Source organism: Tasmannia lanceolata, unplaced genomic scaffold, assembly GCF_043159265.1.
Source record: "Tasmannia lanceolata isolate RefF3 unplaced genomic scaffold, GAP_Taslan_0.1 ptg000007l, whole genome shotgun sequence".
In the NCBI taxonomy this organism is placed as follows: Eukaryota; Viridiplantae; Streptophyta; class Magnoliopsida; order Canellales; family Winteraceae; genus Tasmannia; species Tasmannia lanceolata.
Genome location: NW_027518684.1, coordinates 12888941 through 13032101, shown reverse-complemented (window position 1 = coordinate 13032101; position 143161 = coordinate 12888941). Strand labels below are relative to the sequence as shown.

At 38.5% G+C, this 143161-nt stretch overlaps 9 protein-coding genes and 1 pseudogene across 21 annotated transcripts in view; 6 read left to right on the top strand and 4 right to left on the bottom strand.

Annotated features, from left to right (window-relative positions):
- The window catches only part of LOC143881959 (transmembrane 9 superfamily member 1-like), a 16301-nt gene extending 6115 nt beyond the window's left edge, over positions 1-10186 (top strand). The window contains exons 4-12 of the mRNA XM_077385324.1: positions 126-143; positions 248-342; positions 433-585; positions 911-1048; positions 1231-1397; positions 4625-4719; positions 7894-8267; positions 8559-8832; positions 9822-10186. Coding sequence (XP_077241439.1) covers positions 126-143; positions 248-342; positions 433-585; positions 911-1048; positions 1231-1397; positions 4625-4719; positions 7894-8267; positions 8559-8832; positions 9822-9889 — 1382 coding nt within the window. The 3' untranslated portion in view covers positions 9890-10186. The remainder of the gene's footprint in view (positions 1-125; positions 144-247; positions 343-432; positions 586-910; positions 1049-1230; positions 1398-4624; positions 4720-7893; positions 8268-8558; positions 8833-9821) is intronic.
- A 245-nt stretch (positions 10187-10431) lies between these two features.
- Positions 10432-11124, top strand: LOC143881961 (ferredoxin-like; annotated as a pseudogene).
- Positions 11125-21109: 9985 nt separating this feature from the next.
- LOC143881958 (patellin-3-like) lies at positions 21110-24292 on the top strand. The gene is made up of 5 exons (XM_077385323.1): positions 21110-22047; positions 22532-22846; positions 23080-23204; positions 23319-23460; positions 23643-24292. The coding sequence occupies exons 1-5, from the start codon at positions 21235-21237 to the stop codon at positions 23901-23903; spliced, it is 1656 nt and encodes a 551-aa protein (XP_077241438.1). The 5' UTR covers positions 21110-21234; the 3' UTR covers positions 23904-24292.
- A 7185-nt stretch (positions 24293-31477) lies between these two features.
- LOC143881956 (uncharacterized) lies at positions 31478-47921 on the top strand. Of its 3 annotated transcripts, XM_077385316.1 has the most exons (10): positions 31478-31767; positions 31871-31992; positions 40739-40946; positions 41037-41266; positions 41336-41607; positions 41684-41935; positions 42135-42326; positions 42415-42489; positions 42805-45300; positions 47485-47921. In XM_077385316.1, exons 1-10 carry the CDS (start codon positions 31616-31618, stop codon positions 47785-47787), a joined length of 4302 nt encoding a protein of 1433 aa, XP_077241431.1. In that variant the 5' UTR covers positions 31478-31615; the 3' UTR covers positions 47788-47921. The 3 variants fall into 3 exon arrangements, with proteins under 3 accessions (XP_077241431.1, XP_077241430.1, XP_077241432.1); XM_077385315.1 differs by having other exon boundaries at positions 41037-41607; XM_077385317.1 differs by lacking the exon at positions 47485-47921 and adding an exon at positions 47251-47476 and having other exon boundaries at positions 41037-41607.
- Positions 47922-49458: 1537 nt separating this feature from the next.
- On the bottom strand, positions 49459-54333 carry LOC143881957 (putative magnesium transporter NIPA6). Of its 5 annotated transcripts, none has more exons than XM_077385318.1 (10): positions 54043-54333; positions 53688-53837; positions 53533-53589; positions 53092-53182; positions 52842-53002; positions 52493-52620; positions 52278-52415; positions 50605-50697; positions 50386-50503; positions 49459-49941 (listed from the first exon to the last, which is right to left on the bottom strand). In XM_077385318.1, the coding sequence occupies exons 2-10, from the start codon at positions 53809-53811 to the stop codon at positions 49799-49801; spliced, it is 1053 nt and encodes a 350-aa protein (XP_077241433.1). In that variant the 5' UTR covers positions 53812-53837; positions 54043-54333; the 3' UTR covers positions 49459-49798. The 5 variants fall into 5 exon arrangements, with proteins under 5 accessions (XP_077241433.1, XP_077241435.1, XP_077241434.1 ...); XM_077385320.1 differs by having other exon boundaries at positions 53092-53152; XM_077385319.1 differs by lacking the exon at positions 54043-54333 and adding an exon at positions 53970-54029.
- Positions 54334-60005: 5672 nt separating this feature from the next.
- Positions 60006-60817, top strand: LOC143880998 (uncharacterized). Its single transcript, XM_077383975.1, has one exon. The coding sequence runs from the start codon at positions 60061-60063 to the stop codon at positions 60595-60597; it is 537 nt and encodes a 178-aa protein (XP_077240090.1). The 5' UTR covers positions 60006-60060; the 3' UTR covers positions 60598-60817.
- A 6569-nt stretch (positions 60818-67386) lies between these two features.
- CBL (cystathionine beta-lyase) lies at positions 67387-79148 on the top strand. 6 transcript variants are annotated; one of them, XM_077385310.1, is made up of 14 exons: positions 67388-67572; positions 67674-67860; positions 67973-68088; positions 68336-68406; positions 68523-68614; positions 68708-68795; positions 68884-68995; positions 71169-71265; positions 71438-71519; positions 75820-75937; positions 77649-77756; positions 77827-77929; positions 78438-78614; positions 78786-79148. In XM_077385310.1, exons 1-13 carry the CDS (start codon positions 67513-67515, stop codon positions 78611-78613), a joined length of 1410 nt encoding a protein of 469 aa, XP_077241425.1. In that variant the 5' UTR covers positions 67388-67512; the 3' UTR covers position 78614; positions 78786-79148. The 6 variants fall into 6 exon arrangements, with proteins under 6 accessions (XP_077241429.1, XP_077241425.1, XP_077241426.1 ...); XM_077385311.1 differs by having other exon boundaries at positions 67389-67572; positions 67976-68088; positions 78824-79148; XM_077385309.1 differs by having other exon boundaries at positions 67389-67572; positions 78824-79148.
- A 666-nt stretch (positions 79149-79814) lies between these two features.
- EMB3129 (GTP-binding family protein) lies at positions 79815-88692 on the bottom strand. The gene is made up of 10 exons (XM_077385308.1): positions 87507-88692; positions 85709-85855; positions 85319-85435; positions 85056-85199; positions 84893-84979; positions 81466-81581; positions 81086-81267; positions 80657-80714; positions 80239-80553; positions 79815-80154 (listed from the first exon to the last, which is right to left on the bottom strand). Exons 1-9 carry the CDS (start codon positions 87642-87644, stop codon positions 80430-80432), a joined length of 1113 nt encoding a protein of 370 aa, XP_077241423.1. The 5' UTR covers positions 87645-88692; the 3' UTR covers positions 79815-80154; positions 80239-80429.
- Positions 88693-88872: 180 nt separating this feature from the next.
- Positions 88873-95801, bottom strand: LOC143881952 (receptor homology region, transmembrane domain- and RING domain-containing protein 2-like). Of its 2 annotated transcripts, none has more exons than XM_077385307.1 (5): positions 95529-95801; positions 95149-95398; positions 94701-94931; positions 90274-90678; positions 88873-89740 (listed from the first exon to the last, which is right to left on the bottom strand). In XM_077385307.1, exons 2-5 carry the CDS (start codon positions 95285-95287, stop codon positions 89175-89177), a joined length of 1341 nt encoding a protein of 446 aa, XP_077241422.1. In that variant the 5' UTR covers positions 95288-95398; positions 95529-95801; the 3' UTR covers positions 88873-89174. The 2 variants fall into 2 exon arrangements, with proteins under 2 accessions (XP_077241422.1, XP_077241421.1); XM_077385306.1 differs by having other exon boundaries at positions 95149-95351; positions 95529-95800.
- A 1208-nt stretch (positions 95802-97009) lies between these two features.
- LOC143881951 (transportin-1-like) lies at positions 97010-142379 on the bottom strand. The gene is made up of 29 exons (XM_077385305.1): positions 141998-142379; positions 140452-140739; positions 135645-135734; positions 135440-135517; positions 135241-135321; positions 129447-129497; positions 129069-129154; positions 126679-126745; positions 126522-126578; positions 126352-126381; positions 126172-126231; positions 125614-125727; positions 122369-122482; positions 117301-117399; positions 115135-115260; positions 114977-115051; positions 113421-113492; positions 113191-113301; positions 108687-108770; positions 108247-108354; positions 102409-102510; positions 102049-102111; positions 101892-101966; positions 100823-100894; positions 100596-100720; positions 98780-98831; positions 98045-98113; positions 97874-97933; positions 97010-97751 (listed from the first exon to the last, which is right to left on the bottom strand). Exons 1-29 carry the CDS (start codon positions 142172-142174, stop codon positions 97668-97670), a joined length of 2670 nt encoding a protein of 889 aa, XP_077241420.1. The 5' UTR covers positions 142175-142379; the 3' UTR covers positions 97010-97667.
- Positions 142380-143161: the final 782 nt, after the last annotated feature.

The following is a 143161-nucleotide window of genomic DNA, read 5'->3' as shown; positions in this document are numbered from 1 at the left end:
AAAATATTTCTCAAGTTGGACTTCCCCTCTTATTCATTTCTACATAGAATTTTCGTTGGGGTGCTTACTCTCTTTTCTTTGTTTGGCCGCCATCAACCCCGGCATATGTTGACTACTTGTGCCAGATGACTTGCCTGCATGGGGTATGGATTCATGTTACTCATATTTCATTTTCCGAGTTTTTCCGGTTAATTCAGTCTGGACCCTTATGCTTATGTTTGTTCTAACATGTTCACGTTATGACCAGGCTTTGTTGGTGAATTTCATCCTTATAAAAGCAATGAAAATAAACATTTGCTTTACAGTCACATGAGTCTTATTGTTGAATTCAATGGAGATCAGGTGTGTCCCCTCCAAGAATTGCTGGCCATGGATGGTAGTTTATGAAACCACTTCCTGAAAAAATATTAAGCAACATTTTACTCCTTGCAGATTATAACCGTCAATCTTACTCAAGATTATCCTAAGCCCCTGGAGGTTGGGAGAACATTAGACCTTACATATTCTATCAAATGGGTTTCAACAAATATAACCTTTGGACGACGCTTTGATGTTTACTTGGACTACCATTTCTTTGAGCACCAGGTAATTTTCCTCTCATAGCTTACATAATAGTTGTGTTTTGGGTTTTTGGAGACTGTTTGCTATTTTCTTACATAATCTTTTGGAGACGTATTACTTGGAATATAGTTTGTGCTGTCAATCCTCTGATTGTTGTCTGCAGTCTCTATATGCCATTTTAACATTGATAAAATTATCGCTGAACTTGTTAAGATGTGTGCTGCTGAAGCATAACATTCTTATGATGCTTTTGCTGTCTGCACTTTAATTTTCGTCCTTTTCATTTTACAGATGTAAAGAAGATTTATCTTTTTGAGAAAATGTAAAAAAGATATTTTGATATGTGCAGATTCATTGGTTCTCCATCTTCAATTCCTTCATGATGGTTATTTTCCTAACTGGTCTGGTATCGATGATGATATTAATGCGAACTCTTAGAAATGATTATGCGAAGTATGCTCGGGAAGATGACGATTTGGAGACTCTGGTGAGTGGTGACTCCATCTCAACTTTGTTCTGATTGAATGTTTGTGTGTTTTCCTTTGACAACTGGGTCTGTTGAAAATGTCTAATAAGTTCTAGAAGCTTGAATGTTGGGTGACTATTGTTAATCTTCATCCCCGTTTTTAGGTTTCTTTCTTTCTTTTTTCTTTTTTTTTGAATCACCAGGAAAGAGATGTGAATGAAGAGTCTGGTTGGAAGCTGGTGCATGGAGATGTATTTCGCCCTCCTCGCAATTTGGCTGTACTTTCAGCAGTTGTTGGTACAGGTGCTCAGCTTGCGATGCTTGTTCTTCTTGTCATCATATTGGCAATCATTGGGATGTTGTACATTGGGTATGTGAGAACCAGATACTAGTTCTTATTACCAGTTTGCGGTATCCCATATAGGTGGTTGATGGTCTTTTTTTATTGTCCTTCATTAATGTTTTTTGTATGTGGAAAATTATCTTGCATTTTGAATTATGTCAAATGTAAGCTATTTCTGCATATGGTAAACAAAAACAACATGCTCGTGTTAATGTGATATGACGGCTGCTCACACGGCATGAAACAAAACAATGCATGGATCTGTTCTTTATTGTAGCTAATTTCATAAGCTACAAGCTGCTAGGTTTTACTCATCATGGCCTCCATTCAACAATTTTTGACTGAACAAACTAGACAAATATTTTTATAGATTAAATACTTATACATATATGTGTTTTTTTTTTATCACATATTAATTATTGGCCTTACACTCACAAGCTTTTGAAACTCGAAAATGAATTCAGGTGTAGGAGGTGCTTAGTTTGAGTTGCTTGAACGGACCATTCAACAGTCATTCAACTTTTCCGAGTTGAGCCATAAAACTTGATAGTGTACAGATGCAAAAATTCTATTTATGTGACATATTTGATTACTCATTGATCTCTTTTCTAAAGATTGAATTGCCTTTTTAAAACTCAACCTTAGGGTAAGTTGATTCAAAAGTGGTCGAGTACTTGAGCAAGTCATTCAAGTTTTATAGCATTGTGTTGAGCCATAAAGCTCTGTTGAGTCAAGGTGTAACATTCAATTTATTTGAGATATTTAATTACTCATCTGCTCTTTTTTTTTTCTTTCTTTTTTACCTTTTATATGACTGGGTTGCCCATTTAATTCAAGTAGAGTATCGATTGATTGACTCAATGGGCTTTTGAGTACATGAATTTCTGGACTGTCAACCCTATTATTTTGAAACTCATCATTATTTTATTATATCTAACCTTTGTTATGTCAGAACCTTGTGTCGTAAAATAAGCTTATTTTTCTAATGGGTCAAAGACATGACATGATATTCATTTGCTATGCCTATTTGCAAAATGAATGACTAATGGTTGTTTGAATAGGAGTTAGAATGCCTAGGAGAACTAAATGTATCATCTAGAGACGTGTTATGTATTAGAAAACAATTTTCTTGTCTTGTAGCACTAGAGTTTGCATCTTTCTAGCTCCTGCCTGGATAGCATATGACATCATGACACCATTAAGAAAAAAGCATATGACATCGTGATTTTCTTGTATTATTCAGGAGAGTGGCCGAATAGGCAGAACGACAGACTATAAATCTGTTGAAGGTTTTCTAATTAGGTTTGAATCCTGGCCATCTATTTAGATGTCAATGATATGAGAAGAAAGGACAGATGAGCAGGCAGATGCGCATTCGAGATGGTGTCCAGTTCCCGTCTCTGGTCGTTTTGGAGGATTCTCCCAGGTCTTGAGGGATGATTTGCTTTTTCTCTTTGTTACATCCCTTAATTTTTGCAGGATCTCCTAGGTTCACTTTCTAGGTCTCTCCTTTTTTTAATATATTTATTCCATCATTAAAAAATAAACAATAGTCAATGGCTCGAGCAACATAGAGGTTTTAGCACTCGTACTTGGTGGAAAGGCCTACTTAACCTCATTTTCAGGTTCCATTGAGATAAGGGATTTACTAAATTTAATTTGTTGGCTAAGGGTCACAAGTTGACACATTTTCCCTGTAGGCATAACCGTTAGTGGAAGTCTCGAATATCTGTGACATGATTTAGGTCCCTTCCATCATGTGCACATGCATGCTGATCTGTAGGTGAATGTGCTATATGGAAACTTAAAAAGAAAAGCTTGTGAACATGATGGTCCAACAAAAGAAGGTTGGGATAGAAGAGCAATTGGCCAAAATGGAGGGAGTATTGCAATGGGCTTCCTTGTGAATGTGGTTGATCAAGAGGAGGGCTCATTTGCAACAATGATGATGAGGTTAAGCTTTTAGTTCATTTAAAGATTTGGTCCTTTGAAATAGTTTTCCCATCTTATCACAGTCGTTACACTTACGTTTGAATAATTAGGTAACTTCAAGCTTACAGCTTAATTTTTTCCAAAAACACCAACAAGTTCTTACACCCATAAGTCCATAACGTTTGGTAACCCATTCTTTTTGGTAGAAATTTTTAGGGAATTTAACCAGGTAGAACTCACCCTAAAAGCTAGCCGTTAGAGAGAGGGTGCCCATTCCCTTATAACCCATCCCCATCCATTTCACTTATCCGATGTGGGACTATTTGCTCTTGTGTGGAATCCCAACAATGTCCAAAAGATCCAGGTGGATCGTGGAGTGGTGGGCCCAATTGGAGGTGCCACCATTAGCGACAAAAACCGTGAACCTGCATGTTTTTTTTGCCATGCTGACGTGGCATGTTTTTACCATGGGGTTGATGACGAGGCAGATGATGTGGCAAGATTGTTAGAAGATTCACTTGGAAACGTTGAGGATCCTGAAGCTATTTTGAGATAAACATTATCTCAATTATCTCAATGGTGGTTGGCACAAAGAAAAGCAAACATCCCAATTTGGGAAGACTTATCAAAAGAAAGTAGTCGTTCATACTAGAAGATAATGCTAATCTTTTTCTTTATTTTCTAGATGTTTTACTGTTTCTTTATTTTCTAGATGTTTGATGTAGTTTGGGCATTAGTTCCCATGGGCCATTTGGCTTTTTACTATTGGATGTTGTTAGTTGTTTGGTTATAAATAACAAGAAGGAGAAAAGGGGAGGAGACCTCCGTATCATTCGCGTTTTTTTTGTTGTTGCTTGTTTTCTATTTACAACTTACTCTGATTGTTTGATCTCAAAAGAAAAACCCCAGAGGCTATGCTACTTTGAGATCTCAAAATTCAATTTGTGGATCAAGTGGCATTGGAATCAATAGAATTTTACATCCAAACATAGTTTTGGTTCAAACACCAACAAATTCTTACACTTCTAACGTTTGGTAACCCATTCTTTTTGGTAGAATTTTTTTCAGGTAAAGGTTTCTCATGAGAAAAGCTTGAAAAAAACATGCCCTTAGTGTTCGAGTTTGTGGAGATATGTTTGTGCCTTAACTGATCTGCTTCCTGTCACATTGTCACGAGTTGGTTGTGCATTTTCTTTAGTTTGGCTGTGATCATGCATCCCGCCTTTTGAGTGTCTTGTCTTTATAAATATCTGCTTCTTGTTTTTAAATGCATTGGGCCTTAGTAGTTTCTTCTAAGATCATCTGTAATGTTATTGGTTCAGGCGAGGAGCGATTGTCACTACTTTCATAGTATGTTATGCTCTTACGTCATTCATTTCAGGTTATTTTAGTGGTGGACTTTACTCTCGCAATGGCGGTAGGGTTTCCACTGAAACTCTTTCTTTTTTTTTGATGTTAATACCCTGGAACTATGAAATATATGGTTGTGTTTTTTAGTTCATTGGCAGTTTCTATGTGTTTATTATAAAATGCAGATAGAAAGTTACAATTTTACATCACATGTCATGTTTTGACTCATCTGATGATTTAAAAACTGGATTGGATCTGATGCTGGAGGGTTCCCAGTTCAACCGATATTGGCACCCCTGGTTTGAGGCATTTTCTCAGCCATTCATACAAGGGTAGTGATAAATTGACCCCCTAATATCTTAAATCGACCCCATCTGACCATCTCTCTCTCTCTCTCTCTCTCTCTAAGCATTGCCCCATATGGGGGTCGATTTATCAATCCCCTTCATACAATTCTCTGTAAACCATCATTAATCCAGTTGAGATTGTATTTTAGTATCTAAAAGATTAGTAGCTCAACGGTTGAGGCTTGTTTTCTCAAGCTTGAGGTCTCAGGTTCGATCCCAGCTCACCAATAAAAAAAGTATCTAAAAGATTAGAAACTTTGGAGAATTATTTAAAAAGGGAAAGGCCCTTTCAAAAATTTAGCTTGATTTGAAGAATATATATATATATGAGGAAAGTGTTGGTGAGCTTAAGCTCACCAAACTTATGGTGAGCTTAAGCGCCCAATCACATTGGGGCCTACTTTGTTAGGATGATCCAAAGCCATTCATTTGAAAGGCCCTTACATAGATGGGGTGTGTACCAAAAATCAGCTCAATAGGATCATCCTAACCCATCCATTTGTGGAGGTCAAAATGGACAGACATTATTTGTCCACAAATCTGCCCATTTTTGTCCTCCACAAATGGAGGGGTTAGGATGATCCTATGGAGTTGATTTTTGGTACACACCCTATCTATGATAGGGCCTTGCAAATGAATGGTTTGGATCACCACAGAAAATGTGGGACCCATGTGATTGGGGCGCTTAAGCTCACCATAAGTTTGGTGAGCTTAAGCTCACCAACACTTTCCTCTCTCTCTCTCTCTATATATATATATATATATATATATATATATATATATATATATATATAGAGAGAGAGAGAGAGAGAGAGAGAGAGAGAGAGAGAGAGAGAGAGAGAGGAAACTGTTGGTGCGCTTAAGCTCACCAAGCTTATGGTGCGCTTAAGCGCCCAATCACATGGGGGCCCACTTTGTTAGGATGATCCAAAGCATTCATTTGAAAGGCCCTTACATAGATGGGGGGTGTACCAAAAATCAGCTCCATAGAATCATCCTAACCCATCCATTTGTGGAGGTCAAAATGGACAGACCTTGTTTGTCCACAAATCTGCCCATTTTTGTCCTCCACAAATGGAGGGTTTGGATGATCCTATGGAGCTGATTTTTGGTACACCCCCTATCTACGATAGGGCCTTGCAAATGAATGGTTTGGATCACCACAGAAAATGTGGGACCCATGTGATTGGGCGCTTAAGCGAACCATAAGCTTGGTGAGCTTAAGCGCACCAACAGTTTCCTCATATATATATATATATATTGAAAATTGACGTTTATTATTCCAAAAAGTGCCAAATAAGGGACAAGATGTCCCCTAACAGGCTACAACAGTACCGCCCCCTACATAGAGTAGCATTAGCTTACGTATTCGTCATATACTACCAATCCTCATTCCCCAATATATTACCCAATAGCCTAACTTGTATCAAGTCCAACAAAAAGTGTCATATTTGTGGTCCCCACCGAGTCATGATACGTGTCCACCATGCCACACAGACTTCTCCCCCTTATTCCAGCTGGCGATTTCAATTTTGCGCCCTTAACCGTGCATGATAGCCATCTTCACCACCCGATCTCCGACGCCTTTCACCTTGTGCCACCACCAAGCTTCAGCGGAACCCCATTCAATCCGGCAACAAAGCTGTTTCTTCCACCATCCTCTCCATTGCAATATCCGGCAACCCACGACCTCCATGACCACCACTTTCAGCAACCCCTGGGCCTCCACTGCCTCCCACAGCTTTGGACCTAGCAGGGCTCCGGCCCGATCCGGCCTCTACCTGACAGCCTCTGGCCAGATCAGCCCCCCCCGACAGCCCCCCCAGTGGCCTCCCGTCTTCCCTTCGGCCTCCCAATAAGTAGGTACGGCCTCCTCCGGGCAGATCCAGCCTCCCGACGGCGAAAGTCCTCAAGTTTCTTCACAGCTGAAAGAGAGAGGTAGAGGAGAGGAATGGGTTTGTCCAAGCTTGAAGTGTTCTTCACAGCTTTCCCGGCCCGATCCGGCCTCCCGGCGGCGAAAACCCTGTCGACGGCCTCCCCGGCCAGATCCGGTCTCCTTTGACAAGCTCCCGCCTCCCGACAGCCAAAAACCTCGATTTTCTTCACAGATCTGGCCTCCCCAGCTTGATGTGAAGAATTCTCATAAAGAAAAGTAATTTTCAATTATACAATAGTTTGAACATAAACTTAAGTGTAAATTCTAGCAAAGTTTCAAATATGACATGACATTAACTCGCTTGAGATGTAGCAAAACAATTAAAAAACTCATAAGGGTACTCATTAATATTTAACTAAAGAAATGCTGAATAGTTTCCCATGAAACTGCCACATGTCAAAGAAAGCTGTGTTTCGATCACACTGGAATTACCTTTTGTGTCGAGCATGTAAATTTAGTGCATAAATCGTTTAAGATATTCTGAATTATTTTTCCAAAATCTCTCGACTGATTGATCTTTTTTCGAGCATCTTTATAGTTTAATTTTTTTGCTATAATCATTTTTAGTTATTTTCATATCATTCTGCTAATAATAGGTCAAGTTAAAAGTTTCGTAGTTTGTCTGAGTGACCAAGTTGACATATTAGGCCGACAACTTTGCACATGTAAATGATGTACATCTGAACTCAAACCTTGAAACATGGACTGAAATTCTCTGAAATCTGTCTATTATATTTTTAAGGATTTTCTTACCATTTTCATGTTATTTCATCTCTTCTTTATTTAGAGTTCAATATTGTATCAACCAATTTTATTTGCTCAATGTGTCTAGTATGCTCTAGTCGAGGACTGTCCCACTAGATGGGTGCCCTGGCTTATTTGTTGGGCTAATGAATTTGTTTGGACATAGTTGTTTTCATAAATTTAGTGACGGCTTTCTTCTATCTCATCTTTTCAGGTAAAAACTGGATAAAGTCAATGATCCTCACGGCATCTCTTTTCCCATTTATGTGCTTTGGAATTGGGTTCATACTAAACACAATTGCTATATTCTATGGGTCTTTAGCCGCTATTCCCTTTGGGACAATTGTTGTCGTGTTCATAATTTGGGCATTCATTTCATTCCCTCTGGCACTTCTCGGTACTATTGTCGGTAGAAACAGAAGTGGTGCTCCAAATAATCCCTGCCGTGTGAAGACCATTCCTCGTCCTATCCCTGAGAAGAAATGGTATCTCACTCCATCCGTTGTGTCCCTGATGGGAGGGCTTCTTCCCTTTGGCAGCATATTCATTGAGATGTATTTTGTCTTCACATCCTTCTGGAATTACAAGGTAATACTAATCATTACCATCTTTTGGCTTTTCAATCAAGACCTCCTTCTCAATCTATTTCTAGTAGGGGTGCAACTCTGGTCGATTTTTGGAATTCTGTTTCAGCTTTTACCATAAAATCGGGTCGGGTTCAGGTTGATTCCAATTCATTTTTATCAAAAGCTCAACCCGACCCAAACCCTAAACCCTATACCTCAAACCCTAAACCCTACCTGTTGGTCTTTTGATGTGCAGGGCATAACTTGAATACTTTACCTGACTACGCTACTCTTTGCTTGTCTTGCAATGCAGGTGTACTATGTGTATGGTTTTATGTTGCTGGTTTTCCTAATTCTCGTAATTGTCACTATCTGTGTCACAATTGTGGGCACATATTGCTTGCTGAATGCTGAGAACTATCATTGGCAATGGACCTCGTTCTTGTCTGCGGCGTCGACTGCTGCATATGTGTTCTTTTACTCCATATACTACTACTATGTAAAGACCAAGATGTCAGGTTTCTTCCAGACCAGCTTCTATTTTGGCTACACACTCATGTTTTGCTTTGGTTTGGGTATCCTCTGCGGTGAGTTTTCTACCTATACTTTATTTGTAGTGTTAGCAGAAATAGTGATGTCTCTTGGAATCATAGCCACAAATATTTGTCTCGGGAATTTCTGGGGAAGGGGGTATGTTGGAATATTTAAAAAAAAAGTTTTTATTTTTGGGTTTATATCAGGAAAAACTCGGGAAAATAAAATATATAAAATTTAAAAATGAAATTAGGACAACAAATAATATCGTGATTTTATTGGTACATTTTCGTGATATTTTTTAGGTAAAAAATAAAATCTACTGATATTGGCACTATCATGTTTTGATAATTGCACTAACTCTTCTTGTCTATCATTATTTAAAAAGCGGTTAAAAGGGTTTTTTTAAATGGTCTGTTAAAAGGTTATTACAGTTCCCAAAGAGCTCTTAGAAGCCCATTAAAAAAGAAAAGACAAGCTGAGTTTGTGCAATTATTAAAACATAGCAGTGTCAATATGAGTAGCCAAAATAAAATATGAAGATGCCGGTAATTTTTGGTATGTCAGCAAAATTTTGCGATTTTTTTTCATCAAATCAAAAAAAAAAAAAAAAACAGGGATTTGATAGGCAATTTCGCAGCTCACTTTTTAGCAGATTTTGTCTTATTTATTTAATTCATATGACGTACCTGTTCTCACCTACAAAAGTGAACCGTGAAATGGCTTTCCATGAAATTGCCCTGCAATTCCCAATCATAAAATAGCGGCATATTTTAAATAATATTTGAAGATGTGTGACTATGCTTGAAACACTGCACAAGATTGGTCCGAGCCAACTGAAAAATATTTTCCCCTCGGAAATGATAAATCCACTCCTTAATCATAAAATAGCGGCCTATTTTAAATAATATTGAAGATGTGTGACTATGCTTGGAACTCTGCACAAGATTGGTCCGAGCCAACTGAAAAATACTCCCCCCCGGAATTGATAAATCCACTACGTAGTCTTGATTTTCCCCCCCACTTCTTCTGGAATGTACAGGGGCTGTTGGTTATCTGGGCTCTACTCTGTTTGTGAGAAGAATTTACAGGAACATCAAATGTGACTAAGAGAGAAAGAGAATGGCCAAGACGAGAGACTAAGAGAGAAAGAGAGCTTGCTAAAGTCCAATCATCGTGACAAGATGGAAGAAAAAAGCTAGTTGTGATGAGAGGCCGAGACGTCCCTTGTTGGAATCACAGGGCTATTTTAAGGAGGGGCTTGTAATTTTCTCTGGACTTCGGAGGCTTTGCATTTTTTTGGCTGTAAGTGAAAAACCTTATCTTACTTATTTAGGACAGTGATAGTTTTGTATCTAGAAACCACAATTTACTCCCACCTGAAAGTTCTTACTCTTTATTTTTTAATCTTCTGTTTCCATCTAGTGCAAGGATACTGTTATCGTTATGTTATGTTGGTTCTATTTTGAAATGTAGAGAGGGAAAAAAATTCAAGGAATTCCTATTTATCTAGTATTTACGAGAGAGGATCGGAGAGTGCTGGTGAGAGAGATTTGAGAGGGTGGTGACTGGTGACTGGTGACTGGTGAGGAAAAAGCTGAAAAAACAAGAACAGAAATTTAAAATAAGGGTAAAATTGTAATTAAAGAAATAGTATCAAATCACAGCCACTAGTAGAGCAGTGAACCTCCCCAACCGATAAAGAGATAAGAAACCCACAACAAAATGGCAGCAGCTCCGGCCCCATCGCGAGCCCCTTTTTCCGCAGGAGCCAGCCCATGAGGAGCCTCCAAGCTCTCCCTAACATGGGTCAAGCTCTCTTCGGCCTCAAGGCCAGATAACGGCCATGGCCGCGTACAAGGTAAAGCTGATCCTGCCGGAAGGTCCTCCTCAAGAATTTGAGTGCCCGGATGATGTTTACATTCTTGACCAGGCTCAGGAGCTTGGAATTGACCTTCCTTACTCATGCCGCGAGGGCTCTTGCTCGTCCTGCGCCGGCAAGATTGTAGGTGGGAAGGTTGATCAGTCCGACGGAAGCTTCCTCGATGATGATCAGATGGATCAAGGGTGGGTTCTTACTTGCGTCGCCTATCCACAGGGAGATGTCACTATTGAGACCCACAAGGAGGAGGAGCTCACTGTTTGATCATCTCTATCTCCATCTGTATAAATGGGTGTCATTTGGGTTCTAATCTCACTTTTTTTACTCTGTCTTGTTCTTGGGTTTTGAAATTCTTCAGTATTTGTGTTTTGAATGGGTAATTTGTTAGTTTGCAATGTATTTTTGAACGATTAATTTGTTAGTTTTCTATGCTTCTTTTCTTTATCATATCACGATTATATCACCCATTCTCTCTCACGTATGTTTGGCTACTGTTATTATTATTTTTTTGGAAATTCTTTTTCCCCTTGATAATTTGTTCCCAAGAAAGAGAAACACAAGTATAGGGTTGTTTCTTTCAGGCGAGTGTGTAAATGATCCTGACGCGATGGGTCCCGCCTTATGTTCTGCTCCTGAGGGAGGGAGGTTGCCTCGACCTACAATGTGTGCTCACAAACAAAAGGTTGAGGACCACCCGGAGTAGGATGTCCGGGGGAACCCTTTGACACTCAAGTCATACAGAGGTACCAGAATGAGAGCTGAACACAAAAGGAGAGAGTAGGTGAACGACTTCTAGGTGGGCCGGGTGGATATGCGCACCTGTGGTGATTTGTGTGTTGTGCTTTGATGGTAATGGCTCGATGGGAAGAATCCAGAAGTCGTTGGACGTGGAGTGGAGGGTTCCCTTTTGTAGGCGGAGGTTTTGTGTTCTTGGGCGTGATGTGACACCGCAATAATCGTTGTGTGGGCGCCAGCACCGGCGCGGTATGACGAGCCAAAAGTGATTATAAGTCGATGATGTGATGTGCCCGGTGAGAGGCGATGCCTCCAATGGCGACAGGGAGATGCAGGGATCTTGCTTGGTGGGGCTGGAAAGCACATGGGTGGCACGATGGGATGCTACGCGATCTCTCAAGTTAAGGCGAATGAATCAACATGCAATGACGTTATAAGGGGGCTTCAGAGGGTTCGCCCATCTAAGGACGAGGGTCGCAAGGCGTCCCTCGGGGCAAATGCCTTCTGACCCGAGTGTCTCCTAACCAGTCAAGAGCTTGACTTATCGCTCCGTTGGAGGCCGTGGCTAACGACACTAGGAATGGTGACCGATCGAGTGGCTCTTTCATGTATTCACGAGCGCTGCCATATGTCAACATGCAGGTGGTAGTCTGATTTTACCCTCTGCACCATGGAAATTTTTTTTGGTGTAGCCAGACATGTTTAGATGTTTTTTATATTTAGCGTCCATAGCAGAAGGCATTTCGTGGATGGGATGTTGCATGTGAGAGCAGCCAGACAGGCTCACTTTTCAGCAGATTTTGTCTTCATTCATGAGGGCTGCTCTCACATGCAGCCCATCCGCGAAAAGCATTCTGCGATGGACGCTAGCTAATCCCTTAGTAATATATAATCAATTCATTGATAAAACTTGAAGAAAACTAGACATGCTTAAAGCTAGTTGATTCTTAGGCCATTTTGGGCAACCATGAAATTTTTTTCATAGAATATTAGCTTTCCAAGTGTTGGTAGAGGGTAGGGGGAGTGAGAGAGTGGATTGTGTTTGAGTGAGGAGATTGTGCGAAGTGGCTAAAGAATAAGGAAAACAAAAACTATATTCAGTTTCTTTAAAAAAAAAAAAATTTGAGTACAGTTTTTCTTTTCCCTGTTTTCAGCCACTTCTCACCCTCTCCTCACGTAAGCCCTCTCAATTCTCTCCTTCCCCCACGCTCCTTGTCCCTCTATCACCACTTGATAAACTAATATTCTACTGAAAAAACTTTCATGTCTACCAAATGCGGCCTTAATATAATTATATAAGAGATCCTAACAAGAACTTATATGAAGCACTTTAATGCAACCCGGGGTCAATTTTTGGGAATTTTGGTTGAGCTTTAACCATAAATTGGGGCTAGGTTCAGGCTGATTCTAATTTATTTTTTAGCAAAAGTTCAACCCGACCCGACCCAACTTGCACCCCTAGTAGTTAAAAGGATAAAGATAGTGATAGAAAGAGATAAATATAGAAAACTTAATTTAATTAGTGGACTTTCTTAATCTATCTCCATTCAATCCATTCAAGTTTTTTTCAAATTCAACTTCTACTTCCAACTCAAGGCGAGCTTTCGGGGCTTTTGATATGTCTGCTTAATGGATAAGGCCCGGTTTGGATTGCAAGAAAAACATTTCTGATGGAAATTTTTAATCTTTCCACAATTTAGAAGGAAATGATATGATTATGATAATTTGAGTGATATCATCATGCTTTTCTATTGTTGGATTACACAAAAAAGTAATTTAAACTGCCATGATTCAATTTTTATCTAGCGGGAAATGATAAATTCGCCCCTTTTCATTACATGGCACAGCAGGCTGCAGTCATAGATACACTGCAGCTGGCTGTCCCAAGTAAAAAAGAGGGGCGGATATATTACTTCCCTTATTTTATCCCTGGATAGGGATTCTATTCTCCATTTAGGTCGAACAACGTCAATGGGTAGAATAACTAACTCCAAGGGTTTGTTTAAGATAAAATTAGGGCAATGATAAATTCGCACCCCTGTAGGATAATTTGCACCCCTTTAAAGGAGAGTATGTGGCAGACTTTAACACTTCTTTCATTGTTTGGATTGCAGGAATTCTCAAGAAAAGTCTGGAAAATATTTTGTTTTTCCTTTTTTATTGTTTTATTTCAAATGGAAAAAAGTAACTAGAACCAGCAGTTCAAGTTTTATTTACTGGGACCTTTAAATCATGGAAGCACAAATATTTTCCCGAAGAAATATTTTTCTTGCAATCTAAAGATGACACACACTGGTATACATGTAAGCCGTGTTAGTTTGAGATTGTGGCAACCGATTGTCACCCCCCAATCCGATTATTGGACTCAGAAGTAATGTAATTTGGGGTCCAATGATCAGATTGGGGGTGGCAATCGGTTGTCATAATCCCAAATGAACAGGGCAGTAGGATGCGCCAGACCACCTCTCTCCTGCATGTGGTGGGCCAAACCAACTCATGCAGGGGTGGCAGCTCCAGCCCTGTTGTCCTCCTTGTTCGGATTGCAAGAAAAATATTTTTTATGGAAAAAATTTCTCTCTTTTTAATGGCAAATGGAAAAGTTTTCTTAGGAATTTTTTTCATTTCCACAATTCAGAGGGAAATGACATGGGTATGACTTGTTTGGAGGCAATGAATTTTTAGTGGGTAATTGGAGATGCAATGTAAGGCCCTCCTACAAACTGCCAAGATCAACGTCAAGGAAAAGGTTGGGTCCCACTACAAGATAGTGCGCGTGCTCTAAAGTTAAGATATGAAGTTCTAATCAATTTGGGTTCATCGCAGGCACAATTGGACGGTTAGGATTGGAGCAATTTTCACACGATAGGGCCCACATCCATCTATTTGTCTTGTACACGTCAAATTCTTACCTCGCAAGAGGAAGGAATCATTCTCAAGAAAGAATCCCAAGTCTCAAAAATCTTGTGGTGGGACCAACTATAGCCGTTTTATAACTTTATAAGGGAAAGTGATATATTCGTCCTCTTTTCTTCCCATCCACCCCATTAGTCTACTTATGAGTTATGACCGAGGTTTTAAATTTTGGCCGAAATTTCTGATTTCGGTGAGGACCGAAACCGAAACGTTCTGAAACCGAAATTGCCTAAATTTACCAAATTCCGGTAAATTTTGGCCCAAAATAACGACATTTCGAGCGCCTTAATTGAATTTCGGCTGAAATTTTAGGATTTCGGATAAAATTACGGTTACGGTCTGGACCAAAATCACCCCCGAAACTGAAATTTAAAACTTTGGTCACGACTGCTCTTTTTACTCTTGAAGGGGTGGCCCAGGGAAAAAAAGAGGGTTGTGAACATATCATGGCCCTTTCTTAAAGATGAGGTCAAGGCTTGTTTGGTGGGTTTGTGGTAGTCACATCTGCTTGGAAAATCGCTGTGGATTGATTCAGGTGGATTTAAACCGGATTTCATTTCATGATTAAATTAATTATTATAATAAATAATAATATTTTAATTAATTAAAAAACAAAAAATAAGGCTAATAATTCAGTGAGACAGCTGGAAACTACTTGGCAACGTTACCTAAGATCAACGACCCCTTAATCATTGCTCTTAATTTTTTAATTAAATGAAAACAAAAGAGTGAAAGCAAAAGGGGTTACCGTGTGTCAGAATAAATCGACCGGAATCTGACACAATTGACCGGTAAATTATCAAATGTTTGTATAACCCCACCTGGTGGGCCCCGGCAAGGGTCCCGTTTGATTCCTTTCGTTCTCTCTACGCAACGGAAACTATGTGCCACTACTAACGCCGTTAACGGATACCGCTTTGATGGTAGCCCATCCCATAAAAACATGAGGTTCATATGGTAGACCTTGCCCTGTGCATGGAAATGTGAGGAGTTGCCAAAATGAAGAGAGCCGCCCCCTTTGTGTCTATCTCTCTCCTCTTTCTCTCTCTAACCCAAGGAGAGAGAAAGACGCATAGGGGGTGGATTTAAGATATTTGGGAGTCGATTTATCACTGTCCTAAATCCTCAGGCTTGTGTTTATCGCAGAACCGAATTAATAAGGAGGAGATTATAAATAGCTAATTACCATGGAAAAGAAACATGGTAATTACCATGGAAAAGAAACATGGTAAATGTATATTGTAGATTATAAATAGTTTGTAGCATCTCATTCATTGGGGTGGAATCTGAACAAAGATGTCACTAATTAGATGATTAGATTGATGACCAATTAGAGAAAGTTGAACCAGTTTTTTTTGTTTTTAACCATTATTCTGAAAGATATTTGTTCAGCCTTACCTTCAATCAATGTGATTTTTTGAATTGTCTTCAATGTAGCAGGGCCAGGGCCCCAAAGATATGGGTGCAGACGAAAACACATCTCATTTTCATATTTTTTTGGGGTCTCATTCGACATTACAGTCTGTTGGACTTCAAAAATGTGGGAAAAGTTATTAGTACTATGAAGATACCATGGCCTTAAAAGCAAACTCGTAGAGTGGGACCCATCGGTTTCTCTTGGGTTTATAGAGAGTTTCTTCTTGAGTTTCTCTTGGGTTTTATCTTGGTTTCTCTGTGGTTCTTGGTTGAGAGGGCAAAATGAGGATCGGGGCCGGTTTACGAGTTTGTGGGTTGCTGGTTAATCTCATTGTAATCTTTGTATTTTGTTTTGTTACAGCTAGTGGAAGCAGGGGCGGAGCCACATATAGCGTGGGGGTGACCCCGTCCCCCAAAGACTTGTAAAATCCCACACCAAGAAAGGGTTTTACCGGTAATGATAAGCGGCGCCCAAAATCATTCCGGCCCCCCCAAGTGTAAATTCCTGGCTCCGCCCCTGAGTGGAAGATTGTGTTCTTGCCCGTGAACCTAGCATCTTGGCCAAACCATGTAAAATTCTCAGTGTGTGCATCCTGTGGCTTGTCTATTTTTTACTATTCCGTTTATTCGTGCACAATCGGATCAGATTGTGTCCGGTAAATTTGTCAACACTATTGAGTGAGATTCCAATCTAATATATTTTCACTACTTTTCCATAGAATTTTTTTTGCTTCCAACTTTTCACGTTTGCCACTGACTAAATTTCGTCATTTTGGGAAGTTAGAATTATTGTGGAAAGGAAAGAGAATGCCATTGACTACCTCAGACCTTTGCTCGCATAGGCCCCGTTTCAATCAACCATTGGGAAAATTCGAATTACCTTTTCTTATCCGATGATATCTACATGAGGTCATCTGGAGATTCCATCATATGATGCACGTCTATCGACCTGCATTGTGAGATTCCATTATATATTCTAAGATGTAAGTAAATAGTTGGTAAAAATGAACAAAATATCCATATTTAAAAAAAAAAATCTCAACTACTCTTAGACATTAACTTCTGAAAAAAAAAATCCCTAAGTCATATCCTAGTAGAGTGGTTAGGTTGGCAAGTAGTGAGCGAGATACTATAATCTCACTGACCACTTATGGCAAATAGGAAATTTGATCAGTTCCTTATTTCTTACAGAATCGATCTCAAATTATTGCTTCAATTTCTTTTCTCCTCCCGATTGAGACAGTAACGTTTATCAATGTCTGTGGGGATTGGGGCTGTAATTCACGCCAAAGAATCAGCCACCAATTCGGCAATACAAACCACCAAAAATTCATCTCACAGTTTTGCTGAATTACTAATGGAGAAAGAGATTGCGACTTACAAGTGTCATCTCACAGTTTTGCAAGAAAAATGTGTACGAGGGAGTAGTTTCCAAACAGAGTTGTGGATTGATTAGTCAAAACAATCGTTTTGTGGGCATACGAGGGGGTGATAAAAATCACACGAGTTTGAGAGATCAACGTCCTCTTTTTGAGTCTTGAAGAAAAAACACACGCCCACCAAAAACAGTAGAAACACCCACCAGCAAGATTCGTTTCTACCAAAAGTTCCAACGGCTGGAGAGAGAGAGGCAGACCAATAGCAATCGGTACAATCCGATTGCCGAAGGTTAAAGAGAGAGTAGTCGTTCCTTTTTTGAACGTTAAAGAGAGCCCCGATCTTGAAAAATTACCCAAGAGAAATCGTGAGAGGCAAACGTCCTCTTTAGAGGGGATAAGATTCGGACGATCCAAAATTAAGGTTTTCTTTTAAAGCTTCGAGATTTTTAGAGTTAATCAAGGTTGCTTGAAGCATTACACCCTAGGTATCTAGTTTGGAATACCTAGTTTCCTGCCTCCAGACCCTATATATAGAGATACACTAGGGTTATTGATTGGTTAATGGATTCTAGCCCACGTAGACCCCACTACACCGGGCCATTATCTTATTGGGCTTATATTAGACATAATAAATGTTATATTATATACCCAACATTTGGAAGGAAAACCTTTTTGTAAATCGGATTGAAAGGAAGAAGGCTGAGTCGTGCCACTTGGTCACTCTCCTTAAGAATCGTATCAGCCCCCTACCGGTGCAACCGGGATCCCGAATCGACGCTCCAAAATAAAACCGCCAAATATGGCTCCAGTCCACGTGCACTCGCTGACTGGTCCACCCAGAACCACCGTAGAACTGTGCTTAGATGGGAACGGAACGGAGGAAGAAGATGAACAGAAAAATCCAATAGAAACTCTTTCTTGCTTACTTTGTAAAAATGTTGTGGATTTTTTGTGTGTCCAAACCAATCTGTCTCGTCTCCTTTTATAGACCCGAAGGCGCCATTAATGATAGGTTGTGACTGTTGAGGAAAACCTACCATTAAAGCCATTAACGTTTCTCTCCCAACAGTCACTTTTGTGACCGTTGGAGATTTGAAACAGATTTGCAGTTAATGGGGTGTGTCAAACCCAAACTCGGGCCACGGCCACAGCTCGGCCCGACGTGCGCGCGCGCGTGTTTTTTACTCATGGGCTTGTGCTCTTCTAAAAGCCTAGGATCCAACAAATTCTAAAGCCCCTTGAAGGCGCCATTAATGGTAGGTTGTGACTGTTGAGGAAAATCCACAATTAAAGCCATTAACGTTTCTCTCTCAAGTCCCAATAGTCACTTTTGTGACCGTTGGAGATTTGAAACGGATTTGCAGTTAATGGGGCGTGTCAAACCCAAACCCGGGCCACGGCTCGGCCCGGCGCGCGCACGTGTTTTTCACTCATGGGCTTGTGCTCTTCTAAAAGCCTAGGTGCGTGTTTTTTACTCATGCGCTTATGCTCTTCTAAAAGCCTAGGATCCAACAAATTCTAAAGCACCTTGAAGGCCCAAGTATTTCTCTAACTCTCCATCTTATATGGATGAGAAACATTTTCTTCCAAAGCAATGTGGAACTATTTGTTTTGCCTTTGGTTTAGAGAGCACAACAAGCACACACACTTCAAGATCTTGGGTTCAAGTCCCCATTCAAGCAAAAGACTTTTGCTTTCAAAACAAAGAGGGACTTTAATTTGAATCTTCCCTCCATATTTTTAAAGTTTAGCAAAAGCATCTGTCTTTTAGCAAGACTTTGTCTTATGCAAAAGACTTTAAAAATCCAAAATCTCTTGATAGAATAGTAGTGAACCTCATAGTGTGTTGGTTGTCAGGGATGGATTATTAGTCCCCTCATAGTCTTCTTATAGAGAGAGAGAGAGATGCCACTATTCTACTACTACCTTGTTTAGAGTTTTTAAATAGCAGAGGACCGACAAGTAAAATTGGAGACGATAGTCTTTTGGGAATTTAGCAACCCAACTTTACTACTAAAGCCTTGTTTGGATTGCATGAAAAATATTTCTTGTGAAAAACTTTGGGTGATGATAAATTCGCACTCCTGTAGGATAATTCGCATCACTTTTAAAGTGTTAAAGTCTGCCATAATTCACGTTATAAGGGGTGTGAATTATCCTACTGGAGGTGCGAAATTATCATCTCCCAAAAATTGATCTTGGGATTGTTTTTCCTTTCCACAATTTAGAAGCAAATTATAGGATTATCCCTTATTTAGATGGATATCATTACAAGTTAAAGGTTCTCTAAATAAAGCTTGAAGTGTGGTGGATTAAGTGTTACTTTTTTCAGACCTAATCATACAATGAAACAGCATGAAATTCTAGGGAAAAAATCTTTTTCAAACTTTTCCAAAAAATTCTTATAAATCAAGGCGTGATGGTTTTAAATTTTGAGAATTGACTGGCTCTAAAACTGATCATTGCACTCAAATTTACGTTTAATATTGAGTCGAATAATCAATGTTGGACTCACAATCGTTTCTCAAAATCCAAAACAAACATGGACTAAATAAAGCTTGAAATCTGGTGGTTAAACTTACTATTTTCATACCTGATCAAACAATGGAAAACGATGAGATTCTAGGAAAAATTACATTTTCCAAACTTTCCAGAAAACTCCTGAAATGCAAACAGGGCCTAAGATAATAAAATGGAAAATGATATATCCGCACCATTTTTTACTTGGGACAGCCCCCTCTAGTGTAAAAGAGTAGTCATAAGTCATAACTCATAAATACACTATAGCGGCTGTCCCACGTAAAAGAGTGGGGCGAATATATTATTTCCCAACAAAAATTCCAATTAGAATATTCAAAGCTAGCAAATCCCCCAAAGAAATTAACTACCAAAATTACAAAAATGGTAAAGAAAATCCCACTTTACAAAACCAGAATAGATGTATCTTACATAGAAACAAAGTTCGTTCTCACCGAGGTTTAAAATTTCGGTTTCGATACCGGTTTCGGACCTTGAAATTTCAAAATTTCGGTCAAAATCTGGTACCAAACCCGAAACTAATATTTTATTCAATATTAAATTTCGGTGAAATATTAAATTAATATTAAAAAAAGGTTTTTTGGGTCAAATTTCAGAAAAACCGAAATTCGACTGAAATTTTGGAATTTTGGTCGAAATAAATGACCGTTTCGGTTTTTACTCATTCCAGTGTCGGTCGATTTCGGTCCGAAATTTCAGATTTTGGCCTGAAATTTAAAACCATGGTTCTCACATGCCATCATTCTCTTGTGTCTGAGAAATTATATGGTGCCCGCTCAGGCATGTACACTAGCGGGGCATTTGCCCTTAATATTTGATCCAAAAGCGACCCTTTAAAAAGTTCGAAGGGATTTACTAGTGTCCATCCCAAAAGGCATTTCACGAGGTGTCCGTTGCATGAGAGAGGAACCACATAGGCTCAGATTTTGTCTTATTCATTTAATTCATCTGAGGTGTGAAACTCCGCGGAATGCCTTCTAGTTGGATGCTAGCAAATCCCCATTTGAAAAGGTGGGCTGCTGTTGGATCAAATATCAAGGGTATCATGCCCCCCACTTCTATCGCACGTGTGAAACTTCTATCTCATCAAATTCCCTCCTCTCACGTCACGTGTGAACATTCTCTCTCATCAAACCTACTCATATCTCACGTGCAAGAAAGCTTCTCGATTGTTCCTAAACATAGTCTTTTCCTATTTACCAAAAATGAAGTAGAAATCCTCAACAAAATCCAAGAATCAAGGGAAAAATCTGTGTGACAAAATAAGTAAATTTGTGTGACAAAAAAGGAAAAATCCAGAACAGAAAAACGACCGTTAGGCTGGCGAGTGGGACCCACCACAAATCGTCTGAGCCGGCCGTTCGACGGCAACGAATGATACCAAACGGCGTCAGAAAGTAACGGACATGGGCCCCACAAAACCCTAAAAATTGAGCTGGCTGTCTGACCCCTTGACAGTCTGTTCTTTCCCCCATTTCTCCATTTATAACCTCCTTCCCTCCCCCTTACTCCTCCTCCCTAAAACCTCATAAAAATCTCCTCCCTCTTTCTCCCTTTTCCGCCCCCCAACCCTAATTTCATACCCTTTTTCGATGGCAGAGGAAGAGGTAGTGGTGGCGAAGGAAGAGGTAGTGGTGGTAGAGAAACAGATAGAGAAGGACCCACCACCACCACCCGAAACGGAGGAATCGAAACCCGAGACTGTAACGGTATCGGAGACTGTTACAGAGGAGAAATCTGCAGAGGAAGAAATAATCCCTCAAACTGTATCTTTGGAAGAAGAGAGCAATAAAGTTGCTGATCTTGAAGACCCAGAAAAAAAAGCCCTAGATGAGCTCAAACAGTTAATAGAACAAGCCCTAAAAAACCATGAATTTACAGCCCCACCACCACCACCACCGCCACCTAAAGAAGAGAAATCAGAAGAACCCACCAAGGTGGAAGAACCCGCCAAGGTGGAAGAACCCGCTCCGGCTACCGAAGAAACCCCAGCGCCGGAATCCGGAGAAAAACTTCCGGCGGAGCCTGTGGTTACGGAGGCGGTGGAAGAGACCGTCGTGGTTGCTGTCGATGAGGACGGGGCCAAGACGGTTGAAGCTATTGAAGAGTCTGTAGTCGCCGTAGCCGGAGTCTCTACTCCGGTGCCGGAATCTGACCCAACTCCGGCGGAGGTGTCGGAGCCGGCACCGGAAGTGGAACCGGAGCGGCCACCGGAGGAGGTTTTTATTTGGGGGATTCCGATTTTGGGTGATGAGAAGAGCGATGTGGTGCTTTTGAAATTCCTCCGTGCGAGGGATTTTAAGGCGAAGGATGCTTTTACCATGATCAAGAACACTGTGATTTGGAGGAAAGAGTTTGGGATCGAAGGGCTTCTTGAAGAAGATCTGGGAAATGATTTGGAGAAGGTATTGTGAAACAATGAATTATTTCGAGTTTTATTTAATTTTCTGCGCGCTTTGATACCATCTGAAAAGGGAAAACAACCAATAACTTCAAGTTTTATTTAATCATTTATACTATAACACTCTTTGATACCATCTGAAAACAACCAGTTACTCTAAAGGTTTTAAGTGCTTAGGCCCTATCTGTTTCAGATTAAGACAACCGATTGTGAGTCCAAGTTTTAAGTGCTTAGGTCCTGTTCTTTTTAGATTATGACAAGCAATTGTGAGTCCAAAACCTATTATTAGACTCAAATTCAGGTTTAATTTCGAGTCCAATAATTGGTTTTCTAAATCTAAAAGGAACAGGGCCTTAGAGTGTGTTATTTAATCATTAATACTTGAACAGTTCTCTTCACGAGCTCTGATACGATGTGAAACAACCAATTACTGCAAACACATAAGCTTTTATAGAGTTTGTGTTATTTAATCATTGATACTTCAACAGGTAGTTTACATGCACGGATTCGGTAAGGAAGGACACCCTGTCTGTTATAATGTTTACGGGGAGTTTCAGAATAAGGAATTGTATATGAAAACATTTTCGGATGAGGAGAAGAGGCAGAAGTTTCTCCGATGGCGGATTCAGTTCTTGGAGAAGGGCATCCAGCAACTCGATTTTACCCCTGGGGGGATCTGCACCATGGTTCAGATCACTGACCTGAAAAATTCTCCGGGACCTGGAAAGAAAGAGCTCCGGCAAGCCACAAACCAGGCCCTTTCCTTGCTCCAAGATAACTATCCTGAATTCGTCGCCAAACAGGTTAGTTCTTCCTTCAAGTCCTTATCAAATTTGGTATCACAGCTGAATTGAATTCCTGCACAAGTTCTTGAATTTTCTGTACATTTTCAAGAAAATTTCAGGTATGATTGTAAAATTTCAGATCCAGAACTGATCTGCAATCTGCAGGAATTCTTTCCTTGCTCGATCGGACCTTTCTTGTTTGCTTGATCCTGAAATTTGTTGTTGTTTTTTTTTTTTTTTTTGGTATGTAGGTTTTTATCAATGTTCCCTGGTGGTATCTGGCATTCAACCGGATGATCAGTCCATTCCTGACTCAGAGGACCAAGAGCAAGTTTGTTTTCGCAGGGCCATCAAAATCTACTGAAACCCTCTTCAAGTTAGTTGAAACTTTTCATCTTCTCTAGGTTTTATCTCTCTTTCTTTTGTTCATTTGTTCTCTGTTTGTATAGATACATAGCTCGTTTTGTTCATATGCTCTGTGTTTGTATAGATACATAGCTCCTGAACAAGTCCCAGTTCAATACGGAGGCTTGAGCAAGGAGGGCGATTCAGATTTCAGCACTTCTGATGCAGTTACTGAGGTTACCATAAAGCCAGCTACCAAACATACCGTTGAATTACCAGCTTCTGAGGTGCGTCTTTTTCATCATCTCCTTCTTTCAATTAATCAATCAATTATCATTTTATCATAATTTTTTTTTACTGGTTTCTTGTTTTCTTAACTGGGTAGATTGATTGGTTTGTTGCTATAAACAAAAGCCAACTTAGGATCATTTGTGGGTAGCATTTTTCTGAATTGGGTTGTTCTTGGCAGGCATGCCTTCTTGTTTGGGAGCTTCGAGTTCTTGGATGGGACGTCAGTTACTGCACGGAGTTTGTTCCCAGCGCTGAAGACGGTTACACTGTGATCGTACAAAAGACGAGAAAGATGATTGCCACCGATGAACCGTTCATGACAAACAGCTTCAAGATCGGCGAGCCTGGCAAGATTGTGCTCACTATTGACAACACCAGCTCCAAGAAGAAGAAACTACTTTACAGAACCAAGACCAAGAGCATTTCTGATTCCATATGAGTCCCTATAGAAAAATAAATAAACATGAAACTAGAAGCTCTACCTACTTCTTTCACCATCAACATCGCTACCATCATCATCATCATTATCTGATATGAAGGAAATTAGTATTTGAAAGATGAGGATTTGAGTTGGGTTTCTTATTTGATTAGAAAAAAAAGGTTATTTCTTTCAATTTTTTTGCTAGTTCTTTTGTTACTTATTTTGGGTTTTTTATTTATGTTCTTTAAAGTGAATTGGTGTTGGTTTGTAAGATTTTACTGAAGAATATGGATGGATTTGAGGCAGAAAGGGGAAAGAGCTCTGCTACTACCCTGTAATTTTTCTATGTACATTGAATTGTTCTTTGTTATAATCTCTGTTATATGGAATTATTATGCTATTTATTACATTTTGATTAGAAGTTTTTATATTCTAGCTTCTATTCAGTTTACCATTTAGATGAAGTGGGGAGTGAAAAGGAGTTGGTGATGTCCCTTTGGTCTTTGCCCTGAAATTTTTCTATGTACATTGAATTTGTCTTTGTTATTCTCTGTTATATGGAATTCTTATGCTATTTATTACATTGTGATTAGAAATTTTTATATTCTAGCTTCTATTCAGTTTACCATGTAGATGAAGTGGGGAGTGAAAGGAGTTGGTGTCGTCCTTTTGGCCTTTGCTCAAAAAAGGGTAGGAGTGATTTGAGTGAAAGGACAGTATATTCTTTTTAGGCTGCTTTGGCCTGAGACTGAAACCTTCATTACCTTAAGCAATTTTTTTTTTCTTTTTTATTTTTTCATTCACTCCTTTTCCTGATAAAACAACATTATGGTCAAGGTTTTAAATTTCAGTTTCGGTATCTATTTCGGACCCCTCCGAAATTTGGTATTAAGCTTCGAAATTTGGGACTGAAATTTCGAAATTTCGGTTTCGGTCCCCACCGAAATCCAAAATTTCGGATTTGGGTCGAAATTTAAAACCATGATTATGGTACAGCCCCACCTACTTAGCAAAAATTGTTAAGAGACCAGTGTTTAAAGTCCGTTTCTGTCAGTCAAGAGACCTTAGGTGGAAGCTCTTTGTTTCTTTTGGATAGTGGCTTTCTTCCACTGACACCAAGACAGGTTAGCTTTCATTGTTTGATCTCCCCTCTTGTAATTCAAAATATGTTCCCCTGTTATCTTAGGAAAACAATGTACAGTAAATGGCAGAGTAAGAATGAAAGACATCCAAGATATCTATCTGCATATATTGTTTCCCATGATCTTGCATTTAATGTTTCCCATGTGAATTTTTGTTGGGGCAAACCCAGTGTCACAGACAGCCCTGTTATTAGCATGTGGAAGTGGGACCAAGTTCATGGGGCTTTCCTTGTTGGGGTTTGAACTATGGAGGTTGTGGAAGAATGAAGGTTTCAAATGGAAATTGCCCATACATTAGTTAAATACCACTAGTGCTATTGTTTAAGGGGGAATGAAGTAGTAGAAATGTTGGAGAAAATCACCATCTTCTACCTAAAAACTAGCCTTAAAAGTAGTAACTTCTCCTAAACTAGAAAAATAGCAATACTTATTGAAACTCATTACCAACCCTTGACAGGAGAATTCTGATTTAGATTTTCAACACCCTAAAATGGCTAACATGAGCAAGATAAAAATTGACAATCAATAGTAAATTTTGAATTCAAATTGAATTTTTGACCCTCTATATGGCAATTTTTAGATGTTTTCTAAAGCCAATGAATAGTTGTTTGTCCCTTATATGGTTGGTCGTCCTTTTTCCAATGGTATCCAATAATAACAATTATGATAGTTGTAGCCAAAGGAAGACAGAATGCCATCGGTAACATTACTCGCCCTTTCGACCCCATTTCTTTTTTTCAGATTCAGGTGTCTCAGTTAGGAGCATTGATGTCTAGAAAATGTGGGTTGCTCTTATTTGTGTACCTTGGTGGGAAGGGTTGGTGAGAGACAATAGGCATGTGACCTTAGCAACTTTGCACATGCCATACCCACATTTTTGAATGACTTGGGCGCCCATAGTTTGTTTTCTATGTTTTGAATTTGTTCTCTCATCCCGTGTTTCATGTTTGTGGGGCTCTCCCACCTTTGGAAGAATTGAAGATTTGAAGCTACACATCTTGAAAAGGGTAAGGAATAAGAAATGGAAAATAATTATTATACTATATAGATGTGTGGAAAATGTGAAATAATTATCTGTTTTTCTCTAGATTTCCCTTTTTATGCTCTCCTTTTCTTGTGGGCAGAACAAGAGGTGTTTTCTTACTTCATTGCTTGAATATAAGCCCCTCTTGACAACATTATCCAGGTGGGGTTTGGTGCATTGTTGAATCCGTATTTGGAAAAACTAAAGCAAGGAACCTTAGGATTGACAATTGGACTAGAAACTTCTTAATAGGGTACAAAGAAAGAGTAGAAAATTCTAAATAATAAGCAGAGTAAATAAAGGTAGTCCTCGTTTGAATTGCCGGAATCATGAATCGGAATCAATATCCTAAGACGATTGATTACATTGGAAACAGAATGGGAAAAAATATTAAAAAAAAAATTAATTAAAAAAACTCAACAAAATTTTGGGCTCAAATGAATTGTTCCATCCGAACAACATCTACTGTGTGAGATAAAAGACTAAAGATCAACGGTTTACCATTTCTCGAAGGAACCCTAAACAATGCTTGAGGAATCAAGCGCCTAAGATCATCCGATCAATGTGTTTTCAATGGCATTTGGTCAGTCTTATGGTTCCTATCTGGCGAGACAACTTATGGTTGTTGTTCGAATCAATGGATCTTATCACAGGTAGGGGCGGGGCCCAACAGGTGTCTTTGAGTGAAGAAGTGACTTTCTTCTTAGGATCCTTCTATCCAATTAGGGGTGCAACTTGGGTCGGGTTGAACCCAATTTTGGCTCAGGTTGGGTTGGTTTAAGATTGGGAAAAGCCAACCCTACTTGATATTGGGTTGGGGTTGGGGTTGGGGTTGGGGTTGAGGTTTTGGGCAACCCAACCCAACCCGACCCGACCCGGCGTGTCCTTTAATTTGATCTCGTTTTTAAGATCTTAGGATTATGTTTTCTTTTCTTTTTTTTGTATTTTTTTTCTATTTTTGCCCAGGCCAACCCGACCCCAACCGGACTCAATCCAGCCCAATTTGGAAAAAAAACGGATGAGACGGGTTAGGTTAGGGTTGACCTACCTCAACCCAAGGTTCGGGTTGGGATAGGTTAGGATTGAGGAAACTCTACCTTGGGTTGGGCTATTGTTTGGAATACAAGTGACAGTGGTTAGACGATTGTGTTTTTTTGTAAATCTTCTAGAAGTCTTATTTGTCATCTTTATCTATGGTATAGAGACAGAGTAGGAAAGTTTTTGGTAATTGTTGGATGTGTGGAAATAATGTAGATGTGAAAAAGTATTGTAACGAAAGAGAATAGAAAATGCCTCTTTTATTCTCCTTCATCTTCCCAAAATTTTCTAAATCATGCTTTATTCACAATTTTTTTGGTATTTTAGGTATCTTTTAAATAGTTTTATGAATGTATTCCCCACTTTTTAAATATTTTAAGTCATTTTTATCAGGTGTAAGCCCTTATAGTCCCGTATTTTTCAAAAAGTACTGTACGGACCACATTATAGGATTATCAAAACCGCCCATGCGATTGAACACAAAGTTAAGAGGTTGTTGCCCCAAAATCATTCCCATAGGATCATCCTAGCCCTCCGATCTATAGAGGTTTTCATAATATGCAGTTTCTCTATGGATCAGAGGGTTGGGATCATCCTACACAAATGATGTTTTCGTCACAACCTATTTACATTGTGGCCCATCACATGGACGGTTTGAATCTTCCTATAGTATGGTCCGTACAGTACTTTTTAAAAAACTACGGGACGATAAGGGCCTACACCATATAAAATCTCCTACTTACAGTCAAAAGAGAGCGACTTCTCAACACTAATGGTACAAGAAATGAAAAGGCAATTTTCACGTTACAAACAAAACAAAAACACCGTCAGAGATTTCCTTTCTGTACTGTAACAGACAAATAATACCCATCTGTTGTTTCAGATATGGTAGCATATCTAACAGACAATCCCTAGCAGAACTTCTACACGTTTACTCAGTGGTCTGCCCTGTGTTATTTCAGCAGGCCTAGGATAGAACAAAGCTTCCTCTCCCGGTAGAGCATGTCTTTCCTTTAGAGAACACACATAACTTTTCAAGAGCGCAATCCATCCTTTTCATCCCAAACACAAAAGCTTTGGATTCCTTTTGAGACTAGTTGGAGGCTTCTTTCTTGTTTAAGTTGTTTTTTCTTTTGATATTTGGGTCGCAAGGCTAAACCAAACCCATTAACATTCAATAATATTTCTCTCTTCATTCACATTATAGAGAAATTTTATATGATAGGAAGGTAGTAGTATCCTATGTGAAATATGTGACAGCTGCAGGTAGTCCCCAGGAGCTGTGATACTGTTTTGGAAATTGAAGTTCGCGTGTTCCCAATGGTGGGAGTGGTGGGGACCTCCTCCCATTACGGCTATACATTGGTTGTGTTTGGCTGCACAAAATCCTGCCTTAAGGATTTTGTTTGTATTTGGGATGATGCAATTCCTTAGTTGGTTAAAATCCTGGCAGCCTTCAGGATTTTGTTTGTATTTGGGATGCAATTCCTTATTTGGTTAAAATCCTGGCAGCCTTCAGGATTTTGTTTGTATTTGGGATGCAATTCCTTATTTGGTTGCCAATATTGCATTGAACTCCCTGAAGATTCCCCAAGATATCTCCTGGGCATGGTTTTAAATTTTAGTTTCGGCTAAAATTTGAAATTTCGAAAGCAAAATTTGGTATTGGCTGACAAAAAGCCGGATTTTTAGGACGAAATTTCTGTAGTTTCGATCGAAATTCTTTAACTAAATTTCGAAGAAATTCTCAAAATTTTAATTTCAGTTTCGGTACCATTTCGTTTCGGTCTTCACCAAAATCTAAAATTTCGGGCCGAAATTTTGGATTTCGGTCGAGATTTAAAACCATGCTCCTGGGTAATTATTGCATGTCCTCTTGTCCTCTCATTTTAACTTTCAAATCAAATTCCATAGAAAAATAGAATTTTTGCTAAAGATAAAATCTTAGGAATGATGCTCTCTCTCTCTCTCTCTCTCTCTCTCTCTCTCTCTCTCCCGTTCTCTTCTATTTATTTGGTAGTGACACCCCCACTTATTCACCTACTCTCTAAGTCTATGCCGTGCAACCAAACACTACATACCACTATTTTCTGAAATTAAAACTTGAGCTCAGGTGGTTTAAGTTACTTTGGTCCATGTGTAATTAAACAATAGAAAAATAGAAAATTTTGTTTTAGAAAGAAAATTTCTTTTCCAAACTTTTCCAGGAAATTCGTGCAATCCAAACTTTTTTTTTTTGTTTTTGTTGAAAGATGACTTTATAAACATGACCTAATTAAAAGAAAACCCATTCATCAGTTGCGGGCTCCATTCGCCGATCACCGATCATTAATGGACGTGATCCATCTCCATTTTCCGCCGTGTGATTAACTTTCCGTCTTTCCCTAATGATCGCAATCCATCACTCATCTTCGTTGCTAAATGCAAAAGTCATTGTAAAATCACAGTAAGACCTAGGACTGTAGGACTCTAAGTCCAACTTCTGATTCTTAAGCCTAGTTTGGATGCAGGAATTTTTTGAAAAAAGTTTGTAAATTTTTTTTTTTCTAGAATTTCTTACTTCTCCGTTATTTGACTACAAAAAAGGTAACTTGAACTACTGCAATTCACGTTTTGTTTACAGGGACTTTCGATTTATAATCATATTTCTCTAAATAAGGCGTACCGGTACATTTTCGTCTAAATTATGGAAGCAAAAGAATTTTCCTAAGAAAATATTTTGGAAAAGTTTGGAAAAAAAAAAACTGTCTTTCGGAATTTTTTACCTTTTCATTACTTGATTACCTGTGAAAAAAGTAAGTTGAAACTTTATTTACATGACCTATTTATAATGATATCCCCTTAAATAAGCTATGCTTATATATCATCTCCCTCTAAATCATGGAAATTTAAAAAGTTCTAGGAAAAAAAAATCAGTAAGAAATGTCCTTCCTACAATTAAAACAACACCTTAGGATCAATTTGGTCCCTCTAAATCATGGAAATGAAAACAGTTCTTAGGAAAAAAAATTTCCATAAGAAATGTCTTCCCTAAATTCAAACAACACCTTAGGACCAATTTGGTTGCACATAGTTATCTCGTAAAGTAGCAGTGAATTAAAATTTAAATGGTCAACATGAAGGAGATAAGCCAAGTAGTCTCTCCATAGTCACCACGTACAGTACAGTAGAGTTTGGTGGTCGCCAACCTCGTGGAGTAGTAGTAAAGGAAGTCATTACCGATATAGAGAGAGAGTGCATTAAAGGCTTAAATCCCAATACTTTGCTAGCAAAAAATCATGTTTCCTAGATTTTGCTAGTAGTTTGTTGGTATGCCAAGTAAGCACATGAGGAGAATGGGAGGAGATAATCTACATAATCTTATGATAGTTTTAAATCAAACAGGCTATTTTGATAAGGTGGCAGAAAAAAAGCACATAAAAAAATCATACCAGGCTGTTAGGATATGTGGATTTTAGAATTCACGTTTTAGTTTAAAGTGGTGTAAAATTCTGGATTTTACGATTCATTATCCTGGATTTTAAGTAAGAAATCCAAGTTTTGGAAATCTCTCCCCCATCCCGAGATTTTAAAACCTGGAATACGGGACGATCACCTTCTCTCATCTCCTATTCATGATTTTTGAGGATCCAAGATTCTAAATCCCGCGTATCCAAATGGACCCTACAAGATTCAAGATATTGGGAAAAATTGTAGGAATGCTAGATTCACAGGTGCCTTTGCAAAAGAGAGAGCAAAGGGCGCCCCTAGTGGTCAAATACCACTAAAGTCATTTATGATATCAAATTTCAGTGCATCTTTAAAGGGATTTGGCCAATGGGAGCAAAGAATTATGGAATAATAAAAAGGGAAAAATACAGATACACCCCCTCAACTTTCTGACATTTTCAACTATAACCCTGACTTTTAAAAGTCACCAACTACACGAGGTTTCAATTTGTATAAGGTAGACCCCTCAGTTGACATTTCATCCATATATCGTAGGGTTAAGATGATCCTATGGAGCTGATTTTTTGGGCACACCCTATCTATGTCAGGGCCCATCAAAGGAACACTTTGGATCATCCAAACAATGTGGGCCCAATGTGTTTTTGGTGGTATGGGGTTTGGAGGGGGTATGGCGTCTTCATTAGCATTGATAGTGTTTCAAAAGAGGGGGTCTACCTTATACAAATTGAAATTGAGTTTGTGACTTTTAAAAGTCAGGTTAAGAGTTGAAATTGTAAAGTTGAGGGGGGGGGGGGGTGTAACTGTATTTTCCCTAATAAAAATTAACTATAGTTTAATTGGCTTGTAATTTTCCTACAAAACAGGAAAAAACTTTCCCTGGAAAGCAATTCTCAAGATAAATTGTTCTTGCATCCAAAATCAAATAAGTGTGGCTTTTACCGGCGGAGCGTCCAGAAAGTTCAGAAGGCCAGAGCATCAAATAGCAGAATCGAAACCCTAAGATTTATCTTGAGAATTGAATAGCAGAATCGAAACCCTAAATCTAACCCTAAGCTTGATCAGAGGAACCAGAACCGATGGAGAGCTCAGGATCGGGAGAGCTCCAGTGCGTAGGGAGATTAGAGATCGCAAATCCAAAGCCTGTGGGATTCATATGCGGAACACTACCAGTTCCAACAGATGAATCCTTTCGTCTTTCTCAATTCGTTCTTGTACCTTCCGCCCAAACGTAATTACATATTTTTCTTTCTTCTCTCTGCATTTCCTTTCTTTCTTTTTTCTTCTTTTTTTCAATGGCATAGATGAAATCAGTGTTTTTCTCTATCTTCTAGGGTTAAGGCTCCTCGTTATCAGATGCTTCCGACGGAGACAGATCTCAACACTCCTCCTTTGCTCTCGAATTTACCAGAGAAGGTTTTCCCAATCGCTTCCATGCCTGCTAAAACCAGTGGAGGTAAGTCTCTGTCATGTTCCTTGATCATTCGAGTTCTTCAATTTTAATACGGCGCTTGGAAGAGAGACTTGATTAATCTCACGTCCGGGGAGATATTCTCAAGAGCAATAGAAGATTAGCAGAAGAATAAGATGTTTTTCATTGATAATTTTCCAATAGAAAGTTACAATCATTTTTATTCTCCAAAATCCCTCTCTCACATTACTTTCCTAAACGTAATAGAATTGTAGCCAATTCTTTCCTAACCCATCACTTTCCTAACAAATCTTTATGTAGGGGTGTCAATGGACTCAGACGGTCCATTGGATAGTCCGAATCAGAACCTTCATAAACAGGATCTAGGCACATTAGAAGGACCCATGGACATATTTTGGATCCTCTTCATAAAATCTGAAATCTAAATTTCGGATCGTGATCAAGACATGGCAAAAAAAATTCGATGGATAGTCACGATCAGAAGTCCTTTTACTAAAATATCCACTAAATATTTCTTATAATAAGTCTTAAAGGACGGGCATTTTCATAAAATTGAAGCAAATATCGCTTAGCTTACGGCTTTCCACTTTCCCGCTTTTCCAGACATCTTTTTTCTATTCCTCTCTCCTCAATAGGTTTTTCTTTCTGTAAACTTGCCACTCATACTCAACAAGGATTAGTCACTAGAAAGTTTTACCGTCACGTAGCCTCGAACATTGGAGTTCTTTTCAGCAATAAAATCCTATTCTTCATCAAAATCATGAGTTGTTATTAAAAAAAAGTGACTAATTCTTTTCTGAATTGGGGAAGGTTTGGGGTTTGTTTCATATGAAGAAAGTTGAGATTTTTTGCTGTTTTGTAAGTAGGACCTACTAGGACACTCTGATGGATGGACCGATTTGAAATGGATCGTGACCGGGACACAATAAATAGGATCTGAAGAACACTCCGAATCCGATCCGACCGATAAAAGATTTGAATGGATCGTAACTAAGACTTAGGTGGATCCGATCCGAAGTGGATCCGTTGACACCCCTATCTTTATGATAAAATAAATAAGCACTTTCCTGAACAAAAAGTCCTAATAAAGCTAAATAAACCAATAGCCAATAATAATAAAGATTCATTCTAAATCTCTAAATATAAAAAAACTACTAATAGATACTATCTAATAATATCTAATACTTTCCTATCCCAATCGTATCAAATTTCTTCCGCTTCTTCTTTCTTTTGCTACTTGAATTTTGATTCGGTTTGAATGAATCTGCTTTGCACTTATGTTCCTTTTATTACTAAAAAAATGGACATGGTATCAAATAAATTGAAAAGAGGGAAATTTCAGGGGACTTTTCGATGGGCGATCTCCTTAGTTTAAGCCCTGTTTGGATTGAAATTTAAACTTTTCTGTTGGGAAAGTTTTTCTTGGATTTTTTTTTCTTTCCACGATTTAGAAGGAAATGATAATTGTTATAGTTAATTTAAAGGATGTTATCATAAATTGAAGACCCTTCTAGGTAAAAATTGAGTAGGGTTGGTTCAAGTCATCTTCTTTCGTGTGTGAGAAAAGTAGGACCTTTTGGAATATTTTTCCTTTCCAAACTTTTCCATGAAATTCCTACAATCCAAACAGGGGCTTGGGGGCAAGCTCTTTACATGAACTAGCTTGATTTGCCAACCACATCTTGATCCTCGCCCTGTTTTCTTATTTATTAATCTTACACAAGGTCCATACTAATTACTAAGTAACCCTTTCAATGTTCAAGGTCGCACTATCTTTGGCCTTATCATTAACAGAACATCCTTTTTTCTGGATACACTCTAAAAGTTGGAACTGAAATCCAACTATCAAAGCATGATCATTCTTTAAGGGAAATGATAAATGCGACCTTTTTCATCACTTGGGACATCCAACTGCATTGTACGTGGCAATCTGGTCACTTCATTCCTTCAAATGTGAAATACAGTAGCACCTTTTTCAGTCGTAGATACATTGTAGCTGGGTGTCCCAAGTAATGAAAAGGGGCGCATTTATCATTTCCCTTTAATTAGAACAGTCACTGTATCTGTTGGGAAAGTTGTCTTATTTCCCACCCATGTGGGTTACTTGGGTGGGAAGGCGATAGGCAACAGGCAGAAGGCAAGATTGCAAAAAGGAAAGTGGGTATTTTAGGAAAACCCAAAGTCTATATAAGAGAGTACGTGAGTCACTTTTGTGTGGCTAGAGAAAGAGGGTGAAAAAGAGAGAGGAGAGAGAGAAAGAGAAAGAGAGGAGAGCGAAAAAGAAGAGAAAGTGGGCTTTTCTTCTTGAGTTTTTCTGTTGGGGTTTTCTTCTTGGGTTTTTCTCTTGGGTTTTCTCTTGGGTTTTCTCTTGTACGGTCTTGGTTTGAGAAGCAAGGAAACGGTTGCGGGTTTGTGATTAATCCATTGTAATCCTTGTATTTGTTTTTCTCATAGTGGTTCTCACCCGTGGAGTAGGCTTGGCTGAAACACGTAAAATCTCGGTGTTCATTTTTTGGCTTGTTTGTTACTTTTACTTTTCCGTTTAATTTGTGCACGATTGGATCGTTTTGCCCGGCGGATTTTCTCAACAAGTGGTATCAGAGCTGTGGTTGGAGCGATCGTCAAGGTCAGGAGGAGTGATCGTGGGTGTTGTGGTTGGATCGCGACTAGAGCGATCTTTGGGAGTAAAAAGATTTTCCAAGAAAGATTCTCGTTCGAGGTGAAGCGCTACACTGAGAAGTGCGAAGTAATCTGAGATGGCGGTAAAATCAAGTTCTACTCAGTTCAACATCGACATATTTGATGGAAATGGTAGTTTCACCCTATGACAGATGAGGGTGAAGGACATCCTAGTTCAACAGGGCTTGGCTAAGGCGTTGAAGGGAAATGATGGGAAGCCGGAGAAGATGACTGATGCCGAGCGGGAAGACATTGAGTCGAAGGCAATCAGCACGATTTGACTATGTCTGGCAGACAATGTTATGCAAGAACAGGTTTCTTCCGCATCTCATTCGATAAAAGCGACGGCATGACTTCCTCTAACTTTATCGTATCCTTGCCATATCGTATCCTTACCATATCGTATCCTTGGCAGACAATGTTATGCAAGAACAGGTTTCTTCCGCATCTCATTCGATAAAAGCGACGGCATGACTTCCTCTAACTTTATCGTATCCTTGCCATACAGTAAAGTTGTCACCAGGTTTTCATATGAATCATGAAGTGAAGTAAGAACAAAAGGGCCTTGTCTTCTTCCTTCAACTTTCTATCAACCTTGTGGAGTTAATCCAAAAGGCCTTTGAACCGTAATGTGTTCCGGAAGATCCCCGCCTTCCTGCATCTTCAGCCAGTACAATTGCCGCTTCAAATACAACTGGTTGGCCAAGCTTTTGACATATAAAGCTTTTCCAACTTCTCCCATAATTTAGGCGTATCTTCCTCTTCCACAATGGTTGGTTGTTCATGGTGGGAATCAAAGAGGAAGGTCGTCTGACAGGGAATAAGGAAAAGGCAGGTCATGATCCAGGGTCGGCGGAAATGGCGTGCAATGTTACCGTTGCAAGGAATATGGCTACATCAAGCGGGATCATCCTAAGCGAGCTGACCAGGCGGACAATGGTACTACGAATACGGCGGTAGCGGTAACGAATGAGCAGGCTGAAGAGTTTGGAGACGTTCTCTCACAGTCTGCATAGGTGATCACACTTCTCATCATGATGAGTGGATTTTAGATTCAGGGTGCTCTGTTCATGTATGCTCTAGGAGAGAATATTTTGATACGTTCTAGGTGACAAAGGCGAGTGTAGTGTCCTTGGGTGACGAGTCTACTTGTGACGTCACGGGAGTTGGAACAGTGAAGATCAAAATGTTTGATGGAGTGATTCGTACTTTTGGTGGTGTGGCGTATGTCCTAAAGATACGGAAAAATCTACTATCTCTTGGCCGGTTGGACTCCAGAGGTTTCAGGTTTTCAGCTGCAGGTGGAGCTATGAAAATCAAATGTGGCTGTATGGTTCTGATGAAAGGAGAGGAGTGTGGCAGATTATATCGTCCGGTTGGGGACACGGTGACTAGTGTTCCTAAGATCTCGATGGCTAGTTAGTTGGAAACAGGGTAATTGGGTGCGCACACGTAGGGTCTCTTTCACAGTTGGTGCAAAGACAAGTTTCCAGGTTGTAGACGATGATGATAAGGTGATAGTACTTGCGTTGAGGAGGATGGATCGATATCCCTCTCCAAGGTTGACTAGGTGAGTCAACGGGTTGGCAGCTACACATGTGCTTTGGTCGTATTGATCAAATCGGGAGGAAGCAGAACCAAGATGATTCGCTGGTGTGTAGCTGGTACTTTGAAAGGCCAATGGTGGTTTGCGGTAATAGCGGACCGGTGGTGACATCAATGGAAAATAAGCCAAGGTGGAGATTGTTGGGAAAGTTGCCTTATTTCCCACCCACATGGGTTACTTGGGTGGGAAGGCAAAAGGCAAGATTGCGAAAAGGAAAGTGGGTATTTTAGGAAAACCCAAAGTCTATAAAAGAGAGTACGTGAGTCTCTTTTGTGTGGCTAAAGAAAGAGAGTGAAAAAGAGAGAGGAGAGAGAAAAGGAGAAAGAAAGGAGAGAAAGTGGGGTTTTCTTTTTGGGTTTTTCTCTTGGGATTTTCTCTTGTACGGTCTTGGTTTGAGAAGTAAGGAAAGGGTTGCGGGTTTGTGATTAATCCATTGTAATCCTTGTATTTTGTTTTTCTCATAGTGGAAGATCGTGTTTCTCGCCCGTGGAGTAGGCTTGGCCTAACCACGTAAAATCTCAGAGTTCATCTTGTCTTGTTTGTTCCTTTTACTTCTCCGTTTAATTTGTGCACGATTGGATCGTTTTGCTTTCTCAACAGTGTCTATCTTAGTGCTATACAATTCAGGGGGAAATTGTATGGTGAATTCACCGCCTACATTATCCCTTACTACCACCAGTGCTAATGCTCTGGTTTACCAAAGGAACATCCATCAAAATTAAGTTTGAACAATTTACTCATAGAAGGTTTCCATCTTCCAGGTGCACTCTTTCAAAACCTTATACTAGTTTGAACAATTTACTCCATAGTGAATACCTTGCCTTCATAACTCTTGGAATTTCTTACAAATGGATTCTCAGTAAATATTGCATGTTTTTATCCTCTCACCATGAAACGCTCATCCTTAGACCTAAAGAGCATACCATTGTGCTCTGTCATAATGAAGCGTGATGAGGCATAAAGAAACACCAAGCTCAACTTCCTCAGAATTCAACCTCTTCTCAAGAAAGGACCAGATGGACACATTCCTCTAATAGTAATGCTATTTAGCACTACATCATCTGGTAGACCCTAAACAGATTCAAAAGAAGTGTGAAATCCTTTTTGAAAACTGAAAATGAATAGATAGATAACCCACCGCTTCTTTTGATTTCTCACAAGATACAAATATATGCTGGGAATCTGTCATTGTGGCGAGTAAGGGGGTCCACTGTTAGTATCTTGTCAAGAACTTCAATCTCATAAAAACAATAACACTGGGAGGTCACATGATAGATGTGACCTCCTTGTGGGGACTATAGAGCCACCACCACCTACCAATCAAAAGACTTAAGCCAAAAGAACCCAATTGGACTCTACGCTAAAACATTCTTTACTCCTCCCTAGTCCCTACTAATATAGATTCCTTCCGTTAGTTTCACCAAGATCACTAAGGAATCAATCTTTTAATATTAAAATGCTTTCTAAACATAATATCCCAAACCACCTCTCCCACCTACTGTATCATAAATCAACAGCTTTAAGGGTCTTCATCTTGCAATCCATTGGACAGATTACTAAATGCTAGTGGCAAAGGAACGTAGCATACTGTGGGTCTAATCCTATCACTTTGGTACAAACCGACTAAATGTTAGAGGCAAGGAACATACCATAATATGGATCTAATCCTGTCAGACTACTTTTTGGGAACTTTGGATCATGAAATGAGTTTTTTTATGGTGAAAATTTTATTAAGGCAAAAGCCAATGACCGACGTGGTCAAAGAGAATACATACCTGAAAGCAATACAATAATTAATAAAAGCAGGAATAAAACAGCCATCATAATATCCTCAACGGAGCCGTTAGTCAAAAGTCAAAATTGCTTCTCTGTCAACACCTGAGCTAGCCATAGCCCCCGCTTCCTAGTTAGCAGATTGTCAGACATGCCAAACCTCAGTGGCATGACCATCTATCCTGGATCTCCTCTAAAGCTTATGCAAATCTCCATTGGATTGTGTTTTCGTCTCGACTAACATGTCCGAGTGTTGCTCCAATGTAGCATGAGTGCTTTATTGCTAGACCCCTTGGCATTGGACTCGGCCTTGCCTTTGATGTGGAGCATTGGCCATGTTAGCCATAATCGAAAAAGTGTGTACAAGGCAATCCTATGGACATTGAAAATGTACCAAGACATCCAAATGGAAATAGACTGACACTACATTACGTAACCGACAACTGACTGATCTGGGATTGACCCTATGACCTAGGATAATACTAGAAGCACAATTCCTACCTAAAGATGTCCTAACAGACAAGAACAACTAACCTAGACTCTAACAGGAAGTATATCAAACACCTAGATGACGCGTGGAACTAACATGAGCTCTGAGCTCTGATGCCAAATTGGTGCAAACCTAGGGTTCGTAGACTATTTTATGGGAAATGTGAAGCATGTCCTAACAAACAAGAACGATTAACCTAGAGTCTAATGGGAATTTGATCGAACACCTAGATGGCGTGTGGCTATGGAACTACATGGAATCTGAGCTCCGGGCTTTGATAACAAATTGGCGCAAACCCAGGGTTCGCAAACTATTTTATGAGAACTTTGACGCATGTCCTAACAGACAAGAACGACTAACCTAAACTCTAACGGGAATCTCGGTTTCGGTTTCGATCATTAGCGAAACGGAAACATTTCGGTTTCGGTAAGAAAATTCGGCTAAAATTTTGTAAAATCACATAAACATTTCGGTTCAAAATCACGGCCAAAATCCATGTAAGATTCTCGACTGTTGTTTTTTCTTTTTATTTTTCCCTTTTTTTAGCAATAACTTAAAGGAGTCTCGTTGTTTTCTCTCTTTTTTGCTGGTGGAGTTATTTTTTGTCAAAATTTCTATCAAACTGTCGACATTTCGATAGAAACTTAGCTTTTTTATATGAAAAGTTACATGTTTCAGATGGAATCCCAAAATTTCGGTCTCGAATTTTCAGATAAAATCCCAAACTTTCGGGTGAAATCTTGTATTTTTCCGAAACCAAATGGATTGCGTTTCGGTAGCCGTCGAAATCTTAATATTTCAGCCGAAACGAAATGTTCTGGTTAAAATTTAAAACCATGTTCCTACTTTTACGGGTCTAGCTAATATAAAAAGTACAGTAACTAAAAAATTGAAAGGGTAACTATCTTAAGGATACCTGTTTGAATTAAAAATGAAAACAAACCAAAATAGAAACTCCCTTTACTAGATCTAGACTTCCTAAACTAGAACTAACCATTTAGGAAACTCCTTCGTTCTTCTTCCAAAACAACTCAACTTTTACAGTTTTACTAAGTAAGCAACCCTCCTAACAATGCTGAAGTATACCATTCAAAAAAAAAAAAAAAAAACAATGCTGAAGTTTCCACTTGCTAAAATACTCAAAATCCAACTGGAGCAAGTTAGTTGCCCCCCTTTTCAAACTTATGAAAATTGCAATTTGGGAGAATAATTAATTTATGACAATTTGACCAAAGCCAAATTATCAAAATACATTTATCTCTCCTGCACCTCACAACCACCCTTATGCTTAGTAAGGACTTGGTGGGCCCCACTACTTTAAATTGGTCCTTAAATACTTGATGGTCCCCATTATATGTCCTCCAATAGATAAATGATTTCCTTTCAACGTCAACAATTTCTTTTAAGCCCTTTCTACCATAAGATCCGACAATGCTTTTGAGGACTTGCCAATACAACCAGAGATCCCAATACTAAATCGGCCTTCATCTAGGTAGAAGTTTAATTTTCTAGCCAGATCCACATCTTATATTTACCTCCATGACCACACCTTTTCCAATCTTCCAGTGTCGAAACAAGGTTGTCTCTACCCTACTATTACCCTCAAGTGAACTATCTGATCCATCACGCTCCACTGAAAATAGCAGTACCATCAACAAACTATAGTTGAGAGATTTGAACATTGGAATTTAAAGTTCAATCAAGCTGTGGGTTTCTTTTTTCCCCAAATTGTCTTTCACTTAATAGTTTTGAACTTTTGATCAACTACTTCACATGCATCTGTAGGCATCAACGTCGCATTTGAGGTAACCTCAATCACTGGAGCTGATTAAGTCATTGTATCTTCAAATAATGCAAACACAATAGCATTCATGTTCATGTGTTTGGTACTTTGGTGCCATTCAAAAAAAAAAAAAGTGTTTGGTACTTTGGTCTTCCGTTCTAGATTCTCTATATCATTACAAAATGTGATTGGAACAAAAGTGAAGAAAAAGGCATTTGTTGGACGTATTTTATATGGTCCAAAGTGGACGTATTTTATATGGTCCAAAGTTTCACTTTCTAAGTTGCACCGTGTTGCACATGTTTGGAGGTGATTGATTCACATCTCTAGCTACAACACTCGAACATATATTTCTTGACGCTTCTATGAATTCCTTTCCTTAAATCCTCTCTTGGGATTCCAACATCTGATTATAGAATTGGTTGCTGGAACTTGACAGATCTATGCTGGGAAAGTGAACCTGTCTGTCAAAATCTTGCAAAAAAATGTGAGGCGCTTGCTGTTTCGGGTCTTGCGGAGTATGGAGATGAGATAGATGTGGTTGCTCCCACTGATATCCTGAAGCAGATTTTTAAGATACCTTACTCCAAGGCTCGATTGTCTATCGCAGTTCATCGTATAGGACAATCACTCGTTCTAAATACAGGGTATGTTGTTGACTTTGGCACTGACTTGTCTAGCCTATCGTAATTCATAACTGCAATTCCTTACTGCTTTAAAATTTTCACAAAGAATAGGCCAGATGTTGAAGAGGGAGAAAAACTGGTTAGAAGACAAAGCAGCCAATCTAAGGGTGTGGATCAATCTCTTTTTTTGAATTTTGCCATGCATTCAGTAAGAGCAGAGGCTTGTGATTGCCCACCTGCTCACTATGTGCCATCAGAAGATCAATCAAGCTCCACCATTTTACCTGGACATTTTGAAACAAGTGATGGTTCTTTTGCATCTTCTTCCTGTTCAACACAAGGTAGTAAGTCTCAGTATTTTGATAAGAGTGTCGGTGGCAGTCGAAATGAAGGATACAATCGTCATGCAGAGTATTCGCAAGGGAATGATGACAACTTCTTTTGGAGCAATAAGCAAAAAAACAGGCACAATGCATTAAAAAAAACTTCACAAGTTGGTGAAAATCCCAGATGTCCAATCCAAGAGTCTGACAAGTACCGAAGAGTCGGCAATGATGGTTTTCTAAGGGTTCTATTTTGGCAATTTCACAACTTTCGCATGCTCTTGGGCAGTGACTTACTTATGTTCAGTAATGAGAAATATGTTGCCGTGAGCTTACATTTGTGGGATGTTGCACGTCAGGTGATGAACGTCTTTCTTGCATTTTCCCTTCATTTTATGATTTCTACTCTTTATTCATTTTTTTTTTTGCTAGCAGGTTACTTCATTAACATGGCTTGAAGCCTGGCTTGACAATGTCATGGCAAGTGTGCCCGAGCTGGCCATTTGTTACCATCAAAATGGTGTTGTTCAAGGGTACGAGCTTCTGAAAACAGATGATATATTTCTACTCAAGGGCATATCTGAGGATGGCACACCTGCATTTCATCCTCAAGTTGTCCAACAAAATGGCCTTTCAGTGTTGAGGTTTCTTCAGGATAACTGCAAGCAAGATCCTGGTGCTTATTGGGTATGTCCGTGTGGGTTCCCAACTTTCCAGGGTACCCCAATAGTTGATAAAAGTGTTTTTTTTTTGGTCTTGACGTATCTTCTTTTTCATTGAGATGGAATTTTGTTCTATTACACATTGGTCTTTTTTTTTTTTTTTTAAATTGACATATTTCACTGTGCAAATGAATTCATAATTGTATCTGATTTTACATTCTCAGCTCTACAAGAGTGCTGGAGAGGATGTAATTCAACTATTTGATCTTTCTGTTATACCTAAGAACCATTCATCTGAAGATCATGGTAAAAGGGATAGCTCTTTTCCGTCTCTGATGCATAGAGGGAGAAGTGATTCCTTGTTTTCGCTGGGAACTCTTCTTTACCGTCTCGCTCACAGGCTATCTCTTTCGAAGGTAGTGGAACTCAAAAATTGTAGTAATTTATTTCGTTGTCATTTGGACCATGCTGAGATGAGCTAATGATTTGTGGTGCTTCCTGCAGGCACCAAATAATAGGGCCAAGTGTGCAAAGCTTTTTAAAAAGTGTTTGGAGTTCCTGGATGAGCAAGACCATCTGGTATAGTAAATTTCCAGGTTTAAGTTTAGGGAAATGACCCCCCCCCCCCCCCCCCACAAACGTTTTCTGAGAGAATGGTTCACCGAGGATAAATTCACCCCCTTTAACATTTTTCTTTGCCTTTAAAACTTAACGAATGACGTTGGGTGGGTGGGTGGGATATCATTTTCCCGAAGTTTAATACAGCTTTTTTGTTTTACCAAAATGCCTTGCTTGTGTTCCTCATATTAGCTATTTTGGTTGTTTTGCCACACTCGCATTTGATTTATATTCACAAACAGTAACATGCTTATGATGAATTATATTTTGAAATAGGTGGTCCGTGCATACGCTCACGAACAATTTGCACGATTCATTTTGAAATGTTACGAGGAAGTGGACTTAACATCTGAATCTGTTCTTTTAGAAACTGAAGTTACAGTTACTGACGTAGAAGATGGTTCCTCGGAGATTTCAGTAGGAATGTTTGAACCCATTGTCCAAGATAAGATGCCGTGTGAAGGTGCTGAAGATATACCCTCACCTAAAGATGGAATAATTCTTCAAAATTCACTTCCCGAAGCATCTGGGAAGATGATCATAGATTCAAATTTATGCCCACCCAGAAACAATCTTGCATCTAGAGACAAGGAATTGGACGCTATAGAAGGCACCATGCCTGGTTCCAACAACCTTGCAGTGTGCCAAATCTCTTCAACTTCTTCGCACGTGGTTCAAACTGTTGCGGATCCAATCTCCTCCAAGTTGGCTGCTATCCATCATGTTTCTCAAGCTATAAAATCTCTCAGATGGAAGCGCCAACTGCAAAACACTGAAGGGGAGCTGATTGATCTTGGAAACAAAACTCAGGATAGATCTCCGCCGTCCCATTTTTCTGTATGTGCTTGTGGTGATGCCGATTGCATTGAAGTTTGTGATATTAGGGAATGGCTTGCATCATCAAAAATGGATCATAAGTTATGGAAACTTGTTCTTTTGCTGGGAGAATCTTATTTGGCTCTTGGACAAGCTTATAAGGAGGGTGAGCAATTACAGCAAGCTCTGAAAGTTGTAGAATTAGCATGTTCTCTTTATGGGTCAATGCCGGAACATCTCGAAGATGCTCAGTTTATCTCGTCTATGTTCAGTAGATCTTCATCCCAGGCAAAGTTAAAAGATACAAGTGGCAAGAGAAATTCAGTTATAAATGCCTCAGCCAAATCAAATTCCAGTTCCATCGAAGAATGCGATACAATTGATCGTATCTCTTCCAATTATTTATTCTGGGCCAAGGCATGGACACTTGTTGGGGATGTTTACATTGAGTACCACAGGATAAAGGGTGCAGAAATATTGGCAAACCCAGAAGGAAAAGGTTCTGGCAGTGAGTTAAGGGTGTCAACTGAAGTTGTGAAAGAGGTCAAAAGGCTGAAGAAAAAGTTGGGACAGTTTAAGCAGAACTGCAGCATTTGTTCTCTAATAAACTGTAGCTGCCAAAGTGATAGGGCAAGCAGTGGTAACAGTGCAAGCAGCAGCATGGGAGATGTGCGCCCTTTGACTTATGGCAAGAAACATACCAGAAAATCAAACATGAAGAACTCTCCGTATTCTCCATGCAAAGTGGAAAATGCAAATCTTTCTGAAAGTGAATATGTGCAGAGAAATGGGAATGGTATGACACATACACATACTTGTTGTCCAACTACAGATAAGCTTAATGTAACCTGTATGGAAGTTGATTCTGGAGGAACTGAGGGTACCTTGGAAATGCACAGTATGGGTTCTAGGTTGTCTGTTGGATCTGAAACTCATATTCAAGATGCACCCAAGGCGAAAAATGGAGGTATCTTCAAATTTCTTGAGGGTCCTATTATTGGAGATGTTGAGAACAATCTCTCGGTTGCCATCAGCTGTTATGATGCAGCTATGAAAGCAATGGGTGGAGTTCCTAATGGTTCAATAGAATTGCAATCTGTAGTTAAAAAGAAAGGATGGGCATGTAATGAACTTGGTCGATATAGACTTGACAGCAGAGACTTAAAAAGTGCTGAACTTGCATTTGTAGATGCTATTAAAGCTTTCAAAGAAGTCTCTGACCATACCAACATCATATTGATAAACTGTAATTTAGGGCATGGGCGAAGAGCATTGGCCGAAGCAATGGTATCCAAGATGGAAAATTACAAGACACGTGAATTCTTCCAGAATGCATACAACAAAGCTTTAGAGACAGCAAAATTGGAATACAGCGAATCCATAAGGTACTACAGTGCAGCTCATTCCGAATTGGATGTAGTTGGGGAGTCAATTCCAAGCAGCTTGCAAAGTGAAGTGTATACACAATTTGCTCATACATATCTGAGGCTTGGAATGCTTTTGGCAAGGGAAGATATTTCCGCAGAGGTGTATGAAAATGGAAGCCTTGAAGATTTGCCTATAGGTCATATTCATCTTAGTGGAGAGAGACCTAAGAAAGAATTGAGTAAGCGTGAGATCTCTGCCAATGATGCTATTAGGAAGGCTTTGTGTATATATGAATCACTGGGTGACCTACGTAGACAAGAGGCTGCCTATGCTTATTTTCAACTTGCTTGCTATCATAGGGATTGTTGTTTGAAGTTTTTAGATTCAGATCACAAGCAAATCAAACAATCTAGAGGTGAGGGTAGCCTTCTTCAGAAGGTTAAACAGTATGCCTCTCTAGCTGAGAGGAACTGGCAGAAGTCCAGTGATTTCTATGGTCCTAAGATGCATCCCATCATGTACCTGACTATTCTAATGGAGCGATCGGCCCTTTCTTTGAGACTCTCGAACTGTTTCCATTCTAACACAGTAAGTTTCTCTGAAACCTCTCTTTTGAGTATTTTAGCTGTTCACAACTAAGACGTCTCCTGACTTTTGAAGCTGGTTTGATGTTGCTGCGTTTTTTTATTATAACTGGTTGAATCTTCATGTGAGTATTTTTCTGCTGCAAGTGTTGGTTTTTAATTTTCTTTTCTAAATGATATATGGTTGTTTGTTTTCGGAAGAGCAAAGTGTCTTTTCGAACTGTTTTGGATTTTTATGTCTCCAAAAATGGTTGTCATGCACCTCAGCAATTAGAAATGCAATTCATTTCTTAACCAGACAGAACATATTTAGGTTGACTCGCAACGTTATATAAAAGACTGAATGTTGAAATCAGTTGAAAAACATATTTAATTACGCTCCATCTGGGTCCATTCTACTGCATATGTAAACCAGGCTTCAGGTTTTCCATCCTCAACTTGGGGGTGTTCTGAGGAATTGATATAGATATGGAGTGTAGGCAAGCTCGGACATATGTACTCTTTTTCGAGTTTTAATGAAGTTACCATTTATCAAAAAAAAATAGGATACTTCAATAGTTATCTATTATTTAGTTTGTTCTTAATTTTATCAAAAAAAAAAAAAAAAAATCTCTTAAGAGTGAATTCTCAAAAATTGTGGAACTCCTGTTTCCACTACCCCTCTAATCATGGTTGTGAAGATTGATAGATCACTTGAATCGAACTAGAAACCCCCTTGAAAATCCTCTTGTTTCTCTCTTGCCAAACCAACCACAGAACCATAAACAAAGATAGGTTCCTTAGAGCTTTACCTCTGGGTGGCCTTGGAGCTGAGGCCCACGCCTCAATTAAGGAACCAATGTGCTTGGTTAAACTCAGGTCACTCCGAGTAGAGAGAAAATGAAACTCCATACCTGATTGGCAAGGTCGCACTGAATGAGGAGATTATCAATAGTCTTAGCATCCTCCACACATGATACAAAGGATAATGGTAACGTAGTTCCTGTTCCTCAAATGATCAGCTGTAAGAATCTTACCCAAGCATATGCCATCCAACAAAAGGTTAGCACCCAAGATGGAGCTGGAATTTTCGAACACCCTCCTAGAGGCAGCACACACATTGGAAAACCCACCAAACTATGGAGAACGAACTCATCGAAAATAATCCATCCGAGCACCCTTTCCATAGAAAGAATCCCTACTGCTTTGCCTAATCTAGACAATAAAGACTGTCTTCAAACTACCCAATAACATCTCCACCAAGTCCACTTCTCTCTCAATGGGGTTCCTGTGAAATTTGACGACCCACACTACTTTTGTTGTTCTCCCGTTTGAATGACACCCCCACTTGCCTCACTGGGAACTGTCACTTTGAACAAATGTACATACACCTCCTTCAATCCGTTCACAACCCTGCTGGTCCAACCCAAATCGAATCCAATCCCTAAGCCCACATGGAATCTATGGGCTGCCTGGACAGGCTTCTCACATCTCATGATATCTCTCCAAGCTGTGATCCCTGAGTAGCTGTAACAATCATCCGAAGGCCAAGAGTTACTTCTCAGAACATTCCCCATCATTATAAATCAGAAAGGGGAAAGAGATCCACGATGCATGAAGCCCCAATGGTGGGAAGAGGGCATCTTGAGACCGTTGACAAGGATGCAACAATGCAATGATGATTCTAATTTTTTTTGTTCCCCCTAAATCCATGACAAAAGGCTGCTTGGGGCTACTAAACTTTCTGTAGATCCTTCTGTTTTTTAAAATTCCTTGGGCGACCAATTTTTGGCCACTTCAATCTCGTCTTGATCGGCAACCACTATACAAATTCTACCTACTCTTCATAATATTAGTCTAAGCTGTTTAAAAGAACTTTTGATCCTCAAACTTCTCATAAATTCACAGTATCTTTGCGTACACTTCATGAACCAATCTGAGGTCCCACTGATCTCCATCATCATGGTCCTTGCAGTAAACAACTCTCATGGTTCTTCGGGAAGAATTGGAGTGAGGGAGTTTCAGCGGCTGGAAGGAACTTTTGACAGAGCATGCCCAATAAAAATAATTATAGTGATGTTTTTCTGGTTTCCAAAAGCATAGTTTTGGGATGACATCGAATCTCTCTCTCTCGGGTTACACCTTACATCACAGAATTCAGGGAGAAATTCTTGCATCTGTGTAACTCTCTTTGCTTGTTTTGTTCCAGATGCTGGAATCAGCTCTATCCCAGCTTCTTGAAGGTCGTCTCGTAGTTGGAGAAGATTGTGATTTTTCTGGCAATGAGCATACTGAGATTCAGGTAAAGTTTTGGGATCAGTTACAGGGACTACTAAAGAAGATGCTATCAATGGCCATTTCTGGAAATGGGAGCAAATCTTCTGCTGCCGCTCAGGTGACTGCAACCAATAGAGCTGGAGATGTTGGAAAGCTCAGGGAGCTGTACAAGATGTCTTTGAAGCCAACTGGTTTGAATCAGTTGCATGCTATGTACCAGTTCTGGGCCTCATGAATTATCAGGGATTAGTCCATCTCACCACAATCATCTATCTATCTGTCTATAATATAAATGTTTCTTTCCTTTGTTATTCATTTCTTTTCCTATTTTGTTGAAAAACTTCTTCCATGAGAAAATTTTTATGGGAATTTTTCTCTGTTATTTTTAAGAGTAAAGGGTTTATGTGCTCGAGCACAGATAAGCTTATCTGCGCTCGAGTGCAAATGCAGGGTGGGCCCACATTGTTGGGGGGAGGGGGGTGATCCAAAGCATTCATTTGGAAGGCCCTTTCATGGATAGGGTCATCTTAGGGTGTCCATTTGTGGGGTGAAAAAATGGGCAGATTAGTGGGCAAATAGTATCCGTCCATTTTCACCCCCACAAATGGACACCTTATGATGATGCAATGAATCTGATATTTGGTACACACCCCATCCATGATGGGGCCTTTCAAATGAATGCTTAGGATCACCCCAACAATGTGGCCCCACCCTTGTTTCTTGCACTCGAGCGCAGGAACCCTTTTTCTCTATTTTTAAACCTCATGCTTTTATTGGAAAATTTTACATATCATTTACTGCAATGATGAGCAAAAAGGGGTGTCTGCACAGTTTTTCTTGATTGCCATCATTGTTTGGGTTGTTAGGAATTCCTATAACAATGTTGCAGATATCCATTCCCAGTAATTTCTAATGAAAGTCTTCATTTCTCCATTTCTCTTGATCTTTTGGTGGACGAAATCTGCTTTCAAATCTTCATGTAAGAAATTGCTATAAAAATTGGTTGGATGGGATTTTTTGTTGTTGTTGTTGGTATTCTTATTTTGACCCTCTAGTTTCAGTTGAAAATGTTCAAATCCTTCAAGCTTTAGTAGCCTGCCAAAAGAGGTGCTAAACCATCGACTTTTATCAGCATTGATCATACTGCGCTGGCTGCTCATGGAGATCCCTCCAGGTTTCCATTTTTTTTCTAACCCTATTCTTTATTTTCAATCCTGGTCTGTTCGTATGTGTTATGATATTATTCGTTTTGTATCAGTAAGAGAAACTATTTTTAGATTGGATTCATGGATGATGTAGAACTGATTCAACTTGGAAAGGTGTGCTTCTGCCTTCTAGCTTGTGGAATTCTACATAAAGTGGGTGAAAAGTCCCAAGTTTTCTCAGAATATAGCTTAACGAGATAACTATTTCAATGGAGAACTGTTGATTAGTAGGCATGGCAAGAGATTGCAGTTCACAAGTGTTTACAGGAGAAAACACTACTTGCATCTCGTTTTGCTAGCGTGCAATGAATTAACAAGAACTATACAGTGAAAAATTTTACCTTGTAGAAGTTACTCCAGTCTCTAAAATGGGCATAAAACTTTTTTGCACTTAATAATGGGAGTAATATTTGCTTTACGCTGTCTCCTCTCTGAGAAATAAAAAACAATAAAATAAGGAAAGATCCTCAGTTGATACATAGAAGAGGAGGAATAGTATAACATTTCTTCTGTCAATGAGGTTAACTATTAGCCTGCAAATGAACGGTGAAAAAAATCATCCAAGACTCTTAAAACAAAATGGGCAATAACCATAGTCTGATCAACAGGTAGGACCCAACAAATGAACGGCTGAGATCTTGCCCACATATTCTACTTGATTGTTTTAGGCCCAAGCCATCCTATTTTAACATTAAATAAAATAAATAAATTTCTTTTTTTTTTTTACTCACTAACAAGACCAGAGTTAAAATGGAGTCCATCTACAGTTGGACAAGAAAAACAATGAAATCGGCTACAGCAAACCTTGCTCTTAAGAAAGAAAAGAACAAAAGGAAAAGGAAAGGAAACTAGGGCCTGTTTGGTTGATAGGAAAATGATGGGACGGAAAAAAACAATAATTACACAAATGTAGGTTGAACAAATATGGAAAGGATCCTGGAGCTGGTAAAATTTCATCCTCAAGTATGTACAACAAGATTGCAGATTCCCAAGAATTCTGCCTGCCTTTTCAAGGTTTCCCTTTGAGAAGAAAATGAACAGTCAATCCATCGTCAAAGAGAAGTAGTCTGGTCGGAGGACGGTGATGAAATTGGCAGCTAACACGTCGTCATCCTTGTGCTTCCATACTTCCGTGTTTGTTTGCGTGTGCCATGACATCTTTGGTGAGAGCGGCGTGTACAGATCTGCACCGCAAAATAATGATTACACAAATATAGTATCCTCGTAGAATCGTGATAAGTAGTTTTTGGTTGTTAACTCAAGTAGTTTCCTGGTGCGTAGTGTCATTATCAAAATAAGGTGGATTACCAATAGAGAGAGCGAGGAGCGAGAAAGAGAAGAGTGATAAACCCTAAGACTTACTAGCAAAAAAAACTTTTTTTTCAAGTTGTTATGGTGGGGCACAAAACATACCACATTGGTAGACTATGGAGAGACAAGGTAAGTAGTCTCCTAGTAGTGTGAATCAAAACATGCAACCAAATACTACTAGTAGATGATGTGGCGCTCCAGAACCAACCAAAACACCTATTAAATCCTAGAAAATTTCCAAACAAGCAGACCCTAAGGTTAACTTCATCATCATTGGCATAAGGTGTGGTTGAGAACATGCATGGATCTATAAATACCTGTAACGAGGGGCGGATCTGGATCTCTTGTAGCATGCAACAGAGTAGTCGCAGAAATCACAGTAATCAATCCACAAATCTCTGATGCTATGCTACTTGCACTTTGACCAGAGAAATCCTACATGATAAAAGTGATGTTGTAGATGAGCTTGTGCAAAAAAGGAATATCTTGAAAAAGGTAAAATAAAAAATTTGAGGTGCATAGGATCACAAGAATACCTTAAACATTATGGCATTAGCGAAAAGTGTGAGGGTTGTGAACATGGCGTAATAGATAGGTGAAACAACTGCTGTGTTGAAAGCAGCCAATGCCTGAAAACATTACATGCAACCAGACATTCACTATAGAAACATGGGAGTTTCAGAATTAATGTATATTCAGGGCATAGTAGTATTTTATGCATAAGAATCAGGTAATACATTATAATTGAGCACATATAAGCATATCAAATAAAATGTACCTGGAACTTTTGTTAACCTAATGTACATGTACATGGACCAGTAGACCCTTCACCAACTCATGGCAACTTCGCCCCCTTCTCCTTGTAGTCACAAATATCTCAACTTCTTCAAAATATCATGATTTTATTGTGGCATCTTGATAAAGCGACGAGAATCCCAACATAATCCCGAGATTTTTAAAAAACTATCATGATATTTTCATTTTTAACATTTACCGTGAAAAATTATCCGAAAGTAACAAAAAAATATTAAAATCTCCTGAGAAATTCACAAGGCAAATATTTGTGACTACTTGCACTAATGCAATGTGCTGCTCTAACCAGTTATCCTTGATTCCCTACAAGTTTTCACCTACTTGAAAAGCAAGCATGGGAAACACTCCTCGTAGGGCCGCAGAACTATTAGTATCATGAGGCATATGGAAGCTAACGGTTTTTGTTGCTGCCTCAAGTTCTGGTACTTCTTTCTTCTTTTCTTTTATATTTCTTGACTAATAGATACAAACATATCAAGTAAAATGTACCATTTTGTTAACCAAATGTACTTGTACCAGCACCAGTACCCCTTTACAAACTAATGGCAACTTTGCGCCCCTCCTTTCTCTTTGTTACCATAAGGCTATGTGCTGCTCCAACCAGTTATCCATTGTTCCCTACAACATTTCACCTACTTACTCAAAAAACAGGCATGAGAAACACGCCCCTAGGGCTTAAACTATTATGTGGTAAATGCATGCTAACTGTTTTTGTAGCTGACTCAAGTTCTGCCACTTCTTGTTCCTTTTTTTTCTACTTCTAGACTCAGACATACTCAGTAAGTCAGATATTAACCTAGAATAACTGTCTTACCTTCCTATAATACTTCATCTTGCTTAACATATCACATACACTATCAGTATCAGATTCAAGCTTTGGTTTATTCAGAAGGCTACTATCAACCAATAAGAGTAGAGAGCCTACTACACAGCTGACAGATTCCTAGATAGATAGAAAGGGCCCAATGGAGAAATGAAGGAAATATTAGCTATAAACTTCGGTCGACGTTCAATTCTAAGGGACCAAAGTCCACTCCCACCCTAACGGGTTGAGGGGGTTGATGAAAAATGACAACTTTGAATCGATGCTCATTGGTGGAAATAGCTTGAGTCTGGAAAGGTGTGAAATACCACCCTTGCATATTGCCACCCCACAAAGCATGTTACATTTTCAGAAGTACTCTGTAAGTTGATGCCGTGCTCGGGAACGAGTATTTTACTGTTGTTAGAGATATATAAGTTTTCTGAAAACTTCTGATCGCTAATGACAAGATTAAACATGAAAGATGAAGATATTCTACTTGTTACCATTAACATAGAACCCTAAGTAACACATCGTTTCATCTAACAAAGCAAAAAAATGGTACTTACTTGCAGCAATTACATGGAAACTGACCTTGTTTAGAAAATTCAACTGATAGATGATACATGTGACTGCGACCGATACAAATATCCATGTCTGGAAATAACCAGCCTGGCTTATACCCTCGAACGTGAGTTTTATTGCAATACCTATAGCTTTTATACTCACAATCTGGAAGAAACCATAACGAAAATCAAAATCAAAGCTAATGAAGGAAGCAAAACAACATGGTGAAATTCTACAATTACCGTCAATGATCCAATTACAGAGCAGATGCTCAGGTAAACCATTATATTTGTCTGCCCATAGCGTGGGGCAAAATAAAACATCAATACCAATGATATAGTGACAGCTGAAGCCGCATATGAAAGAAATGCTGCATGAAACAAATTAAGCTGTCAAGGCACAAGCTATAATGAAGGTAAATGAACAAGGTTTATGCTCTATTTGTTTTGGATTTTGAGAACCAATAATGAGCCCAAAACTGATTATTGAAGTCAAAATTAAAAGTAAATTTGAGTAGAATAATCAGTTTTGGACTCACAATCGGTTCTCAAAACCCAAAACAAACGGGGCCTTAGAGATTCTCCAACATACCGGGTTGGGTCGCCAATTCCCAGATTTCTTCCACTGAATTCAGAGTACTTTCCTCAGGCGCGTGAAGCACAATAACTGTAGAACCCACTATGCAAAGAACACAACCCAGCATCCCCATTCTCTGCAATCTCTCCTTCAGTATGAAGTGGGCTAAAACAGCACTGCCCCATTTTCACAAACACCACCCAACAACTATTTCATTTACTTTCTACTCTCCAAATTATCTAAAACATGAAGAATTCATTCTCACCTCACAATAATACTCAATGCGCCTAGGGGCGTTACCAGCACAGCAGGGGCGAAGATGTAAGCTGCAAAATTGGCACTCTCTCCGAAGAGCACTATCATAATTCATAAACTAAAATCAAGAAACCCTTCATGAATTTCATTTCTAGTTTAACTGTTTAAGACCACTATCATACTTCATAAACTAAAATCAACAAACCCATTTCATGAGTTTAAGACCACTATCATAATTCATAAACTAAAATAAACAACCCATTTCATGAATTTCATTCCTATTTTAAGACCACTATCATAATTCACAAGCTAAAATCAACGAACCCACTTAATGAATTACATTTCTAGTTTAAGACCACTATCATAATTCATAAACTAAAATCACTAAACCCATTTCATGAATTTCACCCTCAAGTTCAAAATCCAACAATTGCCAATAAACAAAACTTACTAGTTATCATGCCCAGCCACCAGAGGGGCTCTTTCAGATACCCATAACCACCAACACCTTACAAATCTCACAAAAAACACAAGTAAGAAAAAAAAGTGAGATTAGGGTTAGGGTTTCAAATCCTTATTAACTCTAAGCACTTATATTGTACTCACCTTCACCAGCTCGCTTAAGACCCTTCTTCTTGATAATAAAACTCGCCCCAATAAAAGCACTCGAAACAACAGCTAGTATAAACCCTTTTAAATTATCAGCACATAACACCGAAACTTTGGCCATCGAATCAAAACCCAGTTGAAATTCATCTGAAAATAGTAACAGATCATTCGAAATCAATCTTTCTATAGACAAATTGACATCAAAATATTTCAAAAAAAAAAAAAAAAAATAGGGGGAAAAACAGGGGAGGGGAAAAAACGTATTTTTTGCAAGCCTACATTTAATTCCAACATCAAAAGAAAATTAAAAGAGGAGAATTGAGGAAGGGAACTTTGCCTATTGTTTTATTACCCGTTATTCTGCACACCTCCTCTGTTTCTAACCCTCTCTGCTAAGATGCGCCATGAAGGGTCCATCACGGCCGTTGAAAATTGTAAGAAATGGAGTGGAATTGAAAGAGATTGTTTGATTCTTTTTGGGTTGTGTTGTCTTTTCCATGGTTGATATTTCGAGGGTTTTGTGAGAGTTTGGGCGAGAGGGAGAAGCAGAGGGTGGTGAAAGTGAAGTTTTAAGAGAGGGGTGTTCGCTAATGTGCGCGGGTGGGTTCTTGCTTAGGAAAGGGGGAAAGGGATGCAAATCTGATCTAGTTTTGTCTGAAGCTGCTTAGATATTTGGAGCACTTTTAACGGAAAATCTTCATGCACACGTCATCAAATTGATGGCTAATGATATTGACACTACTATGTTTTGATAATTGCACTGAATCAACTTGTCTTTTATTATTTTTACAGATGTCAAAAGTTGTTACAGTTTCCAGAAAGCTCGCAAGACTTAATTAAAAAAGAAAAGAGAAGGTGAGCTAGTGCAATTATTAAAACATGGTTTGTGCCGATATCATTAACATTTTCTAATTGTCAAAAATGGGTATTTATATTTGCACTGCCATGTTTTAATAATTGCACAAAGTCAGCTTGTCTTTTCTTTTTAATTGGCTTCAGAGAGCTTATGGGAACTGGAATTAACCCATGACCGCTGTTTACATGATAAAAGATAGGGATCTGCTAGCATCCACCGCAGAAGGCATTTCGCGGATGGAAGCCAGCAAATCCCAGCTAGATAAGTCGAGTTAGTGAAATTATCAAAACATGGTAGTGCCAACATCAGTAGCCCTAAAATAAAATAAAGAAAAAAATCCGGAATAAGCAGTGCTGGTGGGGTCCATAGCTTTGATTATCTAAACCGTTCATCTGCTGGGGCTAGTTATATATATATATGGGTGGACAGATTCTCTGCAAGGCAGTCTAACGACTCTAACCCTTTGATTTGTTGTATATTCAGACTGTAAAATAATAGAATGGGCACGGACCCACATTTGGTGGAAAAATCTCTCTAAATTTAGGGTCGTACGACAAACAGCTATACGTGGAATGCCTTCTGCGTATAACTCGAAAAGAAAAGTACGGAACAAGAGTCCAAAATGCAATGCAAAATAACTCGAAAGAAAAAGAAGAAAAGTACGGAATGTGGGCTCAAGTTTCGAGGAGTTACAAATTTCGGGCACCTTTTAAAACAAGAATCAAACACGGCTATTCTTCAAAATTGGATGGTCAAAAGACCCTGATACCTTCTGGCATCAACAGAAACGTCATTCAGCTTCCTTTTTTATTACTGTCCATTAAATTAGCGCAGATCACAAGGCATCTTTTAGTTCGTTTGAATGTGTATTTAAACCTACATAACCTTGGGTTCATTTCTATCTTGGTGGTCTGAAATAACTAGAGACGGATGGATGCTTAATACGTGTTGAAAAACTTTTTGGAACGCTGACGCTTTTATACACAGCATGTTTGGTTTGGATTTAAAATCTTTCTTTAAACCCAGAGTCCACTGTGTTCGTTTAAATCTTGGTCATCGCCAATATGCATAGACGGTCGGATCCACGAGACGTGGACATCAATATGGAACGGTGGTGTCCTCTAATAATATCACCTCTCTGACCTCTCTGTATGAGATGCCACTGGCGTACCCATTATTTCCGCTTACACCATATTTCCACCGGCGTACCCCTCTATAATCCGGCGGCGTACTCTATAATCTGGCGGCATACTCGATACGTTTGGAACTTTGAACCCAGAAAATCAGGCCGCGTACTCTAGAATCCGCCGGCGTACCCATTATTTTCACTGGCGTACACCCTATTTCCACCGGCGTACCCCTTGATATTCCGACGTCGTACTCTAGAATCCGGCATCGTACTCGATACGTTTCGAACACATGTTTGAACCCAGAAAATCTGGCAACGTACTCGATATTCTGGCGGCGTACTCTAGAATTTGCTGCTTACAGATTATTTTTGCTTACACCTTATTTCCGCCTGCATATCCCTTGATATTCCGGCGGCGTACTCAATTGCCCCCCTAAAATTTATGATTTTTTTTATTAGGCTTAAGACGATAGATTTATTTTGATTTTTTTTTCCGTCAAGTTGGCCTCCTAATTTCGGGATTTTTTATTAAATAGGTCTCTCTTTGATATTTTTTTTCCCGTTAATTTACCCCTTTATTGTCGGATTTTTTTTGCTTAAATCGATTCCTAACTCTCTCTTTGTGTAGTTTATTTTTTCCGTAAAGTTGCCCTCTTTATTTTTAGATTTTTTTTTCTTAAACCAGTTTCTAATCTCTCTCTCTTATTATTACGTAAAGTTGGATGATCCTAATCGTCCTATCTACAATGGGATTGTTCTTTATAGAAACCTATATAGATCTGAGGGTTGGGATCATCCAATGGAGATGATTTATGCGGTGCATCTTATATATGTTGTGGCCCAATAAATGAACGGTTTGGATGATATTTTCACTTCCCCACGTTCTCATCCTTTAAGATCGTCCTGTCATGGTACGTTTTTGGATGATATTTTCACTCTCCAACGTTCTCATCCTTTTAAGAGAATGATTGGGCGCTCTCAAATCTCATCCATCAAGAAAAGCAACGTACGAGGACTCTTATCATGTCCGAAGAGTATTTGGGTCTTTTCCCCACTTGATTTTGAAGAATAACCCGTGTTTCATGCTAGTTTTAAAAGGTGCACGAAATCCATAATTCCTTGAAACTTTAGCCCACATTCCGTACTTTTCCCAGAGAAAATATGGGTGGTTGCTAGTTATTGGTGGATGTACGTGGGGCCCATCCAGAAAAATAAAATAAAAATACAAAATGTCTAGTCATAGTACTAATCCATAGTGGCCCTTGCATGTCAACCTATGCATATGCAGGAGGCCCACGCCATGTGCCAATAAGACCCTGTTTCTTTCCACGTAAAATGGGCATGAAAACAAAATTTACACCCGTTTATACACTTAGAAATGAGCATAAAATTTGTTTTACGTCCAATGAAACACAGCCTAGGCCATGTCAGGTAGCCTCCTGTCTTTTTTTCGTGATAAATTACCGTCTCCAAGTGGTGAGAGAATAGTAGGAAGAGTCGGAGAAGGTGAGAGAATTGAAAGATTGAGATGATGGTGAGGAGTGGCTAAAATTAAGAAAAAGCTGATTCCATTTTGAGGAGAGTTTTTTTTCCCCTAGATTTTAGCCCTTCTCAGTTCTCACCACTTAGAGTCACTAGTACTGGTTTTGTTTAGTGATTTTTACCCACTTCACCTACCCTACGCCTCTCTCACCACTTGGAGAAAGTAGTATCTCATGAAAAATAAAAAATAAAAAAAATCATGGCAGCCAAATGTGCCCTAAGACCATGTCTGGCTATAAGGATTTTTTTTTCCATGATGAATTGGTGTCTTCGAGTGGAGATGACGGTGGAGTGGCTAAAATTCAGTAGTGTCTTGGTGAGAGGTGGCTAAATATTAGGAAACTAAAACTCTACTCAAAATAGGATCCAATTTTTTCCTTATTTTTAGCTGCATGTCAAGCTCATCTCAATCGCACCCTCATAAATCTCTGTGCCCACCTGGAGACACTGATTTATCATGAAAAAAAATTCATGGTTGCCAAACGTGCCCTAAACGATTACAAAAATCTACAATTTAGATTTTCCTGCTGCGCCCCCCCCCCCCCCCCCCCCCCCCCAAACAAGGCTAGATGGATCACAAGCCTAGGATAATTTGATCGAGCTGTTTTCGAGGTGTTGCTATTTATATTTATATCAATGGATCTGATCACTTAAACAAGGCCAAAGTGGGGTCCGATAAGGCGATAAGTGTCTTTTAGAAATGATCGTACAAGTGACTATATTAGCATTTTACAAATAACAACATGGCACTAGTGGCCCACGAGCTTGTCTTAAGGCCCGGTTTAACTCATATTGGTGAATGAAAAGAGAGGTCCAATCCCAGCCCACCAAGAGTTGGGACCTAATGCCCAGTTGAAATACTATAGTTGGGTCCTCTAAGAATGTATAAACAAGATTAGGGAAGTGATATATTTGCCCTCTATGGGACAGCCCCCTCTGGTGTACCTATGACTACTCTTTTACACCACAAGGGGCTGTCCCAGGGAAGAAAAAGGGGTGAACTATAATTTCCCGTAAGATTAACACTTGCTAATTAAGCTCATTATAACAATAGTTTGATATGGGCACAGTAGAGGATCGCCATTCTTCGCTCTAAACATTGTCTGATAAGTGTCTTTTAGATCCAAGAAGTGATATATTTGCCCCCTTTTTCCTTGGTCAGCCCTCTCTAGTGTATTTATTACTACCCTTTTACACTACAAGTGGGTGTCCCAAGGAAGAAAAAAGGGCAAATATAACACTTCCCTTTCACCCTCTAATTCTGCCCTGGTGTCAATTCCAGCCATTCCATTTTTTTTTAACCTAACGTTGGAATCAGACTCTGGAATCATACGGGATTTGCATCTGCCCCGATTGATCACGTGCTTTACCTACGACCAATTGAACTGCAAAGAATCTTCATCGGGAAATGATATCTTCGACCCTTTCTATATCTCTTGGGACAGCCTCATCTAGTGTAAAAGAGCAGTCATAATTATAAATACACAAAAGGGGCTGCCCAAGTAAACAAAAGGGGCGAATATGTCACTCCCCTTTTCATCTCCCTCTCTCTAGCACACATACTTGAAATTTCCTAGACATGAATAAGAAAGCCCAACCGACTCAATCAAAGCCGATAATATGAATGGTCAATATTAGAGGCTGACTAGATCAACGGCCCACAGCCACCCAACCGACTCTAACACATTCACATTATTTAATAGAACCACCATTAGGTGGACCCCACCAATCTTCTTCATTCCACTTACAAAGCAAGCGGGGGGTTATTGCGTCATTTTCAAAAGAAGTACGGACGCATCTCCTCATTACTTTTCTTTCCCTAAAACGATTAAAACCTACACTCTATTATTTCCTTTATTAGGTTGTTTTATCCGTTATTACATTTCTAGTCTCTTCACCTACTCTAAGTCCCTAAGCCTATTTATAATTTATTCACACACCAAGAGAGAGTTAGACAGAGACAGATATGGAGTGTGGCCGTATGGTCCAGTATTTTTCAAAAATCATTATCTAGCCCACTTTAAAGGATGATCCAAACTGTTCATTTGTTGGGCCACAACCTCTCCGTTATGGGGTGATCCAAACCGTTCATTTGTTGGGCCACAATGTAAATAGGTTGTGCCCCAAAAATCATTCTTATAGGATGTTCCTAACCATCAGATATATAGAGCTTTCTATTATGTGCATTCTCTATATAGATCGGAAGGTTAGGATCAAGCTATGAAAATGATTTAAGGCACAACTTATTTATGGTTTGGACTAACAATGGTTTCGATCATCCTACGAAGTGGGCCCCACACTAGTTTCTCAAAAATACTAGTGATTGATGGCAGTTCATGCGTATTGTTCGGTGTCTAATATCGTTCAAGGGGAGCGGTCGAGTGCTCATCACCATATAAAATCTCCCAGTTTTCTTTTCTCATTTTTGTTCCCCCAAGAAGCCTATTTGTGAAATTTTATATGGTGGATTGCTGTGGGTGCATTGCATCCCAAGAATACAGTGGGGCTCACATTGTTTCTGTGATCCAAACCATTCATTTGGTGGGCCTTGACATAGATAGGAGATCCCAGAAATTCTTCTCCATAGGATGATCTCAACCCTCACTATTTAAACATCTACAACTCGAGCGACGGAGAAGATTTCCCGAGCACACTCTATCCCCGTAAAGGCCCAGCAAATGAATGGTTTGGATCATCCAAACAATGTGGGCCCCATTCTATTTTTATGCTGAACGCGCATGCACGATCTTGCACCTTATAATTTCTCGCCTATTTATTTACACAACACGAGGTAGTGGGAGAGAGAGAGAGAGACTCTTTTACCTTCTCTCATATCCACTCTCATGGATTCCTCTCGTCTCCCCCAAAAACACTCAGAAAACTCATTCCCTATCGGAAGAAAACCCTCTACTCGACGCACCAAATCTTTCTGTTGCTCATTTCCCTCCCATTACCCCTCTTTCCAATCTTCTTCTTCCTTTTCTTCAAACATAGAATCACCCCTAAGTCCAAACTCTCCTCTATTATTCTATGGAATCCCCTTCTCATGGGAAAAACAACCAGGAATCCCCAAAAAAACCCAATTCCCATCTCCCAACCAAAACCCTTCTATAGATCTGCTCCCTCTGCCTCCATCAAAGAAGAAAACCCACGTGACAACAACGGTCGGTATAGACCCTTTTGTTGCTGCCCTCATGGAATGCTCTAAGGACCCCTGGCTCGAACCTGCCAAGGTGTCTAGATCGACTTCAGACCGGTTCGGGTTCGTTGATCTCTACGGTTCTTGCAAGAAAACATGCTCTGTTTCTGAATCAATTGTCTATCTTCCCCGGTCCAGCCGGACTACGTCTTCCTATCCGTTCAACCGCCGGTCTGACTGAACCGCCCGGTTCGTAAATACCAATAAAATCTGTTTCTGTTGCTTCTTTTTTATTTTATGTTGTAGTAATCTACTAATCTCTCTCCCTCAAGGCTTCGACTCTATCAAGAGGGACATATTTCATATTTATCTTTTATTTCTACTATATATCTTGTATCTTTTTTTATTTATTTTTTGTACAGTTGATGGTTTCGCAAGCTATGAATTTCACGTGTTTGACTTGTCAAAAGAGTAAAAAAAAAAGGAAACTTTGAATGTGATTGAGAGAACATGTGGCTTAGAAAATTCGAAATTCCGTCTGTTTGCGAAAATGACAAACAAGCTTTTCTCACAGGCCACTCTGCACTCTGCTACTTCCCTACTCTACTCTCTTTTGTTTGTTACTTCTACCCTTTTCTATAAACTGTTTCGCTGGCTTGTAGAGTTGTAGGCTTGTAGCTACTTCGGAATTTTCAAGTATGTTGTAATTGTCTGGTTTATATTGGACTTGTAGAGAGGGAGAAATATTTTCTTTTGTTCATGTTTTAGGCCTATGATTTGGTTGATTGGCCTGCCAAATCAGGCACGCAGAGAGATTCCTAGTATATTTGGCGAGTTTTTTACATGGTGAGAGTGGTCTTGAAGTCTTTTTTTTCCAAGAGTAGAGTGGGGACTCACTTCAAAGGATGATCCAAACTGTTGAATAGGCAGTACCCCTTAGATTTGGCAGATCAGTTTGCCAAATAGGAGATGCTAATGATTTGGCTGATCGATCAGCCTGGCCTTATCGGACGCTCATAGGGATTCCTTGGATATATCAATTCGCACCCACTGTAGAATTATCATGTCAAAAAGAGGCCACATATCCTCCTTTCAAGTGGTGTGAGAATGTGCCATGTCCTTTCGTTTAGTGGGCCCAACCGTGAACACGATGTATGCTTTTAATTATTCGAGAAGTGGTAGGAAAATTCCATTTTCTTGTGTTTGATGAATTTTCTTTTCATGAGCTTTTGAGTGGAGAAGAAATGAAATCGAGTGTGGAACTTCATCATTGTGTTTTGCTTTCTTCTTTTTCTTTTTTAATTGGAGGGTCCATGAATGAATGTGACATTATTTAAAAGGGAAATGATATATTAACCTCTTTTCTTCCCCAGGCTACCCCCTTGTAGTGTAGAAAGAGCAGTCAGGAAATACATCAGAGGAGGTAGCATGTGAAGAAAAGGGGGCTGACATATCACTTTCATATTTAAAACACCCTGCAAGTTTCACTTATACCAAACCACTTGATCAGGAAAAATGGGAGACGGTCTAAATTCAAGTACTCCAAGACTGCTCCACAAATGCATATCGCTTTTTCACGTGAGAATAAATAGCCACATTCATGAATCTCGAAAATTTCACGAGTGTCCATTCAGTATGGGTATAATTATAAATCAAGGTTTTAAATTTCGGTTTCTGTACCTATTTCGGACCCTACCGAAATCCGAAATTTAAGCGAAATCTGAAATTTGGTAAAAATTAAAAAAGAATATTTAATTCTTTGGTCCGAAATTTTGAAACATTTCTTTTTTTTAAAAAAAAATTACATTTTCTCGAAATTTCCGACCGAAATTCCCGAAATTCAAAAATTTGGTAAAGTCCAAAATTCCGGATTTCGCCAAATTTCGGTTTCGGTCCGAAATTTCGGATTTCGGCCGAAATTTAAAACCATGGTATAAATAGGGGGTAAAATATTCATTTAGTGTCACTTACTACTGGGGTGGGGCTCGGCCTCCGAATCGTACGTGGGATGAGTTTTTGCCTCATACAGCTCGGGCCGAAAACCGGGGGAAGTTTAGGAGAGGGAGGGAGACCCAGCAGCTGCCGGTTGGGATGGACAGGAAACGGGGCGGAGATCGCAGGGGGGAGTATTCTCTCTCCACATTTACCTCAAATAAGGTGATTTGACTTACCATCTTCAGTTGAGTAATTTTTTTAATGGGTAAGCTGGCGTTAGGCGGACTCCTACCAGTATATTAGCTAAAGAAAGATGATACAATAGCAGGAACAAGACCACTGCCCAATCTTCTGAACAATGTCTAAAGAAAAGGCAAAACAACTAGCGTCATGATACCCTTGAAGACAAACACAAAACAAGCAAGAGAAACGAAACACACAAGCTGGATTTGAGCAATTGATGAGACTTGGGACACACGCGATCCCTAGAGCAAAGCCCCATAGAAACCCTTATATCATGGGAAAAAAAATACCTCTATCCCAAGGAAAATAACTCAAGTACCCTAACTAATAAAAATTGACCAAAATACTCTTATCTAGGCAAAATAAAATAGAAATTCGATATTTTATAAAATGAACAAAACACGAATATCTCATGGAAAATGATCCAAATCCCCCTGTATCATGCAAAGTGAACAAAATTTCCTTATATCATAAATGCAATACATTTATCCGACATGGGTAAACCATATTTTGGAAGCTTATGTGGAGTAGTCGAGTGGGTAGTATTTTGTCTTTGATCAAATGAACTTTTGGCCCCCAATTTCTTTTGTCATTAGGCCAAAGCTTCTTCTAAGCTTTCAATGTTCTTTTTCTTTTTGTGGGAACCCACAGGCCACAGCTGTGGAAGATTCGTCGGAGTTTACAGCCACCATTTCCTACAGACCTAAGCAAACTCAACCAAGTGGCCCACTCTCAACATCAACAACTTGCAGATAGAAAGAGATATGGAAATGTAATCAGGGAAAAAAAACAAAAATCCTAAATCCGAAGTATTATCATGTAGTGTGTATGATAAAAAAAAAAAGAATTTGTATGTTATGTGCGCGTGAAGTCCAGTATATTTTCAAAATACACCGCGGGGCTCACTTCGTAGGATGATCCATACCATTCATTTGTTGGGTCACATGTAAATAGGCTTTACCCCATAATTCACCTACATAGGTTGATCCTAACCCTACGATCTGTAGAGGGCTCCTATGAAGTGGGTCCCAATGCACTTTTTGAAAATACTAGATTTCCACACCACATATAAAAATTTCAATAAAAACCCTAAACCCTAAACACTATCTATCATATAAATCATGTAACAGGGTGATTACTAGAAATCCTAAACCCTAAACATCATCCCGAGACATTATCAGGATGGTATTTCTACTGTTTTCTAGCTTGGCCACAGTAAAACCTTCAAGCTAAGTCTAGCAAGTTTTGGTGTTTCTCCACAATCATTTGTCACAGATGTTTTAGCTATGGTTCAATCTTTAGGTATAAATAAGAGTGATTAGGCAGGGCTCGAGACCAATGCTGAGAGTCAATTCTAGGGTTTCCATAATGGGGAATTGCATGTGCAATCAAGACCGTTGATCTCGTTGAACATCGTGAGCTTGACCCACATGGTCTTCATCACATACCAATACCAAACCGACGATCACATGCGTAAGATAAAGAACTATAAAAAATCAATTGCTTTTCCGTCTTGGAAAAACCCCAAAATCGGATTGATGGATCAAAGACCTAGGTTCCTTCGATCGCGGTGTTCTAAGTAGCATCTGGTTGGATTCCTGGTTGTTTGTTCTATGAACGGATCTAACAACCATGGTCTTTAAGCATTTCTCTATCAAAAATATTTCATCAGAACAAAAGCTTGTAGCGGAACTGCACTTATGTCGCTGGATAGGCTGGTCCCACAGGTTTACTAGATCTGTGTGTGGAAAGAATGGCCAATAAATTCATCTAAACCCTAAGCCTAGCTGCGTGATTGCAAGGAGTCTCATCCCACCATAGTGTACCATTGATTTTGTGAGCCCCTATAAGCTTAAATGTTCTCATGTTGAACAGACAATCTAACCACCTTGATCATAAAGAAGCTTAGGAGCTTTTTTACGAAATATTCTCAAAATTGTTTGATTGATATACCTGCACCCATTGGTTGAATCAATATGATCTCTACCATGTGGTGAGACCCATCGTCTTGTATAGTCTAATAGTAACCCACCATAGGCTTAGAATTCCTTAGTAAGGAATTAACACCAAAAAATGAAGCAAAATTTTGAGAAGAAGACTGAAATTTCAAGGGTCTCTTTGGATACTTCTAAAAATTATATCCATATAACGTTATTTGGGATTGTGTAGGCAGTTTTGCAAAAAGCCAATTCCCGGTTTACTTTTGTAGGAGAGAACAGCCACCTTGGTTTTGAGTACCCGCCTCATCAAGAAATCGATCTAGGAAGTCTCTCTGAGATGTCTCTTGCTTCTTCTCTCCTCCTACTAAAATCCAAGTAGTTATTTTCGCTTGGATTTCTTGAAAATAATATTTTTTCTATATCTATCTCTTTTCTCTCAATATCTAGTAATGACATCCATACAACTCTATGAGGTTGACAACCATACTCAGCACGATTCGGTAAGTTCTCGGTAACTACAAGACTTGTCTCCTTCCCTTACATGACTACTTGCACCACTACTCTAGGAGGTCACTACCTGCAAACAAACATGATAGACACTTTGATCGCGAAGTTTTCCTCGAATAATCTATGCCATTGTGTTTTATCTTTTAGCTATCCAATTACACACAATAAACTCAAGGGAAATGATATATTCACCCACTTTTCTCTACTTGGGACAGAAAGGTCCAGTGTAAGTGGCAATCAGGCCCGTTGAATCCTTCCCATGTGAAGTAAATCAGCCCCTCTGCGGTTGTAGATACACCTGAAGCTGGCTGTCCCAAGGAAAAAAAGGGGCGGATAAATCACTTTCCTTTCGGCTCCGTTCACTTGTTTTCCCGGGAAAGGAAAAGAAAAGGTTTCCCGGGAATCTGACGTGGCAAAAAGGAAAAGAAATCCCAAGAAATTGTGCAGGAAAAGGTTTCCCGCGCCTGTTCACTTGCGCAGGAAATCCTGGAAAACTGTGCAGGAAAAGGTTTCCCGCGCTTGTTCACTTGCGCTGAAAATCCCGAAAAATTTATAATTTCAGATGATGAAATAAAAAATTTAAAAATGATGAAAAAAAAAAAAAAAAACCACAACTGATCAATGAGAGGGTTAAATGGTCATTTGCTTCAATAAGTGGAATTTGTGTCTACAATCTATATTATTCATGTGTTTGCCCACACCAGGGAAATGTTATCCCAAAATTCTTTCCTAATTAGACGATTTTTAGGTGTGCCTCAATGTGTATTGCGGCCATTTGTAGGTGAGCCTATATTTTGAAAAATACAATGAAGCCCACCTTGTTCGAAGATCCAAACCATTCAATTGTTTTGGTCCCAATATTTATATATTATGCCTCAAAAATCATCTCCATTGGATGATCACCCTCTAATTTGTTGTATTTGCCTTGATGTTTAGTTCAGAACTCCAATTTACAAATTTACAGGAAAGGAAGGATAGCAGGGACAATTCAGAACACCAATTTTAAAAGGACGATAAAAAATATTTACATTAAACTCCAATTCTTAGATAATTCCTTCACCTGTCAAATTTTAAACTCCAATTTAAAGAGTTATCACTAGTTAGCAGATTATCTTTGCATCCATCTAAGGTATAATAGCTTCTCAAAATTGTTAAATCCATGAGATTATGTCTCACACATCTCTTTGTCTTTTGATTTTCTTACTTTTTGTGGGCAAAAAGGGATCACTTTAAGGTTTATAAAAAAAGAGGGTTTGACAGGGATCACTTCAAGGTTTATAAAAAATGATTTTTGTGAGCAAAAAGGGATTTTTTCTACTCCTGCACATTTACTTTTCCAAAGAACCAAAATCTGTTTTCATAAAAAATGAAAATAAAAATCGGAAAAATTTGCATCACATACAAAGGCCGATCAAAAAAGAGATTTCCGTTTTTATTATCATGTTGGGATGAGATATGAGGATGAAAAAACGACATAGAGATGAGAGAGAGAGAGAGAGAGAGAGAGAGAGAGAGAGATTGACTTACAACTCTTTCAAGCAGATGCATGGAAGAGGATGAAGTTTTCAGGGAAGGATGGAGGAAGAAGACGATGTAGGGCGTTGTTCTAGGGCTTTGTTATGGAAGAAGATGATGTAGGGTTTTTTATCCACCCACTAACTTTACTCTTTCACCAAACCCAACCACGCGACTTTATTTTCTCAGGAAACCGAATCGCACCAAATTAGTGGGATTTGATTTCCCACAAGAGTGAGAAAAGATCTCTTTCCACGACATTTTTTGAAAATCCATGTCATTTTTTACTTTTTCCACAGTCACTGTTACTTTCCAAGGAAAGCAAGTGAAGCAAGTGAACACTGCTATTTTAGCTTTCTCGGGGAAAAAGGGGTGTTTTTCCGGGATTCGTTTTCCTGAGAACACAAGTGAACTGAGCCTTCAAGAATTATGATTATCTCAAGGGAAGATTCTCAATCCACTGTGAAATAGCAAATGGAATCTATCATTTAGACATCAAATCAGACCCCAAAAAATATACAATTTCAATTACAAAAAAAGGGCGAGGATATGCTACGTAAGATAATACGCGCCACTTGAAACGAGGGGGTATGTCATATGTGGCAGAATTTAACGCTTTCTAACGTTTCAAGTGGTGCGAATTATCCTACAGGGGGTGCGAATTTCTCAGTGCCCTAAAAAAATCACATCTCAAAATAGAAAGGCAAATGATACGATGACGCCCACGGAGGATGTACGGACCGGGGAACAGTTCATTGTGACAGATTGCTCACCGCTGACGTGGCGTACATGGAGTGGCCGTCCCGGCTCGCGCGTCTCCCTTGTCGTCTTGTTAGCACAAATAAAAAAGAGAGTGTATCTACCAAAAGAGAAGGCATAAATAACAGGTCGACATATTCCACTCTGGCCATTTGTAGGCACAAACAGAACTACGTTCAATTCAAACAGAACTAAGTTCAATTTAAAACCCTAGCAAGAATCTATGTTCAATTCAAAACCCTAGCAAGAATACCACCATGTCTTCCATCTGCAGACCCCCTTCTTTCTTCTTTCTCTCTACAGACTTCAACAGTCCGGTAAACCTTCGTCTCAATCATCTTTATCTTTCAAAATCTCTCTCTCTCTCTCTCTCTCTCTCTCTCTCTCTCTCTCTGATTGATGTTCGTCTTGTTTTTAGGGTTTGAAGCATCAATCTTCCCATTATATCTTCGGATTTAGTAGGGCTTTGGTATCTGAGAATAGAAATCTTTCTCTTTCTAAGAAATTCGAATTGAATTGCCTCAGCGAAAGCGAAAGAGACATGAGTATTTCGGCTTTGGCTGAAGATGTCAGTGGATCTTTGGATGATTCCCCTCCCGCTGTCGGTAAAAAAAATTTCCATTGATAATTTTTTCTTCTTTTTTTTTCTTTTTTTTTTTCTTTCTTTAATTCTCCGAAAATGTTTTGTTTTTGGGTTTTTTTTCCCATTGCTACTAGTAGATTTGAATGTGAAGGAGCCGAGTGTTGCAACGATATTGACGAATTTCGGCAATTCCTTTGATCCGTATGAAGCTCTTAGTACTCCACTATACCAAACAGCTACATTTAAGCAGGTATGTATGTTTGTGAAACAAGGATAAATAATAGCTTGTCATATGTGTTTGGCCGTTTGGGAAACAAAAATAATAGCTTGTTGATAGTTTTTGAATTTCGTTCTTTGATATTATTCAATCAAGTAATTCATACAAACTTGTATACTCAATACATATACGTGATAAATCGAACCCCCTCACACACACACACACACACACACACACACACTTGCAAGTCCAATCCTTTTTTCCCTTTTTCATATTGCAGCCTTCAGCCACTGAGAATGGGCCTTATGACTATACTAGAAGTGGAAACCCTACTCGGGACACATTAGAAAGGTCAGAATAATTGTTGTATGGACTGGCTTGTAAGTTATCTACCACTTTTGTATGTAGCTAGTTTGGTCTCTTGGTGTTCTAAACATTCATGTTTTATTTTTTTTGTAAACAATCAGGCTCCTTGCAAAGCTGGATAAGGCCGATCGAGCGTTTTGCTTCACTAGTGGAATGGCTGCTTTGACTGCTGTTGCAAATCTTGTTGGAACTGGTCGTTATAAATGCTTTTGATCTCTGTAATTTGATTGTTGATGGATCTCGTGGAAAAACTTGCCTTACTGTTTGGTGAAATCTGTTGATTAAGGCGAGGAAATTGTTGCTGGAGATGACATATATGGTGGTTCTGATCGGTTGCTTTCACAAGTGGTTCCGAAGAAAGGGATTGTGGTGAAGTAAGTCTGCTACCCTATCTAGTTTTTATTTATTTTTCACAATTTCGGCAGTAATTGGTGACTAGAAATTATATCTCTGATGTCCCAGGCGAGTTAATACAACTGATCTGAGTGAGGTTGAGTCTGCAATTAGCCCATGGACACGACTAGTGTGGTTGGAGAGCCCAACAAACCCTCGCCAACAAATCTCTGACATACGGGTATGACATATTACGTTTTTTGTCTTGATCAGTCCTTGTGAATTTTCTTGAATTGATTTATTCTTCTGCCGACAGAAAAAGTATTGATTGCTTATAAAAACAGTTGTTGGGGGTGAAAACATATTTCTGAAAAGAAAATAGTTGGTAGCTCACGTGTCGTGTATGCGCATGTAGACCCTTGCCTGACATTGCCACCCTGGAAGGGTGCCATCAATCCATTACTCTGTCACTGAACACGATATCTTTTCAAAGGGATGACTTAGCGTGCGTGCATGAGTGAGTGAATTAGTGCTTGAGTGAGTGAGTGAGAAAATGTATGGCTATTGCCATCCACAAGAACACCTGTACAGGCTGGGAGCATAATTTACGCTTCTAGATGAATGCTGCAACTGCTTCCGTGGTTATAGATTTATAGATAAACTATTTATTGCCTAATTTGGCTAATTTCATTTCACAAGTCATTTCAACGAGTTGCTTTTTTTAAGACATGATTGAAATCCCCTTGCAGAGTCATCTTCTTTCTTCGATGCTCTTCATTTTTTTTGAATGGTACTGCAATTAAACGAAACAAAAGAACAAGGCCCAAGACCGAGATGGTCAAGGAGAAAATGAAGCGAAAAGAAAGAAAGCCCTGAAGAATGCCAGAGGAAAGGGGAAAAAAAAATACAATCTCTTGTCAAGGAGCAAGAAAATCCAACACCTCAAACTTATCTCTCCCAACTCCATCGTGGGCAAGAGCATCTCCTTCACAGTTGGCAGAATGGAAAGCATGATGGAAAGCAATAGCATGACTCGTAACAGTATCCAAAATCTCCTCAAATCTCATCTGCAAACCGCCACAAGAAACCTTTTCTATACTTGATCCATCTAATAACATTAACAGAACCCCCCTCCACGATCAAGGCAACAAGCAAGGAATGATCTATAAGACAGATGCCGTGCAGCAGGTCGAGAAATTCAGCCTTGGTGGAGTCTGCCACACTGATCAGGCCTAAATATGCCCATCTGACCTCGGACTCCCCAGAATGCAACAAGCCACTAGTGCCAACTCGACCCATCAAAGTTGACTTTGAAAAATTCCAGAGACAGAGTGGCCCAACGAGGGGAAGGCCCAGCATGAATATAACTCTATCTAATCCTGCCCCATGAATGGTGAACATTAGCTATTGAAGCTCTGAAATTTGGAACATTCATTGTCCATTGAATGCTAGTGGAAAATCAGCTGCTAAACGTGCCCAATGTTCGTGCTAGGGCCTTTGATGGTCCTCTCTTTCCAGATCATCCATAAGAACACCGAAATAGGACTCCACAGCGATCTCCCTCTGGAAGATGAGGAAGCAAAAGCCCACGCCTCAAACAGATTGGCATGTGGCTACGCAAGACAGAGAATCCCCAAGAGCTCAAAGATGAAACCCCAAACTGTCCTCACAAATCTGCAATGGATGACTTGGTGGTCATTCGTCTATTCAGCACCACACATACTGCATAGGGTGGAGACATCTTTTAATCTATTACATAGATGGCCCACCAGTAGAATATGTCTAGACAAGTAGTCCGGCAAAAGTCCCTCACCCTGGGAGGCATCTGAGGCGACCATGCCAAGCTGGCCGGAGATAAGTCATAACGAGGAAGATTCTGCAAGAAGAACAATCTAACAAAGATAATACCCTATGTGTCCCATAGCCAAGCTTCAACATCATATTTATTTGTTTCAGTATGTTGGATGCTTTGATAGTTTGATGAAACCACGTTATTCTGGGATGTACGTTGAAATCGCATGCTTCTGGGATGTCCAAGTATTTGTATCTCTATTAATTGTTCATATTTTATTTCCACTAATGAACCTGGTATTTATTGTGGAGAACCACTGACTGTTAGTATAGAGAAGTTTTAAACCTCACATTTTTGTTAATTTGGTCTAGCTGGTCCAGATAACATTTGATTTTGTTGTTTGGCTGCTTTTGAAGTAGTTTTTCCCATCTATTTCATTCTGAAATAGATGACCGCTTTACTAGTCCATACTGAACCAGTCTACCTAATTAAAATTGTGTTCCTTTTATACAAGTTTTACACTTTTTGTATATGATATGATTTAAGAATTATCTTCCCTTGCTGATGTTTATATTCATTTGTCTTTGAGATGCTTTTGCCATTTTGTTTCTTTCATTTCCAGAAAATATCAGAGATGGCTCATGCACATGGTGCTCTTGTGATGGTGGATAACAGCATTATGTCTTCTGTACTATCCCAGCCATTAGAACTTGGTGCAGGTATGTATGTATATATGTTGTGGATGTAAAGTAGGTATGTATGTATATATGTAAAGTATGTATGTATGTATATATATGTTGTGCATGTAAAGTAACAGGTTTGCTAAAACTGCAACTGTACCCCGCTTCAACAGTTAGTGTTTAGTTCTGATTGTTCCATTTATTTTTGCAGATATTGTGATGCACTCTGCTACAAAATTTATTGGTGGGCATAGTGATGTCATGGCCGGTGTTCTTGCTGTAAAGGGGGAGAGGTTCACAACTTTTACTTTGCCTTTCAGATCTGTACCTTAGAATGTCAATTTCTTTTCAGAGATATACGAACTCTCTAGGTAGGAAATGGGCATCATGTTCTATGTTTCATATATAACATATTATCATTCTTCAGAAGGGAGGAGGTACTTGTGTAGAATGTATTCAGGGCTCAAAGCCAATCCCATTTCGTTTTAATTGATTCTCATCCTAGTGATGCAAATGACAGTGGAGATCTTAAAATTGATTCTCATCCTAGTGATGCAAATGAACAATGGAGATCTTAAAAGTTAAAACCATGCAAATGGAGCAATGGTTGTTGGGAAGCTGCTCATCTTTTCACATCCATATGTTTGACCGACCTTGGAATTGATTCATATATTTCAGAGTTATCAATAAATAACCCATTAATTCTAAACATAGTTCTATTGTTTTGGATGTTCATTACTTCATTTTACCTTTCGCAATGTTTTGTTAATGACAATTTGAAGGCTTATGATTCTTAAGAACGCCCTTTAAACCAGGGATGATAAAACTGAACCTTGATGGGTCAAGCCTTTGTAATTCAGGCCCTATAGTCATTGGGGGCATTATCAAGGGCCATGAGATGGTATTTTCTAGATTAATCAGGATAAAGGATGCAATTGGAGTGGAAGTGATGGCTCTAAGACGGGCTGAAGTTGTTGACTTAGGTTTTTTCGAGATATTTTATAGGAGGAGGCACATTGAATGCGATTAAGTAGTTGCAATCGGGATTTGATGCTCCTTGGTGTCTTAGATGTTCTAGTGGAGGCACACATAACATGGAAGCTAAGATTCCGATTAAGTTTTTCCATGTTAGAATATGCAATGGAAGCTGATTCTCCCACATGCAAGGTTTCAAACATCGGTTTCGGTATGGATTTCGGTCCCTACGGAAGTGTTAGTTTTTTGGAAGTTTATGGAAGTCCATGCAAATGATGGAAAAAGTGTAAAACTTGTATAAAAGGAAAAGGTTTCATGACATGTGTTGTTGTCACCTACAAAATTCTATACAACCCCATAAATATATGCTTCAAATATATACACTGTGTATGAAATATACCATTCCAATCATTAATTCCATAAAGAAAAGGTCTCATGTCTACACACAATGCTACTGAAGGCTGTGAAAATGTGGGATACAAGTATATAACGAGTCAACGACATAAAGGAGTAAAATATAATGACCACTCATCCCCAAGGAACCCAACCGTAGAGTTACGGGCGGCTCAAATCCATCATCCCTATCTCTGTCACGTTGGTCATGGTGCATCTCTTGACAAATCTGGTCCTCAATACACAGGTAGTGATCCTGCCATGACATGCTAACCTAGTATCATTGTTATCATTGCTGGACATACTGATCATAGACATGCTGCTCAATGTGCATGAGAAATTCCAAACGTGGGTACATGGCACGCATGTCATGTTGTTGTGATGTACCGGCGGTATTGGCCATATGACATCCTATACCCGTCCGGGAGAATTCGAATTTCTTCAATGTTTTCGTGAGCAAGGTTCCAGAGCGGGAATCAGAATGGGAATCGAAGGCTCCCGGGATGGTCGGAAGCGGGAATCGTGGAGTCGCCGGAGAATCGCTGGGGAGTTGGGCATCGCCAGAGAATCTCCTGGAAATCGTGTTTCACATAACATTAAACCGTGGTTCCTAAAAGTAGGAGTCGGGTTTCCGGGGAATCATGAACCGCGATTCCCAAAAGTGGGAATCTGGTTTCCGGGGAATCCGAACCGGGATTCCCAGATTTTGGGGATTCGAGAAGATTCCCGTTTCGGATTTGAGAACCCGGGAATCGAGGTTCCCCACTCCTAGGGAAGAACCCTCCTTCCTTGTTCGTGAGCATTACCATATAGGTATGGATACCCATTCTCCATGTGATGTAGTCAAATACCCACGTCAGGTGTATCATAAGGCCCATAATCATGGAGGCCATTTATCTTTCAAAAAAATAATCATGTAGGCCATAACTGGTGGAGCTATGTAGGTTCTTATGTCCATGGGCTTTGTAATGGACGGGGATGAGCTTCTGTAGGTTCTTATGTCCAAGCATGTTATGATGCTTCAAGTGGATTAGATTGACAATTCCTCTCACAGCCTGAGGAAGGCATCATGTGAGAACACTTTTATAGCTATCTTTCTAATGTTGAGAGCATATGTCCCATATATGACCTTCCACTAAGCTGCAAAATAAAATAAACATACCAATATGTAGATGAGACAACCACTCTTCATATATCAAATACTTGCACATTTGTATTTTTATTGTTTTTTTTATCAAATATTTATTTAAAGAATTTTCTTATAAAAATAAATAAAATAATTAATTTTGGAAAGGGAAAAAAATCCAAATCCATCCTTTAGTAGATCAGGCATCTTCCAATGACAAAGATTTAGATTCTAAGTTGTATTGTTGCTAAGTTTTTTTTTTTTCAAAATTGTGGGGTTTCCCCAATTTCCAAACCCCAAATCAATGTACAAATGCATCTAAAAACCTGGTGGTGCCCACAAAACGTGGTGTAAATGGAGGACCCCACCCTAGCATTCGTCACCATGCCATTTAGATGGAGGGAGGCTTCACCATGCCATCCATCACGTCATTTAACTACCCACTTTGTTGTAGAGAAAATCTTTTTCTAATAAAAAATTTTCTCGGAAAAGGTGAATGACATTTTGGGAAGTTGCAGGCTTAGTATTATATATATAATAGATGTGCATTTACTTCACGTGTAGTTTATTGTTTGTTATTGTGTTTATATATGTACTTCTATGTTTTTGTGTACATCATCTATATACTCTTTACTGTGAATCCAATTATGTTCAAACTATTGTTAGTTCTTCTATTTTTTATTTTTTATTTTTTTGACTTTGTAGTCTGTGTTTTCATGATCCTATTCTATGTTCTAATTTTACAAAAATACTATCATATTCTATGTTCTTTTCTATTTTATTTTTTTTGAATTACATTGCCTATGTCCTTGTAGAGTGTGAGCCTTGGTGCAACGGTAAGGTTGCTCCATTGTGACCTGGTGGTCACGGATTCAAGTCACGGAAACAGCCTCTCTGCAAAGCAGGGGTAAGGCTGCGTACATCTAGCCTTCCCCAGACCCCGCAATGGCGGTAGCCTCGTGCATTGGGCCGCCCTTTTCATTGTCTATGTCCTTGTCTATTTTGTCTTCTTTATTTTTAATTTTTGACTTCATAGTGCAAGTTTTCATGATTCTATTTTGTGTTCTAATTCTACAAAACACTATCCTATTCTATGTTCTAATTCTACAAATACTATGTTCTGGAAATATGTTTGTCAATTTTTGAAAAGTTGAAACCTTTTTTTTTCATTCAAGGAAATTTTTTTGACAAGTTGAAAACTTGAAATTCACATGGTAGTTAAAACAAGTTGAACTTCACATATATGGATTCATGTGATTGATAAGACCCATCTTGCTTAATCCATGTAATGTAATATTGCCTGATACCATGAAACTAATCAATTCTACCGTTTTTTTTAATGATGACAACTAATCATTCTACCTAGTCTTGGCACTAATAGTCTGTTCTTAAAGACTAACTGTCAGTTGATTATGATGGTTGACTTCTCCACGCCATGGTTTTTTAGCTTTGTAGATTAAGACACCATCTATTTAGTCTTCACGGCCAGTGAGTTCAGGGAGAGTTGGCCTGGGAGAGAAAAATGGTATAGGTAAGGCTGACACTGGTTCCTTCTACATATGCTGATAAAAGAATAGAAAGGACGAGAGGGATACCACTTTTAAAATACTATAGGGATTGCCTAGGGCTTAAGTGAATCTTTCGTCATTATGTTTCCTACCACATATAACTAACAATTAACTTGCATTGCATGTGAGATTGTTGTGTTTGACACTCGTCAGGCCCAACTGGTTGACATGGCTAGTAGAACAGAACTTCAGTCTATTGTTTGTGTAATGTATTACTTGATAGTTCTAATAAACTTTCTAATATTTAGATATATTTTATTACATTATATTTTCATATGAATAAATATATGTGAAATATTCAAGTATGCATTGCCTCATTAGTGGAAGCTCGGCTATTATAGATGGCTTCTAAAAATTCATTTGTTTTCAATCTTGAAGACCTATTTGATTTTTTCCTGTCATGTCTATTATTTTATTCATTGCAATCCATCTTAAATATATAGAACTATTCAACTAGAATTTTCACTTCATTTTTTTGGGTGTAGAGTAGAGCTTATTAATTACAGTTTCTTTGTTTCTGGTACCCATCAGCTTGGCAAAAGAGATAGATTTCCTACAAAATGCAGAGGGCTCTGGGTTGGCTCCATTTGACTGTTGGCTTTGCATGCGAGGTATTAAGACCATGGCTTTACGAGTTGAGAAGCAGCAGGTACAACATCATTCCTGCCTTTGATGGATTTTTCCTTTCTCTTTGATGCGTTTGCGCATTATAATGATTGGTCATTATGGTTGTGGTTATTGAATTATGTTAATATATGTATTATATTAACAAAAAAGCCCTCTAAACGCCCCTATTAGTATATTGTATTAGCCTTATTAGTGAGGGTGTTAGCACCTAACAAGGGTGTGGTAAGGGAACTTATGTGACAAGGGCACGATAAGGACTGTTTTGTTTGGTAGGCCAACCTCACTCCAAGGGAGGGCTAAACCATCCAATTAATATTCGTTTTCTGCCAGTCCGTGCTTGTTGTCATGCTGGCAAAAGCCGGGGGCTCATTTTGATGGTCCAACAATCATTCCCAAGTCATAAATTGTTCTCCGCAACATTGTCTCCATTAGCCTTATTTGTAAAGGTAACATACTAATAAGGGTGTAATAGGGGGCTTGCTTTGCTTTTCATGCGAAGCTTTCTGCTTTTCAGCCAGCAGGCAATGGACTCATTTTCACCATACTAATAAAAGCGTGATAGGGTGCCTTAATATGATCTAACTATGATGGATGATATTGTTGGTTGAAACCTGACGACCTTTCTCCTTAGTAATTTTCTTTTATATATTTATGTCCGTGGATTTGAAAGAATCATTAATGATAAATGTTTAATTACTATTTACTAATGTTTAAATACGTCAAAATTACCTCTGATTTAGTATTACTACTTACTGATTTAATCCTACTGATCAGTTTTAAAATTAACTCTGATTTGATGGTGGCTCAAGTCAAATCAGAACTCTTAACTCTTAAACTCTGATTTGATGGTGGCTCAAGTCCAACTCCACTAGAGACTTAATGAAGATCTTCAGCTTGACTTGATCCAGCCTTGTATCTTGAAATGAAATTAATGAAAAAGATCTTGAAAATTTGGAAATGGAAAATAAATATGAATGGATGAAACACAAAGATTTGCACAAGCAAAAAGTAAACATGGAAATGACAATGTGTTGTGTTCTTGAAGTTGCTATTTGAGTATATCCGAAATAAAAACTCTTTGAGGCCATGTTTGGCAATCATGAATTTTTTTTCCATTAATATTAGCTTACCCAATGTTGAGATAGACCGGAGAGTGACCGTGTGAGGAAAGGGTAAGAAAATGCTGAAAAACAAGGAAAAATAAATCTCTACCCAAAATATGATTTATTGTTTAGCCACTAACCCTTTTCTCACTAAAGGGCAAGCCTTGGCGCAACAGTAAGGTTGCTCCATTGTGACCTGGTGGTCACGGGCTCGAGGCTCGAGTCACATAAGCAGCCTCTCTGCAAAGCAGGGGTAAGGCTGCGTACATCTAGCCCTCCCCAGACCCTACAATGGCGGGAGCCTCGTGCACTGGGCCGCCCACTCATGCCCTCTCAAGTCTCTCCCCACCCTCCCCACCCCTCTCACACCACTTGATTAAACTAATATTCCATGGAAGTAAATTTCATAGCTGCCAATCATGTCCTAAAAGTATAAATGTTTTGTGTGATTTCTTTTTCGAATAGTAGTATAGGATTATGTGGACATAATGTTTTTCATCCCTTTAAAACCTCTTCTGTTCAATAAATTTTACTTTGTTTCAGTTTTAATTTCATTTTTCAATTTATTTATCCCCCATTGCTCTGATTTGAGATGATTGGTTTACTTCCCATGGAATGTATTTCTGACAGGAGAATGCACAAAAGATTGCTGAATTTCTCTCATCTCATCCTCGGGTGAAGAGAGTTAACTATGCTGGTCTTCCAGGTCATCCTGGACGCTCTTTACACTATACTCAGGTACTTAGGCCTTGAGACCAATGCTTTAATAAAGAAAATTGCGAGTTTTTCTTATATCAATCATTGGCAGGCAAAAGGCGCTGGTTCTGTTCTTAGTTTTTTTACGGGGTCGCTGTCTCTCTCCAAGCACATAGTTGAAAATACAAAGTACTTCAGTATTACTGTTAGTTTCGGTAATCATTCTTTTGACTTCAAAGCGCTCTTTTGGTTTCCAAAATTTAAATGCTTATAATCACTAGCCAGGAGATACTTCTTCCGTATTTATTTATTTTTGGGTAGTTTTGATGCATGTTTTTGAAAATTTCGCTGATTTATGAGTAATGACTTCTTTTTTTTGAATGATGAGATTTATGAGTAATGACTGATATACTAAACAACAAAAAATGGGCTTCTTCTGTCATTGATGTTGCACAATTATTCATATTTTTCAGAATTACCACCATTCACTTATTTCTTCATTGGCATCTGTTTGCTCTTAGTCGTGCATATGCAAAAAAAGAAAAGAAAAAGGAACAATGGATTTATCCCCAACATAATGTTTTTATAACTTTTATTTTATACAGTTCCACATCATACTGTTTCAATTAGCAAGCATACACATCTGCACACATCTGGATATAGGTACAGTTTGTGTACTGAATATTTTGCTTCTTCTCAACACTTTGCGATATTGTGCTGTAGGAAGTGTGAAGTCGCTCATAAGCTTGCCTTGCTTTATGTCCCATGCAAGCATACCCACTTCGATTCGTGAATCCAGGGGTTTAAGTGAAGATCTTATTCGCATTTCGGTTGGCATTGAGGATGTTGAAGATCTGATTGCAGATTTGGACAGTGCAATTAATTCTGGACCTTTTTAAGGTGCACACTTATTGCCTGACTGATTATACCTGAAAATCTACAGTTTTCAAGCGTGTTTTCATACTTTTTTCTTCTTACAGAAACACTTTTAAGCATTTGATTAATACAAATTTTCATTTTCTTCAACAAACAATTTGAAGTATTTGATTGAAGTTATGTTATTTGAAGCAGAACGATTCTAGTGTTTGATGGATGATCTCTGCATGCAGGCAAACCACTTCGAACAGAAGTTTATCTATTTGAACAAAGAGATGCTGATTAGTTTCTCTTTCATATTGTCATCAGTGTGCAGAGAGCTAAATTAACTAGGCTGATTAGCTTTTCTTTTATATCGTTATCAAGTGCAGAAAAATTTTACAGAACATTTTGGGGTTTAACAACCCATGAAATCTCTCTGTGATGGATGTACATGTATGAATCATGAAGGAAATTGTCAGCTCCTTTCATTACAGGACCCCCAACTGTCAATTGTGCTAGCATCATTTCTACCTTTCAAAACAATAAAATAAATAACTATGATTTCTAGACTGCTCATTAAGGCCATCTTTGGCAACCATGATTTTTTTTTTAAAGGAATATTAGTTTGAGTGGGGAGAGGGAGAGACTCTGAGAGGGCAGGAGTGAGGAGATGGTGCCAAGTGGCTCCTCAGATTATCACAATGTGACCCTGTCCACAGGGACTTGTATAATTGTAAGTTTGTAACCATTGATCTTGTACATTATCACAAGGTGACCCCATATATTCTTGGTCCCATGCCGAATGGACGATTTTTCATCTAGATAATCCAGCCGTCCGATCTTGCAAATTTTCTTTTGAACAGCGAGCAAAAGATGCCACTGCGGTCTCTAGACAAAACTTAGCAGTAGGCCCTTATCTTCTTTTTTTTTTTGGGGGGGGGGGGGGGAGGGGAGGGGGTGGGGGGTCCGAAAATAACCTTGGGATTATCAAAGAGGAATGCTAGACTCACAGGTGCCCTTGCTGGGGCAAGGGACGCCCCCATTGGTCAAATTCCATTTAAGATGGCACAGAAAAGTCCTTAATGGTTATGGAATTTATCCAATAGGGGCACCCTTTTCCCCCTTTTTTTTTTCAAAAGGCGCCTGTGAATCTAGCATTCCTCCTCCTTTTAAATACCTATATTTGTAGATCCTTTGTTTTGTGACAATGTTAACGTTGATCCATATGAAGAAAATTAGCTCCCACCTAAAAGACCACCATATTATGATTCAGAAATGAAAAATTATACGGTGTAAGGCTTCCATATTTATTTGCTAGCACTACATTGTACATTCTGTGCCCAAGACAAGGAGGTAGACCAACGTTCTGTCGTTTGATTTGCAATCTAAAAGAAGCCAAATGTGTAAATTTGTGAGACTAAAATGGGTTCTTTCCTGATACAGTGCTTTGGCCTAGCAAGCCAACCAACTCTCCATGAATTTGTCCTACTTTGCCCATTTCATACTCCTAGAAAAAACCCAACAGAAATAAGGTCCCCACATGTGTCCATCTATCTACAAGTCCTTCAAATCCCAAAATCATCTGCATGCACAACCAATCAAAAAAAAAAAATCAAATCATCTGCATTTCAATAGAAACAAAAGTCCCAAGCATTCAAGACATTACCCAATTTATTGAATGCACATCTGTAAAGATCTTGGATTTCTCGAAACACTTTTCGCAATCCCTGTACCATATATTATGATCATCAAGTAACTTTGGATATACATAGAGATGACAAATTTGACTTGGCGTGGCTGCTCTACAGTTACAAGACAGAGTAATCAAAGCCCCGAAATGAACCATCAAGTAGCCTTTTACTGGGGAGGCCTCTCTAGTGAAGTCCAACCAAACTTCCCTTTCCGGAAATCGGTCAACACACGGAACGCCGCTTGACTAACATCTCCACCAAACACTTGAAGGGCGAGTTTCTCAACAAATCTGCAAACCAAAAAAATTATTATTATCAACCAGATTGGTTATCTATTTGATCAGAACATTGAGGTTCCAAGTAAAAACTATTGTTCAGCTCATTGCAGCATACATTTTACCACAGAAACTGTCTGGGTCGATCTTATAACGCCTGTAAAGAGCTTTTGAACCTGTCAAAAGTAAGAATTTTCATAAGCATATAAGTTGTATAATTAGACAAAGAATCCAGTCTCTGCCTGCCTCTAATTATCTGGATCAAATTGTAGGTTTGTCTCCACCTCTGAACCTCCTCCAAAAGGTTACATCTATTTGGACTTTCAAAAGGGATACGATATCAGCAGAACCATGTTTTAATAATTGCACAAACTCAGCTTGTCTTTTCTTTTTTAATGGCTTGTCAGAGTTTTTTTGGGAACTGTAATAACCTTTGACAGCTCCTTATATAATAAGACAAAATGAGTCAGTGCAATTACTAAAACCTGGTTGTGCTGATATCATTTCCCCTTTCAAAATAATAAAACTTCTAACAGAAATAACATACCTACTGATGGAAGCCTCGTCAGCATCTGAACAAGAATTGTGGCAACATCAGCAACATCATACGATCTCTCCCCAATGTCATCACATATTGCGAGCTTTATTGCAGCTGTTTGGTCACTGATTCGCATTGGCAGTATGCCAGGGGAGTCCAACAACTCCAGATCTTTCCCAAAATGGACCCATCTTTTTTTACACAGAAAAGAAGCAAATGAACAGAAGAACATAATCAAAGGACATTGTTTTGTCATCCAGAATCCGCAATCAAAAACTTCCAAAACCTCCAAATTAGAAACTAATGTCATACGACTCATACAGAATAGATTGATTATCAAACATGTTCTGATTCTTGAGCTCTACTTAGTGCATCTGGAAATTACTGACCTCAACTGTCTCGTGACACCTGGCCTGGGAGCAGCTGGACACATTCGGCGCTTCAGCAAACGGTTTATTAAAGATGATTTACCTACATTTGGATATCCAACCACTCCAGCTCGGACCTGTCCCATAACAAAAGCATGCGAGTGTAACTAAAATAATAAATTTGCCATCATTTCCTCAACCAAACAGAACAGATGTGACACAAACCTCAGAACCAAAAAAATGATTTTTTTTAATGGTCTCAGAATAAATGATTATGACCGACATGTTTTCCGGATTGTACCCAAGGAAAGCCTATTGAGAATTGAGAAACAAGTAGTTGGATATCATAAATGAAATGTTGGCTGCTGACTCGGAAATGCATACATGATATCAGATGGATCAGCTTCATAGGATTTGTTCTAACAACTCTTTGTTAGCTAACATCATATCAGTATCAGGAAACCTCTTCTCACTGGTTGAGTCCGTAACTGTTAATAGTTAACCACTACAATAATGTTATAGGTCCAGAATTGGGTGGGATCTCAGTTCAAGGAGACTTTTATCCCATATACGAGGTATACAATCTCCTAAACTGATGAAGCCTCCACAAATCTGCATTTCTTGAATTTCTTTTTCTTTTTTTATGCTGAAAAATAATCCGCACTCCATTATTTTCAAAAAAAAAAAAAAAATCATCCCGTGGCACATGAATTAGCATAAGAATAATTTTGTTTTAGGAAAAATCTCCTTTTAGAATAATTGCCATGACTAATCCACCTAAATTTCTTAAAGGGCCAAAGAACGATAACCTCTCCTTGGTTATCTCTTACACCCACTTTCCCTCAACCATACAAGAGTTGGATTGGAATAGGTTCACCAAGAATTCAAAAATGATGCTTCCTTGACAATGTGGGACAAGGATTAGCATTATGTTATTATTCCATGTTGTAATTCAAAGAAAGTGATCCCAAACATTTATGGCCTTGCAGGAGTGCTAGTAATTGCCAGTAGCACCCTTTGTTTACAGATCCTTAAGGATTGCTTTAAGGGTGTGAATTCTATATTTGGAATCCTTATCGTGAATTGATTTGATGTCCGATGGCTGCCTTGGCAACTCCAAAAAGTCATGCCAAGGCTGCTTGGGATCATGGCTTTAAATTTCCACCGAAACCGACAAGAAATGACCGAAATATTTCCCTCGCATCCACACTGAAATGAGACCGAAACCAAATTCATAAGTGCACTAATGGTATATTATATAAGTACATGTTACATAATTATATTTATATGAATTGCATGTGAAATGTGATGATGTACTATGTATACATATTATATGAATTACATGGGAAACATGGTATGTAGTAAATTATCAGACATGCGAGCAAACACATGCCACTAACAATGCATATCCCTAGGTGTTTGATGTTATTAAACCATTATGGATGACTGCCTAGCTTATGTGATGGCTTCTGAATGTGAATTTTTATTTATTCTATCATTTCTTGAAGTTTTATCATACCATTCTATCATTTGCAAATGTTTCTATACGTTTTGTGATTTTACAAGATTTTCCACCGAAATTTCTATTCGAAACCGAAGCGCGTTTCCGTTTCTGTGGCGACCGAAACCTAAAACCTTGTTTGGGGGTAGGCCCCTGCGAGCATATTGAGATCTATCTCCCATTAAGGGACACATCTTGAGGTCAATAAGCATGGAGCTACGTGTCAAAACTAGTACAAGCTTCATCACCTAGGGAAACACAGTGCACCGGCTCGGCATTCGTCCTTCTATCATTCGCGAAGCAGAGGCAGGAGAAAGGAAAACTCCTCAACGTGTGACAGACTAAGAAACACTGCAAATCCAACACACATACCCCCTCCCAAATGTGCATGTTTCCTAAAACGGCCGTTCTTGATTAAAGCGTATAATGGAAGGGAAAGAGATCGGAAAGCCCGTGAGGCAATCCTTGCCACACATAGGCATCATGGAACATGGTAATAGCCAAAGCAAGTGAATCAGTGCCTTTTAAAGAGCAAGGGTGAGCCAATCCATAGCCGGGGTGGACCCTGAATGTAAGGAAAGGACACAAGAGGCTTGATTTGGAAGAAAATCACAAAATTTCACCATGCCATTTTCAAGGAAAGCTCTTTTTTGTTCCTTACTTGGGAACCGACTCTCAACGAGTTCAGATGACATCAAATCATATGATTTTGACTATAATTGAGGAATTGAACATTCCTCAGTTCAGTTGTTTGTTGTCATTTCATTGAGTGAGAGATAGAGTGACGTGATCTCGTGTAGTTCAAGCGAGGGAGGGATTCTCAGGTTAGAAGCCTACTGAGTTCGCAAAAAATTTAAGCTTGATAGAGCCATCTTGAATTTCTTCCACTGTGCACTTATCACTTTTGTGAGCTTGATACCCTGTAAAATGTTTATCACCTCTGCCTCATCATAGACTCCTTAATTCCAATCGGGCTAGAAAACACCCACTTAGTTTGACCATGTTCATCTCTAAGGATCCTTCCAATTCCTTATGGACCCATGTTACCTAAACTTGAACCGCCAAAGTTGATTTTCAACATTCGGGATCAGACAAGGTCCACTTAGGACTAGGGATGCCATTCCTCTCCGAAATCATAAACATATCCCTCCAGAAATGGATCAATGCATAGCTAGAAATATTCCCTAAAGCACAGGAGAACTCGCGCCCATTTGCAATTCAAATGCATCACCTTCGATATATCTATACTTATATATAATGGCAAAACTCTTACGGTTGTTGAGGTTATTTAAGATTTAAGACCTTATACATATAGATGTCCCTTTTAGATATTCATTCTATCTATTACACTAAATTTCTGCTTGAATCAATAACTAAAAAATTTGACAAACAAGTAAATAGACCACAAACCAATATGCTTGCCAGCATAATCCAAATCTAATAAATTCCTTTTAAAATATCAAATTATTGCTTTTAGCTGAAGTAAAGATATCAAAAATCATTAAAAATAGAACTAAACATAGACACATGGTCGAAACATTGCATATTGCTTACCATTAAAAAAAAAATCGCATATCACTCTAGTTCTAAGACCAAGAGAATTCATATCACTCTAGTTCTAAGACAAAGAGAATTCATATCACGCGCTTTGTGCTGATATGACCGATACGTAACGTTTTGGCCTTTGGCTAATATGTTCACCGATACCAATGTTTTGAATCATGTGCATATATACATTATCCATATTACCACCACGTGTGTAAATCTAGTTGGATTAGATAAATAATGTAACACATTTTCTAAGATTGTTAAGCCCGTTTAGCACTTTCAGTAGAAAATGCAAAATTACTAACACACTTTCCAATAATGAATTCCATTGTCACTTCAGTAACAAATAGGAAAGAAAGATAAAAAGTATCCAGTAATTCATGAAATGGAAAATCGCACCGGACGAGGAAGAAGTCCTTTTGCTCTTCGCTTGGCATTCACACCAACTGCTAACGACTTCGCCAGCCTTCCTAGCTTCATACTTCCCTGTGATTCATCCACAAATTTAGTACATGCTGTGTAAAGATCAAAGCAGCAGAATTTGAGAGCATCATGAACATACCATCCCAAGCTGCCCATTGGCGAAAACAACCTTTATTCCCTGCCTTGAAAAGTAAGTACTCCATGCATTTCTGTCTGCAGTGGATATCATGTCTTCTCTATTCAACACTAAAATTCTTTTCCTATTACCAAGCCAGGAATCCATCTGCTCAATCCAAATTTATTGAAATGGTTAAGTTCAGAACCCTAGATAGGAACTATAGAATTCTGCATAGTCAACTCATGGTGGGTTTAACCAATATACACAAAATATAAAAACTCCACCTGTGGATGACTTGTGGATAGGGGAATTCTTGCATCTCGAACCTCTATGACAACATCCATTAGCTTAAGTTGTTCTTTGAGTTCCTTTTCTGTTTTCGCAATATGACCAGGATACCACTGAAATTTTTATTTTTTTTTTGAAATGGCAAGATGAATTCATTAAAAAGGAAGGGGACCGAGGTGGGCCTCAACCAAAATTACAAGAAAATAAAACAACAATAACAAGAAAGACAAATCTCAGGGAGGAAGGAAGTCAAAGTATGCGATAGCAAGAAGTAGCAGTTCAAAGTATGCGATAGCAAGAAGTAGCGGTTCATAATGAACAATCGAAATTCATATTGCAATCTATAGCTCAAAAATGAGTTATGCAAGGCCACACCTTATATGTACCTGCATGGGACGCAGTGGCCTTGTCCAGTGATGAAGATCCGCTTCCAAACCAATCCAATCACATTCTCCTTGTAAGCCCCCGGATGCATTATTATAAAGGTCAGTGCTCTCCTCTTGGCGCCTGAGTGGAGACTTCCCTTCTGAAATCTGCAATATTTTCCATTTCTGTCATGTTTCCGTTTTAAAGCAAATCTGAAATTACACCTAGTATGACAAGCCTAACAAAAATCTGATAATTCTTATAAATAAAAAGAAACATCAGTATAAGAGCACTTCAACAGACATGACCAATGTTGATGTGATGTTGGAATGAATGTTATTTATAAGACTTTTGCAGCTACAACACCAAGTAGATGATACCATTATGTAGCAAAAAGATTGGATGGTAGCTTCATCCAGCATAAATAAGGTTGATAGAGAATAGTACCATGTTTCCCTGAGTTCCATTGTCTAACAAGCTAGAACAATACAAAGTTACGGATTGTCGGCACTTAAAAATGGAGGCTAAGATTGGAGACTGCTATCGGAGCAATTCTTGAGGTTAAGAAACCCTAACCCCTCAAGATTGGAGACTGCTAAAGAACTAAAAATTCAAGTTTTACTTCTGTTAAGCAAATTGGTTTAGTTAGATAATGTTTCATTTGAGTTTCTCTTGCTCTTCCATTGGTCTTTAGTATGGAACTTTGACAATATTTCAGTAATGTGATTGATGTTTTCATGTGATCTCAAGTTCCTGAAAATCTCGCATACTATCAGAGCAATTCTTGAGTTGAATAAACCCTAACCCATCAAGTTTGGAGGTTGCTCAAGAACTAAAGATTCTTCCCAACTTACTTCACAAGTCTTTTCAAGGTAAATATTCCAATAGATAGTTTATTTTTACTTAGAAATGTATATATATCCAATAACATACTTAGAAATGTACATATCCAATAATTCACTACATGTATATCAAGTGTAGTTGTATTTTTTATTAACTAACCAATGTATAAGCTAGGGAAATGTTATCAGCACTACTGTATTTTGATGAGGGCACTCCTCATTTTATTAAAAGTACGGTATGGCCCGCAGCATAGGATGATCCAAACCGTCCATTAGATGGGCCACAGCCTAAATAGGTTGTGCCCTAAAAACCATTCCCATAGGCTGTTCCTAACCCTCCGATCTGAATGTTAGAGGGTTGATCCTAACCCTCTATAGATCGGAGGGCTAGGATCAACCTATGGAAATATTTTTTTGGGCACAACCTATTTAGGATGTGGCCCATCTAATGGACGGTTTGGATCATCCTATGGTGCGGGCCATACCGTACTTTTAATAAAGTGAGGAGTGCCCTCATCAAAATACAGTAGTGCTGATAACATTTCCCATAAGCTATTAGTAAATCAATTACACACAATATACTGTAATATGCCATCAGGATTATGGGTATTACAATCCCTTCAAAGAACTCAGCATAAATATAAAAAACAAAATTAAACCCAACATAGAGAGTCATAGGTTTTAGTTTCCAACTAGGGTTTCAAAAACAATATAACAGAAAATTTAAGAAAGCACAAAGCAATTTTGATCTGTTGGGTCCGTAAAGGGGAAGCAGCACACAAATTTCTTAATCAAAACCCATCAAATTACTGGACTAGACAACATTATGAACATAAAACATAACAACTTTTTTCAACTGAATGGAAACCCATAAATCACAAACCACCAATATTAATTTGAATAGAAGAAAGAAAAGAAAAAAAAGAAAAATGGGTTATTTGAGTCAATGAAATGCATTTAATAAAATGAAACTTACCTGCAAAATGGTGGGGGATGATGCTACAAGAGCCTTTGCTGAGACCACCTGGTTTCTGCAACGAAGGGGGTGACGATGGAGAAATTGGGTGGGGTTAGTTTTGGGCAAGGAAAAGCATGCTGAAACCCTCACAGCCATCTCTCTCTCTCTCTTCTCTCTCTCTCGATAATGTTAAAACTTAAAAAGGGAACTGATATTCCAACCCCCTTTTTTCCTGCTCACACAGTCACACCACTCCTAGGAAGAAGAGGCCAGGATTGTGTTATTGTAATAAATCGAGGGAACATGCAGTGGAGAGAAAAATAGAGTGGGGCCTACATATTTGGATGATCTAAATCATTCATTTATCGAGCCTATAAAATGGACGGTTCTGTAGAGGAATTTCTTTAGATTGGAGGGTTAGGATCATCCTATCGAGAACGGGGCCCAAAAAAAAGAATGGTTTAGATGCCCGATGATGTGGGCCCAACTATATTCTTTTGCTGCTTTTACCATATTATTATTATGATTATTGGCTACTGATATTTGGACTACATGTTTTGATAATGAGACACACTCAAGTTGTCTTTTCCTCTTTAATTGGCTGCTGATAGCTTTTTAGGAATTGTAATTGCTTAAATAATAAAAGAGAATGTGAGTTTGTGTTATTATCAAAACATCGCGGTGCAAATATAAGTAGCCTTATTATTAATTTGACTATTGTTTATTAGGGATTTGCTAGGGACCAGATGCAACAGCCAGCTGCGAAATGTCTTTCTGGTATGGTCCCTCGCAAATCCCTGTTATTATTATCCTAATTTTCTTTTAAAATGAAACTAGTATTCATTGACTTCATTCAACCTACATGATATCAATATGTTGTGGGTCCTTCATCCTCTCTTTTTTTTTCCTCTCCTCTCTCTATATTGGCAATGACACCCCTACTGCCACCTTATTTTGGCAACGACACACACACACTCACACCAGGAAACTACATCAATTGACAACCAAACACAAATTATCACTACTCTAAGAGGAAACTACTTCACTGTTAATACACATGTTGACTACTTCAATTCTAATTCGCTACTACTCAACTAGGCAACTGCGCGCAACCAAACTGACTTTAACAAGTTTTCAAACAATACCTGGAAATCAAACTAGCATACCGACTGTTACATGTATGCGAGCTTCTTCAATCTCGGAAATCAGAAAATGTATTCATGTTAATGCCTCACCTGAACAGCCTCGACCAACTTATACTTCAGTATATTAAGCTTTATAAATCAACATAACTATTTGGCATATATCCAATCTGGGTTTTACAGATCCACCCCTGTACAAGACATAAGTGCCAGTTCTTTCACTAAGTCAATCACAATAAATGTCAGGGTTCATGGCCGGGCATTATATTCGTACTGAAAATTATTCACTATGAGATGAGAAGAAAAAACATAGAGTTTAGCTGAACAGAGCCAAAACACCAAGAAAATGCAGCAACGCTGAAACAAAGAGGGTCACTATATTACAAAAGGATACCCACTTCCCAGCTTTTGATGTGCATTGGATGCAATTCTTACCAGAAGGAATGCACGATGTGGGTGTCATTCTCATCTATGTTTGAGATTCAGGCCATCCACTTACCACCCATTAAAAGAAAGCCCACTTTAGGAGAGCATCAAATTTGCATCAACATCCTGGTAAAGACTGTGCAGAAGCGAAAGGGGACATGCTTGATGCTGATTCACTGCAATGCCGCAGGAACGTCTGCCGGCTGGACGACCCAACATAACTTGGCGACCCGATACTTGAGCTTGGAACATAAGCTAATGCGTACCTCGAATTATGAGATGAATATAAAGGAGGGAGGCCAAAGGAGTGAGGAGAAATGAATTGAGAGGGTTGGGATCTCTGAGATGATGCTTGTCTAAGATCTACGGAGCTTCTGCTTACACTTATAGGAGGTGAGTTGGTATAGGATCGAAGAGAATGCATAGTAGAAAGAGAGTGGGGGCGAGATGTTGATGGGGACTGATATGGTGATGGGGCTATATGTATTGCCGAAGATGTTGCTAATGAAGAACGTGCAGATGATAATCCGACAGAGGAAGAAGGGGAGGCAGGACCCGAGGAAAGTAACGGTGTGGACTCTGAGGCTGGAGGAATGCCAGTGCTAGTCCTTGCATCGCGCTTGCAAACAGGGCAAAACGTCCTCCAAGTTGTAAGCCAAGCATCCACACAAATCGAATGGAATTCTGTCAAAAAAAAAAACCCAAACAAGTAACATTAAAGAAAGGGCAATAAAAGATGACGACCAGAGAGGTTACTGCAGCAGTGGGCTATAATTTCCACAAAATGACACATAAAAAAACATGAAATTTCCATTTTTTTTTTTAAATCATGAAATTTCTTGTTTTTTACATGGTATACTTTTTTATTTATCACTGCTCATCGCTGCCCATAAAAATTATGAAATTTCAAAAATTAAGTACACGGTTCGTGTTAGAAACTTAGAATTCACACCCATGCTATTTGTGTTTTAGACTCCGACAAATGATCTTTAAATGGAAAAATATGCACTTGCTTAGTCAAATTTTAGCCAAAAAGTAACTTTTTAAAAATATTTCTAACAAGTCCACAAACAATCATTCGGAAAAAAAGTCCATAAACAATACTTTTTTCACGTATATTATTCACTGAACTTTTCTTTTGACCCAAAAGCCCTTTGATTAACTCTGAAAGTACAACTCTTTTGCCCAAAAATTTTGCATAGGGCCAAAGAACTTACTGTGACGACATGGTAGTACTCTAAGCTTCTCCCCCACATTGTAGTCTTCAAGGCATATAGAACATGTTCTTGAAGTAGAATTATCTTCTAAAACTGATGTGAATATCAGACTAGGCATTGCTTTCACTAATCGACTACTCATTCCATGGAACTCTCGAACATGAGGAGCTCGAGGCCGCTCTCGTCTTATACGGTGTCTGCGTACAAAGAAGCATGTAGCAAGCACGGCAGACATTGCGAGTAGAGATATAAAAGAGATGGCCATGATTGACCAGGCTGAATTCTCAAAGGTTGAGATAATCCACAGCTCCATATCAGTTGATCCACTATATCTTTTCAGTACCTTGCCCGAGGCTTTGGAAACAAACACCGCAGGAATTTTAATACCCGCTGGATTTCCTGCCACTGCATTTTTAACATTATTATAGACTGGCCATAGTTTTGAAAATAAGAAAGCTAAGGCAATTGTAGAAGTAATAAACGAAATATTTCAAAAAATGCTGCACTATGTGTTGACATTGACAAGGAGGTATGTGTCCAAGAACATGTGCATCACAGCACATGCACGTCAATACATATGAGATATGAGACCAAATGTAAAAACTTGCATAAATGACATTCCTCTTGGATGTTTTTCTTCTTTTGTTTTTTGATTACTGTCATACTCACAATCAAGTTTCAAGGTTTGAACCATAGTAGCCGGAAACTCCTAAAACACATTTTGGAAAGGTCGGAAACTCATTTCCCCTAAAATGGGTTTTGAAAACGTTTCTGAAACGTGATAAAAAATTGGGGAAATGTTTCCGAAACACATGGGAAACATATAAGTAACTTATGTGAAACACATGAGAAACGTATGGAAAACCTGTAGAAAACATATGTGAAACGTGTGGGAAATATGTGCAAAACTTACGAGAATTGTTTAAAAAAAACACGTTTCTCATATGATTTTTTATCGTTCTCCTGTTTCTCGTTTCCCCTCTATTTTTTCCATGCGTTTCCCGAATTCGTTTCCCATCTTGGCAACTATGGTTTGAACACTAATGCCTCAAACTTTATTCTACCAACAAAAAATCATGAGTCCAAATAGGCATTCTTCTGAAGAGATGAGGAAGGGAAGAGAAGAGATGCCATTCAAAAAAAAAGGAAGAGAAGATAGTCAAATATTCTATAATATAATTATCATAGCAAAAAAGTAGAGTTTTTATGGGTACAATATCATGCAACACTACAATAATCAATAACAGCACAAATAATTAGTAGGAATGTGGTTCCTAGAATGATAAGAGAATAGAATACTATAAATAAACACTAAATAATTCATTACAATTTGTAAACTATAGAAGAAAGAGGAACAGTAGAGAGGAAACGAGAGAAATGAAAAGAAGATTTGGAGTGGAAGTTCGTAGGTTTTCAAAACAAAGTGGAGGATCTCTTATTTAAAGGAAAGCCCACCCAATTAGCATCAGTGTACCCCTCAATGTGAATGTGCCCATTTGATTTAAGCAATATCCTAAGACCAAGAGCACTTTTTGAGGAATATCAACATACGAATCATAACTTTCCAATCTGGAACACGAATGTGCGTAAGCTGGTCTACCACACTAACTGCAAATGTGACATCCAGTCTGGTAATGGTCGAGTAGATTAGTCTACCAATCATCATAAAAAAGTACACACTCTTAAAACAGTTCACACAGCAGATATCCGATATCAAGAAATAAAGTGACAAACCAATATCAAGAAATACACTCTTGCAGCAATGCACACTAACAGTCACACAACAGCCCTAACACAAGTTAGCAGAACCTTCGTATGATGGGACTGAAACAACTGACAAAAAATAGGGCAGCAAAAAAAATATATGGGCACAACACCTTAATTTCAGTTAGGATCTTCATAAATTAGGCAGCAAGTGGTCATATAAGCCACGTGAACACTAGCATGAGACGAAACGGGTCATGAGAACAGCAGATAGGACACGAAAACCATCAACTATCATGCTAATGAGCAACACAGTCTATAGCATATACGAATTGCATAAAAACTCCACGGATGAGGCAGCAGCACTTATTTTCCTCATTCAAGGAAGCACAGTCATACAAGTCACTCATCCTCCTTGATTTGACACGGAGAGAGGAATATTTCAATAGCAAACTCCTAGGCACGAAAGCACACAGAACCTCATAGGTTTTATTTGTACAAGGAGGGGAAAACCATCAACTATCAGACTTGTCAAGCATGGGAGAGTCACTTAAATGGGAGGACGGAAATTTGGTTTGGATCATTAGATTCTACTGACACGTCTTTGATCGAAAATTGGATTTTGCAATAGCTTTTTGGGACAGACCAGAGTCAATGCACATTCGACAGTTTGCTCGTGATCATCTGGAAGGGGTGCTCACAATGGTTCCTTGGTTAGTTCCTTTCCTCATTAGTTGGTTGGTACCCTTGGGGTTTGTGTGCCTACTAGGAGAGTCTAAAGGGTTTTGGCTCATCCTTAGGTGATTGCTTTTATTGGACAAGTCGCCTCGATGAGATCCTTACGGTTGATCATCTACATGTCACCGGTTCATCAACCGGTGTTGTATGTGTGGGCATGCCGGGGAGATCGTGGATCAATTATTTATCCATCGTTCCTTCACGAGGGAGATTTGTTGGTTTGTCTCGGTCATATTTAATTAAGGCCAGTTGGGCATGTCCTCAGCAGATTATTGCCTTATTTGAGACGTGACCCTACACCCTATGGCTTCTAGGGATAAGATTCTTTGGAACCTTCCCTTAGCTGTGACATTATGGCTGGTGTGGAAGGAGAAAATAGAAGGATTTTCAAAGGTACCCTTTAGACTAGAGTATTGTATTCGCCAAGTCAATTTCTCTTCTTTGGTGTGATGGGTCATGGATGAAAGGAAGTAGAACAGCTTTTCCATACCAATCTTCGATCCGCATGAGAAGCAGTTACGAATAGTCATTCATCACGAGATCAGCCTGCCCCTTGGTTGGGCTCCGCCGCCTACTGGGACCCTTAGGCTTTAACTTTGATGGATCCAGCTTAGGTAACCCAAATCATACAGGGATTGGTGGGATCCTTAAAGGACATTGGTGTGACCGAATCCAATAAGGTGGAAGTTCTTTCTCTGAGAAAGAGAATCTCACTGGGCATGAGTTCCTTGATTCCTTGATTATTGGGGGTGACTCAATGTTATCCGATGGGTGAAAGATGGAAAAAGGATACCTTGGATATTTTCAGATACGATGAAAGAGCGTATCGCCTCCTCGAACGGGACGAAGAGATTAGAGAGGCATTTTCCATTTGTGGCCATTTTCCTTTTAATAAAGTGCTTGATTATCATTCAGAAATAATCAATCATGAAACTTGGGTTGGCTGTAGAAAATCGAATATCAATATTTGAGAAACACTATTCCAGATGTACACTAATGTGTGTTTCATTTCCTAATAAAACTGGAATTATGGCATTGCTATAGGGGGCTGCAGCTGGTAATTAATGCCACGGTGGCATGAAATTTGAGTCTTCCAATGCTTATGTGCATGCTTTTACGATGACCATGACTACATTTTCTGCAAATCTGCAGTGTCATAGATAACAAGGTGGCAGAGATTGTTTCCTCTAGGATTGGTATGTGGCATTCTATTGTACGGATTTACGTTGACATACAGATGAATGATGATCCTTCAAATACACATAACTTATACTACTTGATGCCATTAAAATTTCTGTTGCGATAACTGGCCTTACTGTGTAATAAACTCCATGTATAGTGCTAAAGCTTATAATAAGGAAAACTGAATACACCAATATTAGTAGGAATTCGGTTTGATGAACTCTGTGTGCTGTGGACCCGTGGTTCAGCTATCTTTTCACTGTAGCACTGATTGATTACTAAATACTACACACAAAGGACAACAACAATCTGTCTATGTAAAAATCGAATCTATATACTCTTATTTCTAAATAGTGGAAAATGGAGAAACATGGAGCACTAAATTCACAAAAGAACAACCAAGAACTGAATTCACAAGAGAAAAAGCCACCTGCAATTAATTATTTTGGCACTGCATAGGACATACACATAAATCCATACTTATGAATGGAAGTAAGATAAGTAATTTCTTATATTAAGGTACCAGGAAACATGACTAGAGATATACCCACAGCTAAAGAAAACCAGATGCAAAAACATAATTGTAAATAAAGTATTTGTGTCGTCATACTATTTATCAAAATGCATGCTAAACAGGTGGACAGGAAAAATCCATTCAGTCCGTACATGATACCTTAGTAGTTAAACATATGAAAAGGAACGTTCAAGCATGATAAAGCAACAATTGAGATTACAAAGTTAACAAAAATTACTTGCAACCAGAACACCACAACAATTGAGATTACAAAGTTAACAAAAATTACTTGCAACCAGAACACCAGTATCTTCATTGTCAAAAACAATAGCCGCTTTGAACCCTGCACTTTGCGCTCTTCTAACTTTATCGTCAAAAGTGCACCCCCCTCTAATAATCAACACAAATGGAGAACTTTCACCTTCACTTGGAACGACTTTATTAGTTAACGGGGTGCAAGCGTCAATAGGCTCGGCCAAATATAACTTCCCACATTCTCCAGACTCTTTGATCCCCGGAGCTTAAAAAAAAAAAACCCAAAAGAAATATATTAACATCATCATCACACGCATACGCACTCTTATGCAAACAAATTGAGTAACAGCAAATGTTCTTAAACAGTAGCACATAAAACTACATTCCTATAGGCATGTAAGTAATATCTACCAACGAAATTTCGCATCTGATAAGAAAATTGAATACAAAAAACACATAGAATTAAGTGAAACAAAGCTTACCAAAGTTAGCCTCGATGTCATCGAACGATAACGATATATTGTTCCCAATCAAAACAACAGTTGCAGTCACCCGCCCAGCCAGAAAACAAAGTAGAATGAAAAGATACGCAGTGATCCGATAATTATCCCATAACTCCATTAGGTTACAAAGTGAAAACCCTAAGCAATCAAAAATCCCTTCTCTATATCTCTATTCCTTAACCCTAAATCAAAATAAAAGAAACCCACTTATGTTCAGATCATGAGATTCCTAAAACAGCAAGAAAAAGCCAATTACAGATTAATCTTAAACTAAATCAAATCAAACAGACATCAATAAAAAACAAAGAGGCAATTACAAATTAACCCTAAACTAAATCAAATAAAAAACCCTAGAATACCTGAAACTTATTAGTTGAAAGAAGGATATTGGAAATGGAATAGATAAGAGGTACCAAGGTGGATTCTATGGATCAAAACATCAGCTTCCATGCTTAGTATGAGCATCAACGTGTGATTTTTGCCCTAAAAATTAAAAAATGTCAAGGGTTTTATATGTATGAATGAAGAGATGAGAGGAGACTCGATTTCTTTCGATCTCAGACCTGTCCCTGTCTTTCTCTTTAAAAAACTATGTCGTCCTTTTAGAACGTTTGTTCGAGTATATCCACAGCTCTATGGCCTAGAATCCTCTACAACTCATGGAATTATTTGCTATTAACACTCCTAAATGGCTATTATTTCTGTATTGCCTTTTTTGATAATTGCACCCCTTCCTTTCTTTATTTGAAATATGACAAATGATATTGGCACTACCAATGTCTTTTCCATTTTAATCAGCTTCTGAGAGTTTTTGGGGGAATTGTTATAAGACAAGGTGAGTTAGTGCAATTATCAAAACAGGGTAGTGCGAATATCGGGAGCGTTTCCATCACTGGCTGTTTATAGGTGAGCATATCCACAGCCCGAATCCTCTACAAATCATCACGATGTTGACTTGACACCACCAACGTCTATTTTCCATTTTTATCAAAGCTGTGGGAGTTTTTTGGGGAACTGTGATAAACTTTGTCAGCTGAGTTAAATGGTAAAAGACAGTGTGAGTTATTGCAATTATCAAAACATGGTAGTGGAAATATCAGTAGCCTTTCCATTAGTGGCTGTTGTGAGAGGTTTTTGGGGATTTGAGAAATGTAAAACATCCACTGAGAAAGTGAATAAAGAGAGTAGCAGGATAAGTTGAAAAAGAGGGGGGTGGATAATATATTATATTGAATTGTTATACAGGTGGATGCCACTTGTGCAATGATCCCAACCATTTTTTTATTCACATGTTTCCTATGAAGCCACTGTGGGGTGGTGTGAGTACAAAAAAACCATTTCCATAGGATGATCTTAGCCCTTCAATCTATAGAGGAATTGCACATTATGTTTAACCTCTATAGATCGGAGGGTTGGGATCATCCTATGGGAATGATTGTTGGGGCACAACCTATTTACATTATGGGTCATCAAATGGACGGTTTGGATCATCCTATTGTGTAATCCCTACGGTACATTTTGAAAAATAATGGACTAACAATGATCTCAACACTAATCCTTTGAATTTAAGATTTCATATTACTTGTATCTTCTCAAGCCGAGAAACGAGAAATTCTATGGAGCTAACTTTAGAATATCTCTTTAGAGAGAGAGAGAGAGAGAGAGAGAGAGAGAAGGTGAGATAATCCACCAATCGGGGGGCCTATCAATGTACATAGTGCATCAATGTAGCCATATGCTAAACGGTATATCCATTACTTGAATACATGTTAAAGACTAGTACTGCTCTCAAAACCACAAACTGTGAGTAAGAACTAGAATAGATTCATCTGCCCCAGGATACAAAAAGAAAATATTGTAATAGATGAGAGATTAAAAAAAAAAATCCAAGAACTCGTACATAATTAAATACTTTTTATATGCTTGCTTGAGCATCCATGGCTACACCACCTCAAATTCAAGAGACTCGCAACATGAACAAAATAGCTCCATCCTCAGAATGGCAGTAGAAAAAGAATGGCACCCCAACCCCAAAACAAAATTCAGTGGAAATAGAGACCAAAAAACCAGTCCACTGACACTATAAATGAGAAAACAAAGAAAGAAACAGATGAAGAAGGAGAAAGATGATTCTTACGAATAGGAAACAAATAACCATGGGGTCACGCAGTCTCAATCCAGAGTGTCGCTTGATTGTGCTAAAAAAACTGCACCCCTGACCCATACCTGTCTCCACTCCAACTCAGTTGTTTTGGCAGCATAAATCAACCAATACTAAACAAGGCGAGACATTCGGGCCTCACAATAACCTCAGCGAACAACTATAGTGCTTGCTTGAGACTGTTGCCTTTGCTCAAAGTAACCATGGCTCTGCCTACCTTTGCCACAAGATGGACAAATGGGAACACTCACGACACAAATATACAGCTCCAAAGAATCACTTAGAATGGAGTTGAGCACCAACAACAACATGAAGATATTGTTTTGATTGGATGTGATTACACTTGATACTTTGATAACTTGTCTTTCACAGTTGGCTCCAAAGCAGACATGCATTGTTCCCACGCTCCATTCCTTAGCATCTGTTTCAGCCACAACGTTGTCATCTTTTATAGTCTTGATTGTAGTTTCTTAACATTTATCAGAAAATTTACATAATAGCACAAGCATGGACAAAGACGATGTAGAGGGAACATAGTTGCACCTGTTTATATCCATTCAACACTTCGCAAACATCATAGTGCAGGTCCTCACTCCTTATTTCCTAATAAATCAGCATAAATTCAGTGGTCCAGCCCAAAAAACAAAAAGCAAAAAAGATAACTGTCCATTTTCAGTTATAACTGTTTTGAGCATGAAGAAATGGAATTCTTACATGCCAACTGGCTATTGCTTTGCAGAGGTAAACAAGTGAGCTCAGTGCACCTGACGGGTTTGTTCTCACCTGCAAAAGTTGTGGATATCTTGTAAGAATTTAAATTACCAATCTAGGTGAAATGAAGCTTAAAGCATGTGCTTATAATGCAACAAGTAGACTTCATTTCCAAGAAAGTTTTCACTATCAGACTAGTGCCGGACAGGATGCCGGACCACTTGAGAAGATGGCTAAGTAACAAAAACATGGGGCCTCTTTGGGTACCTCTAAAAGTCATTTGTATATAATCTTATATGCAAATGATTTTGAAGTTAAGTAAGATTATTTGTAAATAACCTTCATAAGAGTCCTAGAAATGATATAGTTAATTACATCCAAAATAGGCATCAATGTCCCACTCGCGAATAAGATTTAATTATAGTAATCTTATTTGCAAATAAGAACTAATTTTGGTGGCATACAAAGTAGGGGTGCAACTCGGTCGGGTTGAGGCCAACCCGAACCCGACCCAAGCAACCATTTGGTCAACCCGAACCCGACCTGACCCGAGTTCCAACCCAGCAAGGTTCAACCCGACACGACCCGAGGGGGGGTGAAAATATCATCACCCAATAAATATTGCTTTAAAGTTTAAATATCATATTTACTCCACAGACATGTCAGCATGTCAGACTTTGGGGGGCCTTGTCTGACACTGACCCTTGTGGCAGTGTCCAAGTTACATAGTATACATACCATTGCACAAAGACCCCGAAATGCATCCTCTTTCTCAATATCATCGCGTATCCTGCACATGCAATCACTAGTCAGAAACTTCTCACGAAATAAGCCTATGCTCATAAAGCAAAAAAAATCCAATTGATAATTTATATTTATTAGTTGACACAGCAGAATATGTAGCATAAATGTTCAGCTGCTCAAGAGCTTCAAAAGAGATTGCCCAAGTTTTTCACTGATGATCTGTTTAGTTACCAACTCTCTAAAAATTATAGTGAGTAGCAGTCCCCCTAAAGGTCATGCCCCTTTATCTAATATGGGAACAAGGAGTACCAATTTAGTGGATAGATTCTTCACCATGGACAATTTAATATAATTTCTCACTGAAATCCAGCTTAAAACTTCAACAATAAGAAACAAATGAAATTTAAAAGAAGGAAAAAAAATGAAACTTTGGATACAATGCCTCTTCCAAGACAGGTTCAGACGACCAAAAGCCAAGTTCAGTCGTCAGAGGGTCCATCAAACTAAGGTATAGATGCTAGACAATTGCTCGAAATTGTCTAGAAGGTCCATCAAACTTTCCAATTAGAATTCGCTAATTACTTCAGGATCACTAGATGGAATATAGAGTAAGAATAAACTCATTTTTCACTGGGACGAAGGTTTATCAATGTTCCCTACAACAAAAGATTTTTAAGTACCAACACATGCACCTTCTCTGGTCCAACTCTTGCTGTATAGAAGACCATAAATGATACTCAACCACAGAAGGGATGCGTGAAATGACACCAATACTGGACCGACAACAAGTAATGTTTGTGAGTCCTACCAAGACTTGTATTTCCTCTCACTAAAGATAGAGAAGCCTACAAAAATCAAGAAAGCAATAATCGAATGTGAGACACTGAGGACATGATCAGTGTTTTATAATCTAAGAATTTATGACATGAATACTATAAATCAAATCAAATCAAATCATATCTAGTGGGAAACAAGAATCTTATGCTTGACCATTCCCCCCAAATCCTAATTGGATATTACAAAAAAATTTGTGAATTTGATTATTTGCAAAGTGAACTTTACGACTTCAGTTAAATGTAGAACCATAGTAGCAAAACACTCAAGTTCCCATTCTAACCTGATTATTTTATAATCATTAATTTATAAAATTGATTAAAATAGTCTGCTAATATTTGCCCCACCATGTTTTGATAATTGCACTAACTGACCTTGTCTTTTACTAAGCAACCAATTTTCAAAGGTTGTCACAATTATAAAAAAAAGCTCTCATAAGCTAATTAAAAAGGAAAAACTATTCTTTTCCAGTATCAGTAGCCTAAAAATATTCTTCCAATTTCAACCCGGTATCATAGCCCAGGTTCGAATGATTTATCGGAATAGCAAATTATGACAAGAAGATCCGAACCTATGGATATCAAAACACTATGAGCATAAGACATACCAGGATTTTATGGAGTAAAGAAATGAATGTCTTGACTGAGTAGAAGCAAGACACATTTATGGCATCATAATTTAGGTGACGACCAAATGATTTAAATTACCAGGATAACTTTGGTCTAGCGTGACATAGAGTGGTGGCTAACACTGAAGCAATAACGATGCATAATAGAAAAACCACTTGTTATTCATTGGATTGACATGAAGGCTCAATTTTTTTGAAGAGTGTCCTTCAAAGACAGGAGCTAGGACCAAATCAATCTCAAGGAGGGAGAAAATCATATAACACTAGCCTCGCTAATCATCCCATCCTTGGCTAACATAAAAAAGTCAAAGCCATTCATCTTCAATAGGATGCATATACTTATCTTACATGCATAAAGCAGTACACCATGATTGCATGAAATGTTCCATATGTGGCGAAACAAGCTCTGGGCAGACCCACGCAAGTCTTCCAAGAGTGATGGCACTATTTTCTAGCAGTGACTTGTTAAGGCCCTGTACAGCATCAGGAAACACAAACAAGATAATGCAGAGGCAAATAAAAAATAAGCAAATATGAATTGATTGCTGATTGCAACAAATGAAGAGGCAAATCACCTCTGCATTTCGAAGGATTGGGACAAGGCATGAGATGACAGTTAACACAATGGGAGAAACTTCTTGATGAACCTGAAATTTAGACAATAAAAACTACGGTCACAAACTCAATTTTCATGATATCAGGTACACTGGAAATATTAACTGCACAAACGGTTCAATCTCAAAATGGATGATCACAGCATGTAGCTGAACCCAAGTCTGTAAAAAAATGATTAGTATATAACTGTGCATTGGTGAAATAAGGATAAATACATATAAACTGAAAGTATTTACAGAATAGAAAAAAAAATATGAAGCAAAACAGATATCATGCTCAGGAACTATAAGCTCAAACTATAATGGCACAAAGTTTGATAAATTAGGGCCTTTTGGTGTAAAGACCTAAACCCTACAAGAGATTGACTGTGATTCAACTTACAGGAAAACACAAAACAGGGAAAAAGGTTAAAAGAATTTAACTTCATAACTGTCCTCATGCCAAAATATATTGGAAGTCTGTCAAGTTGCAATTTTTACAATTTTGATGATTATAGGAGTAAGTGAAGGTAATTGGTAAATAGAAGAGAGAAATGTCCTGTTGAAAGAACTAATGGTATGGAATGGAGATTTCGTTTAAGAAAAGAACAAGCATATGAATGAAAGCATCAAATAATTGAACATAAATGGTATCCTACACATAAACAATGGTACCTAGATACAGATACGGATACAAACACGGACAAGGAAACAAGGATACGGCTAGGCCTTTCCCAAAATTGTAGGAGGCATACGGATACATATATCTCATACCATGAGTAAAGACACAAAATATAAATAAAGTATCATAAAACTCGAGCAAATTTACTCGAAAGATAGAATGAATAATAAATTTAAAATAGCATCTAAAAGAGTAAAATACACAAACCTATAACTGCAAATATGGTACTAAGTACTAACTATCAAAAACTGTGATACTTAACTCAGGGAGATTGACATATGTCTGAACCGTGATAGTTATTATGGAATTAGGCACCAAAATCATGGATGCCAGTTTACTTTGACAAATGGTATTGAATGATGAACTAACCTTAACCGCTAATTCTCCAATCGCCCAACAAGCATTATTTGCCACTGAAACACTTTCCTTTACGTCAGGAGTATTCTGCAGAGGACAATATATGCAAGGAGTCAAGAGTACCATACATTATGTTTTTCCTTATATTAGAAAAATGAACTTAGCTTACCAGCTGTTTGGCGGCAACACCAAGAAATTCAGATAAACGAGGATGAAGATGCACAGGACAGACCTGGATGTAAATCATCACAAGATATATCTCAAACAGGAAGAGACAGAACACAGCAACAAAAGCACAAAATTATTTTTAGCGAAACGTTATCAGCATAACCATATTTTGATACTTGCACAAACCCAGCTGTCTTTTCTTCTTTAACTGGCTCGTGAGAGCTTTTTGGGAAATGTAACAACCTTTTGACGGCTCTTTAAATACTAGAAGACAAGATGGTTTGTGAAAATACCAGCATATGGTTGTGCTGATATCATTTCCCTTATTTTTAGTTTTGAGTCTGCAATGTTTTCAACTCACTCGTGCAAGATCGCCAAGAAGTGCAAGGGCACTTTGTCGCACATCAACAGCATCATCCACACAACATTGTAAAAGCAAGTCCCTCAAATTGCTTTGTGCAACCTACACAGGAATATTCATTAAAAAACAAGACTGTCTTTGCCTGCACACATGTGGAAGCGACTAAAAATCACTTTAACCCTACTATATGGCCAGGTGTGACTCGAGAGTCTTGAGACATCTATCTGATTGCATTCTATATGAAAGATAGTGGAGAAGGCAAATGGAACATACTAGAAGAATACCCATTAGAAAGTAAAAACACATTTACTTTCAACTTTCAAGATCTATGGAAAGTCACACATATAAAATATAAGATGTAGACATTTATCCAGTTGCCACCGGTAGGCTCGAACATACCAGAAGAATATCCAGCTTATTCATATGAGAGGAAGAAATTGCAGTTAGGGCAGGAAAAAAAAAACCAATCGAGAGATTAAGCCTTTCGTTGAGCAATCAAGAGCATTTTCCCAGAGGGATTGCTTATCATTGATGCTTGTCATGCATGCACCTCCTTCATGGTTTCACATTGTATACTTTTAAGAAATTTCAATTTAAGCTTCTATTTTCGAGTAGAATCAGAATCTATAGTGGCAAGAAAATATATTGTTTCTACAGGACAGAGAAATCAAAGACTGATGGGAACATTCCAAAAATATATTGATCATAAATTTTTTTTTTTTAATATACGGATGTCGAAGAATTCTATGTTAGACTGTTAGCCACCCCTCTCCATAGGCATATAGGATGCTTTCCTAAATTTAAGATAATAAAGTTCTTCCACTAATGAATTTATGAGGGTTGCTAGGAAGATATGCCCATGTCAGGGAGCTTCCTAACATCCTTTCCTTCGCAAGGCGAGAGATGCAATAGGCGTTTGGAGAGCCCTTTAAGGCGATCAGCATCCTAATTAAGGTTGTAACTAATTGGGAGAAGGCAATTGCTATTTCTTTTTGTCCATATTCTTATTGCTCCTCTTGGGAGATGGCTCTAAGCGTCATGGAGATTATTCGTATCCCACTAGAAGCTCTTACAGTTATCCATGTGCGTTGTGACAAGCCAAAGATAGGATATCTTACATCTATCTATAATATATACTAAGCGTGTAAGTTTCCCAGATGTCATTCTTCTTTCCCCAGAAAGAATTTTTTGGAAAAGTTTTTCCGTTCCAAAATCAAGTTTGAGAGAGAGAGAGAGAGAGATTTTCCTGTTTATTGGAAAGAAATGCAGGAAGGAACACTTTCCTGTTTATTGGAAAGAAACGCAGGAAGGAACCCCCCCAAAAAAAAAATGTGAGAATTTTATGGAGAGGATAAATATCACTCAACAGAGAAAAGAGAGAGGGCGAGGAGACACGGAGGAGAGTATATTTGGGATCCCATCCTTGATTGATCTAAACCGTCAAGTTGATAAGCTTTGCGCTGGATCTCATTTGAGCCACTTTACATCTCATGTTTGATTTGGGTGGGGCCCAACATTTTAGACCCACGCATAGCATGGGCCCGGCATACTAGTCAAATACTAAGGGGGGCAACGGCAACCCAGGTTTATCTAGGGGTGGTGAAATCATTAGAAATTTTGAAATTAAGACAACCTTTGTTTTCTTCCACTACTATGGAGTTGGGACTAATATTCAAGAGGGAATAAGAAAGCATTCTGGATTGCCTTAGATACTATAACGTATAAAAGTTTTTGGTTTCTCGAATATTTGGGTAGACTGATGGTAAGATCCTTTTTTATATGATTTCCACTAACAAGGAACCATGGTTTGAAATTTCGGCCGAAGGACCGAAACCGAAATTTGGCGAAATCCCAAATTTTGGAATTTCGGCCGAAATTTTGAGGATATTTATTTATTTAAAAAAAAAAAAATGTTACAAAATTTCGGAATTTCGGTCCGAAATTTCGAAATTAATTAAATAATCTTTTTTTAATTATTACGAGATTTCGGCCCGAAATTTTGGATTTCGGTGGGGTCCGAAATAGGTACCGAAACCGAAAATTTAAAACCTTGCAAGGAACCCCCCCCCCCCCCCCCCCGTCTATAAAGTACTACCGACAAGTACTTAATCCCGTTCTCCGTCACTTGAAGCCTAATTTGTCGCATCAGTTTGTAGAAGGAAACCACGTAGCAGATCATCTTGCTAATTTCGCATGTGAGTGAAAGAATAATAGGGTGTTTTAGCAATGGAGATATCATCCAAAGCTGGCTAGGGGTGCTGCAAGATGTGAATCCATAGGATGATGGGGACCATCCTGAGGTACAAATTTTAATTTTTAGGTGTCCCTTAATTTATAGTACCATAGTCTTTTCCCATCAAAATCACTAGTAGTTTGAATTATGAATGTTTTAAATAGGCCCCACACATGAATTACGGGATTTTAAAGTGGGGAGCAAGCTTGTAAGTCATTAGAGAGTATTTTAGTCCAAAAGTGTTAGTTTTTTGTTTAAGGTTTTAGAATTTTCTAGTTATCTTTCTTTCCTTTATATATGTAACCCTTGTGACACTTTTCTTAAAGATATGATGAATGATAATTGAAATTTTGAAAACTTATTCTCTAGTGTGGATGTGATGTCTACTCTTTGTCGAGGTATGATGCCTTTATCTTTCCTAAGTTATGATGCCTAGGAACCCCTTGGTGCGATGACTTGGGCTTTGGTAGGTGAGATTCGAACCTTGCTATCTATCTCTTTCATATTTCTTTTTTTCCCCCATAAACCACCTTCCCGAGTATTCAAATCCATCCATACCCCACGCCCTTTTTTTTGTCCCAAAACTAATTTTACACATTCTCGTCAGATTTTGCACCTTCCCAGCCTCCTTTGACAGCTTCCCGACATATGTCTGCACCTCTCCAAACCTCAAATATTTCCCCAATTTAATCACAAAGTTTAAGATCTAAAACCCAATTTTACTCTTTTCACCACGAATGCCCCTTCTATAGATCTATCCTGTATCAAATTTAATATCAAAGCAAAGTATCAATCCTTCCTTCAAATTTCCTGCATCAGATTTGGTATCAGAGCGAATTCAACCTGCAATTATTTTGCAACAGATTTGGTATCAGAGCTCAGTTTGAAAACATGTATTCTAGATGCAATGCCAATCGAATAGTTGAGTTATTGGAAGGCCTAAATGTCAAATTTGAACAGGTTGCTATCTCATCTGGATCACATGGAATGCATTCACCAAGATTTTCAAGCACCTCTTCTAGCCTTGGAGACTCTACAGGTTGCACAGAGTCACGAGTTCGTGCCGGAAAAATCATTGTTGATACATCCTATGGAGAGAACATAACTAGAGTATCAGACCAAAGCCATTATCATGATACAAAACTGGTTTCAATGATACGTAGGTCATAAGTGTTGCATGGGGATTGAGTAAGCAGGTGTCAACCTTCTTCAAAGTTGGTTTCGACAAAACTTAGTCCGTGAACATTATATGAAGATCAAGGGAGCAACACATGTCATGCAACACGCCTGGAAGAGTAGAGTCATTCGACATAGTCAACAAAAGCTTCAGATCACACCAACAAAATCATTGATCACAATGTTTAAACTCCTGCCAATTTTTACTACTTACTTGACGAGTTGACGAGACACGAAAAGAAGTGTATAGACTCAACCAAGTTAAGGGCCCAAGTTCCTTTCCGCCTAAGTTGTCACGGTACCAAGCGTAAATCAAACGCGCACCTTGTATTTATATTATTTCAAATCAACGAAATGATTGTTCAAAGTTACTTGTGCATTGGAAGTACCTAATTCGTTGGAAAGGACAACCGCATTCAACACATGCGAAGATTTCAGTTACAGAACTCCCATTTGTCATGCAAATCATTATATTCAACGGGGTCGAATCTTTTCAAGTGGGGGAGTATGATGGTGACCATCCTAAGGTACAAATTTTAATTTTTAGGTGCCTTAAGTAGGGGATACCATAATCTTATCCCATCAAAATCACTTAAGTATTTTGAGTTATGAATGTTTTAAACAGCCACCACACATGTATTACGGGATTTTTAAGTGGGGAGCAACTTTTTAAGTCATTAGAAGGTATTTTAGTCCGCTAGTGTTAGTTTTTTGTTTAGGGTTTTAGAATTTTTCTAGGTCTCTTTCTTTTATTATGTATATGTAAGCGTCATGGCGCTTTTCTTGAAGATATGATGATTGATGATTGAACAAAGATTTTGAAAACTTCTTCTCTACTTTGGATGTGATGTCTACTCCTTGTAAGGGTGTGATACCTTAATCTTTCCTAAGGTGTGATGCCTAGAAATCCCTTGGTGTGATGCCTTGGGTTTTGGTTGGTCAGATTCTAACCTTGCTAGCTATCTCTTTTACATTTTTTTTAAATTATTTTTTCCCATAAACAACCTTCCCAGGAATCCCAAACCTCAATTAATCTCACCCAAAACCTCTCTTGCATTATTTTTCACTTATCTTCTAAACAAAACTCCTAAAAAACCCGTTATAAAAAATTTCAAATCCGTCCATACCCTACGCCTTTTTTGTTTTATCCCAAAACTAAATTTAGACCTTCCCATTATATGTATCCACCTTCCCAGCATCCTTCAACAGCTTCCCGACATATGTCTACACCACTCAAAACCTATCCTAAACCTCCTAGAAATATTTCCCAAATTTAATCACAAATTTTAGGACCTAAAACGCTAATCGTACCTATCCTTTCACCCGTAACGTCCCTTCTATAAATCTATCTTGCATCAGATTTGGTATCAAAGTGAAGTTTCAGTCCTTCCTTCGATCATCATGCATCATGGGCATTCCAAGTGATCCCAGCAGGTGAGTTTCTTTGAATTAGTTTTTGTAGATTTGGAGGTAAGGTGGTATGTCCCCCTCTTTGTACATATTAATAAAACTTATGGTGTCAGCCTGGGTTCCTAGATAAATTCCAGGTTAAAAAAATAAACACGTGACAATATTAAGAGGGCTATTTGGGAAAATGACACAAGTGTCATTTCTATCATTTCCCTAAATGCAACAGACTTTGGAAATTGGATAGCTGGCAAAATTTGACATACGACCCCCCCCCCCCCCACACACACACACAAACAACAATACCCCAACATCTTTGGCAATGACTGCATTTCCTTTTGCCGTTTTGCTTGTCTGTGTAGCAGTGTTGAAACAAACCAACCAAGCCTTGGCAATGATACAAAAGATACATTGATCAACACAGCCCCCTAAATATAAGTGAATCTGAGTAGAAATTTTTTAAGTAGTTATTTCCAATGCCCAAAGTCTTAGGAAGTCTTTGATCATCGCCAATAACATTGACCTACCATATGCTAGTCTCCATTTTTTGTTCAGTGGTATGGACCCGATTGGGGAAACAACCAAATGGAAGGGACAAGAGTCGCTTAATGAATTCCTCATATGAATTGGTATGAGGGAAGTACCTTGGCAACAACTGTATCAAATTGGGCTTCGGGAACCCCCCTCAAAAAGAGCTACATGTTAACTGTTTATATCACTGCTTGGCTGAGTTTTTGAGTGTTCTAATAAGTCCTGAACGCATGCTTGATCAGCAATTTCGTAACAGCCCATTCCATAATAGCCCATACAAATTCTTTTATGTTATTGAGATTCTTTTCCATTTCTTCGGGTTGTTCATGTAATTAATCTAGAGCATTGAGCACGTAACCAAAAACTAAGGCCATAAAATCAGATTTAGACAATTTAGAAGGAGTATAAATGGTCGCAAAAGCTACAAAAACTCCTAAACAAGCACATATAATGTTAAACAATGACTAAGAAAACTCTGAAAAGGGGAATACCAAACTCTCTATCCCACTGCCAAGACCTTCCACAAGCCCAGATAGCAGGTCCAAAGAGCAAACAATAAATTCTTTATCATATTGAACACCAGCCGCAACAGGATCAACCTGAAAAGAAGCAATAATTTTCAAGGTAAACTGAACTTATAAATTGTCATCAAGTGATGTTACAGAAGAACTTATTCATCAAGCAAAATATGTACGCCACCTAGATAATAAGATTGCCAAAAATATGTGATACCACGTAAACTTTGTTTAGCAAGTTATGCATACAAAGCTAGTTATGGTACTGGTAAAGTAATTAGTAGACAGTAAAAAAAAAATAGGGTCTGTGGGGATATAAATATGTCTAACAAAATATAAGTCCATAGGTATTGGTGTTCTTCTGCAGCTTGTAATCAGAGCAATGAAGTAACCCTCAATGAAACTTCTAGAAAAACCTTTGCCAATTGTTGGGTCCTGATGAGGTTGATGCACCTCTGAAATACAGGTTCTGCAAACTGAGAAAATCCAGGACCTAACGCCTGGAACACACAAAAAAATGCATTCAATTATTGATTTTATAAGAGTTTTTTGCAGCTTTATATGACGAACAAATGAAATGATAGAAGAGAGCAACATGATTGTAACAAATAATTAAGATAAATACTTAAAAACTAAAGCAATATTGGCAGAAAGAAAAGATAAAGGAATTTGAACAAAAACTAATGTTGCATTATCCTTAACAAACAAATACAAAACAAAAATTAGTCAAGCCTTAAATGAACAGTAGTCAAACAAATGCAAAACAAAAATTCTAGCATTAAGGCTGTTGAAATTGAATGAAGTTTCGGTAGTAGGCAAACATAAAATTCACCAGAAGTTCCACACCACAACAATCTTTCATTTTCATTAATGCATAAAATCGGGTCAGCAGTGTAACACTGTTCAGCCAGAATTGATTCAACCATAGGGCAGAGACCAAAATTACCACATGGTTTTCATGTAAGAACCAAGAATACCTTTGACCTAGAATCCAGAGAGGATTGCTGTTTGGTTCCTATGAAATTTGTGCAGGATCAGATATAACTGAATTTTGTTTGTTACTGTGCTGCAAGAACAATAATGCACTATCTTAGTTTCCTTTTGCCGACCACAAATTGGGTAATTTGTGGTAAGCAAAGCATCCCAAACCTAAATGATGTAGTGAAATTTGGAGACAAGGTCAAAATGAAGCATGCAATGTTTTTCAGGAAAAAATTGAATTAACATCAACCAAGTCTTCTTTATTAGCAATATTTTCCATTGAATACATGAAATTCACCATCGATGGGATTGTTGGAATTCTCTGAGAAATGACCTTCCTCATCCGAATACGCAACAAACATGACTCCTCCATCATATTCTGACCCGTCATTAAGATATAAATTGCAGGTCGAGCCATCCAACTAGGATTTCCCTTTTTCATTCCACTCTGCTTCATCATGTTGCACATTAAGGCATATAGAATTTCTCCTTTGCTTCTATGGGTTGCATTGCCAAATGCAAAAAAGATCTTGTAGGGGTCTTCAACTTGAACTCATTGTAAAATCTGAAGTTACTCCACAGTCATTGCCGCACATATACCTATCCCAACCATCAAACCAGAGATGATCAGCAACTTCCCCTACAATTGGTCTCTAACTCTGTCTCAGTCCACCATGGGGTCCACACAAGAAAAACACCCAGGATTAGAACTAGCATCAACCAATTTGACATGAAGAAATTTGGAGGGTAAAATGTCTCAATTCCCAGCATTAAAAAAAAAAGAGAGAGAGATAAATAGGACTCAACTCTAACATAAACATCCTACAATATCTCTACTATTGATCCAAAATTTTATCCTAGCCCTTGAATCCCACTAAACAGACCTAAAAAGGCTTTCATAAAGACTTATTACGCCTAAATCAGAAAAAGAACTCAATATACATGGTTTCTCTTCTCAAAAACTTTCCACACTAGATACTTTCCAGAAACTACTAGAACTAACTGAAATTAATAAAAAATTGTCATATTTTTCATCACAACTTTGGGTTACTTTTGAGGCCAAAATTAACAAAATCCTGCAATATCTATAGGTTACTTTTGTAAAGAAAAAAATGTAAGCTGTTGACTAGTCACAACACTCAAAAAATGTAAAAACTAGGAATAGAATGTTTAAAGTGCAAAACGTGAAAATCTATGCCTCCTTAAAGTTCTGCATCAATTTAAAAGCACCTTTTTCTAACTGCACCAAAGTACAAATCAATACCCTCCTTGTCACTGGGAAACCCTCCTTGTCACTGGGAAGAAAAGATAGTTTCTTTTCAAAGATAAAAAATAGAATTAAAATATCTTTACTACAAGAACCCAATCCTCTCCACAAAGACTATTTTAATGACACATCCAAATACATAACAATCTAGCGAATCAGAAATTCATCTCTGTTTCTCCAATAATTAGGCTTTCACTTCCATTAATATTTTGAGCCAAAAATTCCCTGCATAAAAATAATGAGGATAATGATTTTCTTTGCCTACTCAACTGAGACTTCATTTTGCCTCTCAGAGGAGATTGCACCTCTTTAATGAGGACAAAAGAAGATGGAACAAAAGATGGGATAAATGGTAGCCTAAGAAGAAATCAAATGGAGACAACGTTCAAGGATGAAGTGGTTAAAAAAGAGTGATAAGATACAATCATATACGTAAAATATTGCAAATGCAATGTTTTACTTAATCAATAGCTTGATGGTGGATGGTGTCAAATCGAAAGAACTTGATGGTGTCAAATCGAAAGAACTTGATGACATCACCAATGAGGAGTTTCTTTTATAATTTTTTTATACACGAGTACACGACAGATGGGAAGTACCGACCTAAGCTAGATAGTTTAGATTTAGTGTCTTACCCATAGTTTTAAAACTCCCCCGCGTCAGTCATCGTGGACTCCCTCGAGTCGACTCCCTTGGACACGTTTCGCTTATTGCCACCGAATTCCGCACTCTCCCGAGTCGGCAAGGATTTTTCTTGGCCACATTTTTAAACACTGGTCTTACAGACAATTAGTCATGAGAAGACTGAGGGTAACTTTTAGGGGAAGGAAGCTGAAGCAACGTTCTCCAAATCAAAGGAAATAAGACCTTTGGACTGGCCGTTTGCATGGGCTTTCTTTTAAGTGCTTTGGGACTTTAGGAAGGAAGACATAGTTGCATTTTCGATGAGTTTTAAGTATGTGTTAAGGGACGGATTGAATGGAGTTTTTAGTGTTTACAAGACGGTATTTAGAGTCACTAGCATAGTGAGAAGTGTTTACATGATACTTGCTCATGTATTAGACTATTAGCTTCCCTATGAACAAGGGTGCCAAACCCAATTATTCCCCGACTTCATGGGGCCTTTATGTGAGGTTGTCATATACTAAATGGGGTACTCATTGCACATGAGTGTATTTGTTCCTATAACAAAGAAAGGTGGGGGATTTTATGCGAAGTAGATATGGAGAGAGTCTACAACATGGGGAGAAAATTCTCTCCTTTAAACAGCTACCCACTGAAATAACCATGAATTCCTATCAACAAATTTTAAACATTAGACACATAATATGTCTCCTAATATCATACTTCCTGCTTAAGATTTCCGCAAACACATTTCCTAATACCTCTCTCCATTCCCCTTCGTAAAGCATAATGTACCCAATTCTTATACCCTTGTCTAAAAATCAATTAGTTAATGTTTGTTTTCTTTTCTTTTCTTTTTGATTGATTTTGTTTTTCATTTTGTTAAGCTTGCTAAAGCAATTTCGAGGCCGTATTTAATTTTCTCAAATCACAAATACAGCATCCAATGAACCGCTTTCATTTAAATTGGACCACCCAAAATTCCTTCTTCCCACAATTCAACAATTAGCTCACCCTCTACAATTTCACATTTATATTCATGAATCATAAATACAGCATACGTAGAGACCCTAGAATCACCTAAGTTAAATGAGTACCTAAAGAAAGCATCAAAACCCAAACTAAGTTTATTAAAGATTTATGCCTCCCTTTCTCTATCAAAAGCTCATTTGTCGAGAAAAAGTCCATGAAGGCTAAGTGCTTCACTCATGGAGAAATGGTAGATATGAACAAAAGCAGATCAGGCAAGAACCATCTTTAGTGTACCAAAAAAAATTGAAAGCATGTAATGCCCAGTCCAAGATAAATGCTTTCTATTTCTAAGTACTACAAAACCCTGATAGTGTAAGGATAGTTTGTGCCGATATAGGCTAAAACAGGAGAAGTACTAAAAATCGAAGTTAATGATCAAAAAAATTAATAAATGATTATCACTACAATATGTGGTTGAAAAAAAAAAAAGATTAAGCAACGCAATTAGGGCGTCCAATTAAGGGCAATATGTTGCCCCTCTAACTCCAATCCAACACCACATCTGCTGAGAGCATCGGCGCTAATGCATATAAGGAACTCCTCAGAACAGTAATTTTTCCACTCAAAATTTTAAAAATCCCAAAGTACAAGATTAATTAAAGTAGCAAAAGAAATCTGATATGGTCTTCCCTAAGTACATGGTATCACCGAGCACTCTTTGTTACTCACCAAGTTTACAATAGGACGAGTCATTTGAAAAAGAGGAAATGTCCGATTTTAAATAATAAACAATAGTCATTTTAACCATTCAAAAAAAAAAAATACTCATTTCCAAGAGATGAAATGTCTGATTTCAAAGTAGTATAAAAATGAAGAGTGTTCTGATTATGGCCTCCTCCGAAAATTTTGGAGTAATAGATTTTCTAAAAGCAGTATTCATGAGAGCTTCAACATATAGTAATCATTTTATTGAAGCATGAACCTAATCCAATAACAATATGAATAGTATCTTCTGAAAAGATAGCATGTTTTTAGGGAATTTTATTAAACATGGCACATAAGAAACTTAACCATACCTGTGCTATTGATGTAAAGCATTCAAGCAATGGAAATAGGTCCTTATCGGAGTTTGAAAGTTGCTGCCACTTTGAGATTAGTGGAGGCATCAAAATACCGAGATATTTGGGCTGCACAAGGTCAAAATATGAGAACAAATGATAACTGTGATAGATCAATAAGCCCAGGATGTAGTATGCATCTGTATGTACATATGATGTATATGAACCATATTCCAATGAGGCAATACCTGATTAAGCTCTCCCCCAACCGCATCTGCTAGAGTACCAATAGCATCATACACAATCCGGAGGTTCCTCCTCTGGAAACAATTACATACAAGAGAAAAGAATGGACAAACATCAATGGAGAAATCGACATACGAAAACAATGTAAAAAGAATCAATACCTATGATTTGTGGACACGGACACAGGTGCCGTGTGTCGACAAGGACACAGAGTATTGGACAAGGCAAACCCCCAAAATTTAGAAACGGGGACACGGCAAAAATAGAAAGTACATTTAATCATGATTTGTGGATACGGATTCTAGTGTCCAGTTTTGAGTTTTGACATGGATACGAGTTGTCAAACATGACAACATCTAAAAATTTAGAAATGGTGACACATACATACATACATATAAAAGCTACAGAATAGGGATGGGGCTGCCGAAGCCACGGAACTGACTCCGAGAGGTTCCCTTCCCTTCAGTTAGATAAACAGGAGTCACCGCACAGTCAATACCTATGATTTGTGGACACGGACACGAGTGTTGCATGTTGATACAGACACAAAGTGTTGGACAAGGCAAACCCCCAAAATTAAGAAACAGGGACACAGCTAAAATATAAAGTATATATAATCATGATTTGTGGATACGGATTCGTGTGTCCAGTTTCGACATGGATACAAGTTGTCTAACATGACAACATCTAAAAATCTAGAAATGGTGACACATACATACATATAAAATTAGTGATTACAATAATAATTGTAACAATGTAAATGTGGAATTTATTTAACAAACGAATAAATCTTAGAATTAATCAAATATAGTCTAAAACAAACATGAGATAATCAAATAATAATGTATCCATCAATTTAAACTAGTTCTCTTCCATCTCCAATATACAGCGAGAAAGGGAGTCCAAAATGATACAATGAATATAGTATTAGAACTAGAGTTTGTTTAGGGGAGGGGATATACAAAAAATATTAGTTAAAGAAGACGATCGGGTGCACGAATCGTCTATTATCTTCAATCACATCGAAGATCAGCTAATAATGTGGCGGGTAGATTGGCAAGGGATGGGGTGGGGAGGATGGAGTTGGAGATGTTTGACTTTCTTCCCCCTTGAGCTGATTTCTCTTTGTTTGTATTTTCTCTTGTTCTGTTTTCTTTCTTCTCTTTGTTTACTCTTGTAGTTCTCCTTGGGGATCATCTCGGTCTCCCCTTTCTTATTGAATGAAATTGCAAGCATTCAAAAAAGAAGAAGAAGAATAAGAGTTTATAATAAGATAGGAATTAATAATAAAAGAGATAAACATAACATTCAATAATAAAGCATAATGTCACACTTAACATGGTACAAAAAAATGTCCACGCGCCCACATTGAGTCTGACGTGTGTCGTGTCAGACACGGCAGGACACGTGTGTTGGCAATAAATTCAAAGTGTCGGCTAAATCATAGATCAATACTGACATCTTGTTGGATCAATGAATACAACTTCCATGATCATGCAGTACAGCACATAGTGAAAACAAAGTATTTGAAAGAGCACATGGGAAGCCAGCAAAAAACCTGATATTTTGAAAAAGCACACAAGAGATGCTGCAGAATAATTTCCAAGCGTGGTGCCAACTCTTCTGCAGCCTCCTGTAATGAAATCAAGACATAGTTCAATTCATGCAAAGTTAAAGCTGACAGGATAGCCATCAAGGCATTACTGCATAAAGAACCTCTTCAAGTGTAGCAAAAGCTGAACAAGCAGCTTCTTGCACCCGCTTGTTGGTGTCTAATATTCTTCTTAGAAGACCCATAAGAACTTTGTCAAATTGCCCATGGCCTTTCTGAAGGCCAATTCCCTACATTTGAAAGATTGAACAAAACAATGTAAGGCAACTTTAGAAAAAAAAAAAAACGCACCATTATTTAATGATTTAACAAAGGGTGAATGAAAAAACAAAATTCCAAAGTAGTGAATGATGAGACACATGTATAGACTTAAATAGGTACCCGACAATGCTTTAAATATAATATACATTTGCAACATCCTGCATCTAAGTAAAAGGTATAAGATGGCGTGAATGGAACACTGAGAAATCAATATATTGACAACTATGGAATGTCTCCCAAAAAAACAAAGAACTGATCCATGTACAATCTATAAAATGCTAAATAACATCCAAATCCATCGGCACGTTCTTCTAAAAACCGTAGAAGATTATTTTTCAGGTGTGAAGGGGTGATGTGTGGTTCCTTCAAATATCCATGACAAACTCTACTAGCGTCAACGACATTGATCAAGACATTGATATCAAATTTGCAAAGAAACCCTTTTTAACCCGATGAAATCCTCGGTAGTACTAACTTTGGCAAATGGTATAAACATGGTTTTAAATTTCCACCGAACCCGACACGAAATAACCAGAATGCTTATGTACTGGATTATCAGACATGCGTGACAACGCATGTCACTAGGTGTTCAATGTTGTTAAACTATTATAGATGATTTTTTTGCTTATGTGACGGTCTTTTCGTGTGTATTTGTGCTTATTCTAGCACTTCCAGAAGTTTCATCTTAAATGTCCATCAATTGCATATGTTTCCATATGTTCCCATGATACAGGATTTTCACCGAAATTTCCATCCGAAATCGAAAACGGAAACCATGGATATATAGCGGAAGCACGACACATGCACTAGGGATTGAGGCACGTGTTTCTAATGTAATGAACCAAAAGCAATGCCTTTAGGGACTTTTCATCTTCTTTGATGTACGTTCAACCTACCACACTGTCCCTCGAGAGAAGTAGCAGTTGGTGGTAAGGAGTATTGAAACCAAAAATCTGCTGCTGCATGTACATCTAGAAGTGTGAGCATGTGTGAATGTGTGTGTGCCCGCTTGTTGTCGTTGTCGTTGTGGTCGTTGTTTTTATATGACTGTATACAACGTACGACGGAGCCCCTTCGAATAAGACACTTGAGATGCTTAATTCCTTCTCTAATATTGAATGAAAAGGTCCATAATATCTTACGGTGATGTTCACAATAAGGCGATGTTACTTCTTCCTATTAAATACAAGCACAAAACTACAATTAAAGGGCTAATTGTGACCTAAGCACGAGATAAATATCAGTTGGAGTTGATGGGTATCTTCACATTATGACAAGGCTTCAACTTCTAGGAAGTGATGTCCAGCCATGGTTACAGGAAGGACATTCTTAGGATGATGGTAATCCACTAGTCCGATGGAAGGTATTTACCCATACGATGGTGATTGTCTCCCCTGCATTACGAACAGGTGGTCCATCCATACTTAAAATGGGTATAGATCATTCAAAAGGAATGATGATAGCTAGCACTCGTGCAGATTGTCCATGAACATAAAGGTTCGAAGGTTGGGAAAAAAAAACTAACAGGTCTTTTAAAAGAGGAGTGGCATTCTGGTTAGAAAGTATAGGCATTCTGGTTGTTAATTAACGCTACAGGGTTATATTGGTAAAACTTTGATGGACGCTATGCCCATTAGGTTACTAAACTAAGTAAAAAGACACCATCCTGTCAATATACATCCAGTGTCGCACTCTTTTGCTATACATCAATCTCTACAATCAAGACAAGTGAAAAAAACAGTGTGTCAACTAGGATGATTCCAGCATTTGTTGTGCAATGTTTGATCCAGTGCTCTCACGCATCATCAACCATCCTTTTTGAGGTAATACTCTCTCTCCCACATACAAGCTTTTGTGTTATTATGAATGTGCATATTTTAAAGCATTTTTCTAGGTATCACATATGTTAAACAAATAACATCAAACTATATGACAGAACAGAAAAAAGAGCAAAGATAACAAAAACTAAATCTTCTTTAGTAACTAGTTACAAAGGAAAGAATATGTACCTGAACAATAAATTTGCTATAACGTGAAAGTGTCCAACAAGTAATACTTCGTATTAGAGGGAATTTATCATCTAAAAGTGGTATGAGGAATGCTACAATCTGCACATAACAATATTGAACTAATGTCCATTAATCATCATTGATGACCCACAATGTTAACAAGATGAGCAGGATAAGATAACAGATATTAAAACCTAAAACACACAGAATTAAGTATCTATCTCCTGAAGCTGAAAAAAAAAGGGAAAAAAGAATGTGACAAAATTAAATATAACAGATCTATTAAATCCAAAAATAAAATCAGAAACAATTCAAAATATACACACAAGCATATAACAAATCCAAACTTTACAAAAGCATGAGGAAAAATAAAAAGATAAAGGAATCAACAATATTAAGTATTAAGACCAGACAGATATTTTCAAAAAAAAGACCAGATAGATATTTCAAGACAAACTAGAGAAAAAAACATACATAAAAAGGGCATACCCTTTATGCGTTTAATTAATATTGTTGAGATAGAAAGATACGGATAATAGCCTTTCAGTCATGTATAAAATTATTTGAGGGCATTGTCCTTTCTTTTGAACGGTATTTGAGGGCATTGTCATCATCATGATAATACTTTGTGACATGGACCATACCTTATAACAATGATTTTACATGTATACATATAAAAAATGTACATACATACACACATGAATATAAAGGCATTTAGTTATGCGAAGTAAGAAGATATGCTACGAGTCAAAATGCACATGAATTTTGAGCATCTTATGATCCAGTTTTTGTGAAAGCAGTCCCATTTAAAAGATCACATTTAAAAGATCAGCTTGAAATGTGATGGACACCCCTGCTAATGGATTTTGCATGACTTCTTTCAAGTAAGTTGGGATCACGTCAAAGATGGCTTAATGGGGCCTTCCATGACTTTAGTAGGGGTGTTCGGCAAGACAGAAGCTTAGGGGCCTCCTTTATCACTTCACTTAAAAAGGATTTTATTTTTTATTTTTTTAAATGAAATTCTTAGAAAGGATGTTGCACACTCTCGAAAAGACTTAATGGGGCCTTCCATGACTTTAGTAGGGATGTTCGGCAAGACAGAAGCTTAGGGGCCTCCTTTATCACTTCTCTTAAAAAGGATTTTTTTTTTTTTAAAAAAAATGAAATTCTTAGAAAGGATGTTGCAGACTCTCGAAAAGACCACAAGTCTATTTGTCTTACTAGCATTCTTGGCCCATGCTATGCATGGATGTAAAATAGTGGGCTCACCCCAACCAAAATGGTGGGCTCCACACCAATGCACGGGCTTGGGCGGAGATAGTGGGCCCACCACATCAAAATAAGAAGCAAAATGGTGGGCCCCACCCGATCCATGGGATTGAGTAAAGTAGGAGGGACACACCCTTGAAAACGTGGTGTAAATGGTGGGCCACACCATAAGCATGAATTTGGTTGTATATGGTGGGCCCCACCCCATCAAACAAGTTATAAAATGGTGACCCTGCCATATTAAAACATGAGGAGTAAAATTGCGCGCCCACCCATGCGATGCATGAGAGAGAGTAAACCGTGGGTTTGCAAAATTGAATTGAGAGAGAGAGAGGAGAGAGAGTAAATCGTGGTGAGTAGCAAATCGTGGGGAATGGGTGAGGGGGCTTGCTACTCCCAACAATTTTCCAATAAAAAAAAGTTTCCAAATTTAGAGGAGAAAAAGTTTTTCGATAAAAAATTTCACAGAAAAAAAGTGAATTGACACTGGAAAGATACATGCTTAGTATATATTATAGATAGATAGATAGATAGATAGATAGATAGGTAGTGTGTGTATGATCATTGTTGAATTCCTGGACTCTAGGCTCACCAACGTTGTGGAGAATAGTTATCTCTAAATCTTAAAGTGCTTCAACATCATGGAGACAAATAATGTGTCATTCCTCAGATTGCTATTTACGATTGTGGGGGAGGTCTTGGAAAGGATGTTGGTTAAGGCAAGAAGTGGTGGTCTTATTGAGGGCTTGGATTCATCTAATCTACAGTTTTTGCAAATTCAGAATCTACATGATATCCCCATTATTTGTGGCTCCTTTGAGATGCAAGCTTGTAATCTTGGGGTTGCTCTTAGAAGTTGCGACGAAATTTCTAGCCAAATGATTAATATGCCCAATTCAATAGTGATGGATATTAACATGGAGGAGACAAAGTTGGAGACAATAGCTCAGATTATTGGATGACGCAGTAGAGTTGTCTGATTCCCACATCCGGTTCCCTATGTGTGTTGGCATGCCATCTAAATCACTCCAGGGTCTTACTGTTGAAAGGTTTGATAAAAAGTGGTACCCTTGGGACAAAAGATTGCTCTTTCTTGGTCGTAGGATTGCTTTGATAAAATCCGTCTTTCACAAATATGCCACTCTATTTTATGGCTTTGTTTCAACGCTCCATGAGTGCTCTTGGTCAACTTGATAGAATCTGGAAAAAAACAAAAAAAATAGAGCTTTTTTGTGGAATGAATAGGAATAATGTAGGAAATATCATTTGATTGATAGGGTCCGGGTTTGTAAGGGAAAAGGAGGATTGGGCATAAAAGAAACACAACTTTGCTTGCAAGATGGTTGTGGAGAATTGGAGAAAAGGTGACAACTTACGGAGAATTGTCACTGCCTAAAAATACGAGAAAGATTGGGAAGGCTGGTCTACTGAAAAGAAAAAGAACGGGTCAGGATCTGGCACTTGGTGGTCTATCTTCCATATTGTTAACGAATTTAAAAAGGACATAAGATTCAAAGTCATGAAAGGTGAAAAGGTGAGGTTTTGGCAAGGTATTAGGTGCAATAAGCAGCCATTGATGGAGACCTATCCATGTATTTTTCACAATTGCTACTTACAAGGAGGTGAGTGTAATGGATCCCTACACCTCCACTAGTAGCACGATGTCTCAGTTCATTCAGTTCCGTAGGAACTTCTTTGAGCATTAGATGGGATTGGTTAAGGGTTTTATGGAAAGGTTGGAGTCATCTACATTCGGCAGCGTAGTAGCAATAGACAAATATGGAGGTGATGCCCGCAAGGTAGATTCTATTTTTTTTTTTGTTTTTGAAGGGCAAGGTAGATTCTATTTTACATCTTATTATCTTCATCTCACTTTTGGCAGTCGCATCTCCTCCTCGTCTAGGCTTAGGTCCAATCCCCGATCCTCCTTGGATTATGGCCTTCTGTTGGACAATGTGCCTTGATAAGATCCTAACAGTCAACCATCTGATATATCACAAGAGTCATTATTAAAAGGTGCTCCATATAGTGTGCATATGTTGTATTTGTGGAACATCGTCTAATCCACTGTCAGATTGCATGCATAAGTTGGAGTCTTGTCCTTTCCGTTTGTGGAATTACCTGGGTTATGCCCCTTTCGTTGGTTGAGCTTGTGAAGTCTTGGACTCCTAGCTACTCTATGGATGCTTTGGACAGACAGAAATGGAGCATATTCCAAGGTCACTCAAGATTAGTTGTAGCTCTTCAAGCTTCAATATTTAGTCATGTAATACAGATGGTCAATTCTTCTTTTCTAACATCTATATATCTAAGTTGACGTGTGCGTGGGGGGTTTTTTTTTTTTTTAATGGTGAGGCGTGCATGGAGTTCTAGTGATGCAACTCTATTGGTGATGATACCTCGAGGCCACTTTGGAATCCTCCGCCTCCAAGGTCCTTAAGCTCAACTTTGATGACTCAAGCCTTGGTAACCCTGTCTTTGCCAATGTTGTCAATATTATCAAGGATCATGATAGGGTGGCGAGATGGGATTTTTTCTGAGCCAACCATGTACAAGGACATGGATGAAGTGGGGGTCATTGCGCTCAAGGGTGGCATCAAGTAATCGGCGTCTTTGAACCTTGAGTTGTTGATCATTGAACGAGACTCGTGTAATGTGATCAGGTTGATGCACGATTGGATGGATCCTCATGGAGATTGAGGGATGCATTTTGTGTACGTTTGGTTGACCATTTTTAGGTCTTTACTAGGGGCTTTGGAGTGCCGCATCAGCAACCATCAGCGTTTGGTTGCCAAAGGCCACGCAAATGCCGAAGAGACCCCCTGGTTGCCCAGTTATGGAATAGCAACATAACATGATAAATGATCAAACTAATAAGCTAGTATGTAGTTGTCTTTCCGTTGTCCACCGAAGTGTTCCCTCTTGAAAAGCTGGATATGCGACTTTATTGTAGTCTGGGACGACAGGATCTCCAATTTTTAGCGATCCAGGTCACGAACGTATTGTGTTTGGGGTCATGTGACCCAGATTGTGGGATGATAAGGGGGTAGGTACCCTGGTAACATTGCTCAAGGGTCACATGGGCCCTTGGGTGGGTCACGTGCATCACCCCTCGCCCTCCCTTCCCCCCTGCAGCATGACAATACTAGGTGGGTCATGGCCGACACATGCATCAAAGAATAATGAGTTACTTGAAGGGAATATTTTCCTTGTTCGAAAGGATCGGGTAATGCTAAGACAACAATTGTACCATCAGAATTTACATGAAACTAAACATAGAGACTCTTAAACCCCAACCCTAGATATTAAGGCTGCAATCACAACACTCGATCTGACGTTTTTGAACCAACAAACTGAAGACATCCATATTCAGAAACCTAGGGTTGTCTCTGCTACCATAGAAAAAAAAATTGAATGCAAAAAATATCTGAATAATCAAATCATATTTCAGTAGCCCGGATTATAGTTAAATTTAGTTCCATAAACAGAACATCAGCTAAAAATTCTGTCCTGTTGATCATCTAGGGCCAATGCCCAGTGCACTGGATGAAATCCAGTCTTCATTGATACCAATGATCTTTCCATAATGCCTACAAAAACAATATCCTAGCAAACTAAATTGTTCAAGCAACCAGGCATGTCGCAAAAAGTTAGTAATTTGACATAAACTTGGATGAAGTGGAACCAGGGGCATTTTAAATTGCAAAGTATTGGTGCAATTCTATTCACTGTAAAGATGAGGAATACTGAAAAGTCTGCTTATTATGAGTGGGAAGTTTAGGCATCAGATGAATACCTCTAGCAAATGAGGATAAAGACCATTAATACAGCCCTCAGCTATGGCGCCAAAAGCTAAAACAGCAGCTTCCCTTTCCTTCCACACAATATCATCAGTAGTCGCAAGCTGGGCCTGCAGAAATTGAAACAACTTAGACGGAATATGCTAGAAAATGAGAGTGACAGTCAAAAGCTTTATTTTGTACAATTGTGGAGCGTCCAGGCCAATTAAATTAACTTTAATCATCTTAAAATACTTCAATGGGGGGCAGAAGTGAACAATGAAAAAGGGCATCTTGGTCCCAGTTACGGCAAATAAATAGCTTTAAACTTTTGTCCCGTTGTGGATCAGCCAAGCAAGGTAAAAATATCTTTAATCATATTAAAATACTTAAATGGAATGTTGATGATCAAGGCAGAAATCTACAACGGAACAGGGCATCTTGTCCCAATAGCGACATCTCCTCTGATAGATGGTTTTCCCATCTACTAGACCAGTAATAAGATCAGCTGATAAGTTCTAACTAAATTCATGATTGTCAACCCACAAATGCTCATTAACAATCCATTAATAATATGCAATTATCCCATAACCAGATCCAACAAAAACAATCAAGATAAAAGTTTCCATATCAGTTGTAGCCACAGTTTGATGATTCGGATATTGGTGGTGCCCTGAACCCTCAAAAAACAAAGACGTATCACCAATATGACATGGCTCGCCAATACACCTAAGACACCTCTGCCGGCTCATAAAAATTCACGAAAAATCCCATTTAATAATTAAATTACAATGGAGGACAAATAAAAAACTAATCAATAAGCATGTGAACAAAAGAAAGAAGAATTCACCAAACGTATGATGGATAGAGACCCAATTGGATCTGAGATAATTGAACGCCATTTCCCGGTTCCTCCTAAATATTCTATTGATGATGAAGTCTCTCCACATGCACACTAAGCTGTCTGATTTTAGTCCTACAATATCCGGAGTGAACTCCAGATTAGGTTTGGTAAAGGAAGTTAGAGGCAAACTTCAAGCTTTCATCATCAGGAACTATGACAAACAACAGTTACTTAAACCAGTGCATGACTAGGCAATGGTTTTATCAACTATTTCACAAGATGGAATGTTTGACCAATCACGTCCAATCCGTTTCCTACGAGGAAGAGATGGAACATTCTTGTTCGACCTCAAGAGTGCCACGGATTTGTGGCTAGGGGTGTAAACGAGCCGAGCCGAGCCGAGCTTGGCCAGGCTCGGCTCGGCTCGTTAAGCTCAAAGGCTCGGCTAGGCTCGCGAGCCTTATCGAGCTTGGGTTATATTAAATTCAGTACAACATTTTTGGAAAAATTCTGGACACGTGACCTATCAAATGGACGGTTTGGATTATCCCAGTGAGAGTGCCCTCGTAAGAAAACAGTAGTTGATAACATTTCCTTCTTTTTTTTTATAGGAATTTGCTAGCAAACTTCTCCTATGCCACTTCTCGGCATGTGACTATCTTTGGTGCAAAGATTCGCACATGGCAAAGGTGGCTAGCAAAAGCAAAAATAAGAAAAAAAAAGTAATCATTACAAAAAAAGTAAAATAGCTGAAGGTATAAAGTTTTAAATGAAAAATTACCAACAAAAGGTAAAAAGTTATGACAATTACCAAACAAATACCAACAAAAGGTAGAAAGTTATGACAATTACGGAAAAAATTAATTTCTCACGAGAATTAACCGTTTGATACTCACTGCATTCCGAGAAAGACAAAACTTCCAGATGTTGACAACACCAACGTCATGATGATGATTATGCCTCCAGCTATTTCCTACTGTATTATATTTAATACTATTCTTTTATACGGGTTTTCTTAACGAGCCTTAAGAAGCCGAGCCGAGCCGAGCCTGGCCTAACTCGGGCTCGGCTCGTTAACCTGTTTGGTGATGCCTTTGCCATAATGGTTGTTACTCACTGTTTGCACCAGACTATCATCTATGTTCCCCCTCTTGTAACATTTTCTTACATCAATAAAATATAAGGTGACGGACCGGGTTCCTAGATAAATACTGGATTAAAGAGAACTTATCGACAACGAATGACCCTTGAGAGACTAGGTTCAAAAAGTTCTCAGTCTTTCCAGGTCAGAATTAGATCCAAACGAATCCAAACCATAATCAACTCGACATTCACCAAAATCATGATCAGCAGCACCATCAAGCCCCATAGCCTGAATGTGTTTAATCCACCTGCATGGAAGGAGCCACCTTCGAGTGGTTCGGCTATCCCTTGCTAGTGGCCGGGTGGAGAGAGCAAGTGTCCAACCAAGGCTATCCACGAGAGAGAAATTCAGGCGAAGAGTCATTCCTCCACCAGAGCATGTCTGGGAATAGAAAAGGCAGCATAGCTCCATATCAATTTATCCCTAAGGAGGCATCATAAACATGGCTCACAGAGACAACCTATAGAAAGGAGAATGATCCAGGGAATTCTTCCTTTCTTGGATAGAAATGATTCAATCTCTCTTAGTGAGAATCATATAAGGACTATGGATCTTATTAAATAGGATACATGATTTCATGTTCAACTGTGAAAAATTTTCCATGGGATTTAAAACAAATAAAAATGTTTTAAATTGCAAATCGCATGAGTTTAAAATAAAAAAATGTATGCCATCAGAAGAGAGTTGGACATAGTTGAGTTATTCTGAAGCTTCACACCCTGCAACTATCCTTTCTTGGCCCACATCCATGATTTGTCAAACTCCATCTTTAAATCATTTTTAGGTCAGGTGAAGCATGCATTGACATTAGCAAATTTACATTCTTAAGGAAGATGAGAAAAGGATTAACTCTTTGTGACTCCTACAAAATGTATCTCATAGAAGCTAACTTAAGCGACGTAAGGAACTATTCATCACAAACCACAAATTCTTTTCTGCTAGAAGCAGCTTCACAGCAAAAATTTCAGAGGTTATCACTCATAAATTAGCTAAATGTTTCCAGAATCAATAAGCCAGGATGAAAAAGGACAATCAAATAAGTGGAAAACAACAAAGATATACCAGAGCAAAAGGCCAAAAAAAATCTGTGGACATGGTCAAAAGTTTAAAGCACTTTAAAAACTAGGGGTGCAACTTGGGTTGGGTCAGGTTGAGCTTTTGCTGAAAAATGAATTGGAATCAACCTGAACCTGAAACGATTTTAAGGTAAAAGCTCAACCCGAATTCCGAAAAATCGACCCGAGTTGCACCCCTATTAACCACTGAATAATTACCTGAACCAAAGGCATTAGAGTAGGAAGAATGTCATCCCCAAATACGCCTGAAAGCATATCTAGGGCAGCAGCACTACATTTCCTTAAGTTCCAAATATTGACGATGTCATCATCCTGTAAAAGTACAACGCTCCAAATCTTTAAACAGAAGTAGAAAAAAATGTGTGACTCACATGGAAGTTGCCTTCACCATAACACAGTAAAACGCTAAAAGGGCAAGAAATCGTCATAATACCAACATTCCATGCTCAAACAAGTTCCACACAAATCAAATATTAAGGAACTCTCTGCATACCTCTAAAAATTATTTCCAAACAATTATATATGCAAATGGCTTTGAAGAATGATTATTTGCAAAAAAAACTCTTACAATAGTCTTAGAAAGTACAGTTCATGCCTTCCAAAGAGGGCTTAATGTCCCATTTGCAAGTAAGATTCAATTATTAATATTATTTGCAAATAATGACAATTTTGGCAATATCCAGAGGGGCCTTAAGGGTGAAAAATGAAACAGAAAAAGAAAAAGTGAACACAAACATGATGGGCTAGAGAACATACATCTTCTTCAGCATTATCTGCTCCATGAAATCGTGATGAATGGAAACGAGGCTTTAGATCCTGTACACAAAAAATTATTCATAAATAATTTTGTAACTTGTTTTAAGAAAGAGACACAGTCAGTGAAGGAAAAAAGACCAACTAAAGAGCACCCAGGAACTCAGCAATAGGAACCAGAACCTGATCCCTGTCAGGGAAAGATTCATCCTCCTGCAAGTATGTGCCGAAATGTGAGATTAATGAAAATAACTGATCAAGATTGCACCATTAAAAAAAAACCTGATTAAGATTGCTAAAACTGCCTGTTCAAAATGATTCAGAGAACATGAGAATAATGAAGCGAATTCTACCTCAGCATCATCAAGTGACTCGTCATCCTCAGCATAAACCATGTTTGACAACAAAACCTACAGATTTGAGAGAGAGCAAAAATAATTAAATACTTGGGCAAAATAAACAAATCGTAGATATAAATAATTCAACTTCATCGGCATGGTATAACAATACTGGAATTAGACGTGGCAAGAACTCGCTTAAGCTTTCAGGTTGTAAGTTAGCTTCACAATATGCTGACCTGCAATCACAATCAACAGTACAAAAGTGCCAAGAGTGACAAACTGATAATTAATTTGGAACAACAGAGATAAACTGCTAATGAAGAATCGTAAACCTTTTTTTCTAACCACTTCCAAATATGTTCAGAGAAAACAGAAATCCAAAAGTTTTGCATGCAATCGCATTGATCGTGTGGGTCTAAGATAACTTTGAAACCATCACATTGAGAGAAGGTTTCTCTCATACATCCTCCAAGGAACTGTAGGGTTTTCTCAACATGCTGGGCAAAACAGTTTGGTTCACGGGAAATATACCAGAGCATGCTGTTAATGCGTGGTTAGAGATGAAAGGAAGACTCAGCACAATGGACAAACTCTCGTTCATGGATGCGAATAGCAATGACCGATCCTGTCCCCTATGCAGATTGGCAAGTGAAACAATTGATCACTTCTTCCTTTCATGTTCCTATACATGCTGGATTTGGCGTTCCATTCAATGGAGATTTAATCATAGGCGCAACCCTGGGAAACTCTAACCCCCTGTTTGGATATGTGGATTTCAGAATCCAGGTTTTAGTTTGAAAGCAGTGTAAAATTCTGGATTTTACAATGGAAGTAGGTTGCAGAAGTGGGGGAAGTAGGTTGCAGATGAAGGGTTAAAGTAAGAAATCCAGGTTTTAGAAATCTCTCCCCCGTCCTGAGACTTCTAAAACCTGGAAACAGGGGCTCTCTCTCTCTCTCTCTCTCTCTCTCTCTCTCTCTCTCTCTCTCTCTCTCTCTCTCTCTCTCTCTCTCTCTCTCTCTCCGGAAAGAAGGGCGAGAAATCAGAAAACAACTAACGGTCTCCTTCTTCTCTCGTCTTCCATCCACGATTTTGAGGAAATCCAAGATTCTAAAATCCATGTATCCAAACGGCCCCCCCAGGGAAGAAGAAGAGTGGATTCAGAATTCTTTCAATGAAAAGGGGCATACAGCTAATGCAATAAAACTTTTTTCTCAGCATCCATTTGCCATATTTGGATGGAAAGAAACCAAAGGAAATTTGAAGGCAAGTTCGCCCATAAAAAGGATACCCTCCGCACCATCCTTACCGTACTTCAAGACCGCCTAGGGTTCCTTAGCTTGGGGGACGGCAACAGCATTCGGCCATTTTGCCACCACAATGCAATGCCCCTACTACGCAATGAGAAAGGAAAGCAAAGAGTGTAAGTGGCCGGAAGTGGGGATTTTCAAAGTGAATACCACGGCAGATGTGATATAAGCCCTTGAAGTTCAAGCAATTCACCAAAGGGTCAAACTAGCTAAACTCAAGTGCATTGAAGACATCTGGATAAAGTAGGATTCGCAAATCGGCGTCAATATAGTCAATGAAGACTGCACTTGCCCATGAAAATTGAGACCGCTAATGTCAGAATTAAGGGACAGCCTCAAAACCTTCAAATCATGGAAGATAACCCACACATGGCGGGAAGCTAATATGGCAGCTAACTACTTGTCCAAGTATGATTGCCGCTGCAATGGAGACGATATTTCTCTCCCTACTGTCCCTCCCTCCTTGTTAGATATTGTAACTATGGATAGACATGAGACTATCTACTCTAGATTGTAAATTGTATTTAATAAACTGGTATGGGCCTGCCAAACCCAGCTGGAAAAAAGTTTTACGTTTTAGCTCAAGAAAAAGACCCAAGTTCCTCGATATTTGAGATGGAGGTCTAACTGTAATCAATCAATCCCAAAAGTCAGTATGAAACAGGAATTCAATTCAAACTATTCATTACAACACCTTATTTTATCACTCATGCCGAGCATAGTGATGAACCGACTTCCCTTAACAAGCTGTTTAACAAACAGATGTTAGGATGCACAATGTAGATCAACATGATATAAATATGGGTTGCCAGCTGCAAAGCTCCAATATTCAAGCCAAAATTTCTCTTCTCAATTCTAAGATGAAAATAATTAGCACAAATCAGATTGCAACCTTATTGGGAAAGTACAGACACCTGAACCTCAATTTCCATATATGACCATGAAAACACAGATGCTGATCTTCAGTTTTTATATCTCTCACAATCTCACATAAAACTTTCGTGAATGAACAAGCATATTAACATGATATTGTAAGTCTTATAAAATAGCCTATACTATATTACAAAATACAGAGCACGTAGGAAGCATGTATGAAAAAGTACTTAATTAAAACTTCCACACTTCGGTACATAAGCACAAAATTTGTGAATACCGTACTTCTACACATAGCATAACAACCATGTTCTAACAACCAACACCATAGGCCGAAAATAATTTAAATATTGCAAAAAAGTGAGAAGGGCCACACACCAAAATTCACAAGCTTCAAGTGCAACTTCACCATCAGTGTCCTTACTGGCTTGCAACATGTATTCGATAACATTTCGTAAATGTGGCTGCAACATAACATTAAACATCACTTTGAGAACAACACTGGAAAAATTGATAGACAAGCATAAGACATAACACCATGAGAAGTTAATAATAAGCAGATAGCAGTCCAACTACATGGTTCAATTCTAGGTTTAATGATAAAATATAAAATTTCATTATCATTTCCTATATAATATGTGCTTAACAGATGGTGGCAAGTATTACAAAAGAAAAAATTAATTCAAAAAAAGAATATAATATTATATAATAAAGAACAGTAATCAAATGTACATCACACACAATTAACAAGCCCACCTCCAAGAAAGAAGGCCGAACTTCAATTAGCTGAACCAATGTTGTGCAAACCTGTGCATCATGGCAGAAAATGTAGATAAAAATCAAGGAATGTTCGAAATAAAGTCAAAAACAAAATTAGATATCATCTAGTGAGCCATCCAAAAGGGAAGAAATATCAATAAGTTTCTTGATCACGAGGAAATTATCAAGCAATCAACTGTTTCATAAAAAAGTCAAAAACATCACTTGGCAATCATAAAAGTATGGCAAGAGCAAGATAAGCTTTTCCATCAACCACCAATACTAAACAATCACTGGAAAGAGTCACGATACCATTTCAAAATATTTCATGCAAGTTGGTCGACAAGGAATTAACCACTCTACAACCAGAACAATCGACATCTGGTGTGCCAAATTAAAGAAGGAAAAGGAAATAAGAAGGAAACCAAAACCATAATTTACCTTCATTATCAGAGCAAGTACGCAACCCCTTACCTAGTCTGATTGGTATATGAAATTTATTAAACAACTATGGAGTGCACGGTTTCAGCATAGACATCAAAGAAAGTCTTATTATCGAAGAAAAGCATCATGTGCAGTCTCCATATATGGATATTCATTGATGAGTTTGAAGAATTTTGAAGCAAAGCAACATAGTAGTTTGAAGCACCCATCACAGAGAAGCTTCGTGGGATGTAGCAGTGCATCGTACGAGCTGTAGTAGTCCTCACACAAAGGCACAAGTGCACAACTGCTAAGAGTGAGAAGACTGCAACCCCAAGTATACACAACAATCCATAGCCAAGAAAGTACAACAACCCACACTTGATGAAAGCGCAGGTACTCTTCACAAGAATGACTTCATGGAAAGACTGTATAACACATATTCCTCCTTTACCAACTCAAACATTCTAGGGCACAAGAGTCCAAGAAGATCCATGGGTTGTTTGTGCACAAAGAGTACAGATGAAGGCCTAGGGTTCAAGAAGCAGATGGAAAGAAGAAGATTAGGGTTTCAAAAAATATGGGCATATGAATTAGGGTTACAAAAAAAAATTAGAACTAAGATTTCAAAACAGACTTGGGTTAGGGCTTCAAAAATCTAGATCTAAAGGATTTGGTCAAAGAATCACACCAATAGGCAGGCTTTCGACTAGGGCTTTTGGAGAACCAGGGCTTAGATATAGGTTTTTGGTACTGGAATTTAGAGAACAAGGATTAAAGAACTAGGATTTAGATATAGACAAAATTTTGAACATATCTAGGGCAGAAGCTTAGAGCTAGAATTTCGAATAGATTGGAGACTATGGTTTTGAAAGAAGTAAAGAAATAGGATTTACAAATCTCAAACAGAATTTACGGTTTCAAGTAGATCTAGGGTGGGATGATCGAGAGTAGAAAAGAAAGAATTAGGATTTTCAGTTAATGTGCATAACTGTGGGGTCCGGCCCACTGGTGGCCTCCCTCCTCCTATGCTTGTTGTTGCGTTGTGTAGGAGGTGGGCTTCCAAGGGGCTTTGTCACACCACGTGAGAGGTCATTTGCTTGTTCGCTGATTAGGGTCTTTGATGGTCTAAAAGTCTTTGCTGAGGGCCGACGTGCCCTTAATTCGGATTTTCCCATGCAATCGGGCAAATTGGTAGTCGCCACCGCCAAGGATAGGGCCTAGGACCCCAATGACTGTGTCGCCACCGTCCTACATTCCCAGTATTGGGTCCGTATTCCAATTACAGAATTGGAAGGTGTTAGGCACCAATTCGGCCCAAGTTGACATTGGTCTCTACTAAAAATGAGGGGATTACATGTAGTTGGGATTATTTACAAGCTAAATTGGGGGCTCCTTTCAATATTTGAATAGTGAGGAAGAGGAAGGGGAATGCCGACGGTTGAGAGGTATGTAAGCGTCCTTGCCCGAATACTCGTGCGGTGAGGAGTCCAGCCTTCTGTTCTAGGCAGTCCCTGAGCCTTCTTTCCCTTTTTTTCCTTTTCCTCAAATCTGATCCATCCTATCTAACCCCTTGTTCCTTGCAATCTTTCAATTAATCTAAAGAATAGAGGTGGGGAAGAGAGGGGGGAGTGTGTGGGCTAAGGGACTAAGGAATCATGCCATGGGTTGGCCCATAGTTACCATGGTGGGAAACAAATTCGGGAAACGAAACGTGAAATGGAAACGGGAAACGCATGAAAAAAAAATACAGGGGAAACGAGAAACAATAGAAAATCATACGAGAAACGTCTTAGGAAATGATGTGTTTTTTCCAAAATGATTTTCGTAAGTTCCACACATGTTTCCTACACGTTTCATATGCATTTTCTACATGTGTTGCATACATTTATCACGTGTTTACACATTATTTATATAAGTTTTCCATATGCGTCCCCTGTGTTTCAGAAACATTTCTCCAATTTTGTATCATATCTTGGAAACGTTTCCGAAACGTGTTTCCCTCATTTTAGGGGAAACGAGTCTCCCAACCGCGAGAAATGAGTTTTTGGGGAAACGGATTTCCCACCCGCCCAAGGAGTTTCAGGCAACTATGGGTTGGCCTACTTCCTAAAAGCCCTATTGTGCCTTGATTAATTCGAATTAATCTAGATCATAGGGTCGATTTGCCAGTATTCATGCCTACTTACCGTAATCCTAATTAATGAATCATGGGCCCAATAGATGTGGGCTGGGGATTTGGGCAAGTGGGCCCAAGTCTAAAGGCCCCTATGCCCCAATCTACTGGGACGAAAGCTCTTGGATCCTTATTAATTATCCTATTTAGGGTCTCACTAATCCCTAATTTAAGTTAAAAGTTAATTAGAGCTTAAGTGAAGGGATTACCCTTGTAGCGTGGAATGGATGATGCAGTAATGGGGTGTGGCGGTGTTCCCACGAGCGGTCTAAGCTGTCCGACGCTCCAACTTCTTAATCGGTGCGAACTGGGCTACCCCGATGTGGAACCGCCTAGGGAGATTGGGGAAAAATTGTGCTTGGATCTCAACATTGTTGGGCCACAAAGGAATTTGCTAAGGAAAAACTCCTCTAGGTGGGTTCCATGAGAGAAGCTTCCTCTCTTGGGGATTTCCACTTGTGGGACCTCCCTCTTGAGGAATCTTCCTATTGGGAATCCTCCAAAAAATCCTCCCTCATTTTAGGAAGGATTAAATGCATTTATAGGCTCATGGAATGGAGTAATCGTTATTTTGGTCGATGTGGGACTATTCATCTTTGCCAATTTCGAAAAAAGGAGAAACCTTGTACGTGGAGCCATGCGTCTGCTCGTGCGCGGTTCAATCCGTGTACAAGGCTACTTTGCTTGCCTTTGGAGGTTGGGATGAGCTTCGGGGCTTGGGTGCTTTGAAAAAGATACTTTGGTCCTAGAAATGGGTATGATTGCTTCATCGACAAGGTCCTCAGGCATTGGTTTTTGAGTGATGCTTAGGTTCGGATTCTCTTACCGTCCCACAAGTGTATAAAACACTGTAATCCTTTCGGAAATGTGCCTTCATCATTGGGTTCACTGTGCCTTCATCATTGGGTTCACTGTCGCTGGCTTTCATAAGCAACGAGGAGCAAAATGGAGTGTCTACAAGACCTATTCTTGTTCCTATCCCTCTTCTAGATATTGAACAAGATCTAGAATACCCGCGCTCTGATACAATGTTAAAGTTGACGATGGAACCCAACACATTTTGTATGGTCAGAGGAGAAGAAAATATTGGAGAGAAAGACAAAAGAAGGAAGAAGGGAGAAAAGGAGGACAAACGAAAATTGTGGACAGTGAATACACCCGCCCAAATGAAGAGCGATAGGTAAGTTAATTGTTGTTAAAATCGTACAATTTACGATTTGAATCGTATGACTCAAATCGAATCGATGGTTGAACGGTTCAAATCGGAAGGAAGAATCGTTTTCTGTAAAAGCGCACGATTCAAACGATTCTTAGTGTGATTTTTACGATTTTTAATTTATTTATTTTTTTGTTCTTGTTCACTTATTTTTCTATGGTGGGCCCTTTACGATAAGAAATAAATCGTATATAACCCCTCCCCTCCCCCTCCCCCCCCCCCCCCCCAACTTATAACCTAAAAACAAGTAAAGAAAACCCGAAATCCCATAAATTGTGTTTTACACTGCACCTACTCGCGGTTTCTACACCCTTTTCTGCTGGCGGTTTGCTCTTCCAGGCAGAAGAAGAGAAGGAGAAGAAGGAAAACCATTGTTCATATGAAATTAGCTCATTAAGACATGATGCTTTTGAAGAAGGAAGACCAATGTTGTAATCAATGATTCAGGTTCAATTTGTTTTGGATTTTGATAAGTAATTGTGATTTCAATGATTTAGGCATGTTTCTTTTGGATTTTGAGAGCTGTTTGTGATTTCAATATGGAAATCATTTTAATAAACTTTGTTTACTAGTGGCACTTCTTTGTATGATGTTTAATTGTATGGTGATGATTATAGATTTGAGTATGTGCTTTGTTTATAGTTGTGATAAATTATATGATGATTTATTGTATGATGAATATAGTTTGTGTTTTGTTAAGTGATTTATTGTACGATAAATTTAGTCTGAGCTTTGGATTACTAACCATAGAATTTTATATTTAATTTAATGGTCTTGAATGAAGAATAGATAAGTATTCATTTTATTCTTATTTTTGACCTTTTTATATCTTTTAATTCTTTTTTCGCATTTTTATATATAAATCTAAAAAATCTTAGCATTTACGATTCGAACCTCTTACGATTTATGATTCGATTCCATTTTCGAAACCTTGGGTAAGTTAACATGCACCTTAATCTCTTACACATGAGCTCAAATAGTCAAATATAGCATAAAGCATACCTATACACAGACAACAGCCTATCCCGCCAAAGAAAATGTTGCATATCTGTATATCTTGATGTATATATGTGTCAATATCCATATTTTCTCTTAATCTGCAGCTGTTGAGTTATGTCTTCAGTTTATTGAATGGTGTGTTGTTGGTTTCTTTGGTGGATTACCTGCAAAAGCACGGTTTGAAATTTCGGTTTCGGCCTCAGCCGAAATTGAAATTTCAGCTGAAATTCGATAAAAAAAATAGGAAATTTCCGAATATTTGGCCGTAATTTAGGATAAAATTCTAAATTCCGAGAAAAAAAAATAGCCGCAATTACCGGAATTTAAAATTTTGGCTGAAATTTGGGACTAACACAGAATCAAGGTACCTTCGGTGTCGGTCCCAGCCGAAATCCGAAATTTCAGTCCGAAATCGGACTAAAATTTCAAACCATGTGCAAAAGTACAGAAGTACTAGACCAAAATTTTCAGACCTATGAAAATTTTTTGGGTTTAGCAACTGAACATCAGCATATCAGTTCTCTATCTAAAGTAATTAGCATCAAACATAATGATATCTGGAAAGAGATAAGAACGCATTGATATTGAAAGCAAGGTTCAAAAACACTCTGAATGACTCAGAGCTCGGATGAATTGACTTGTTCAGCAATGAGGCTCCCTTAGTCCTAGTTACAAGAATGATTAACTCGTCACTTTTTGTAAAACTAAAAAGTCTTTTATTGACTTGGTCAAATCAAACTAGGAAATAGGAAGAGCAATTTCTGAGTCCAGTTGACTTTTTGAGAACTGTGTCAACATTTCCCAGCTACGTCAAAGAGATACCTCTAACTAGACACGCATCACCATAAACTTGTACAAGCATGAAAAGTACTAAGAAATCTCCCATATCATTCACGTAGAATTTGTGTGCAACAGTGTGATACAATGGCAGTCTCATATTGCACTTGGATTCCAATAGTCACTGAGAATCTACTAACCAGTTTTCGCACATCCGCAGCAGGGTCATGAGCAAGAAGAAACAAGCCCTGGAGGTATTGATCCATGGCTAAAAGTAAAGCCTGCGCCATGATAACAGTTTAGACCTTAGAGAAAATATTTCTACCTCATAGAACACTTTAACAACCTTAAAGGTCCAATTGGAAAGAAAAATAAATAAACAGGATGGAAATAACTTACTGTGGGCATCACCACAATAAAATGAATTACAGAACCCAAGGAAAGCTTTCTGAGCGAGGCATGTGGTGACTGGAATAACTGTATCAGAAAAGCAAATAAACGCTTTAAATCAAACATCATCTCAGGAGAAACAATAATACAACTATCAAACCAACCCAAACTAAAAGCTAAATTATGCAACTATAGCCATTAAAAACTCTTTAACCTGCAATAGTCTGGGCAGGAATATATTGATAGGGCGTTCAGCTAATCCTGGTACATCTCTATCAAGCTCTTCTGGAATGTCCTCACAAATCTGTGGTATGCCACTTGATCAATTAATATATAACAGATCCATCAGATATTATTATAAATAACATTGCATGGCTCACGACTTCTAAAATATACAACAGTTCTTTCTTTTTTTGAATGGTAAAATATAAAACAGTTCTACGGTGTAAGAATTCTATTAATGTTTAGCATAACCACCTTCAACTAGTAATGACATTGCACCACGCAACAAATGCTCAAATGATGAGTCTATAGAGCTTATGAGCATTATGGAAGCAATAAAAAATTGAAAGAAACAAAATGACAAAGAGAAGGCAAAGTCATCTGCTGAAGATAAGCAAATGAGATTCCTGCTGAAGTTTGCGGTAAAATAGATAGAGAAAACAAACAAACCAAATTAGGTCCGCAAAAGACAATCACAAGCAAAATAAAGAAGGCCAAGTGCATGAATGTTTTCACCAAAAGTAACGAAGGTATATCAATTGCATTCAATTCAAGAGTGATGACAATAATTTACTTGATTATGCCACAGCACGGTTCTATAACGATGCATTACCATTTTGCTTCAAGACATGCTCTGTTACAGAGAAACATGGCCTGTTAGAGAGAATGTTTGAGACTCGACTGATAATGACTGATGCTATAGCCCACTCCTACGATCAGATAATAAAGACAGCATGACAAACAAATACAAAAAGAATGGGACTTGGGAGGCAATTTGGAGGTCTACACTTCGATCTCGTATTCCATAGGGGTAGTCACCTCTAAATGGAACTTATTGATCCAAATAATTAAATGAAGAATGTAAAGAATACAATATCTAAAAAAAACAACCAGGTTAGCACGTGAATGAGTACGGACTATAAAGGGGCGGCCCAGTGCAAGAGGCTCCCGCCATAGCGGGGTCTGGGGAGGGCTAGATGTACGCAGCCTTACCCCTGCTTTGCTGAGAGGCTGTTTCCGTGACTCGAATCCGTGACCACCAGGTATGGAGCACCCTTACCGTTGTGCCAAGGCTCGCCCCCTCTAGTGAATGAGTACGAACTATGAATATTGAAAAACAAAAAAAAAATCACAGAATTGTATAACAAGCAGCATACACAAGGATAATTTGCACTTGCTCGGTCCTCAATAGAACTCACAGAGGGGCTGATCCCGTAGCTCAATCACGTGGTGGATTGTGTCACGGGTTCAATCTCAGCTTACTTGAGAAAAAAAAAGAAGAGGAGGGCCGATTAGGATGACAATCCATTCATATAACCCATGCCTTGTCTCTAACGCAGTCTTCCAACGCCTTCCACCACTTGCACTTGGTGATAACCCGACTTCACTCTAACTGCGAGAGCTATTTACTGTTTCAAACTGGGATTTTTCACAGTTGGTGGAACTCAACCTTCTGACCGATAGGAAAAAGAATCTGAGCTAAGGGAAACCCTCGTCGATCGTCAAATTCTAAGTAATAAGATAATAACATACCTACTTATAATCAATCCTAGGAAACAAGTGGTAAAAATGTTTTGAGGGAAAATAACACTTCATATAAACAGGAGCAAAATAAACTAGGCCATCGATGAACCATCTTGGCCCTCCAAATAATATTAGACACCTAATAGAATAATATTTCATTTTGAAAGAAAACAGAAAGTTTATTAATAAAAGCAAAACACAACAACGCATGGGGAGGTGGAAACAAAAACTTTATCAGTGCAAAGCTCGATAAAATCAAACTAAGTAAAAAAAATAGATATAAAATTTCCATACTGTAATCTAATGGAAAAAAGGTCCTCAGTCAGTCAGAAAATCCTACGATTAGCTCCATCTCTTGCAAACGTGTCCATTACGCCCGTCAAGATATAAACATACTAGCAATGCACCCAACCAGGGGGGATGGCCCATTAGGAGAGGGGGTAATTGTCCCCGATGATTAGGTTTGTGTGCACCACCCCTTCCCTCAATAGTCAATACCGGCAGTTTTGCGCTGCAGGTAACAAGCTTAAAGGATGGATGTATCTCATTGCTAAGACCAAGTGTTTAAAGTACAATAGTAGCTAGGTTCCTAGGGACTTAGACTTGCCCTCTTTTCCCAAGAAATAGCGTTGGACGAGTCCCCTTCTACTAAGGGATCACCGGCAAGATTTTCCGAGAAGAGAAAAAGACAGGTAAGAAGAGGCCGTCCTTCCGCTTAGACAAAATTAGTGAATCCAATTTCCTGGGAGAAGACTCCAATCATTTCTCAATAGTGGTTCCTAAAAAAAACCCCAACGCCCAATGTACCCAGGTTGCCTCGCGAGCTTCCATCAAAGTTTAATTTGATAACGTGATGGGAGGGGGGATTCAATATTGTTGCTATTTCATTCTTCCTGCTCTTTTGAATTGCAATTGATTTCCAGTCACGGATAACATCATTGGCTGAGTAGCCCCTAGATTCCTGTCTTTGGCCTGCCCACTTGACGATAACAGCCTTCATATCCAATGATGTAGGACGGGTTGGGAGGAATTTTAAACAACAACAAGGAATGAATAGATCGGAGAGTAGAGAGATATTGAAGTTTTCTTTTCAAGAAGTAGGGCTTCGTTCTTCAGTGTCAAATGAGATAGTGGAGGAGAAACTCCCAAGGATGCTTGATCAAAACACCGAAGGATGCTTAATAGCATGTTAGAATCGAAAATTCATCACTAAATGGTGATTTTTCTAAAAGATCAATTAAATAAGTATGTAAATTATATAGAAATAGGCATATTAACGTACAATAAATGAATGAATGAATGAAAAAAGACTATGAATATAAGATGTATTTTTTAACATGCCTTTTTGGATGATAATGATAAGGGTGTCTATATTCAAGTTAAAAAGCTTTTGAAGTATATAACAATGGATCTTGGCAAAAGATACAATTCATCAAACAAGTCAATTATCGGAAAAGCTACTGATATAGTTATAGAAAAAGTCAATCCTGGATAAAGCATTCATATTTTCTTCCATACAGTTGAAGGCATTACTGTTAAAAGTTTTTACTTCCAATGAATATTATTAACAGAACAAACTAATGATGTCTGTGTTCAAAATTCAAATTAAATAGCTTTTGAAGTAAATAACAATGGATCTTGGCAAAAGATACAATTTATCAAACAAGTCAATTATCTGACAAGCTAATCATATGGTTACAGGAGAAGTCAAACTTGGATAAAGCATTCATAGGTTCTTTCATACAGTTGACTTCGAAGTCATTACTGTTGAAGTTGTTTCTTAAATATTATTAACAGAACAAGCTAATGATATATATAGGGAAATGTTATCAGCACGACCGTATTTGGATATTTGCACAAACCCAGCCGTCTTTTCTTCTTTAATTGGCTCCTGAGAGCTTTTTGGGAAATGTAATAACGTTTTGAAAGCTCTTTAAATACTAAAAGACAAGATGGTTTGTGAAAATAAAATATGGTGTTGTCAAACCGTGACTCGACTCGTGACTCGATTTCTTAATTTTATGACTCGTGACTCGACTCGACTAGTGACTCGTAAGAGTTTTTGAAAAGAGTAGAAATGTAGTTGAAAAAAATATCATTATATCTCACACGATGAAGCATGTAAAAAAAAAATATGAACCAATTGCACATAGATAAAGCACTAAGCCAAAAATATCCATCTAAAATATATACTAAGCACATAACTTTCCAAATGTCATTCACCTTCCAGAAAAAGTTTTTCCTGGAAAGCATTTTCCCCTACGTCATGTTTTGAACTTTTGATGGGGTGGGGTTGGGCCCATATTCTATACCCAAGAATAGCATGGGTAGGGTCCACTATTTTATCCTTAATCCGGTGAGCCCACCAACTCTATCCAAACACATGCATACACCATGGGACCAACTTTTTTTCTGAATGGTTTGGACTAATTATTTTACACTTCATGCTATGATGGGTGGGGCCCAATATTTAATGACCATGCCTAGGATTGGTGGGGCCCACTGTCTCTACCCAAACCATGGTTTTAAATTTCGACCGAAATCATCACCGACACTGAAACCACTAAAAACCGAAATGGTCATTTATTTCAGCAGAAATTTCGGTTTTTCCGAAATTTGACCCATAAAATTTGTTTTTTAAAAAATTAATTTAACATTTAACCGAAATTTCGGTAATTTCGGCCGAAATTTAATATTGAATAAAATAACAATTTCGATTTTTGTACCAGATTTTGGCCGAAATTTCAAAATTTCAGGGTCCGAAACCGGTACCGAAACCAAAATTTTAAACCTTGACCCAAACTAATGCAGAAAGTGGGGCCCACCATTTTACACCTAATGTTATTAACAAGGTGGTGTCCACTGTCCCTACCCAAACCTATGCATTTGACTGAAGCCCGCCGTTTTACATCCCATGTTTTGATGGCGTGGGGCCCACCATTTTACTAGTAAATAAATACATGCTTGTAACTTGCATGAACAAAAATAATTAAGTTTTAAGTTCCTACTTCCAAGTTTTCAACCATCAAAGCAAGAAAGCATTGGCCCAACAACTCGTAAGAGTCATAGTTCTTTTACTTGACTCGGAGCGACTCGTAAGAGAGTCACCAGATGACTCGTAAGAGTTTTCGACAGAGGCGACTCGACACGAAAGCCCGGTGACTCGACTCGAGAATTGACTCATACGACTCGTAAGAGTTTGACAACTATGGTGCTGATATCATTTCCCATATTATATATACACACACACACACAGGTGGGGGGGGGGCACCTACCTTGGATAAAGCATCCATAGCACCTTCCATGTGATTTAAGTCATTACTTTCCAAGCATTGAACAAGGGCTTGCAACAGCTCCGGCCAACCAAAAACCTGTCCTTGTTGAATGACAACACTGATAATTGTTCCAACAGTGGACCTGATGTGCCTATCTGGTGCCCCTAAACAAGGCAACAACTCTGACTTTATATATTGCTGGTGGGGAGCAGCAATGGAATTGAAAGTAGTTCTCAAATTGTTTTTCAAAAGCAGGCCAGCTGCCTGTCGTATTTCCACCGATTTACCCTATTTAAAGAAGCAAAGGTAAAATGAAAAAATGTTAACTCTTAAAGTAGAAAAATTAAGTAAACAGTGTGGAAATTTTCAAACATCTCCTGAAACAAGCAAATAGAAGTTTACTCATCAGTAACAAGGAATATGTCCAAAAAGAAAAGTAAATGACAAAATCTAAATGCTGACAGGATCAATATAGAAAAACTGGAAAAAGTGTCAGAATCAATAAGAAAATCAATAAATGTTCCACTAAAAATTAGAAAGTAATATTCCAGTTCAAAAAATTAGAAAGTAACATTCCACTAGCATATCAGACAACTTAGAGATGTCTAAACATTTGCTAGCACTGAGGTAAATAGAATTTATTATGGAATTGAGATTCATAACATTGAAAAAACTGCAGATGAAATTTGAGGATTTTTTATTTTATTTTATTTTTTCTGAAAATGGTAGCCAAATATATTAATAAAAAGGACCGAGATGAGGATTTCTACAAATAATCATTCCCACAACCTGGTGATACAAAAATGATCACTTGATACAACTAACAACGAACATTGACATGTTAAGTGATTAAAATGTTGTACTTGGATAAAAAAATGGCCGATCGTATAACCACGTCAACTCAGGCGAAGAGATGATTGACACAGCATGTTTTTAAATTTTTACTAACTCGAGAAAGACAAAGGACTTCTAATTGACCTCGGTAGGGGCAAAACTAAGTCAAATGAGGCAAGTCAGAGATTGACTCCAGAGTTCTTACAGAATTACACATTTAGGTCATCATCATTTCCATAAGAACTGCTAAAACATGACAGATGCTGAAGCAATGAAACATACTCTTTACTTAAAACACACGTGTTTTGATTCATGGTTTGATTCGCCACAAACAAATCAGAGGTGTTTCATTGTTTGTTTCTATAAAATCAAAACATGTGTTAAAGTTTCAAAACATGTGTAAAATGATTGCAAATCAAGTTTCCAATGGGCACTCGTTAGCAAAACCCTAAAAATAATAGCAATAGAATAAGAAAACATAACTCAACAAGCAGTTACTCCTCCACTGGAGAAAAAAAACTAATAAAAAAAAGAGATCGATCGTATCCATGTGAATCAAAAAAAAAAAAAAAAAATTTGAAAAATAGGAAGAACCCTAAAAGAGAGTAGAGACCAAAAAAAAAAAAGGCATGTGGATGGGAATCAGATGAAGAGAAACGAAGAACTGAGAGATAGTAAGAACCCTAAATGAGATTGGATAAAGAAAGGTGACCTCGGCACGTGCGAGAATGAAAGCGAGGTAGTTGTTGAAATCGGGGAACTGACTGTAGTGTTGGAGCTGCTGCCAAATCAACGGCTGATCGGAATTGGGAGATATGTGATGTTCGAGAAGGCCGCAGATCTCTCGAAGACCCTCTTCCCGAGGCTGCCACAGACCCGAAGCCTCCATTTAGAAGAAGAAGAAGAAGAAGAATAAGAAGAATAAGAAGCAGAGAGGACTGAGAAGGGGAAGGGTTTTTGAGACGTGACAATGAGGGAAAGAATGTTAACGCGGCGTCTGAGTGGCGAGACAGAGTAAGAAGGGGCGCGATTTTATATGGGAGATTATAGTTGCACGGTCCCAGCCTGGTTTTTCTTTGTGGAAATTTGGTCAAGCAGTACCACAAAATATCTGAAAGGAAATTTGGTAATAGGTACCACAAAATATCTAATATAATGAGATGGACCCCTTCAATTTCAAACCTGTGAAAAGGGTACCATTTTGCTTTTTCTAACAATATTTTTTACCGAAATACCCTTCACCCTCAAAATATACATGTTAACCCATAAAAACTAGACCCGCCAAAATGGGACCCGTACCTGCGAGTACACCCGGCCCGCAGGGGTACGGGTACCAATTTCAATACCCGTACCCGTGGCCCGCGGGTGGGTCTGGGTAGGGTGTTGGTGCCCATGGGTTACCCGCCATTTGGTTTTCAACTTTTTATTCTTAAGGCCTAAACACTAAACACTAAAAAATATACTATGTGGGTGGGCTAACAAAACAAGTCAAAGCAATCAGACCATGTGACTGGTATCTTTGGTTGTACCAAAACAAATATTTGTTAAAGTAGATGAAAATTTGTATGATGAATGGGCGTATAAACATGTACTATCATCCCATCCTTAATATTTGATCCTACAGCAGCTGACTTGTTAAGAAGCTGCTGTTGGATTAAATATCAAGGCTTGTGCATCCATCGTACCACCTTTATGCGTTCATACACCCATTCATCATATAGTCTATTTTCTTAAATATATATATATATAATTTCTTCTTTAAATTTGCCGAGTTACCCACGGGTATACCCATATTACCCACGGGTATACCCATACCTGCACCGGTATTTCTTACCTGTACCCGTACCCGCGCGGGTTACCCATTTGCCAGGTATAA

Bases quoted from the DNA above. Each gene is read 5' to 3' on its own strand.
- LOC143881952 (XM_077385307.1), bottom strand. From the start codon at position 95,287: ATGGAGTTATGGGATAATTATCGGATCACTGCGTATCTTTTCATTCTA. The intron at 90,679-94,700 runs GTAATTTTTGTT...TTAAAAATGCAG, and splicing joins TACTGGTGTTCTGGTTGCAA to TGGCAGGAAATCCAGCGGGT. The intron at 89,741-90,273 runs GTAAGTTCTTTG...TTTTTTTGACAG, and splicing joins AGTACTACCATGTCGTCACA to AATTCCATTCGATTTGTGTG.
- LOC143881956 (XM_077385315.1), top strand. From the start codon at position 31,616: ATGGAGAGCTCAGGATCGGGAGAGCTCCAGTGCGTAGGGAGATTAGAG. The intron at 31,993-40,738 runs GTAAGTCTCTGT...GGAACTTGACAG, and splicing joins GCCTGCTAAAACCAGTGGAG to ATCTATGCTGGGAAAGTGAA. The intron at 41,936-42,134 runs GTATGTCCGTGT...TTACATTCTCAG, and splicing joins AAGATCCTGGTGCTTATTGG to CTCTACAAGAGTGCTGGAGA.
- CBL (XM_077385310.1), top strand. From the start codon at position 67,513: ATGTCTTCCATCTGCAGACCCCCTTCTTTCTTCTTTCTCTCTACAGAC. The intron at 68,407-68,522 runs GTCAGAATAATT...GTAAACAATCAG, and splicing joins ACTCGGGACACATTAGAAAG to GCTCCTTGCAAAGCTGGATA. The intron at 68,996-71,168 runs GTATGACATATT...TTTCATTTCCAG, and splicing joins AACAAATCTCTGACATACGG to AAAATATCAGAGATGGCTCA.
- LOC143881958 (XM_077385323.1), top strand. From the start codon at position 21,235: ATGGCAGAGGAAGAGGTAGTGGTGGCGAAGGAAGAGGTAGTGGTGGTA. The intron at 23,205-23,318 runs GTTAGTTGAAAC...GTGTTTGTATAG, and splicing joins TCTACTGAAACCCTCTTCAA to ATACATAGCTCCTGAACAAG. The intron at 23,461-23,642 runs GTGCGTCTTTTT...TGTTCTTGGCAG, and splicing joins TTGAATTACCAGCTTCTGAG to GCATGCCTTCTTGTTTGGGA.
- LOC143881957 (XM_077385318.1), bottom strand. From the start codon at position 53,811: ATGGCCAAAGTTTCGGTGTTATGTGCTGATAATTTAAAAGGGTTTATA. The intron at 53,003-53,091 runs GTGAGAATGAAT...AAAATGGGGCAG, and splicing joins GCATTGAGTATTATTGTGAG to TGCTGTTTTAGCCCACTTCA. The intron at 50,504-50,604 runs GTATTCTTGTGA...TTTATCATGTAG, and splicing joins CTAATGCCATAATGTTTAAG to GATTTCTCTGGTCAAAGTGC.
- LOC143880998 (XM_077383975.1), top strand. From the start codon at position 60,061: ATGGATTCCTCTCGTCTCCCCCAAAAACACTCAGAAAACTCATTCCCT.
- EMB3129 (XM_077385308.1), bottom strand. From the start codon at position 87,644: ATGGCTGTGAGGGTTTCAGCATGCTTTTCCTTGCCCAAAACTAACCCC. The intron at 81,582-84,892 runs GTGCGATTTTCC...GTTATGGGACAG, and splicing joins AAGGACTTCTTCCTCGTCCG to GTCCGAGCTGGAGTGGTTGG. The intron at 80,715-81,085 runs GTATGTTATTTC...TACTTTTGACAG, and splicing joins GACGAGGCTTCCATCAGTAG to GTTCAAAAGCTCTTTACAGG.
- LOC143881951 (XM_077385305.1), bottom strand. From the start codon at position 142,174: ATGGAGGCTTCGGGTCTGTGGCAGCCTCGGGAAGAGGGTCTTCGAGAG. The intron at 129,498-135,240 runs GTTAGTAGATTC...CATGATGCACAG, and splicing joins CTGCGGATGTGCGAAAACTG to GTTTGCACAACATTGGTTCA. The intron at 102,112-102,408 runs GTGAGTTGAAAA...ATTTACATCCAG, and splicing joins TTCTTGGCGATCTTGCACGA to GTCTGTCCTGTGCATCTTCA.